This window comes from Pocillopora verrucosa, chromosome 2, assembly GCF_036669915.1.
Source record: "Pocillopora verrucosa isolate sample1 chromosome 2, ASM3666991v2, whole genome shotgun sequence".
Classification (NCBI taxonomy): domain Eukaryota; kingdom Metazoa; phylum Cnidaria; class Anthozoa; order Scleractinia; family Pocilloporidae; genus Pocillopora; species Pocillopora verrucosa.
Genome location: NC_089313.1, coordinates 12433454 through 12563406, shown reverse-complemented (window position 1 = coordinate 12563406; position 129953 = coordinate 12433454). Strand labels below are relative to the sequence as shown.

General features: G+C 38.4%; 11 protein-coding genes, 1 long non-coding RNA gene, 5 other non-coding genes and 1 pseudogene across 27 annotated transcripts in view; 13 read left to right on the top strand and 5 right to left on the bottom strand.

Annotated features, from left to right (window-relative positions):
- The first annotated feature begins 1380 nt into the window (after positions 1-1380).
- LOC131768987 (meprin A subunit alpha) lies at positions 1381-11192 on the top strand. The gene is made up of 13 exons (XM_059084706.2): positions 1381-1519; positions 3155-3211; positions 3778-3969; positions 4748-4862; positions 5475-5662; positions 6482-6700; positions 7220-7399; positions 8009-8188; positions 8342-8497; positions 8577-8833; positions 9235-9316; positions 9743-9888; positions 10341-11192. The coding sequence occupies exons 1-13, from the start codon at positions 1432-1434 to the stop codon at positions 10485-10487; spliced, it is 2007 nt and encodes a 668-aa protein (XP_058940689.2). The 5' UTR covers positions 1381-1431; the 3' UTR covers positions 10488-11192.
- A 5071-nt stretch (positions 11193-16263) lies between these two features.
- LOC131768908 (E3 ubiquitin-protein ligase TRIM71-like) lies at positions 16264-18822 on the top strand. Its single transcript, XM_059084610.2, has one exon. The coding sequence runs from the start codon at positions 16340-16342 to the stop codon at positions 18569-18571; it is 2232 nt and encodes a 743-aa protein (XP_058940593.2). The 5' UTR covers positions 16264-16339; the 3' UTR covers positions 18572-18822.
- Positions 18823-21212: 2390 nt separating this feature from the next.
- Positions 21213-32276, top strand: LOC131768907 (microcephalin). The gene is made up of 17 exons (XM_059084608.2): positions 21213-21381; positions 22012-22252; positions 22562-22647; positions 23161-23196; positions 23416-23647; positions 24108-24164; positions 24382-24422; positions 24964-25057; positions 25996-26208; positions 26549-26782; positions 27415-28073; positions 28793-28830; positions 28926-29088; positions 29483-29560; positions 29662-29802; positions 30296-30386; positions 31338-32276. The coding sequence occupies exons 1-17, from the start codon at positions 21322-21324 to the stop codon at positions 31427-31429; spliced, it is 2556 nt and encodes an 851-aa protein (XP_058940591.2). The 5' UTR covers positions 21213-21321; the 3' UTR covers positions 31430-32276.
- A 4291-nt stretch (positions 32277-36567) lies between these two features.
- On the bottom strand, positions 36568-36927 carry LOC136279247 (DNA-binding protein inhibitor ID-2-like). Its single transcript, XM_066162855.1, has one exon. The coding sequence runs from the start codon at positions 36925-36927 to the stop codon at positions 36568-36570; it is 360 nt and encodes a 119-aa protein (XP_066018952.1).
- Positions 36928-39835: 2908 nt separating this feature from the next.
- Positions 39836-43400, bottom strand: LOC131768934 (tripartite motif-containing protein 2-like). Of its 2 annotated transcripts, XM_066162887.1 has the most exons (2): positions 41655-43400; positions 39836-40465 (listed from the first exon to the last, which is right to left on the bottom strand). In XM_066162887.1, the coding sequence occupies exons 1-2, from the start codon at positions 43363-43365 to the stop codon at positions 40437-40439; spliced, it is 1740 nt and encodes a 579-aa protein (XP_066018984.1). In that variant the 5' UTR covers positions 43366-43400; the 3' UTR covers positions 39836-40436. The 2 variants fall into 2 exon arrangements, with proteins under 2 accessions (XP_066018984.1, XP_058940618.2); XM_059084635.2 differs by having other exon boundaries at positions 39836-43400.
- A 6411-nt stretch (positions 43401-49811) lies between these two features.
- On the top strand, positions 49812-54005 carry LOC131768937 (E3 ubiquitin-protein ligase TRIM71-like; annotated as a pseudogene).
- A 176-nt stretch (positions 54006-54181) lies between these two features.
- LOC131768941 (large ribosomal subunit protein uL15-like) lies at positions 54182-57275 on the bottom strand. The gene is given in 7 exon segments (XM_066162531.1): positions 54182-54356; positions 54359-54386; positions 54389-54463; positions 54465-54520; positions 55024-55175; positions 56495-56652; positions 57150-57275. Coding segments are annotated over 7 exon segments (723 nt in total). The 5' UTR covers positions 57261-57275; the 3' UTR covers positions 54182-54213.
- Positions 57276-57333: 58 nt separating this feature from the next.
- On the top strand, positions 57334-66426 carry LOC131785166 (E3 ubiquitin-protein ligase CHFR-like). The gene is made up of 15 exons (XM_066162854.1): positions 57334-57458; positions 58175-58271; positions 58388-58433; positions 60767-60830; positions 61127-61213; positions 61310-61386; positions 61758-61892; positions 62335-62357; positions 62657-62732; positions 63634-63718; positions 63895-63959; positions 64597-64727; positions 65472-65537; positions 66057-66141; positions 66379-66426. The coding sequence occupies exons 1-15, from the start codon at positions 57347-57349 to the stop codon at positions 66424-66426; spliced, it is 1197 nt and encodes a 398-aa protein (XP_066018951.1). The 5' UTR covers positions 57334-57346.
- Positions 66427-67686: 1260 nt separating this feature from the next.
- On the top strand, positions 67687-71585 carry LOC136276931 (E3 ubiquitin-protein ligase CHFR-like). The gene is made up of 5 exons (XM_066162297.1): positions 67687-68090; positions 68374-68427; positions 68526-68642; positions 69211-69286; positions 69395-71585. The coding sequence occupies exons 2-5, from the start codon at positions 68394-68396 to the stop codon at positions 69432-69434; spliced, it is 267 nt and encodes an 88-aa protein (XP_066018394.1). The 5' UTR covers positions 67687-68090; positions 68374-68393; the 3' UTR covers positions 69435-71585.
- Positions 70111-73185, bottom strand: LOC131784645 (uncharacterized). The gene is made up of 6 exons (XM_059101462.2): positions 72982-73185; positions 72426-72486; positions 71919-72182; positions 71341-71496; positions 70347-70503; positions 70111-70183 (listed from the first exon to the last, which is right to left on the bottom strand). The coding sequence occupies exons 1-6, from the start codon at positions 73183-73185 to the stop codon at positions 70111-70113; spliced, it is 915 nt and encodes a 304-aa protein (XP_058957445.2).
- A 1521-nt stretch (positions 73186-74706) lies between these two features.
- Positions 74707-84338, top strand: LOC131784646 (uncharacterized). Of its 3 annotated transcripts, XR_010716702.1 has the most exons (6): positions 74707-74945; positions 75264-75364; positions 75964-76041; positions 76950-76999; positions 77738-78223; positions 83669-84338. It is a non-coding gene; the product is annotated as an uncharacterized lncRNA (long non-coding RNA). The 3 variants fall into 3 exon arrangements; XR_010716701.1 differs by lacking the exon at positions 83669-84338 and having other exon boundaries at positions 77738-79760; XR_010716703.1 differs by lacking the exons at positions 74707-74945; positions 75264-75364; positions 83669-84338 and adding an exon at positions 75627-75798 and having other exon boundaries at positions 77738-79760.
- Positions 74861-74933, top strand: Trnar-acg (transfer RNA arginine (anticodon ACG)). The gene has a single exon. It is a non-coding gene; the product is annotated as a tRNA-Arg (tRNA).
- Positions 84339-94274: 9936 nt separating the features above from the next.
- Positions 94275-103308, bottom strand: LOC136279246 (uncharacterized). Its single transcript, XM_066162853.1, has 6 exons — positions 103105-103308; positions 102550-102610; positions 102039-102302; positions 101683-101838; positions 100701-100859; positions 94275-94393 (listed from the first exon to the last, which is right to left on the bottom strand). Exons 1-6 carry the CDS (start codon positions 103306-103308, stop codon positions 94275-94277), a joined length of 963 nt encoding a protein of 320 aa, XP_066018950.1.
- Positions 96201-96273, top strand: Trnar-ucg (transfer RNA arginine (anticodon UCG)). Its single transcript has one exon. It is a non-coding gene; the product is annotated as a tRNA-Arg (tRNA).
- Trnar-acg (transfer RNA arginine (anticodon ACG)) lies at positions 97068-97140 on the top strand. Its single transcript has one exon. It is a non-coding gene; the product is annotated as a tRNA-Arg (tRNA).
- Positions 103309-104582: 1274 nt separating the features above from the next.
- On the top strand, positions 104583-104655 carry Trnar-ucg (transfer RNA arginine (anticodon UCG)). The gene has a single exon. It is a non-coding gene; the product is annotated as a tRNA-Arg (tRNA).
- Positions 104656-105183: 528 nt separating this feature from the next.
- Positions 105184-105256, top strand: Trnar-acg (transfer RNA arginine (anticodon ACG)). Its single transcript has one exon. It is a non-coding gene; the product is annotated as a tRNA-Arg (tRNA).
- Positions 105257-127134: 21878 nt separating this feature from the next.
- LOC131785167 (2-(3-amino-3-carboxypropyl)histidine synthase subunit 1-like) overlaps positions 127135-129953 on the top strand; it is a 22304-nt gene continuing 19485 nt past the window's right edge. For 7 of the 8 annotated variants that reach the window (XM_066162610.1, XM_066162611.1, XM_066162609.1 and 4 more), the window contains exons 1-4: positions 127135-127302; positions 127578-127675; positions 128554-128708; positions 129094-129212. In XM_066162610.1, coding sequence (XP_066018707.1) covers positions 127648-127675; positions 128554-128708; positions 129094-129212 — 302 coding nt within the window. In that variant the 5' untranslated portion in view covers positions 127135-127302; positions 127578-127647. Of the gene's footprint in view, positions 127307-127577; positions 127676-128553; positions 128709-129093; positions 129213-129953 lie in introns of all 8 variants that reach the window. The other variant, XM_066162608.1, reaches the window with a different exon arrangement.

Sequence of the window (129953 nt, the reverse complement as noted above, 5' to 3'; positions counted from 1 at the left end):
ATACGAGTGGGGATTGGGCGGAACTTGATTGTTGACACCATTCCCCTCTCTATTTTCTTTACACCGCTATCTTCCTCTTGCGTCAAAGGAAATCTTTGAGAAAAGACTCTCACCAAGTTTAAGCTTACATTACCTCGTTATTGACTTCTTTGTTCAAATAAAGGAAATAAGTAATGAAATTGATGTTTATTTTGAGATAAATTAGACAATTTTATGCAAATTTAACATAACAGGATGAATGTGATTGCTTTAAAAAAATCTCTTACACATACACAATTTTGAAGCAGTTATTTCGAAATTGTTCAGAGGTTAAGTCTACAGAGGTCAGGGGTGGTCAATAGCTTGTCTCAGCTGTGGCCATACAGTGAACATCTTGCTTGGTAGTTTGCCTTTGATCTGATTAAATAGACCTCCATCAACTTTGGGATAGAGAGTACACTTTTAATACGAGGGAATTTATCGAACAGTAGGGGTTTGAATTTAGCATGGAAGACCATGTGATCTTTTTCTAAGGAGAAAATAGTGATCCTACGCACTAGAATTCGCATGAATTCTTCATTTTATAATGTTTTACCGCATGTTCTTTCTATTACAACGTTGCTAAGATACGCTTCTTTATATTTATTTAATTACCAGAGATTTAACACTTAAAGATAATATCATTTTTTAATATTTGTGTTTTCCGTTATCGCGGCGTATTCCATTAAGCCATTTTTGCTGTTTCAATAGCGCTAAAAAAAAGTCGGAAATGTGTACAAACTTCCCGCAAAATACAACGGAAAGTGGTCAGCTACTTATAAATTTCACAACCAATTGTAACTCAAGTAAGTGGTATTGCAGAGGAAATTGCAAGTCAGATTCATTATTAGATACGGACATTTTTTCTTGGTTTAATAAAACGTGCGAAGTAAGTGCTGACTGAAAAGAGGACGCCTGTCTAAACAAGCTTTTCTCATAGATTTGCACAATAGACAGATTCATCTTTCAATCGCCATACTGAATAATCCCTTAGTTCTTCAGTCAACCGTGCACGACGTCTTGGTTAAACAAGTGAAATTGATATGCCAGTGTCATCCTAGTATTCCGCTCGCTTCGTTCGATTTCCTTGGCTAAAATCATCTTGTAACGTAGGATAATTGTCTTAAGTATGCTCTGTCCAATCATAGCCGGATTATGGCGAGTGTAAGAGAAAAATGTCACCTTTTCTATAGAGCTTTGTAAATCTCTGCTCACGTTGCTAAGGAATTACTGTTATTATCTTGGGAAAATGGCATATGAGGACTTCTACTCTTGGAGGCAATAAAAGGCCAAGGAAATAAAGAGTGATCATCCTTTCTGACGCTCGGCCGATTAAAGAGAACGTGTTTGTAATAACTTCACTGCATTCACGACAAGATTGAACAAGCTCTGGATTTGGTACAACCGAAAAAAATGGCCGCTGGAGGTGTTTCTTTTATTTATATAGTTTTGTCTTCCATCATGTACAGAAGCTTAGCTCTTCCTGCTGCGCTGCAATCAGGTGAGTTTTCCTATAAATTTTTCTCTAGAGGTCAAATTTGACGAGGGTTGCTAATTTTAACTCATATCAAAATTACATTTAGGGAGTCATTTCTATTTCAGTTACCACACGAAAATTAATTAATCAGCTGAAAGAAAATTTTTCACTTTCCGCTAGTCTCCTTTGGATTCAGACTATTCTCCAAACTTTTGACACATTTTCTGGATAATCAAACAACAGCTACACATTTCCTTTAGTCATCTTCTGGATTCATTTATGTGAAATAATTAAATTCGACTCTGAAAAGTACATGAGTGGGAACCTATCTAGCAAAGTTTATCGTCTAAAATAAAAGTGTAATAATAGTCAAATGTCAAGAGAATATAAACTGCAGTTTATTTTCTCTTGTAAATGTTCATTACCTTTCTCAGTGCCTGGTTGGCATTTTTGACAAGGTCTTGACATCTTCGACAAGAGAGCGTCCTAAAAATAATTATAAGAAGAAATAAATAAATAAAACAAAATCAAGAAAGGAAAAAGAAAATTTCAAAGGTCAAGCTGATAACAAGTCTTTAAGCCATTGTCGGTAATATCTCCAGAAGTGACATTCAGGGAGTTTATTGACTTTTTCAAGACAAACAATTTTGACAGGGAGTACTGTAAAGAGAACAACAGCAAACGGTGAAGGAACTGATTTAACATCGAGTTCATCGCAAGGCCTGTTTAACCTGACCAGGAGCCCATTAATGGCAATGAGCTCCTGACCTGACATAAATCACTGATAATCTGTGTATGCATTCAGCTGTGATTACAACACGGAAAAGACCGATTGTGTTTTCTTCAGCCTCAAGGCAATATCTCCTTAATTTCTAAATCAACTTTCTTTAGTGATTACTCACGTGAAGACACGTCTATCGAGGCCATTCTCAAACCTTCCGGAGCCGCATTAAGTCTCTAATAGCACAGAAGAAATAGCGCTGCTCGCGCGTGCAATGACAACTCGAGTAATTCCCACGCATTGCACGCGCGAAACACGCACGCGTCGCCGACCTATTACTTCCCTAAACTTGAAGAGTCAAAATGTTTTGTTTATCTATCTCCATAAAATTCAAGCGTTGTGTAAGTGAAACTGTTTCGTTTTCGTCTCAGTTTTTTGCGTTAACTAATTGTGCAACACACATAACAAAGTGCACATTGATTAATGTTGCCTTAGAGCGGCAAGAAATTAGTTCTGTGTTCCATACTTTATTGAAGAAATGTAAAATGGTTTCCGTGTTTACATAGCCTCATATAAACACGCGAGAGGTTGGGAGAACACGAGAAAAGCGTAAGGAACCACGACGCGAAGCGGAGTGGTTTCCAGCTTATCGAGTGTTCTCCCAACCTCCCAAGTGCTTACATCAGGCTATGTAAACACGGAAACCATTTTACATTTCTTTTATAAAATAACTAATGAAATAGGAACGAAAACCGTGTTTACATACGCTCATGTAAAATGGCTTTATGGCCAATCAGAGCGCGCGTACTATTTGGATTATTTTATAAAAGTAAATAAAACTCAGTATCAGAGCGTCGTCAAGGCTGGCAGAGAAAGATCAACTGGAGTAGAGAAAAAGAGGCCAATCCACCACTATAAAAACTCTTTCATCTTTTCAGTAAAAGGAAACAATGAAGAGGAGGGAATAACAAGTCATCTGGACAGAGCCAATAAAGGTTACAACGTAGCACAATAGATTGCCTTTTTATTGAGTGTCGCAAAACCAAAAACCAAAGTTATCATGACAGCCAATAAGGAGAAAGGCAAATACCTTTAATACCTTTAAGAGCCAATGAGATCTCAAAGTAAATTCAACCAAACTACCTTAAGTGCGGGAAAACGCGGGCGACCAAGTCGTGACTAGTTTTAGTTTTGCATCTTGTTGGATGAGAAAGAGGCACAAATTTTCTAGATCAATCACAGAGCGAAGTAAAGCAAAATCAGAGTGATTTCGAATCACTTTCGACACTCGAACGTTTCAGCAAAGAGATACAAAAACTGAAAAATTGTTGCTGAAAGCAATTTTGCATCTTTAAAAATGTGACTGACAACTAAGATATAAGACAGTGAAAAACTGCCGTTTTAAGCTTAATTAAAATCATTATTTTACTTTTGTATCGATAAGATTTGAATTTTGTGGAAAGTTTTTCGTCTCGAGCATTGGTATGTAATTTTAATAGTTTAAACGTAATCGAACATTTTTTATTTCATCATCTTCTCATTTTTATGTCCAAAATTTCAGTGGTCGCTAATTCTCTGTTTGAGGGTGATATCAAGTTATCCCCGTTTGATCTGAGGTTTGTGGACACGCGAGAAGAGGGTGACGTTGATGGGGAACTGGCGCCAAGTCGACAGAAAAGGAATGCTAATCGCAATAGGATGGTTCTATGGCAAGACAAAGTTGTTCCTTATAAGTTTGATTCGAGTCTTCCAGGTAAGAGGAAATCAGCAGCATGTTTAAAGGTATGATTCTCACAACAGCACGGACCGTTAGTGGACAAAGTACATGGAACCTTGACAAAAGTCAAATGAATACCTGCCTCGAGAAAGTTTAGAGGAATAGAGCGCACTGCGATTAAGGTTATGACTGAAGCCCAACCAGATTAAAGGAATGGTCACCAGCAACCGGACAAACACGAAATCTGCTTCAAGCGCGAAAACGCGAGTGATCAAGTAGCAGTAGTCGCGATTGGTTTCAGTTTGAATCTGATCGGTCGAGAAAGTGCATGGTGCAAGCTTTCTAAACCAATCACACAGCGAAGTAAATTAAAACGAAAGTAGCCCTGGATCGCTTTCGACATCCAATTGAAAAGTTGGCTCACCATTAACCAGAAATCTACACGTATTGGCTTTATCCTTTTGGCCACAAGTAAAAGTGTAGGAGGGAGTCTCATTAACAGTTTGACCGCCACTCGTGTCTAGCATCTAATTTCTCCTTACAGTATCATCCTTAATCAAGCATTAAGGTCAGGAGAATAAGGGAAGTGATCACCAACTAAAGAAGCTCTTGATTATCAAACAAATTCTCCTCGTCGGTAGCTCAGGAAATGAATGGAGAACAGTATCTAGAATATGCAGTTTGATGTAAGGGTGTAAAGGGTTTACACGCAAAAAGAGCACGCCTCTCTACTTGCATCTGGCGAAATGGTAGAAATTCTGTGGTTTTACTGATGAAGGAATAGTAAAGCATTTTTTATATATCTCTTTTACAGCTGATTATCAGACTGCTGTACACGAAGCTATGGATGAATTCCGCAAACACACTTGTTTAAAGTTTGTTGAGAGAACCAAGGAGCCAAACTGGCTGCTTTTCGTAAAAAAAGATGGGTAAGCTGATAAAAATGGGCAATGAAGAACTAAACTTTAGGAGTAGGTTTTGACCTTGTCAATCGAGAGTGGGATTTAGCCACGCATTTTTAGTTTGCCATCAGAACGACCTTCACAGAAAATCGAAATTTGACAGTAACTTCTGAAGATAAACTGTGCAGGGGCTATGGGATATGTTTACTGCTTTGGAACACTCATCTTGGGGAATAGATGTATTATGTTGTGTTTCAATGTCAAAGCAGCTTGTCCGATCACAAGAGGAATGGAGGCGTTATCCCAAGAGTGCTATTCCAAGTAGTTATACCAAGTAGAAATTCATTAATCAAATCAAAAAGTTCACCATAGCAGTGACTTCCCGTAAAAGGTCATTCAAACACTTCAGCAAGAATATTTCTGTAGTCAGGTTGACTGTCGACGCATCAAAATTCGATTCCATCAAAAATCTTTAACTTCAAGCTGATATTCTCAACTTGATAACTATTGACTTTGGCTAGCTCAGTAAGAGAGCTGTGTCTGTAAACTTCTTTTGCTAAGAAAATAATTGTCGATGTTGCCTGAAACCTAATTCATAAAAATAAATTAACAGCAGGAAAATATTCTTTTTATTTTTAGATGCTGGTCTAGTGTAGGTAAAAAATATTGGAGAGTCAACTATGGACAAGACGTTTCCTTGGGCAGCGGTTGTAATCACAAAGGGACCATAATGCATGAAATAATGCACGCAGTTGGCTTTTGGCACGAGCAGTCGCGACCAGACAGAAATCAGTATGTCGAAGTGCTATGGGAGAATATTGTGGAAGGTACGTTATAATAATATATAATGGTAATAGGACCGAGTGGAGTCCAATTCCGTCTGTAATCATACGAGTGATTAACAATATAGGACGACCGCGAAGCGGAAGTCCGATTTGTCAATCACGAGTATGATTACAGACAGAATTGGACGACACGAAGTCCTGTTATTAATTAATCACAACTATGACAAAATTTGAGAAGGAAACTAGACATCGGTTATACGTTTTCACAAAAAAACAGTTAAATCGGCGAAATGGGCGTCCTGTCCACTTACACAGGCACGACGTGTTAACTGTCCTTTAACTGTCCTATTACACTGTCCACTTACAGGCATGACGCGATGACGCGTACGCGGTCCTATTAGTGCTCAAATCGGGCTGGTGATAACCAATCACGTTCGAGAATTCGTTATAGTTTTGATTAATATATAATCCTTTGTCTTTTGTCGTAAAGCCGAGCTTTAAATAATTATATCTGAATTATTTTCCTTCAAGTGAATAAAATCGTTTGTTACAGATAAGTTTTTGTTCCGTCGGGGTTTTGAATAGAATGATACCTGGGTGCACGTAGATGTGGAGTTCCTCTTCGAGTGTTCGACTCGAAAGCCTGTAGCCGGCTTCAATTCAAACCATTGTCGTTGCGTAAGGTTCGTTTTTTGAGAGTGTTCAAGCTATGTAAGGACGGGCCCAAATCACTTGGTATTTTCAGCAAGTTCTTTGACAAGAAAGTGCAAGTTTTTTTTTTCCACTAATCAGTAACAATTGCAGATACACCCTCAGACACACGACTGAAGCGTTGCTCTTTAAATCTGTATTTAACTGCAGGCGAGGCACACAACTTCAACAAATACGATCGCGGCAAGATTGACACTCTTCAGGTACCGTACGATTATGACAGCATTATGCATTACGGCACTAACGGCTTCTCCAAGAATGGAAAACCTACCCTAAGGTCGATCAGGGACCCTTCAAGATCTCTTGGTCAGAGAAATGGCTTCACGGTGTTAGACATACAGGAAATCAACGCCCTTTACGAATGCGGCAGTAAGTCTCGTGATCAGTTTTAAATTTTTGATGACATCAGCTCATCATTGATAAGTTTTGTAGTATTGTCTCATGGGCCTCCTGAAAAAGACCAACAGTTCCAGTATGTTCCTTCAATTAGAAATGTTGATGCTCTGGAGCGTTCGATCATTGCCTAGGGGCCAGCTTTTACTTGCGTTCTCTTTTTCGCTTGTTCATTGGGGACGTTCAGCAACTTCGAGATGTTAATTCTCGTTGATGTGGCCATTATGACAAATAGCATCTTCTTTGAAAACGAAAACGAAAAGGAGAAAAAAAAATTTGTTAGCGTAATGTCAGGAAAACGACAGAAATGACCGATGTATTTTAGACATTGGTTCCTGATCACACCGGTTGATAAACAACAGAAACGACATCATAGCCCTATCGCAGTAGCACAAGAGGAAGCAGCAAAGCAACTGTAACACATTGGATACATGTTTGTAGTTCGTACGAAGTAGTAATGGTGGGTAATATTTCTAAATCCTTTTTTCATTTTAGGTGGTATAAGCTCAAGCAAGCCTGGATGGAGTAGTTGGTCAGAATATGGACCTTGCAGTTCCAGATGTAGAAAGACTCGTCAACGATTCTGCGCTTCTGCAAACAAGGATGTAGACTGTCCAGGCCAGTCATATGGAGTGGAAACAGAAGAGGTAGCCTGCACTGATCAGGAATGCAAAGGTGAGCGGGTAATCAAGGGGTGTTGATATTATTCTCTGCACCTTCAGTTCTGCGTATCACAGTGTACAAATGTGTATTATACAATGAGGTAGTCTGCTATGGAAGATCCACTAAAGATGGGTAACTGGCTGTTTTTTTTGCAGAGATAGCCCCACTCTCCCCTTGACATGTCTTTTTGCTTGTACTCGGTCACATCCTGTCTCCTCCTGATGCTGTAAAATGTAAAAGAAAAATTTGATTTTGATCTAACTGGGCATGCGCCTTATACAACAAAAATTTAATCCTGCGTTTTGATCAATACAGTACACTTAATTTTTAAAACTGTACTTTCTGCTCCTTCTATTCGTACCTTGAACCGATGGAATTAACACTTACTTTTTTTTTTTAAGTCGCACAGACCGTAGCCTCGTAACTCCCCGGACAACGTCATCTTTGCTTATTTACTGCAAATTTCGAAATATTATAACGGAGGACGGAGGAACGATCAAGTGAAAAGAAAATCTTATATAAACTTCTGTTCATAAGAAATCACCTTAATCACCTTTGGCAAATAACGATCAATTGTCACCATAATATCTCAAAAATTATGCAATTTAATGCACATTACAGCCCCTATAGATGGTCACTGGGGACGCTGGTCAGCATGGAGTACTTGCAGCAAGACCTGTGGAAATGGGACTAAAGTTAGATCTCGCCAATGTGATGATCCGACCCCGGCTAATTCCGGAAAACTCTGCTCTGGAGATGATAAACAACAGGCAGCTTGTATAAAAGGAAGGTGCGGCTTAGGTGAGCAGTACCAGACTCTTCTTGTACTTTACATACCACAAGGGAATGGGGCTGACCTTGGACGGAAACTTGCTATTTACAGAGTCTAGGTCTTACAAGCAAAACTAGTAAGCATCCAGTGAAAAGTGAGCAATTGTCTTTCCTGTTGAACAGGCCCTAATGATTGTGACTTTGACTTCGAGGAGGATGGATTCTGCCGTTGGTCCAACGTCCAAGTTTACAACAGTGACCGATTTAAGTGGCAGCGAGGGTCTGGTGCAACACCCAGTAGCAGCACTGGGCCTTCCGCAGACCACACGACAGGCGCAGGTACGAATATCTTATCCATGTAAGTATCTATGTTAAATATGAATAGCGTTGTGTACACGTCATATTTACCGCACCCCAGGCAGCTATCTCTACGTCGAGGCTTCTAGTCCTGCTCAGGAGGGTGATCAGGCTAGGCTACTCAGTGAGCAATTCCCAGCGACCCAAGGCCGGTGCTTATCATTTTGGTACCACATGTACGGCTCATCAACCGGGACCCTAAATGTTCTCATCTTGGACAAGGACGGTACGTCAAATCTTGCTTGGTCCAAGTCCGGTGACCAGGGAGATCAGTGGAGAGAAGCTAAGTTGACACTTGAAAGCAAAGTGGAATTTAAGGTAAGATAATGTATTTCTCGGCCACTAGCGAGGTAATCGCTATACCCACAATGCTTTGCCAATCAGCATATTTTCAATCATGTCAAATATCAAGACGATTTTGCGATCTTACAAGGCTCTTTAAATAAAGAGTTCGTCAACACTTCCACGGTTTCACCGCACCTTTAACACCCATAAGTAACCAACAGAGAATTTCTCCCTACGATATCAATAGAAAATCAAGCAGACAAAGTGATGGGAATAGAGAAAAAATCTTTTAGGGGATTATTTTATCTAATATCAAATTCTCCGATTTAACATTGTAAGAATTGTATGGCAGACAGTAAGGAGAACTGCAAATGAGATCTTGGGAGTAGAAGGGTGTAAAAGGAACACTTTCACCGTTGTGAATGATTTCCCAGGTTGCCATCGAAGCCATCAGAGGAAATAGCTTTCGAGGTGATATTGGACTCGATGATATTCGTTTGACTGAGGGGCCATGCAGTAAGTTTCATACTAGTTTATGTTTTCATATTTTCTTGTTAACAGGTTCTGTTATACCCATAGGAAACTTAAATGATTGGCAGTTTTCATTTTGTTTCAATGGCACCTCGTGATCAAGTTATCTTTAATCTCCTTACCTCAGTGGTTTATGAATTAGTTCTAGCACGCTTTTGTAAATTTTAACAAGTGCTCATGATCACATTCCAAGCTGTACTTGTTTTCTTACAGCTATTACGATGCGTTCAAGTATCTCCATTAACTTTAGAATTTGTTTGAAAGTTGTTACACTTACAAAGGTTTAGAAAGGTACAACGTCGCTTGGGGAGATGGTTTTAATGTATCAATAAGTTCTTCTCTCATGAAATTAAATGCAGTGGACAGATTAAGAGAAGAGGAGATTTAAGGGTGATCTATCATACTTTACAGTGGAAGAGGTTGGCTGCTTTAAAGATAACACAAAGGATCGAGTCTTTCCAACAATGCTGAAAAACTTGCGGCCCGAGATAGATTGGTATCATTTGGAAAAAACCATTCAGAAGTGTGCTTTACTGACTAAACAACACGGTTATCAGGCAAGCTCCTCTTTAAATTGTGAATGTTCATTTTGCTGCCTAAGGCTTAATTGCCCAATTCAAGTTTTCAAATAAAGCCACCTGTAAATTAGGTTTCCTTGAATTTGTAGGTGATTTATGCTGGCTAGAGGTCCGTACGAGAAAAACAGTACCTGAGGTATTGAATACCGTCTGAGGCACATTCAATTTTTTTCCATACGGACCGGCCCAGACCGGTAAACAATTTAATTATTTTTTTCTGCTGATTTGATTTTTTCGAACTGTGTTCCGTATTGTAAAAGGCTGGTTCGGTAGCAAGCGTGCGATTCGTTAACCGGATTCAAGGCCTGATGAGATGCTTAAAAAAATAATAATAACATCCCCCCCTGTTCATTTTTTTCGGCTTCTACCTCCTCGCTATGTTAAACATGTTTTCCTTTAAGTGAAGGTCTGTACAATTTTTCCCTTTTCAGGTTTTCGCTATTCAGTTTTACGCGGAATGTTGGAGTGGAGATATATACAAGGTGAAATATGATCGTTGGGGTGCAGCTGACAAATCCAAATGCCCATTTGGAGTTGGAGCAGCGAGAATTAATGCCGTTTACAGACTTCTGTCTTAAATGCCATAATTAAAGATTTTCTCGTGTCATAAATAATCAATCTTTGTTCATTAGTATCGGAAATGCAAAAGAGTAAAAGATAAAGAAATGGGTGTTATGAGTAAGAGATGACAATAAACTATTGCATGCCAGTGAGATATTATCTTGGAGGACCGAAAGTATAGAAATATAGTCATCGTATATCAAAAAGACGTTTAAACGGGTTGCTCGAATGAAATCAACGTACTTCTTGCAAAGAGAATGTGTGCCTATTGAACATGGTTGGGTAGAGAATCAAGTGTCTTCGCTTCAGTAGAACGAAAATATCTCGTCAAGGTGTAAGGTTCTCAACTGCTCTTCGTAACTACACTTAGTAGCTGCCCTCACCCTACCCCTTGAGAGTCTGTCGTCGCTCGTTGGGGCAAGCTTCAGCCATCACTAATATCGTAGAAACCTTATCGCCTTTTGTTTATATCAAAACAAGTCAAAAACTACCCCCGCGGCTGTTCGAGATCAGTGGAGGCGCTTAATTGCCGCTCAGATCGAAGACAAACTGAAAAAAATTTGGAAAACCTGTTTGAACTTTTGACGAAAACCTAAAACCAAACGCTAAACTACGAAAAGTCCGCAAACCGAAATGAACAATCGGATCCGGTCCGGTCCGGTCCGGTCCGGTCCGATCCAGATTTTGTCGACGCCGCATAGTTCACATCACTCAAGAACATATTAGGTTCTTTTAGGTCATTTTAGAAATCACTCAAGGTCATTTTGGGTCATTTTAGAAATCGCTCAAGGTCATTTTAGGTCATTTTGGGTCGTTTTAAGTCATTCCTTGTTTTAGTAACTACCACTAGAGGCCGCCATGATGCCCTACTGTGTCCTAAATGCCGAAGAGAAGTTCAAGTCCCCGAGAGCGGAAATCTTGACGATCTCCTAACTAGCTTCCGCATCAACAGTCTCCTTGAGATGTTAGCCATCACAGAGTGTAACACTTTTAGAGTGAAATGCGGATAAGAAAATTTTACAGTCTCTTAATTGTTTCCAATGGCATGCATTCCCTTGCGAAATGGCTTTTGGAATTCCTAGGAATAAAGGTGTGAATTTTCACGGTTAATTCGGACCGGGAATTCCTAGGAATTCCCAACCATAACAACTCTGGTTTTAAAAAACCTAGAAATTCCTAGAAATTCCTAGAAATTCCAAGTTTATAGCCAACAGGACTTGGAATTCCTAGGAATTCTAACTCAGAGAACCAATGACTTTCCCTGAAAAGCTGTAAATCTAAAAAATTCCTAGGAATTTCTGGGAATTTTTAGGAATGTTAAAGAATTACTGGGAATTTTCAGCAAAAATTTGAGGCTAATGATATAAAATAAATACTTTAAATTTAAAAAACCCAGCTAAAATTCAAGTATTCAATGAAATTTATTTAGAAGCTTCATTAAGGTTTACATGTAAAAGACCTTTTCAATCATTATTAACATCAATCTGTGGTAATATTAGGACGGAATTTGATTTTTCTTTTCTTGAAAACTTCATACGGATTAATCCTCAATTACAGCTATTGATATAAAATAGTCCTAATCAATCATTAAATTTGGTTTGACACAAATTGTGAATAAAATCTGTTGATTCTTTTCCATAAAATACAATATCTTAAATTATATTTGAAAACCAAGCACTCTTAGGAGTGAAGGGGTTAATTACAGACAAATAAAATTGATTTTTTGATTAAAATCTTGTTGTAACTGTAACAATAAATTAGAATGAAGTTATCCTAAACTGCAAACTTAGCTGCTGTTTGTATTTTTTCCTGGGCTCACAATGAGTTGGCCTCGAATGAGGTTGTCTACAAGAAGCTTGACCATATTGTATCTGGGTTCCGTGACATCTGAATTTGAAAAAAAAATTAATATATTTAAATATATATATATATTTAAAGCTCAGACCAGGCCTTTAAGATGGCTATGAGGAAAAGGGCATTCATTGAATTCTCAAATTGAGAAATCTCTGTTATATTGAGTGACTTTTATATTGGAGTTAGTACATCTCTCTCATAGATTTTACTAAAAAAGGGCCGAATACATTATTTTGTTTTTACCAAGGAGGGCTTCTTTATGTAATAAGGTTTGTTTAATAACAGTTCCTATTATGAATCGTGAATGTTCCCAAACGTGACTAGAGGAATCTTGAAACCTTACTGATAGGTTTATTTCATTGTAAAGCATAAGCTTAAGAAACTGCGGCATGCAAGTGACCGATTCGATTCTCAGAATTTTTCTAGTTTCAGTTGCGCTGAGCGTTATGTAAGCTTAATTCAACCCGCTACATCTATTATTTTATAAGATTTTGATCACGTAACGAATATCGCAATTTGTACTCACCACAAACTTTCAAAATCGTAGCTTTACAGATGGCCACTCGACCCTTGTTTGTACCAGTCAATATGTCAACTGTTGTCCCTTCTTTTAACTCCACGGTGCCAACGACTTTCTTTTCTTTTACAACACTCACGCTGTTCTCGTTTTCCCATTGAACCACAATAAAAGCTATCTTTAGAAATGTTATATTAAGCAAAACAGTTGAGAAAAAATTCAAAGATGAGCGCCAAGTGGAGTCTTCTTTGTTTCCGATCAAGGGCATGATCACGTGGATCTTTTAGGACTTGTCATTGGCTAGCAAAGTGAATCCGCTGGCTTGCCGATTGTAGTGTTAAGAAAAGCGCACAACTTTATTTTGACTTCTCCGACCGGTTCTCTGCTTCTAGACGATGGATACCTTGGTGATATAAATAATGATGTGAGCTCACTCTATGTAGAAATAATCGACAAGAATCGATCGTATTACAAATGCACGATTTGTGACCGAAAGTTGTCGAGGAAACAAAGACTCGAAACTCACTTGAGTTGTGTTCATGGCAAAGGTGAGAAATAACACAAGCCAATCACAGTTTTGAATGCGACTACAAATCGTCTTTTACCCTCATATTTATAAGAGAAGGATACCACATTAGGAAGTATAAGAGATACATAGATGATCCCAGTGTACCAGTACCTAAATCTACAAAGCTTGACCGTAGAAAGCGTTCAGCAACATGTTCCAACGCCGCCATCTCGATTCCTCAGTCGACAACAGAGTAGGGTGCGTCTTACAAAGGAGAAACATTTTTACAAGAGACAGAAGTAACTATATGCGATTACAGAGGTGCGTTGGAACTCTGGTCCACAAATAGTTATGCACTGTCCGAAGTATAAAACAATTTTGTTGATAGCTGACAGACAGAGAAGAACAACAAGTAAACTTTAGAGCTGTTATTATTGAAGTGTGACTTGCAATTTTTATGTAAAGAAGGACTTGTATTTTGCACCAAAAATAAAAGATGTAATATTTTTTGGGAGATCCAGCGATAGGGACATTTAAGAAATTAAGTTATGAAAGGAAACTTGGTTGGTACTTCTCACTACAAACAAGTCTTGTTGACAAATATTTTCAGATCAGAGTTTCAAATAAAGTAAATTGAAGACGTCATTTAAAAGGTGTTTTTTCTCAAAGGGAACATTGACTACCTCTGTCTTGTCTGCATGCCAAATGTTTGCAAAGTGTGTGGATGATCCACAAGTATTGGAACTCTTACAAAAATGTTTTGTAAGAATAAAAACAGCAAAACAAATTACAGCAATTAGTCACGAAAACAGAGCAAAAAACTGAAAAAAAAAACAGCAACAACAGTCATGAAAAAAGAAAGATTAATTAGGTGTTGAATTTGTTTGTCTAAGGCATGAAATTTCTACTAAAAATATTGTCAACAAAAAGTCTCTGACAGTGTTTGAGGCAACTGAGCTTGACTGTTCCAAGGTTTTCTAACAAAGGTAACCAGTAATGTAGGTTAGGGAAGTAACTTGTATTCATAACTAACAAAGTTCTTTAAGTGTAGATAACAATGTAATTATTGTTAATTATTGTGGAAGTTGTGTATCATGGAACAGCCAATGAATGTTTGATGATTTTAGCACATCAGTGAACATGAGACATTAATTTGCATCACAATAAACATATTTTTTGATCATGGAATCCAAGAGTCCTTTGAGGTTAGAAATCAAATCTGTGATATGAGTACATTGGATTAATTGGCAATTTCCATTTAACATAACTGACAGCTGGTTCATGAGAAAATCCATATTAATGTAAAGATTTACTAAAACTTAGTTTGAATAATAAATTTCATGATCTTTTAGTTATAAACATATACATGTATGTATATCTCTTGGTAAGTTTTGTATAGCATACCTTTTATTGAGCCAAAGTTTTAAGCCTCTGAAATTACTCCTTTTCTTAAAACCTTCACATTCAAGGTATTGAGAATTTCTTAGAATTTATGTGGACCTCAGGGTATTAAAATTGCCTCAAATTCAATTCCCAGAAATTCCCAAGAGTTCCACACTTCTTATATTATAGGTAGTTTGTAAAGCTGAGAATTCCTAGGAATTCCTAGGGATTCCAAGTCCTCACAAAACTGGAGTCTTCCTTTCCCAGAAATTCCCAGTCATTCCAAGCTTTTTAAATCAGAGTTAATTTGCATAGTTGGGAATTTTTGAGAAATCCTAGGAATTCCTAGGAAACTGGGAATTCAGTTTGCAAGGGTCATTTGCATAATTGGGAATTTTTGAGAATTCCTAGAAATTCTTAGGAATTCCCAGAAAACTGGGAATTCAGTTCGCAAGGGTTCAGAAATTCCCAGTAATTCCAAGCTTTTTAAATCAGAGCTAATTTGCATAGTTGGGAAATTTTGCGAATTCCTAGGAATTCCTAGGAATTCCCAGAAAACTGGGAATTCAGTTTGCAAGGTCATTTGCATAATTGGGAATTTTTGAGAATTACTAGGAATTCTTAGGAATTCCCAGAAAACTGGGAATTCAGTTCGCAAGGGTTCTGGTGTGAAGCCGACTGCAATTATGTTTTGACTCGACCTTCGGGCTCTTCAAAATACGGCGCAACTCGTAAAAATACTCAGCGATACTACACCCGAAAACGTCTAATAAGTGATTTCAGAAGCCCATGGCCTCCTGGTTCGTTATTGTCTAACTGCTTTTTTTCTGCTCATTTCTTATAAGGCGGGAAAAGCAAAGCAGACAAAGAAGTGTGGCTCGGTTATAAAATTAAAGAACTGGTTTTAATTTGTTCTATCATTATTTGCGTGGGTGGTTTGCTTCTAGTCCTGTACTGACCCTCTCTCTCTCAGCGTTAATAATTAGATTAAAACAATGAATTCCACAGCTGACTACGAATAAGGTCTTTATGTATCTAATCATTCAAGACGACACTGTGAATTGGAGCTGGGATAAAGGAATTCGAATATGGAACTAGTTTATTAGCTTTTATGATTTGAAGAAAGCGATGAAGGACTAAATCCCTTCTTTCCTTCTGGTAAAAACTCAGGAAGGAAGCTCAAAAGTTTCAAACAACTCAGGCGTAAAAAAGCTATTCCAAGAAAGCGACCGGATGTCTATACTGACCTTCCTATCTGTTTCAATCTTCAGACATGTTTTGACAGCTTGTAAAACATCTCATGTTTTAACTTTAGAAAACAATTGATAATTCCGTATTTGAACTGGGATCGGAAAATGCTTTTTTTCATTTAATTGTTTGTTAACGAGTTTAGAGTATCGCAAGATGGCTTTTAACAAAATTTTCAAACAGTTGTGTAGCTTACGATCAAGAGCAGTCGTGATTGACAAATTCCGAATTCCGAGAAATCCAGTGAAGCATGAGATATTTCATGATAAAAGAGCAGAATTAATGCAGACTCTGCTGCAGTTATGTTTTGGCGGCCAGTTGACAACTGATCTATTGCCAACTGCCTAGCTGCTACAGTCATGGAAACTGAACTTTTAACACACAACCTTCAGAATCTTTGCAAGGAAGTTTCTTGTTCAAAGTGCCAGGCTCTTAATACTGAACCTAAAATGCTGCCATGTTTACACAGTTTTTGCCTGAATTGCTTAGAGCAGGTTCTGCGATCAAGTGGCCGCCCTGATACCTTTACATGTCCCGATCCTGAGTGCAAAACAGAAATTAGTGTTCCTAGCAGTGGAGATCTTAAAGAGCTGCCCACTAACTTCCGCCTTGTAAACCTGCTAGATGTCGTGGCCATTAAAGAACACGATAGCAGAGGAGTGAAATGTGGAAACTGCGACAAAACAAGCACCCAAAGTTTGTACTGTTTTCAATGCTGCGCATTCTGGTGTAACGCGTGTATCACCGGGCATAACATTATTCGGGCTAACAAAGAACATCGCGTAATGGCTCTTCACGACTTTCAAGAACATGATTTTGAGAATGTTCTAAAGAGACCTGCCTTTTGCCAAATAAAGGACCACAAAGCAGAAGAGTTAAAGTTCTTTTGCAAGAAATGCGAAGTTGCCATTTGCCAAACTTGCATAGTAGCACTACATGACGGCCATCCCAAAGTACATTTGGAGGAGACTGCAAACGAACTAAAGTCGAATGTCATGTCTGAAATTGAATCCTACAGGGAAAGCATAGAGAATAATATGACTGACATAGCAAAAATTGAAGAGGATTGTGATAGGATTGACATTCATTTCCATAAATTAAAGAGAAGAGTGGAGCAGTTTGTCGATGACACAATCGCTGTCCTTGAAAAGAAGAAACAGAAAATCATTGCCGACTTAGAAAAGGAAGCGGCATTGTCAACTCAAAGGCTTGAGCATGATAAAAACGAGATTGAAAGCCAAGTGAACACAAAACGTTTAGCACTTATCAAAACTGAAAATCTTTTGAAACGAAACCCAAACGCAGACATATTACAACAATACAGTGTTTTTGAGAAATTGCTGCAAAGAGAATTTCGTCATGACAACTCCGTTGCTCCTGGCAATGTACGATTTTGCGAGATAAATTTCAAAGGAAATCAAAACCTATTCAACAATGTGAACGATGAAGAAATCGGTTCCCTTGAAAGTAAACAAACAGCATCAGTCTCCGGCTCTGTTGAAACTCCAAATGCACTCAGAACAAGTCACGTCGAGTACGAGCAATCCCAACAGCAACGCGATAAAGAGCAAGATGATTCTGGCACTTGCCAAGGTAATGATGGTGCGACGAAGGTTCCCGTGGCTCAAGATCCCAACGACGTTCGCTTTAAAATCAGCGATTTTGTTGCAAAGACCAGTGAAGGGTTGGCAGCTGTAAATAGAGAACCTCTTCCTCACCGTCTATTCGCTGCTCACTTAAATCCCGGCCATTTTGAACCAGTTTTATCTTTCGGAGAAGAAGGTTCTTCTGACGGAATGATTAACTTCCCGTGGGGTGTAGCAGTTAACGAACGCGATGAGATAGCAATCACCGATCATGGACGCCATGGGGCCGAGCGGGTTCAGATATTCACCAGCGATGGCACACACTTAAGATCTTTTGGCGCTAAGGGTGCCAAACAGGGAGAATTTGAATATCCCACAGGCATAATATTTGATAAGAACAGAAACATTGTAGTTGCAGACAATGGTAACCATCGTGTTCAGTTGTTCAGTGAGCAGGGTGAGTACCTGAGCCAGTTTGGTGAGAAAGGAAATCTCTTACGCCAGCTTAAAAATCCGCTTGGTTTATCTTCAGATGATGACAATATCATCGTCACTGATAACACAAACAAACTAGTTAAGATATTTTCTAACAATGGCCATTTCCTGCGTAAAATTGGTGAGAGGGGTTCTTTTATCTATCCTTTTCATTGTGTCAGGTATGATGGCAAATATTATGTGTCAGACCGTGACAAACATTGCGTCAATGTGTTTGACAGTGATGGCACTTATCTATATAAATTTGGGAAAAAGGGAGATGGTGATGGTAATTTCAATAAACCCCATTGCTTAGCAGTGAATAAGGCAAGAAACCTGATGGTCTGCGATTCTATGAATCACAGAATTCAGGTATTTGATTTAGATGGAAATTTTGTGTCCAAATTTGGAACAGAGGGCACTGGCCCAGGGCAATTTAATTTACCAGTCTCCTTAGCAGTCTTAAGTGATGGAAAGATAGTTGTCACAGACTTCTGTAACCATCGTATTCAGATATTCGAATCAGTATGATATCTATTTCATATCACTGCTGATATGTTCATTTTGCGTGCAGCATTGTAAGGTCCGGCTGTGGATAATGTGAGCAGTAAATATGCAATCAATTTTCTGCTTAGCTCAGCTCAACAAGCACCAAAATCATGCACAATAAAAGTGAGGTATTTGTGCCTTATATTCAGACCTCGGACTTAAATAAATTTGTTTGGCATTTTGTTTTTGATCAGGAACCAGTTCAGTTAATGATAGCACTATGTAAGCTTGTATACATGTATAATGAGCTGAGAATTGTGAATAAATCTCTCATCTTATCTGGAACACCATTTGATCTATATGAATCTTTGATATCAGTCTCCCTTAAAGAAAAATGTAAACTCAACCACAGTGCCACAGAAGGGAAAATATCTCTTTAACAATGTAAGAAACAATGTCCATTGTTAAACTAAGGGGGGGGGGGGTGAGGCCATGTGCGTGACAAGAAAAGTCTCTGAAGGTAGACGAGCAAGTGACCTCCCACCTAAATAAAACAGTGAAACTAAGTAAGATCTTTCAGAGTGAAATTATTTGTGTGAGTAACTTTTTCTTTCATCCCACTTACGGTTAAATCCTATAACTGAGCTTCCTAATGACAAAAGTTTGAAGTGGGTCTATAAATTTTCATTAACAACCTTAAAAGAATATTGGTAATCAGTAAATCAGTGGTTATTACTTTGAGAACATTGTTTTCTTGGAATCACTTCAAGGAATATCACATGGCATAAGCATGCGTCACCTTCCATGAAAACTTAATGACTCTCCTTTCTGTCTTTTGCTCGCAAATCAGGGTCAGAGCCTTTTTAAATCTAATTATACTGTATTTGGTTCCTAACTAACACTCAGATGATTTTATATTCTACCCCAATTCTTCAATCAGTCAATTGGAGTAAACTGAAACTATTCCTAATTACAATACACTTAGACAAACACGCTTTGGTTACCCCAATGCATGCTTTCCTCTGCAGTAGCTGCTGTGAATATAAAAACCTTCCTGAGGAACATTCATGAAGAAATATCATGTTTTGTACAACTGGAAATTTTCATTAAACTCAAGTGTTGGTGGTTCAGACTGTTTCAAGACATTGTGTAGGACACATATCCTCCTTCCTCAGTGAAGCAAAATATTGTCACAGCAAAGCATCACATAACTAAGTCATCCATACAATACAAGAAAGGAAAAATCAATCATCCACTATTGTTTTACATGCATTATAGAGTACCTAAATTGTGACACTCCTAATCTGGGTAGGTCCAAAAAAAACACCAGTTGGATTCGCTCCCTTCTCCCTCAAAGGATTCATAACTAACTTATAACTGACAAGAGAATTGGTACTAAACTTTTTCTCCAAAGGTTTTAATGTCAAAATAGAGAAAGAAACCAAGGTTTTGAAAGCCATCATACTATGAATACAAATATTTTGCTTGGATTCGCTCCCTTCTCCCTTAAAGGATTCATAACTAACTTATAACTGACAAGAGAATTGGTACTAAACTTGTTCTCCAAAGGTTTTAATGTCAAAATAGAGAAAGAAACCAAGGTTTTGAAAACCATCATACTATGAATACAAATATTTTGCTTCAAATTGTTAATCAAACTTTATGATGTAAATGCACAGACGGCATAAATAAGTAGAAAAGACATCATTCATTAATGGCCCTGATAAACCATATAGTGTGTGAGCTGGTGCAGAGAAAATGTAAGGGAAGTATGGCTCCTTTGTATGATTGCAGTATAGAAAATTTTGAGATTATTCTGCAGCCATGCGTTCCCTTGAAGGGTCATTATGCTATCAAAATATTAAAGTAGTACGTGAGTGGTCTGCATGGGTGACATTTTTTCATAGGTTAATCTAACCCTAAGAACTATTATTCTTCCCATTGGAGACATGAATGAATCTAAATGAGCATTCAAAGAGAGGATGATGCGGATATGAAAATATAGACAACTGTTACAACTCATGCAACCCATTCCCCCAAGTTTAAAACCCTTAATAAATAATGAGTTTAAGTTTAAGTAGTATGCTGATACATATTCTAAGATTCAGAGTGAGGAAGTGTCAGAGTTCATAGCTTTAAGTTGACATATCACACAACCTTTCAAACCATTGTTCCACTATCAAATGGTCTAATCTTAACCCTTAAAACTCCTAAAATCTGATTGATAATGTTAATTCGCCACTCCAGCTGCTACATATTTCCTTGTGAATTAATTACAAGAATCTGGCGTCAGATTAGGATGACAGCTTCTACTTGATAAGTTTGAGTATTCTCGTTACCTTTTTGCTAGATTATGTATGGATATTATAGAGAAAATTTACATGTTGATCACTTCAGGGAACTAAAGGGTTAAGCCGTGTTTCTACATCTTGATCCCTAAAAAAATTTATTTTAATCAAGAAATAACGCTATTACAAGGTTTACCTTTACAGCTTCACTCTGCATAGGCGAAAAAAATTTTCTAAATTTGGTTGATGAAGGAGGGAATGTCAATGTTATGGTTATTGATAAGTTTAAGGACCATTCACTAGGATTACACGAACAAATAATTTTTTATATCTATACCGCTGAAACACGTTATGGGCTCATGTTTTGCAAGGCGGGATTTCTTGAAAACATCTAAGTCGTTTTGGACCTTCGTTTGCCCAGGACGTGCTGGTAATGCCATCCGATTTTAGTTTGACTGATCGTATAAGCGCTTCTTCATCCTGATAAAAACTTTCCAGACCACAATGGAACGGAAGAAAGTCTTACTCAGTCTTAAAACAGGAACGTCAAAGAAGAGATCAGAGGTATGGTGAAAATGGCTTAGATAAATCTACGTCGTTATTACTAGTATTCGATAGAATGATCAATCGGAGCATGTGATGAGCTATGAAAAAGAATTTAACAACACATGTTACTTGTTGAATTTAATTTAAGCTGATAATTTGAAAAGAGAACGTCGGAGCGTATATCTGATTTTAGCTCCGCGTGTGCTGCTTTTGATTAAATTACACGGGCGTGTTTGAACTTGCACAGTATCCACATTGTTATGTTTATTATCACATTTTTATCATTGAATAAACTATTTTAAAGTCTCTCTAGTCTTTCAATCTTAAATGTACACTCTACACTGTAAGTATATATTTTTCAGTTTTTTACCTAAATAGTCATTTTTGAGTTATTTTTTGGAGGGATAGATTTAAGAGTTGTTCAAAGTGTGGTTAGGCATTAAGCTGATGGTGTTGCCTAGCAAAATATTGCTAGGCAATATCTATGACTCGGAATTTGTGATTCCCAGTCATAGAGGCCCAAATCCCAGGTCTCATTTTACCCCTCCAAGCCTTTTTCAGACAACACAAGCTCAATTTCTTTACAACACAGGTAATGTTGAAAGTGGTCATATTTTCTTAATCTTTCAATTTTTTTTTGGATTAAAGGAATCAACATTAGAAGGAATGACCTCACAGAATGGAAGTCTCCAGAAAGCCATTTTGAGGGAAAGCACATCAAACAAAACTACTTTGTCGAGAAGTAGAAATAACCTTGCTACTGAGGAGAAATCAAAGGCTCACGATGAAAGCTTTAACTTCCACTGTTCTTTTGAAACTAATTCCAGTGCAGAGCAGGATAATGACATTCCTTCTACTCAACCAGTATCACATGACCAAATACTGGAAGGTACGAGTTATGTAAAGAATTAAGTATAATATTTTTACTCTGTCTTCAAAGGACAAGTAGAAAAAAAAATGCAATTTCAACACTGGCCCATACTTGAACATTTTTATATAATGGCAAAGTGCAGACAATTAACTATGTATTAACTTATTTTGTAACCTAATGGTTGTCCTTATGAACTTGCAAAGACATGCTAAGGGAAGAGCTCTCGAGAGCCCACAATATAGGGTTCATTGCACACAAGGGGTGCAAAAATCAAGTTGAAAGGTTTTGTTTGTCTCTTTATGTCTTACATGTTCTCATACAATGTAGGTGTTGTAGCATTCATTGAGGTACGGTCAAATACTGAAAACAGATTTGATGGAATTTCAAAACAAGTGGAAATGCTTGGAGCAACAGTAAGTAAATCAGACCATATTGACCCTGTAATCAGTTGTTTATGGATATCAGGTAGTAACAAATTCACTCATTTTATTTTTATTTCCTTTTGTGATAGCCTGTGTGTAACTGTCAAGTGACAAGAAGCTGCAGACTTTGTTACCTGTTTTGGAATAATTTACTCATTAAAATTGAGAATTTGATGTAAAACAAACCAGTATCCAAACACTCTTGAAAATTAAAGCTAGATCATGAAAAATACCATTTCATTTTTTCCCAAAATTTTCTGCAATGTATATGGCAAAGAAAATGTATACCATACACCATAGATGTAGATGACTTAATGATAGAAATAGACATACACCTTCATACATGTACATCTTGAGTTATATATAAAAAATTGGGGGAAATGGAATCAATTTGTTAGGAAAACTTTTGTCCTCTCTGTTTTCATCCTCTTTCTCTTTTTGCTTGGCTTTAACAAACCACTTGCTGGATTTCAAATGAATATTCTTAAATGTTTTCCACCACAGGTTGTCAAGAAGCTTACTCCAGAGGTTACACATGTGGTAAGATTATTTACATTATTTAATTCTGTGCTACATTGAAAGAAAAGAGATTTAGAATATTCAATTGCACTTGTTTGCATTTAATTTATGTGAAAGAAAATTTAAAAAAAAGTGTTTTCAATGGAATGGGTTGTTCAAAAAGTCATACTAACAGTAAGTGATCCTTTACTGACAGAAGTTACAGGTTCTAAAAGTCATTTGATAAACATATCTCTCTAGATATTTAAGGATGGCAAGAGGACAATCAGGGAGAGGGCACTTAAGAAGGGAATCTACTTGGTGTCTGTTCTTTGGGTTGAGAGCTGTCGGCAGAGTGGAAAACGTGTATCTGAGGACCTCTTCCCAGTTATTTCACCTGAGGAGGCTGCCACACCATTGTTGGTGGGAAGACTCAAGAGAACAAAATCCATGCAACCCAAAGCCTTTGAAGAAGATGTTCAAAACAGTGCTGGTAATTTCTTGTTAGTCCAAAAGTACATGTAATATTCCTTCACAGATGATGTTGTGCAAGATACAGATGAACCTGTTTTAAGCGGTCCCCCACGGGGAATGGTAGGGCTTAATACAGGTTGCCAGCAAATCACTTGTGTGATGTTTGTGTGTAATAGTTGTCCTAACAGTCCAAACAAGAAAGATAATCTTCAATGAGTTGCAAACATTTGAACTAAAGGTGATAACATTGATTTCTAAAATAAATTTGCCTTAAGTGAACGTTCAGTACAGGTGGAAGACACTAGAAACAGGCTTTTCAGACTTAGTCAAGGGCAACCATGACCACTTGATAGAAGTGAAAATTACAGTACTCAAGGGGAAGAAATTTTGGGACTTTGACAACTAACAGTTTAACACAGTACCCTTTTATATAGGTTGCACTGTACTTGTATTTCATGTCACATTTTGTCTTTCATTAGACAGAGGAGACAGAAGGAGAAGGAGAAAGCTCCAGGCAGAGAATTTAACCCCCACAGGTTGGTGTGTTATATATATTTTTTTTCCAGAATTGTTCCTGTAGTACCGCAGTAATGGTTTGTCAGGCTTCTTGCATCTAAAATATTCTTACAGACAAGCATACAAACTGGCAAAACTTTTATAAATGAGGAAATGTTTGAACCTTCTAAACTGTATGACTGATTATACGTGTATTTTAGATATTGTAAAACCATATCTGTGTTTTTCATTTTTCAGCTGTGGTTTTCTGTGCAGAAACTCAAGATCCACATAGTCCGGTAAGTATAGTGTGTCTTACTAATGATGTTACAACACTGGTATCCCAGTAGATATGTAGAATGAAAGAGGTTGGCGAAAGGAGGGAAGTTTTCCATTTTGTATCATTTGTTATTAATCAAAAGGTTCCTGAATTGTTTTATGTAAAGTGAGCTTTACATAAAACAATTTTCGACACTGTCTATCGATATTGCTGATCCTAGCAGTATGCAGGACGCGTGTCATATGAACTTCGTAATAGACCTCGCTCACCTTGGATCTCTGTGGCTCAGGGGTAGAGCATCGGAGTGCGGAATCCGAAGATATGAGGTTCGATTCTTCATGGGGACTCAAAAATTTTTTCTTTTTCCCACGCTCGTGATAAGACGAAAAAACATATTTTTCTAAAATTGTGTTGTTAAAATGTGCTAATACTAAATAATTGTTTATTGCTGAAAAGCTACCTACTGCATGCAGCCTCTGCGTTGTTCTCGTTTACCTCTAGCAGATTTATTATTCTTTTTTTTATGCTTGAGTTAATCTGTCCGTCTGTTTTGTTTTCAGTTAACTTTCAACTCTCCCGTTACACCCCACATCGTACCAGACACACCCAGTCAAAAAATGGAAAAATCACCATTTTTCAAAGCACTCAATTACGGTAAACCTTGGTGCAGTGTATTAATAGTTTACGTAAACGACTTTTTTTACACATACTTCTTCCTTGATACGCCTGTATTATCCATCAATTAACTTTACTCACTTTAAAAAAATTACAATAAACACACGCTGGAAACGTTACAGATGTCGGGAGTGGGTTATCATGTGTCGGAGAAGTATCTCATTCCCATCATTCCTAGTTACTCGCTTCGTGCTTTGAAAACCGAGGAAGAAAATACATCAGTGTGGGTTTGTTGGCTTGTGAGACTTTAATAACCTCAGCCTTCATTGAAAAAAAAACCTTTCAATTGAGGAAATTCCCCCTATGTTGAACCTTTTGATAGGCTACATACTGCAATACACATGAGCGCTATTATGTGCCGGTGTAGATACATGAACGAACCCGCTACAAATGAGTGCCATGAATCAACCTGTGATGAAACCTAGACAGTCAGAAGCTTTACCTAACGAATAAAACTCTAAGCTACCCGAAAACATAGGAATAAATACTACTTTTGAGAAGAAAGATGGTGTTAGGAATTACCTTAAGCCGCTTTCTTGAAATATGAGAGGCAACATCAGTCGGCTAAGAGCGTGCGGTTTGACGAAAGATTTGCAGCGAAATATCAAAGCCAATAAAACATAGAGCTGTGGTTGAAACATTCGGTTAATTGATTTGAACAATTCTATGGACGTAAAGTAAAAGCATTGAGTCACTTACCTCTCGAGAATTTTCTCTGCATTGTATATAAGCGTGGCAAAGAAATAATGCACGAGATATTGACGCAAGCTGCCACAGTTTTCCCGCCAAAATTCGGACTCGTTCGTGTTCCCTTTTGTTTCATACCACGTTCCTCCTGACAACTGAATAGCAAGAAAAGACGGTATCTGACCAAAATTTAATGACTTTTTTTTAATGCGAGCGTACTCTTTCAACAGATGACGAATCGCCAGGGGAACCAATCACATCGGGAAAAGACCACACTGACCAATTGTCAGACATTAACCAAGAAATCCCGTCAAGCATCAGCAAACTTAAAAGAAGGCTGCTGAGCAAGAGTACTCCATCAAATCTACCCACCCCTCCCGTGGAACAAAAAGAGACTCCATCCGGGCAGATTCGAAAAACACCGAAAGATGTGATACTGACAGGTCAAGTTTGTGTTAAGGCTTTAAATATTTTCAGTAGTCTCTGGTTTTTTTTGTTGAATGGTAGGAAAGCTCAACAGGCTGTGTGGTACATGTTTTTTTCTGCCTATACTTGTACATTGACGATGTGATGACTGCGTACGCTTATTTGTTACGTTGTGTAAAACGGGGTCCTTTTGTCAAAGTTGCCACATCTCAGCTGTGAATTAGAGTTTGAAGTTTATACATTTCCACCGTTTGTATCCCACATTTGACATTTTAGCTGTTTTGCGTAAGAATTTCGATATTCTTCATTCAATACTCCCTCTCAAGGCTGTATCTCCTCTCTTTCCAACAAAAGCAGGCTCTGAACAAGGCAAGAAAAGAAAGAGGCAGGAGTCGACCAGAGAAGCACTAAACGAAGACATCAAGGCAGGTGTTGCAAAGCGAAAAAAGAAAACCAAAGTTGTAGAGGAAGTGCAGCGTGAGGAAAGAGACCATGAAGAACTTATAACAGATACTGAACGCACAAAGTCGACCGTACAAAATATATCTGATGCTAAAAAGGGAAGAAAGGAAAGAGCATCACAGGCAAAAGGTTAAGTATTGTGTTGAATCTTGTAGAATCATTTTTTTGTTCACTTCCCTTCAAACACCTCCTCACCTAAGCTCAACATTCCCTACAGGTTAGAAAACCCATTAAATTTACTGTGAGAGTGGGTCGCGGGGGAGCGTAAAAAAAATAAAAGGCGATGCTCGTGGCTATCATCTGATTGGGTGTCGTTTAGCAGGGTCTCGACGGTGATTGGTCTCCCTGAACGATGGGAAAGGGATGTCGCTCTTGGGCATACAAGGGTTTTTGGGGATCTGCCGGGTATCGATCTTAAAGGATGAAGTGAGTAGGGATGAGATCAATTGAACCTTTGCGCAACCGCATATACTAGCTTTTGTGAATACGCTGACAAAAAACCCTTCCAAATGGTTTCGTTTCATTTTTTAATGTGTTTGTTTTTAACACGGAATGGCTACTTCCAGTTGATTTTCGATTGGCAGTCGTAGCCTTTCCTATACAATTGTGCTTTCAAATACAAAGTGAAAACTAATCAAGGAAACTTTTAAGAATTGATTTTCACATTCGTTAAGATACAAGAATGTCCATATGTGCTTTTATTTATACATCGGCTCATCATTAGACCATACTTCATTTTTATTTTCATTTTTTGTCCTCAGAAGATGAAAAATGCGTCACAGCAGGAACCGACGATGGAAAGAAAAAGCAAGACAGTGTTTCAAGGAAAAAGAAGACTCCAGCTAAGCCAGGAAAGAAATTCCCTTCAGGTCACAATTCAGATCAAACTGGCGAAAATATCGATTCAGACTCAGGCGTGTCCGTTACAGAAAGTAACAGAAAATCCTCACTGGTCAATAGGGTGTCTTTTCGTCATAAGAGGTTTTCTAAGACAGAGGAGTTGGTTGGCCAAGCAACTAAAGCAGTGGAATTTGATGACTCTCTTGTTACGGAAGACAATGAAAGACAACATGAAAACAATGTTAAAGCAAAATTGAATGTGAGTAAGACAAAGAAGAATTTACTGCGGAAAAATACAGTCAAGAAGGTTAAATTAGTGAGTCCAGCGAAATTGGAAAGTCAGGTTAGTATTGGTAAAAACAAAGGAAAAGACGGATTTGACATCAAGAGCAGTGTGTTGCAGGAAAATGATGAAAACATGAAGAGTGGAAGGCTGTCTTCTGAGGAATCTCAAAGTGATGACGAGGACGCGGATGCAGAAGGCAGCACGTGTACAGAGGAAGATGAACAGGAACTTCACCTGAAAAATGATCGGAAAACGGAGAGAAAACAGCGCACAAAGCTTGTCAAAAAGGTTAAGGTAAGGCGGCTGATGATGCCTTGATTTTCTCGGGTTGATCTCTTACCTGAGACAGGTAAAGAAAAATTGAGTGTGCTCGTACCTGAGACAGGTCTGACACGTTTGTTGGTTAGTTTACGTTACGCCATACAATCAACATTTCCGTCTTTTTTCGCACTCCTCCTGCTTTTCTTGGACAACATGGTCAGGAGATACGTGTAGTCTTTGTTTCCTTTCGAGCCCTTTAAACTTGTCCTGGTTTAGGAACGCTGACCTGTGTAGTATGAGCCCCCTTTCCACCATTTCTCCTCCCCCCCCTCCCCCCTTTAATCCCCACTAACTTTACACAGGGAGCAAGCAATTACTATTGCAGCAATGCATAATCATCGATACAGTTACATGTAGTTCAAGTTGAATTGTGATGATATGACTCAGCACAATTTACATTACTCATAGATTGTCCTTGTAGCACCGCTATCTCCGAGATTCTTAATGTCAGGATGCAAAATATCCAGGGGTAAATTACACTGATACTCTAGCAGGTGTCATTAGTAAGGGACGCCATCTGATGTTTGGGACAACGATTCACCACAGTATGCAAAAATCTAATGATAAGCTAAGTGGGCCTTTGCCATTTTTGCTAGTGGCATGAAGTAGTTGAATAAAATAGTTCAATGATGTAAGTAAATGAGAGTGAATTTGGAAGGTCCTAACTTTCGCTTTTTTCTTTCTTTTCACAGCCGAAGCGATCGATTGTGATGACAAGCATGCATTTTGGGTACGGAATTTTAGTCAGTGTTGTGCCCTACATTTCACTGCCATTCTGTGATATATTTTGTAAAGCTTTCAAGGTGCCATATCTATTTCTTTCAGTGAGCAAGATATTGTTCTGTCTGTCGTACGTAAACTGGGCGGATTCTTTATCGAAGACCGAGTCTCTTCTTCTACTAGTCACGTGATCGCTGGAAGTCCTCGCCGCACCCTAAACGTTTTAATGGCTGTTGCTCAAGGATCATGGCTCGTGTCATCAGCTTGGGTAAGGAAGAAGGGAGGAGGACAAACATTAGTATATAAATAATAACTTTTTTAACCACTCACTCTTAACAACCGCCCTTTGGGAACCCTTTCCTCCTCTGATACATTTGAATAGGCTTGATTACGTTACATCATGACTTTTAAAATTACCGTTAAATAGAAAAAAACCTTAAAAACAGACGTCCACCCACAACAAGAAATACCAGAAATGTGATTTGGCAACTGATGGAGAAGATTAAATGACATAATCGGCCAGAAACTTGATTCACTGACCGGGCTGAATTTTTTTTAGGTCCAGCAACTGTGACGTATTCGTCTATCTCTTTCAATGGAATGAAATGAAATCAAATTCGCTGACTTAAGAACTTAGAGAGGTGTTTTTTGTTTCTATGCAGGTGATGAAATCTCTAGAAGTTGGTTATTGGGTGGACGAAGAACCCTATGAATTATCAGACGCATTTCCTGCTGCACAGGTGGGTGATCCGGTATGCTTATTTGGGGCTTGCTCTTTTCCTAAGGGAGATCTTTCATAAATATAAGTCAGCAATGTGTGTTTATTTGCTGTTGTGTTTAGCTTTGCCGGCTGGAACGTATCAGTGCTGGGCCGGGTTACCACCAGGAGCTCTTTGCTGAGTGTCCACCGATGTATGTCTCTGAAAACTGCGCGCCTCCGAGTGATTCTTTGACCTCCTTGATAGGCCTCTGTGGTGGAAAGGTAAGTTGTGATTATTTAATTTATTGGTGCAGATTAATTTAGCAGTGTCTGTTTTGGATAGCAAAGCAAGCCAAAGCAGTGATAAGAGCTGTTGTAAATAGTCGAGGAAAGCAACCAGAACTCAAAACACGCCTTGAAAAAATCGCGCGAAGATCGCTAAAAACGCGCTGATTACAGAACTGTAACGAAGTTTAAACTATAACTGACCATTAGATAGCCAGTTTAAAATCAGTTTTAAATATTGCTTCCTTGGCTGGGAAAGCAACTGGGCCGAGTTGTTGGAAATATGATTTGCACTAAATCAGATTAAATGCTATGGGATCATGTTTCGATTTGAACGCAGTTACATGTACCTCAGGGCTCGTACCATCCTGTCTCAAACAACCTGGTCTTGTATATGAATACGTTTCCTCGCTTATGTCAGCTCGTGGAGAGGTTTTACTCTCCATCCTCACTGTTCTAAATTTTCTTTTCCTTATTTAACTAAATGTAGGTTAGTACCTCTATTAGAAATGCTGGAATATGCATCGGCTCAATGGCAAGGAAAACACAAGTTGTGAACGTTACAGAACAGTGGATTCTCGGTGAGTCCTTCTCCTGACAAGTTTTTTATGCCTTCCGAAAAGAAAAAAAAGAAAAAAAAGTGAAAGATCTGGAAAAAAATCTGGACTGAGGCAGTGCTTATTTGAAAATTCGCTTATGTAACGGGGCTCAAGGCATCCTTTAGGGTTAAACCGTTTGACTGTTCAGCTCACAAAAGTGCCAGTTGTGTAATTTCTCTTTACAATAGAGCGATTTTTAGGTAAGTGTCGAAAGTAAGTCAGGATTGCAATGGGTTTGGCTCACTGCACTCTGTGATTGGTAGGCAAATTCACGCCCGCTTCTCAACCGGTCAACCGCGCGCTTCAAGCAGTGTGGTTATTTCTCATTTAAGTTCTCATTGGCTCCTTGAAACATTCATTGGCTCTTTGAGACTTTCACTTCTGCTCTCAATCTAATGAGCTAGAGGCTGTTTTTCTATGTAGAAAAGAGACTCAACGAGTCAGATGATGTGAGATGAAGGACTTATAGGTTTCTGTTGATAGAGCGTCCTGGAATTGCGTGTGGTCGTCGCGAGCAAATGATAGGCAAGGAAATGGACCTATTTGAAGTACTTGTTTTGAAATTTAAGCGGCAGTTCTCTTTTGTTAGTTTTGATTTCAACATCGCGGAGGTCGTTTGTTTTCTTATTTCAAAAAATACCATAGCTTTGACATCATCTCTTCCGCTGTACAGCCCATTTCTTCCCTTTTCCTTCTCTGTGGAAACTGCACGAAACTTCATATGTTGGTTAAATACACCTGAAAAACTTTGGAGATTTTCTTTGATATAATATCTTCTCTAGCGGTTTGAGAACCGTTATTCAGTGATGCTGATGCATGAATGAGTATTGTTGACGTCCACTGTTGGAATATTTAGCAGAATAGCATAGGGGTTGATGCCCTTAGAAATGGATATAAAAATCACCTCAGTTCTTGATATGCTATTTTATCTAGATTGTATTACACAACACGCTGTCCTGCCTTTTGCCAGCTTTGCTCTTAACACTCCAGCAAAGCGAAGACGAGAGGCAAGTCCAAGCTACTAAAAGTGATTGTTTGTCAAAGTAACTCTAGAGACCGAACGTGCACGGAATTCTGTCAGCTCGCTGCTACAACAATCCTGACCGAATAGCGCATTGCTAGACCTGGCTGAATGATGTTCCCCTGCAACACTTGCCAAGGATATCAGATGGTATTCTGAGATCATTACTATGCAAAGCATTTCAATGGCAATTTGTATTAAACTTCTTGCCAAAGCTGGGAAATGTAGATTTTGGCCGGCACTTGCAGTCGTAGGGAAATTCATGATAACTTCATCAACGGTGAAAAACATTTTGTATTTTCTACATTTGCACGTCACTCAGAGTTTCGCTTTGTGTATAACCCTTTATAAAGTTTTGTACAATGTCAGTTTAAAGCTCAAGTGTCGTATGAATTACAAGAGAATTCGGCGTTTGTCGGAGCATACAAAATATGTCGTCTCAAACACGACAATATGATTGAACTTGGTGCCGAAGGAGAATCAGTGAGGATTTTAGCATGCACTTACTCCGAGGTGCATTTTACCAGATAACTTCAGTCATCAACTGTGGCAGAGATACTTGCACTGATGACGGACTTTTGCAATGGAGGGAATTTTATACGTTTTATACTACGTTGCATTAAATTCAATGAAGTGTGTGTCATAAGGAATCCAAGCAAATCCGCATTATCGAAAATGTTCGAGAGCTGTCTTCGAAGGAGGGACTTCACAATTTTATAATGTCTTATTAACTTGTTGTAAACTATCTCAGCTTCCAGTAAGTTACAGAGCAGCTAGGGAAAAAGGGGATTTATGTATGAATCAGATGTGAAAATGTTGCCAATTCAAATAGATTCCAGTATGTTGATTAAAGAGAGAACATAAGTTGTATGAATTTTTTAATGTCTTTTGAATGTCTTCGTAAATAATAACTGTTTTCTGAACGTGATAAAAAGGGTGCCATCTTCCTTCTCCTTCTCCACGTTGAATGAGCGAAGCTTAAAATTCGACCCCTCCTCATAACTAAAGCCAGCTGGCCCGCTATTAAAACAGGAGAAATTCAATAGTAGCTTACGAACATCATTTTCGAAGCAATATTCAATGTCTTTTGGCCATTGCGGAATTTACATAAGAAAGAGGGGAAAAAAGGGAAGCTGCTTTTTTTATTCTTTTTTTTTTTCACTTTTGGTTTATTGATTTATTTAGTTTTTACAAACGGAGTATTCAGTTTGGTATTTGTTATCATGAAATTTTCCATCTGACCCCAATACCTCAGTACTTGACTGTTTGAATTCTTGGCAGCAAAGAAAAATTGATACTTCACAATGCCATACCACTGAGAGGTACAGTTTGTTAGTGACCTCTGATGCACAGTCCCCTGCTGTATAACAGAGGGGCTGATGATTGATGAGTTTTTGCTGTAAACATTCTCTGTTGTTATGACTTGACATCCTTCTTAAACCACGTATGACCGTGAGAAAAAAACTCTGCGGACCTGTTTTCCGGGTCTGCACAGTATAACCCGCTTGTGAACGGAATCGAACGTTATGGACTTCAGGCGTGGGCAGAAAGCCAGGAATCCAGTCCAATCCACTGAGAAATCATTAGACAACCTCGAAGTATATAAGCGCATTTAAAGACGATTTAATTCAATTCTACCAGACCTAAGCTTTTTGTTTATAAATAAAACACAAAGATAACTTTTTATAGAAAAAGAAACAAAAGCTACATTTTATCAGTCGTGCCAATGATTTTCCTGTCCCTCGACGTACTTGAAAAAGTGTGAAAAGAAAACATTTGGATTTGTCTAGTTGTGTGGTCGCTAGATCCATTCTTGTCTGTTCTTTTGCTCTGCAGGAGAAACGTTTGAAGAATGCAGATGTTCTGAAGAGTGTCGCAATTGATTTTATAACATTCTTGACCTTCACATGAGAAAAAGCTGCCTGTTTGTTTTTCCAAAATATTTTAGATGACGCTGACCTGTTGTAGCTCGTTCTATAGTGTTTGTTTTTATTGCTGGTTAGTTTCTCGTCATACTTTCCTATTTTTAGGCGTAACAAATGAAACTTTTTTTTAACAGTCACGCTAACTGTATCATACCTTGAAAAATTAGTTTACGGGGAACTGAATGACGCTATCCTGTAAGCCTGGGAGGGTCCGGAAAGACCAAAAAAATCGCTAACATGCTGTGCAACTTAAGACTTTTCTTTTCTAAAACATGTGTAGCAGCTGTTATCAATCAAAGCCAGACGTTGTAATGAAATCGTGGTAGTTGAGTGGGTATTCCTGTCCTCTTGTAGAGTGTCTTTTAAATTTTTGAAGTACGTCAATTTGAAATTGTTACTTGTTTACCATTAAATCGTTCTTTTTTTTTGGTTCTTGTGGTTCAAAAAGGTTTTAAAAATTGGAACCTTTGCAATCATCTGAAGTAACCTGGCCAAAATTGAGAGACAAATAATGACGTTTGCTAAATAGTACTTTAATAGGATCCCACGCCGGATACACAGACAGGAATAACGATTTTGTCGCTAAATGTTTGATTTTGTTTGGGAGTTAAGCGGAAACCTTCCTTTCTTTATCGTGGGTTTCCTTGCTGGTTTAATCGCTCTGAAGCAGGCATGTAGTTGTCGAACATGTGGGTCAGAAACTGCTTGTGGATGTTTTTCTACTCACGTGTCGTCAAAGATTTAGTCCAAAATTTTCAATGAGTGTGGTCGGTTTTTTCTCCTTGGGAGAAAATGAGGACGCGATAAACAACATACGTGAAGTCATTTGCAACTTTTTCTCTGATCTACAGGTTTTGCCTGAAGCAATTTTAACTTTTATCCATTGCCAATGGTCTGAAATGGAAAACGATGAAACAGATATGTATCTAATTAATTGCTGACAATCAGTTCAGGGGTCAGAACTTTTTCAATAGTTTACTAGGAATGCGCAATGGCAATATTGTGCTCCCGATATGCAAACCTCGATTGAAATATATTTACTCACAGCAACCTTAAATTTATTTTAGGGAATCGCCTTTAGCTCGCAACTTTCCAACCTCCTTTCGAGGAAGTTTCTCTGAATGTGGTTTCTTAACATTTACTGTCAAAAGACGATAACTGCTGTTGAAATTACACACTCAGTCATACCGGCTGAAATCAAAACAGAACGTAGGAAGACAGGGATTCTCTCCACGGCTGTTTCTAATTGGCGAAGAAAGGCTGGTCAGATGCGGTGGAGATGGAGTAAAAAATTCCGCAGAAATTTTCTAAAATCAGTTAGTCTCTCATGTGCAAAATCGATTATGGTAATTGTTCTAATAACGCAGGGTTGTTACAGTGAATTAAAAATCCATTATAAAGGCGTGCCAGCGAAGTTTTAAAAAACATCACGGACTCATCGCGTGTGGGTTTATAAAGAGCCTAAGAAATTGCATTTGTTTGGATCTTGTTAAGCAACAGCCAGGATTAGTTTCTGACAGATGGGTTTGATATCTTGCATATGCACTGTTTTATGCGGCTTTGGTTTGTTTCATTTACAAACATGCTCCCTTTGAATGCCCTTAAATAAACGTTTTGGAGGAAATCATTTCACCGTATGTTGTCGCCTTGAGCTACATGTAACGAAACTAGGTTTAACTAGGGCAAGAAGTCTTTAATCCCGTAGCTATGTTACAAACTGAAAAACATTTTAACTACTTAATTTTGTTTTTACATTCCTTCGGTTGGTTTTATAATATAAAAATAGGCTTTGTGGGCTTACAAGTCATGTGGATTACGTTTTGTTTGAACAACTGACAGAAATCACGTGAAAAACAAAACAAATTGTCATTTGCAAGTAAAAAGACTCGCCGCTGTTTAAGCTGCAAATTTAAATTTCTCCCCAACAACTGCCAAAACTCTCCCAATAAGGTTCTGTACATCTCACGCCTAACTAAATATATTTTCCGTACAACTCTAAACGTACAATGAATGTTCTGGTCATTTTCTAACTGTCAAATTCTGGAATCAAATTTAGGGACGTTTCGAAAACTTTCGGAAGCGATTCAAGAGTCTCTCGCTGTTCAAATAAGCATCCCAGAAAGATCTATTGCAATTTGCCGTTCGCTCGCTCAATTTTCGGGTTGAGACTGAGGAGTTCTTGTAATCTTTACATCTTCTTCACTTTCCTGCTAAAACAATAAACAAGAGATAAGTCAGTTATCTCTGGTGTGGAACAATGTGAACTTGGTTGAAGTGAAAGCAGACAGTTGCCATGTAAATCTGGTAAAAGTGGTATGTGCCCGAGTGTAACATCTGTTGAACATTATTTTGATCCTCTTCAATTTGTGTACGATTTTGACATTAACGAGGAGAGAGCGTGTCCCACTCGGCTGACCATATGGAGCTGGGTTTTATCATCGAAAACAGATTAGTTCGCATCTTACAAGTTCCTTCCTGTAGTGTGTGGAATTAGGACCAAACTGTCCCCGTTTCTGTTCGATGTTCAACAGATTTAGATCTTCTAAAAGTGCGTAATACTTCAAGATTATAATTTGTGGCTCATGTCAATTTTAGAAAACAGGAGCCCCGTCTGTAATGAAACACCTTACACATTAATCAAAAGCCAGAAGTTTCTTAAATTAAAGAAAGCGAAATTTCCAGACTACCCGTCTTTGAGTCGCTGGAGACTCTACGGTTGGCCCACTGTTCACAGGTTTTATTCTGGTTCGTGAGTGTTTGTTCTGTAAAGGTGCCCCAGCTGTTTAATGTTAAGGATCTGAGAGATTTTGAGGGTGTCTCTGGGTTCGTGCTTGTCGAGACATTTTTCCCATTGAATTGTTTTAATTCCTCCGTCTTGTTGCACGAAACAGAAGGCAGTTTGGAACAATTTGTGTAGTTTCCGCAAGGAAATATGTAGCTTATCTAACACCCTCGTAACAATGTTACTCAAAGGCGAATACCATGCCGATAAAAACGTTATTACCCTCCTTGCACTGCTTTTTATCTGATATTTGAGTATATTAATATCCTTACAATTTCACGATCTTGAATATCGACTAAATATCTGGGTAAACGTGCCCCGTTCCGAAGGGTTGTGCGCCATAAACCGGTCTATAGCGCGTCGTGAATTTAATGAGTAGACACTCCGCCGCAGTGAAACACGGCCTGATTATGAAAAGTCCAACCTACCTCTTTCTCAGCGGTTGTAAGAAATTGTCTTAAGCGGAACTCGACTAGTCTTCTTATCGGCTGAATTCTTTACAAAGTTGTTTATTTGGAGATTCGGCAGTTCCAAAGCAGACTCGAGATCCTGAATGTAGTCAATAACGTGCTGTAGAATTTCGACTTTACTCATCCTTCTGTTAGCAGGGATGTGCGGTACCATGGCTCTGAGCCTCGCGTAGCAGTCGTCCATGTTGTAAATACAGCCTTGCTCGAGATGTGAAACACTGGTATCGCGCGCACGAGCCCTAGAAATACTTGAAGTCGTTGTCGTAGTTGAACGCAGGGAATCCTCCCCGGCGTGAAGGCCAGACTTTGTGGATTGAGGCTTCATTCTAGCGTTTGGTGTGAAGCAACGACGAAGCAACGATCGAAAGAGCTCACAGATGTTCGTCGCTTGAAAGCTGTGAAGGTATTTGGCCGCGCGCGGAAGCAACTGTGTTTTGTCCAAGTGCTCTCGCTACGCGGGTTTCTAACTCGCAGCTGTGCAAACTTGGTGACAAATTTAAACCAATCGCAGGCAGGCCTGACATGGACTGGAAAAATCAAAACACGGCTTGAAACATGTCAAGAAATCGAACGCGACAGCCAATCGCAAACAAGATCTCATAGGTAGCTGACTTCAAAATTTTCGTGTTATGTCGTCACGAGCACCTTGTCTCTCTCATGAAAACATAATCACGTCGCACACAATATTGATCTTTCCTGATTTAAATTTCATAATTTGTTGCTATTTACAGATCCCTAGGTGTTTGATAGCCGATATGCGATGGATTACACCGTGCTTGACGAGCTGCGCCGACTAATTACATTTTCACTTTGTGATTGGTTATTTTGGACTGGTCCACTTTTCAGTCCTCGTCCTGCATCACGATTCAGTCACAGGGGCTGCATATTCAAATCTCATTTATTTTAACACTCCCCTACCTTGTCTCGTTTTTTTTTTTTTTTTCTGTTTTTTTTGTTTTGTTTACCTAACCCATCGTGGACCATTAGCCACAAAACAGCTGAAATAACTCTATGGTGATGTGGACATGTGTGTATCTAAGGTCTGTGAAGGCCGCCGTGAAGTGTTTGACGCGTTTGGTTTAGCGCATCACTATGTGTCTTTTAATACAGTTTATTGGTTATTCACATCCTATTAAATGCCTGCTTTTAGAAACTCAAAATCGAGTTATTCCGGACACCCTTGTCTTAAATTTCATCACAGCTTTCCTTCACAGCATCTCGAGAACGCAAGCTTGAAATTTCCTTTCTTTTAAATTCAGGAAAAAAGTTGTTTCTTGGGAAAACTAACCGTTATTTCGGTGGAAATGTCTCACAAAACACGAGCGTCCAGTGCTTAATAACAATCGTATTCACCTAAAATTTTTAAACGCAATTTTACTAGTGTCGAGACATCTGGTTTAGTTTTGTCTGAAAATTCTGCTATATCTGTGTCAGCCTTTTACTACACGTGTTTTTTTTTTAGTTCGTTCCCTTTGACAGATTAAGAAAACGGAAGTGCTTTTCCTTCCCAAGGTTTGACGAGGAATATGGTTTACAGAGGTGCTCTTTCTTCGCCTGTTCTCAAAAACAAGCGAAGGAATTTACAGTGACTCAAGTGTACAATCGCTATGACAAAGAAATTGATTCTGATCGACGACGGGAGCATTCCTGGACGGAATTGAATCCAATCCTAGTCTACCGCACAAACAGATTTTCTTAATCTTGCTTCAAAGACCTTTTTTGTTTAAATCAGACCACTATACAGCTTGACGAAAAGTGAATCTTATCTCAGTTACACTACGCTGAGACACAATCTTGGGCATGTTTTTTTTTTCCTTTACAGGGAACTATAACTGTAGAAGACATAAAACATACGCTCAGCTGAGGGCAGCTGTCGTGTCTTTAAGCTGTTAAGAGTCACCCTGTAAGCTGTTTGTTTTTCCTATTTCCCGATGCGTGACTGGAGCCTCCGATGACAAAAGTCCTGCGTTTTAGCCAAGCTTCCTCGTGAGTCCTACTCGGAGGTTGACACGTAATACTGATCCAAAATTTCGCTTTAAAAACATTTCTGTCGTCTTTCTCTTCGATCAGAGCGTCTCGATACAAGCCAAGTTTTCTTCGCCTTATCTATCAGCATGATCAAGCTTGCCTAACACGCGTGTTACCGATTAGCTCTGACTGGTTTATTTAGATTACTGGGAATTTACGTCTGGGATGAAAATTTAGCAGCTTTTTCGGCTGTCGCCACGTTCACGCCTCCAGTGTCAGACACATTAGAGGTCAGGCGATGTGCTTCATTAATGGTTTATGGACAAAGGACCGCTTTTATAGAAACTTGGAGCCGAAACAAACTCCCGAGTGGTTTCTTGCGGTTTGTTTAGTTAGAGTCAGAGAACTAGTGGGGCAGTGAAATTTCCTGCACCTAAATGAGGTCTTGAACTTTTGACAGGACATAATTTATGAACGTGGTATGACAAAACTGCTCCGGAATGACGTGACACACGCAGCTCATTCTTAAAGCAAATACAACTCCTTTGGAGGAGGGAGAGAGTGCAATTCTCACTTAGGCACCTTACTCTCAAATTTAACTTTCCCCCGTCCCTTCCGGATCCCTCGCAGGCTGAAACTCCTTCGTAAATTGAATGCGTGAGAATACCGGTTTTATATTGTGAACAGACAAATAATTTGGGAAGGTTTTGTAAATAGTCACCAGATTGTTGCCCGTCAACAATTGCTGTAGTGAGGGAGTCCGAGTCGTTAAGCGGTGCTCGAGCATTTTATAGATAAGTAACGTTTTTGGTATAAGCTAAAGCATTGAGAGATAATGCAGTATCAAGGAAAGGAAGGTACACTTGTAGTTTGTGTCCGTTTTGTCTTTAGTGATCAGATCAGACAACAATCAGACAGGAATCATAACTGCGTTCTTGAGCGGAAATTTGTCGAAAGACCCGCAAAACAAGATTTTGCGAAGACATCGCTACATGAGAATTTAAGACGGCCTACAAGTCGGCTGACTTTTTTCAATGCATCCATAGAAACCAGAATATCTCGTGACATCACTTTTATGTAATTTCACTTCATTTCACTTTGGCATGATTTTGGACGCGAAGGGATTTTTCCGCTTTGTTTGACAGTGAATTTTTGAAAAGATCGTTCAATAATTCTTCCCAATCTCTCAGCTGTTCTTAGTCATCAAGACGAGCAAATTTTATATACTTTCTTTTTGGAAATAAAATGTGTTAGTTTATATTTATTCTCTATTTTCCTATGTATTACAACCTTGAATTTAATTCTTCTTTGTAACTACTTCAAAAAAAATGTTTACTGATGTCGCAAAACAGTTCGTATTAAAAGTCAATGCTTGCTTACAGCATAAATGTTGGCTACTTTGGTCAAAGCAAATTCTGATCTAATCAGCCTGCAACATATTCTCTATTGTACAATTTGTGCTTTAACCTATTTTTGTACATGGTCTTTGAATCGTACTAATAATCTTGAATATTTCCTGCAACTAATTCATCACAATTTTTACTCATGTCATAGAACGTGCAATTGTGTGTCATTGTTTTCACCATAGATATGGATGAACCCTGTATGTAAAAGGTGCTACCTTTAGCTACCTTCTAGAAACACGTTAAAAAGGACTCCTAAACAGCACTAAGATAGTAAATGACATACTAACAATACTTATCATAATCATAATTTTTGTTGAAATTTACTAAAAGTTTTGTCCCCCAGATTTCTGAGACCAGAGAATCAGGGCAACCATTGTTTTGTTTTCCAAAGGCACAGCTTTGCAAAATTAAATTTAAAATGACAACTTACAATTCAACACATTCAAAGGAAAATTAAATCTCAGGGCAGCAAGACATGGTCATGGATAGCTGGAAATATGGATAAAATATATTAGATGTCTGCTTACAGTTAATTGTTTAGTATTCCAAAAGTTAAAAGGGAAACGATTCATGCTATACAAGAAAGAATGAATCCCTCTCTTGAGTTGTACTTTAGCAGGGATTGATTCCTAGATCTACTCAAATATCTAAATACATTTGTTAAAGATGTCAGGCACAACTATCCTACCATCACTCAAAACCGCTAAAGAGACTGGGGTACGCAAACATCCCTTCCCTTTTATTTCAAATTTGGTTCTTAACTTTCCACTTGGAATAACAAGTAGTTGTACTCTTTGATTCAGTTTATCATAGACCTTCAGCTGTCCCACCTTGTCAATTGACAAGCCACGCAGGTCATTGAACTGCTTGTATGCTATTCCTTAACTGCCAAACCTATTCAGAAATGTCCCCTACATGCAATGGTCATCCCTGTCTGACATATGCAACAACAAGTCATGATTTTAAGAGCAATCATCTGCAAAACCCTTTTGTGGGTAGGTGCAGCAATTTTTGGAAGAGTAACAAACAATTATCTGATGTAAATCCAAATCAACAAGCTAAGGAAATCGATTGATGCTAGGCTACAGCCAGCAGAGAGAAGGGGGGGGGGGTGGGGGGTGGGAATGTCAAATCTACTCATAGATATGAACACAATGGTGCAGGGAGTCTGACACGACTATCCTTCCATTGCTCAGAACAGCCATGGAGACTGGGGTACCCAAGCCTCCAATACCCTCTCCTTTTATATCAAACTTAGTCTGAAACTTTCCACTCGAAATATCAAGAAGCTGAATTCTGTGATTCAATTTATCACAGATCATCAGTCGTCCTGCCTTGTCAACTGATAAGCAACATGGGTTATTGAACTGTTTGTTTCCCACCCCTTCACTGCCATAACTGTTCAGTAACCTCCCTTCCATATCAAACGTTTTGATACGATGGTCACCCTTGTCTGACACAAAAAAATGGTCCCTGTATTGAATACAATGACTGGGAGAGGTGAGCTGACCCTCACCAATTGTACGCAGAAGTTTTCCACCAGGAGAAAATATCTTAACTGATTTTTCACGGCAATCAGGAACAATGATGTTGCCATCATTGTCTACAGATATACCGCAAGACTCTGGTAAACAGTGATCAAGACTTGTGCTGTTAACAATCTGACTCTTAAACTCACCTTCCCCACCGAAAAATTGAATTCGCTGGTTACCACTGTCCCCCACAACAATGTTGCCATTTGCATCAAAGGCTATCCCAGAGGGCGTGTGAAATTCCCCCTGTTTATCACCCTTTGCACCAAAAGATCTTAAGTAAGTTCCATCACTACTGAATACCTGAACCCTGTGGTTATCAGAATCAGACACTGCAATTTCATCGCGTTCATTTACTGCCACCCCACATGGCCCATTAAACATTCCTTCTGAGGAACCTTGTTGTCCAAAAGACATGACGGGACTGAACTTTCTTGTATCAACACTGACGGCAAAGGGACTTCCATGAACATGCTCTCCGTTTATTTGTATCTTGAGTGATTCTGTTGGCTTAAAGCCATGCCGCTTGAATTCAGAAAAATAACTGATTTCATAGGTTCCATCTTCGTTGTCTTGGATTTGTGTTTCCAGCTCTTTTTCAGAATATGAATCACCACCCACCACCGTCACACAGTCATGTTTTTGGTAACACTGTTCACCTTCTCTGTTCCTAGTTGTCAAAATTATATATGCTTTCAGCCCTTCGCACGCTTGAGTGAGTCCTCTTCCAGTGGCATCTGACAGATGTGGTCTGGTTTTGGTGGGAAAGAACTTCAAAGTACCAATGGTTTTCCTGCACACATAATCAAAAAACTTTTGATTTTTCAAGAAGTCACCGAAGACATCCGAGTCATCACTCTTTTCATCGAAATCTTGAACCACTTTTGCTGGGTCATTTTGCAAAACGTTGTCTATGAATTTGTTAGGCTGAACAATTTCAACGTTTGGGCTTCGTTTAAGAAGTGTTTCAGCTAGTTCCAGAGCCTCCTCGGTAATTTTTATCTCGCGTTCATTCTCGCTATGTCTAGCCTCTTGACACTGTATTGACTCTTTCACTTCAGTGATGATCGCTTCTTTCTTCGCTTCGATTACTGAGATAATTTCATCAGCAAACTTCTGTACGCTTCTTTCTACATAGGCAGCGTTTTCTTGAATTTCAGGCCACTCTTTTTCGAAATTTCTCATTTCATCTTTCATTGTTTTTAATCTTTTTTTCTTAGATTCAATCTTTGACTTAAATTCTTCCCTTCGTTCAATTGCAGCTTGCTTCAAGGGTATCTTGTCGTGACCGTCGTGATGTGTCAAGGCGCAAGCGTCACAAACGATGGTTCCACAAATCGTGCAAAAGAATTCAAGTTCTCTCCTTTCGTGTCCAAGCTTGGAACAAAATGCTGGTCGCTTTAAAACTTCTTCAAAGTCTTTATCTTCAAAGTTTCGAGTTGCCAAAACGCGGTGTTTTTTGTTTTCCCGGATAACGTTGTGAGCAGAGATACAATCTTCACACCAGAGTGTCCAACATCCGAAACAGTACCAACTTTGAGCGCTTATTTTGTCGCAATTTCCACATTTTACATCAGTAGTATCGCATTCTTTAATGGCCTTCAAGTCTAGCACACTGACGATGCGAAAGTTAGACGGTAAATCTTGGAGATTACCACTCTCTGGGACTTCACTTTCCCTTTGACACTCAGGGCATTTTATGATGTCACGGCGGCCACTCGTTCGCAAGATGTTGTTCAGGCAACGGAGACAGACACTGTGTAGACATTGTAGCGTCTTTGGTTCATCCAATGTGCTTTTACACTCAGGACAGAATATTTCTCTGTGCAGATTGTTTAGCAAGGTTCTTACATCCATGATAGACTAGCCAACTTTTTCGAAGCCTGAAATTTAAGTCAAAATATCCATGTGACATGGAACATGCAATCTTATTTTTCTTGATTGGCTAAGACACGCCATGTAACGAAATATGCCCTATGCAGAACTGTGGATTATCCTAAACAAGGGAATTTATTCTCTGGTCCTGACGTATTCCCATGTAACATTCCCAAATTTCTGAACTTTTACGAAGAACGTCTTCGTTTGAAAACTCGATTCTAGATACCGTGCGCTGGAAAAATTGCGTCGAAGATGATAAACACGGTATCCTTCATTTGACGCGAAACTATGCTCATATTTCTCCCCATGGCCATTTACTTCTTCCTTAAAACTTACAGTTTTCTTTGAATCTCGCACAGTTGCTTGCCTCTCGGAACAGATGTAGTACAAATAGAGCCCATCGTTTACGTAGTGAGAAGAAAATTTATGTTGAGAACGAGTTTGCCTCAGTCACCGTGCATTAATACATTTTGGTTGACGGTTGGTCACTAAGAAGTAAACCTATAAACAGATCTGGCAACCTGCAGCGTTTGGCTCAGAACATAATTACAAAACACAATCCATCCATGCAGATTAACCATTTAATTACTTACTTTAATAGACCTGAAATCGAGTTATTTCAAATACAGCTGTCTTAAATTTTGAAGTTTGTAGCTCTCTTCTATATAGCACCTCGAGAACGCGTGTTCGAAATTTCTGTTCGATTATATGGAAAGAGGTTGTTTATGAAGAAACTACAGTATTATAATATATTGTACTAACTTTGGAGGAAGTTTTCCCCATACATGAGCGTCTAGAGCTTTACAATATTAGTCACTTATGCTTAAATTTTTCGTGCAATAACTCTTCCTAGTGTTAAAACGTCTTGTTTAGTTTTTCTGAAAGTTCTGCTTTATCTCTGCCAGCCTTGTCCTAAACGTGTTAGCTTTTTTCAGTTCGACGTTCCCTTCGATAGGTGTGCTTCCTAATAAAGTTTACGGACAGAGGGCTGCCCTTTAAGAGAACTACAGTAACTGGTTTCTCGTGATTTCTCCCGTTGGAGTTGAAAGGATATAGAGGAAGTGGAATATACCACTCTTAATTGACTTAACTAGGCACTAACAGAACACAATATAGATACATTGCGTGACATACCTTCAACGAAATCATGATAACATGACGTGTCCTCTATGCTGTGCGGCAGGCGCACATACGGGAGGAGGGAGTCCGGAGTATACTGTTCCAACTTAAACGCCTAACGCTCAAATGCTCTCTCCTCCGTCTGGGCTCCACGCCGGCTGAAGCTCCTCCTGAATAGTCTTAATGTCAGAAGGATACCTGAATTGCGAGGATGTCAAGACAAATTAAACAAGCAAAGGAAGCTGTCTTAACAGTAATTCCAGTCTGAAATATTGTATGGCAATATCCCTTGTTGTAAAGGAATCATATGATGATGTAGAGATTATTCCATGGAAAGTGAGCACAAAACGATTCTTAATCGCGAGTTAGAGTTAGAGAACGAGTGAACCAAATATTGTTCAAGAACTTTCCATGAAATTATGTTTTATATATATATATATATATATATATATATATATATATATATATATACATACTGATATTTTTTCTCACTGATCGACACATTTCAAAGATTGGAAGCCATTTGTTGCCTTCCTTCGGATGACTGTCTTCCGTTTCCATGATTGGACGAACAATGTATTTTCACAGTTGTTCGTTCAATATATATATAAATAAATAGGGTAATTTTATTGTTATCAACTCAGTTGATAATACAAAATTACTCTGTTACACTCTTCCACACCACAGTTCTTTAGAAACTTACCCCCTTTATTCATTATGAAATAAATAGTTTTTCTACGGAGACGATTTGGAATCAGTTAGCCAGGGTTATGAAAGATAACGCAACATTGAGGAGGGGGAGATCTGCAAATATTGCTGAAATTTTAAAAACGCTTTTTTTCAATGAGTCTTTAGTCAGCATTTCAAAACGTAAATTCTTAAAAATATGACGTTTTAGGTTGTTGTTTTATAATTGTTTGGTTCGAACGAATTAATAGGTTCTGAAACCAAGAGTTTGCGAGGAAATGGTTCATGAACACTTAATTCAAAGAGACAAAAGACGACCAACACATACATTCAAATCGCATTTCCACACAAAGAAATTAAATTTTAATCGGTCATGTCCACATCAGTCAATGTTAGAATGCAGGTGTCGGCTTCAGTTTGCGCTTCAAGGTAATCCATTGAATTCTTGACCATGGATGTGAGAACCTTGCTAGATAATCTGTACGAAGAAGTATCTTGTTCTGTGTGTATGAATACATTTGATGATCCGAAACAGCTCCCCTGTTTACACAGTTTCTGTCTTCGTTGCCTAAAGAATATTCTACGAACGAGTGGCCGCCGTGATATCATAAAATGCCCTGATTGCCGAAGAGAATGTGAAGTCCCAGAAAGTGGAAACCTCGAAAAATTGCCTACCAACTTTCGTATCAACAGCTTGCTAGATGTGCTGGCTATCAAAGAATGTGATACTTCAGGAGTGAATGCGGAAATTGTGAGGAGAGAAGCGCCCAAAGTTCATACTGTTTTCATTGTTGTGCTTTCTGGTGTGACGAGTGTGTCTCCGCGCATAACATTATCCGAGCTAATAAAGAACACCGCGTGTTGGCCCTCAAAGACTTTGAGGATCAAGACATTAGTGAAGTTCTGAAGCGATCCGTGTTAACAGTTTTCAAGTGATCCAAAGCATCTCTAGGACCCTAAAAAGAAAAGAGTAGCTGGAATAATCTTCTACGTCAAACAACTAAAGACTTCCAAGCGGGAGTCATCTGTGAAGCCAGGGCCAGGGGTGTTATGCAACGCTTAGGTGCCTTGCTCGATCACGACGGTCACGCGCAAGACGACTTTTGGAAGAAGTTGCAAAATGAAACGCAGAGGAAGTTGTTGAAGTCTTCGATTGAGGACTGAGACAAGAAAGATTACAGACGATGAAGAGAAAAATTAACCAGTTTTGACGAACGAAAAGTGCACAATATTCGAGAAAACGCTGTATAGTTAGAAAAGGGGCCCGTGCAGCAATTTGCTGATAAAATTAAATCAGTCATCGAGCGAAAGAAAAGGAGATGATCGAAGAAGTGAAAAAACAGGCGAATGAGTCTCTCCAGCGTCTTGAGGTTAAAGAAGCGAAAATGAGCGAGAGATGAAAACCACCGAAACAGCGCTTGAATGGCGGAAACGCTTTGAAACAGAGCCCAGATGCTGAAAATCATACGGCCAACAAATTATCGATCAAATGTTAGAACAGAAGCTGATGAGCAAGTTGATGAACTTAACGACCAGCTTCTTTAGCTGTGATCCTTTTTGGGGTACGATTTCGTGAAAAATCAGAAGTTCTTCGAAAGTATGAACAATGAAAACATTGGCACTTTTAAGTATTTTCCCCCATGACGAGACCACATCTGTCATGCGTCAGTGGAAGAGGCATCTCTGAATTTTGCATAGGGCTTGAGGCAAACATATTGGTGACAACGAAAAACGGAAAGGGTGAACAATGTTATGAAGAGGGTGACTCTGTGACCGTGGTACAGAGGGAAGCTTCAATTTTGCAGAGAAATTGAGACACGGGTCCAAAATAACAGAGATGGAACCTACAAGATTACATTTCAGTAAAAACTGGTACACCAGACCTGTATCAGTGAAAATCAATGGTGAACATGTTCATGGAAGTCATTTACTGTTGAAGCAAACACAGAGAGTCAGACCCGTCTTGTCTTTGGCAACAAGGTTCCTCAAAAGGATGTTAATGGGCCAAGTGGAGTGGCAGTGAAGACGAATGAAATGAATTGCAGTGTTGATTCTGGTAACCATAGGGTTCAGGTATTTAGTGGTGATGGAACTTACTTACGATCTTGGTGAAGAGGAAATAGACAGGGACAATTTCAAACACCCTCTGGGATAGCCTTTGGTAAAAATGACAACATTATAGTGGGGAAAGTGGTAACCAGTTTATTCAAATTTTCAATGGGGAGGGTAAGTACCTGAGCCATTTTTTTAGCAAACTCTAGTTCAAACAAGCCTCCTGGTTATCTGTAGACAGCGATGGTAACATCATTGTTACTGACTGCCAAAACAAACTAATTAGAGACTCTCTTCCTGGTGGACGGCTTTTGCGAACAATTGGTGGGGATTGCCTTACCTTTCCAATTCACTGTATTCAAAACAATAATATTTTTGTTGTGTTAGACAGGGGTGACCATGGTATCAAAATGTTTGATAAGGAAGGGAAGTTTCTGAAGAAATTTGGTAGTAAAGGGGTAGGAAACAAGCAGTTCAATGACCCATGTTGCTTATCAGTTGACAAGGTTGGACACCTGATGATTTGTGATAAATTAAATCACAGAATTCAACTCCTTGATATTCCGAGTGGAAAGTTTCACACCAAGTTTGAGGTAAAAGGAAAGGATATTGGAGGCTTGGGTAACCCAGTCTCCATGGCTGTTCTAAGCAATGGAAGGATAGTCGTGTCAGATGTCCTGCACCACTGTGTTCATATCTTCGAGTAGATTTGACATCCCCCTCTCCCCTGCTGTAGCCTAACATCAATCAATTTACTTACCTTGATGATTTTGATTCACATTAGATAATGGTAATTAATCTTCAAGAAAATTTTGCAGCTTCCTACAAAAGGGTTTTGCTGATGATAGTTGTTCTTAACTGAAATCAGCTGTTGCTTGCATATGATTATTTTTTGGATTACTTTTACTTTATTTCCCAAATCTGTTTATGATAAATCTTTACAACTGGGTGCATTTTTGTTATAATTGAATTATATTGTGACTAACAGCCCCCATATAGATACAGTATAATGTTTAGAGTTATAGAGTAAGTGGAGAAAAAAAGGGGCTGCTAAATGATTTAGAATGAACAATTGAGTATATATATCTTATTAGACATTTTGGTGTGTAGTATTGCTGAGTATTTTTACTCATTGATTTTATTTTGACCAGCCCTACCTGTGGATTTTATTTTGAGTCGCCCTACCGGCTCATCAAATACAGCACAACTCATAAAAATACTCAGTAATACTACACAACAAAAAGTCAGTGTGCCCAGCTGACTGGTTAGACAGGTTTTTTACAGTACAAAATAACCAACAGTCCAAATAACTACAATATCGCAGGATATTTGTAGTCTATTCATGTGTTATTTGTATTCTACTTTGTGCAGTTGGATAATTAGTGACATTATAGTATGCACAATAGTTAAGTAAAGTAGCTGCAGATATCATAGCCTGTTCTATGCCTTCATAGTATGTGTGGCAAACATGACATGATAGCAATGCAGAATAAAAAACAGAGAGTAGTTCCCGTTTACCCTGTTTATAAAGTGAAAACCTGGAACAGGTTACAGAGGTTAGAGTATTCAAGATTGTAACAATCAGAGGAGTTAAATGTCCACACAAAACCAACAAATGTACTCTAACAAATAAAACCTGTGAAGAACAAAAATGCTGATTTTCTTGTTTGATTTAATATCAGTTAGAAGGACAGTAGAATACAATCGAAAACCGACTGAAACACATCATCCTGTTAATCACCAAGTTGTGAACCAAGGAAATGAAATGACATTATACATGTACATGTACTCTCTGATTTGTTGCTTGGTCATTTTCAAAACCAGAACAAAATAACATGGTGATAAACTTCTGGTTCCACGTTGTGGCCTTATCTTCCACTCCCTAAGAGTTTTCTAAAAATATGGTCCTGTAAATTCAAATCACATTGAAGTCCTTTTCTTTTAAAGGAAAATAAAGGGTGAGGAGAGATGCCCATAGCCAATCAGCTTAGATTTGATTTCCCTTGTCTTGTGTCTCATGCCTGCTCTTACGTGTTCCCAAATAATAAAGAAAAAGAAGAAAAGAGAGATTTCACCGAAGCAAATTGAAGAAAATCAAGGGCAAAAACAAATCATCAATTTGATTATATTATATTTACTGCAGAAAACGTTAGTGCGAACCTTACCCATCGCCTATTGACGGCTTTTGTGACCTTGAAATGCGAAAACATAAAACTTTTCTAGAAAAACATTACGCTGGCGCGCGCACTAACATTGAGCAAAAACCCTGTGGAGCCTCCTTAAGCGGTCAGCCCGCCGAGTGCGGTGACCGGGTGACGGCTTAATACATGTTCGACTGTTGCTGGTTTCTCGCGATTTTCTCCCATTGGAGTTGAGAAGATACAGAGGCAGTGAAATATACCACTCCTAAATGATCTTAACCTGTTAACTGGACACAAAGAGCACACAATTTAGGGGCATTGCATGACATACCTTCAAAAAAAAAAAAAAAAAAACAAAGGTAATGAAATCCTTAATAGGTCATCGATTATGTGCATGTCAACTTATATTAGAATCCTCGTGTCAGCTTTGTTTGTACTTCAAGGTAATCGGTGAATTTTCGACCATGGATGTAAAAACCTCGCTAGACAATCTGTACAAAGAAGTATCCTGTTCTGTGTGTATGAATACATTGAGTGATCCAAAACAGCTCCCCTGTTTGCACAGTTTCTGCCTTCGTTGCTTGAAGAATATTGTAGGAACGAGTGGCCGTCATGATATCATCACATGCCCAGATTGCCGAAGAGAGAGTGCAGTTCCAAAAAGTAGAAACTTCGAAGAGTTGCCCACGAACTTTCGTATTAGCAGCTTGCTAGATGTGTTGGCTATCAAAGAATGTGATACTTTAGGAGTAAGATGTGGAAATTGCGAGGAGAGAAGCGCTCAAAGTTCATACTGTTTCTATTGTTGTTCCTTCTGGTGTGACGAGTGTGTTTCCGCCCATAACATTATCCGAGCTAATAAAGAGCACCGCGTGTTGGCCCTCAAAGAATTTAAAGATCATGATATCAGTGAAGTTTGAAGCGATCAATATTTTGTCCAAAGCTTGGACACGAAAAAAAAGAGCTCGAACTCTTTTGTGAGATCTGTAAAGCCGCCATTTGCAACGCTTGTGCCTTGATAGATCATGACGGCCACGCGAAGTCGCTTTTGGAAGAAGTTGCAAATGAACGCAGAATAGCATTGAAGTCTTTGATTGAGACTGAGAAAGAAAGATTACAGAAAATAAAGAGTAAAAGGAGCCATTTTGACGAGAATGTCTTTCAGATTTATGGAAACGCTGCCTTTGTAGAGAGGAGCGTTCAGGAATCTGCTGATAAAATGATATCAGTCATCGAAGCGAAAAAAAAGGAGATGATCCAAAAAGTGAAAAAAAAAAAAAACGGGCGGAAGAGTCGCTCCAGCGTCTTGAAGTTGGAATAAGCGAAAACGAGTTGACAATCACCGAAACAGCGATTGAAATAGCAGAAACGCTTTTGAAACAGAGCCCAGATGCTGAAATCATACGGCCCAACCCATATATCGATCAAAAGTTACAACAAAGAGCAAAGGAGCAAGTTGATGAACTCAACGACCCAGCTATTTCGAGCAGCGTACCTTTTTTGGAGTACGATTTCGCGATTAATAAAAAATTACTCGATAGTTTGAGCGATGAAAACATTGGTACTTTTAAGTATTTTCCCACAAAGACGAGACCGCACCTGTCATGCGTCAATGGAAGAGGCGTGTCTGAATTTTACAGAGGGCTCGATGCAAATCTTGTGCTGACAACGAGAAATAGGAAGGGTGAGCAGTGTTATGAAGAGGGTGACTGTGTCACTGTGGATGTTGAGGACTCTTCATATTTTTCAAGAATGCTGGATACACGAATCCAAAATAACAGAGATGGAACCTACGAGATAAGTTACATGTATTGTATTGATTGTTGGTATTGCAAACCAATATCAGTGAAAGTCAATGGTGAGCATGTTCATGGAAGTCCCTTTACTGTTAAAGCCAAATCCAGACAGTTCAGACCCGTCTCATCTTTTGGAGTACAAGGTTCCTCTGATGGAATGTTTAATGAGCCATTGGGAGTGGCAGTAAATGGACGAGATGAAATTGCAGTGTCTGATTTGGTAACCATAGGGTTCAGGTATTCAGTAGTGATGGAACTTACTTAAGATCTTTTGGTATAGAGGGAAATAAACATGGGGAATTTCACATGCCTTCTGGGATAGCCTTTGATGCAAATGGCAATATTGTTGTGGCAGAAAGTGGTAACCAGCGAATTCAATGTTTCACTGGGGAGGGTGAGTACCTGAGCCATTTTCATGGCCACTCTAATCCTGATATCTGTCCCACAGAGCCTTGTGGCTTATCTGTCGACAGTGATGGAAACATCATTGTTCCTGATTGCAATGAAAAATTAGTTAAGATATTTTCTCCTGGTGGACAACTTTTGCGTACAATCGGTGAAGGTCAGCTCACCTCTCCCAGTCACTGTATTCAATACAGGAGCCATTTTTTTGTGTCAGACAGGGGTGACCATTGTATCAAAACGTTTGATAGGGAAGGGAAGTTACTGAACAGTTATGGTAGTAAAGGGGTGGGAAACAAGCAGTTCAATGACCCATGTTGCTTATCAGTTGACAAGGCACAACAATTGATGATCTGTGACAAATTGAATCACAGAGTTCAACTTCTTGATACTCTGAATGGAAAGTTTCTGACCAAGTTTGAGATAAAAGGAGAGGGTATTGGATTCTTGGGTAATCCAGTCTCCATGGCTGTTCTGAGCAATGGAAGGATAGTCGTGTCAGATGTCCTGCACCATTGTGTTCATATCTATGAGTAGATTTGACATTTCTCCCTCCCCCCTTCCTGCTGTAGCCTAACATCAATCAATTTACTTACCTTGATGATTTTGATTCAGATCAGGTAATTGTTAATTAATCTTCAAGAAACTTTTGCAGCTACCCTCAGAAGGGTTTTGCTGATGATAGTTGTTCTTGACTGAAATCAGCTGTTGCTTGTATATTATTATTTTTAGATTATTTTTGCTCCATTTCCTAAATCTTTTTGTGAAAAATCTTTACAAGAAGATGCATATTTGTTATAATTGAATAATGTTGTGACTGACAGCCTCTACATAGGTAAAGTATAAAGTTTAGAGTTATACAGTAGGTGGAGAAAAAAAGGGGCTGCTTAAGGATTTAGAATGAACAATTGAGTATCTAATGAGATGTTTTGGTATGTGATATCACTGAGTATTTTTACTCGATCATTGTATTTTGATTTGCCTTACGGGCTCATCAAAATATTACACAACTCATAAAAATACTCAGCAATACTACACACCAAAACATCTAATAAGTTATTTACTATCCAACTGCTTTTTTTTGTCAAGTCTTTCTGTTCATTTCTCAGAAGGTGAGAAAAGCAAAGCGGATAGAGATGCATGGTGCACACAGCTGACTGGTTAAAACAAGTATTTTTACAGTACAAAATAAAAACAGTCCAAATAACCATACATTACAGGGTATTTGTGCTTTATTTGCACATTATTTTTACTTTCTTTGTGCAGTTGGATAATAAGTAACATTATAGCATGTACAATAGTTAAGTAAAGAAGCTGCAGAGATCATAGCCTGCTCCATGCTTTCATTAAGATAACTGAGGGTGTGACAAATAGGATGCGTGGCAAACATGATAGCAGTACAGAATAAAAAATGAAGTAGTTCTTGCTCACCTGTTTCCAAAGTGAAAACCTGGAACAGGTTACAGAGGTTAGAGTATTCAAGATTGTAACAATCTGAGAAGTAAAATGTCCAGACATAACCAACAAATGTATTCTAACAAATTAAAACCATGAAGAACAAAAATGCTGATTTTCTGTTTGATTTAATATTAGTTTAGAAGGACAGTAGAATACAATTAAAAACAGAGTTAAACACATCATCCTGTTGATCATCAGGTTGTGAACCAAAGGAAATGAAATGACATCATACATTTATGCCATTCCAATTGTAAGGGATACACAAACTCTTTGATTTGTTACTTGGTCAGTTTCAAATCCAGAACAAAAAAACATGGTGATAAACTTCTGGTTCCACATTGTGACCTTAACTCTTACCCCCTGAGAGTTTTCTAAAAATATGGTCCTGAAAATTCAAATCACATTGAAGTCCTTTTCTTTTAAAAGAAAATAAGGGGGGAGGAGAGATGCCCATGGCCAATCAGCCTAGATTTGATTACCCTTGTCTTGTGCCTCATGCCTGCTCTTACATGTTCCCAAATAATAAGGAAAGAGGAAAGATTAAGGCCACTGAGATGAATCAAAGTACGAGACCAGTGAAGAAATGCAGTAGAAATGAAACAGAGGAAAAAATAAAAGAGAGTCTGTGGCACTTTATCCACAAGGAGTACAAAAGCTTCAAACAACACTGTCATACATCCAGGTAGTGTTCTTTCATCAGATCTTAGAGCAATTTTCAAGTGTGTGTCCAAAGTAATTGACAGGAGTACAATGGTTTTTTCCCCACTTTTCTCAAAAATTGCTCTAGAGTACCTGTGCCACAATCTCAACCAATCAGATACAAACTAAAACTAAGTCACTTGTGTTTTCCTGCATACCTTCCACTAGTTATGTGAATAACTTTGAACATTGGTAGCTTACGATATTTGCTTTTGGTTCACAGCTCTCAATCAAAAAGTACGTATCACGCAAATGCTAATGCCTCCCTGATCTGTATTTGAAAATTCCACACAGTGACAGAGAAGGAAGTCAATATCAAATTTTGCCTGTAAAGCTCCTACAGGCCATATGGGATATGTGTTAGAGAACGTATTTATTATTTACATGTAACTAGTGTTCACATATTATTTGATATTGTAAAACGTCATTTACAGACCCTATTAATGCCCCACTACAAGTAAGTCCATTCTGCATTAATCCACTTCATTTTCAAGTTTGTAAGTAAGTTGCCTGGCCTTTTCAAGTTCATCAGGATCCACCAGGTATCCTCTGTTCTCAACACTTGTGTAATATTCCATTAACTTTGTATTAGGACGAGCTCTTCTTGGAATCCTTTCCCTTCAAACTTTTCTGGTTTAAGTAACAAAAACGAAGGCCCAGTTTGTTGTAATAAGCACATGTAATTTTTCCACCCTGTCGTTCAATGGCTTTTATAGCAGTTTTTTGATGCTTTGCTAACCTCGATATCAACTTTAGCTTGGAACCAAGTTGTACCCTGCCAGATAAAAACAAGTTATGTGTCAAAAAGTACTTTTATTTCCTTGCATTTCCTTTGCAGCATTCAAATATCTTACTAGCTCTCACTTAATGGCACTTTAAGCTCTGGGCCAAGTTGTTCAAAGGCTGATTAGTGATAACCCAGGGTTAAATTTTAATCCAGGTTTCTATATTTCTGTTCAAAAGCCGTTTTGGAATAATTTTACCCATTGTTTTTAGAGCATTCAATTATCAAATTGTAGTCAAAAAGAAATAAACTGAATTTGCTCTTCAAGCTTTCAGATCTGAAATCAAATTTCACTCTAACCCCAAGTTATCTTAACCCAGCTTTGAACAACTCGGCCCTGGTCAAAAACGTACCAATTATAATTCTTGGAGATTGAAATAGATTCTTGAGATAGGAAAGAGGAAGGCATCACTTGTCTAAAGAAAATTCTATTAATCCTGCTGCAATCAAAAAAGCATCATTTTCATAAAAGTAGAGCAGCTGAACTACTTACCCCTCCCAAGCAATACAACCCCATCCTTTATTCTTCCTCCAGTAACTCCTGATCTCCAAAGATGATACATGGTAATGGGTGCATTGGGGTTTAGACGGCCACTGTCTATGAAGAACTGAAGGCGGTTTAAGTTCAGAGGTCTATAATGCATTTTGTATCTGAAAGTCAAAATAGGACAAAGACAATAAATTAACTTTAATTTCAAATATCTAATTCCCCCCACTAGCTGCTGCACATTTCGTTGTTAATAGTCATGAGAATTTGGTGCTAGATCAAGATAACAACTTAAACTCATAAGTTTGAGTATTCTCATCAGCTGTTTGCTAAATAATGTATAGATATTGTAGGGAGAAGCTACAGGTTAATCACTTCTGGGAGTTAAAGGGTTAACAGATAGATATTAAATAAATGAAATATTACAAATTCTCCCTCTTTTAAAGTATGATATCAAAGCATACAGTGAAGTCATTTTTCCACATATCACTTGTGATTTGATGTAAATAACATTTTGGTAATCAAGAGATATATAGATACTAGACAGATAAATACTTATAGATATATACCTTTATATAGACAGATTGATAGATTGGTCGATAGATAGATAGATAGATAGATAGATAGATAGATAGTGTATCAAAATATTCAAAATTTGCATCTTCTTAAGACTGAATTGCATGAAATTTATAAAAAGTTCAAGTTATAACATAAAAATTCCATGAGTATAAAATGAATATAAAAAACTTTGTATAAACATTGTAGCAATTGGACATGGATGGAATAAATGTGCTTGTGAAACAATTAGTGCACTTTTTTGGTAACATAAAATTATTCTGGTTTCTAAGCTGTATCTACCTATGAAATTGAATGTTCTTGGGTAGTAGCAGATGATGGAGTTTAGGCACACAGTATTAGATATGACTGAGTTAAAGAGTTAATTTATGACATGTTCTTTGTGCCTATCTTTCAAAGATCTGATGTTATACAATGCTAGATTTTCAATTATATCATTCACTATTATCAGAAGAAGGGTTTTCTATGAAATTCTTGCTACCTCATCTACCCATATCACAGCTGTTTGGAAGTTACATATGGATAAAAAATACTTAAAAGGAGAACTGAAGAGATGAAGTAAGTAATAATTCTGCTTGCTGACATTTTGTGTAGAAGATCACCAAATTCTGTAGCCCTATACACCCTAACATCAGTATGCATATTCTCAATACTGTTCCCTATACATTTCCTAAGGTGCTGACAAGGAGAATTTGTTTAGCTATTAAGAACATTTTTAGTTGTTGATGATTTCCTTTATTCTCAGGACCTTTCTGTTTAATTCAGGGGTGATGTTGTATGTACTGTAGAAAGTAGATGCTAGTCACTCTTAGGGGGTCAAAAGCTTAATAAGCAAAAAAATTTTTCACTGCAATTCCCAAAAATCATTTAACCTCTATTTTGGAAATATATATATGTTTACACGTACATGTTTTTGAAGCCATGCTTTGGGACACGAAGATAAAGAGGTGTTTGGCCTCCTTCAAATCCAAGCCTAGGTTTTGTATTTCGTTGACCCTGTCCTTTGTGGCCACGTCCAGAAGTCTTTCCACGTCCAGATCCTCTACCACGTCCTTTACGGTGTTGCTGTTTGATTGAATATGTTGCATGTACAAGAAAGGAGAAATTAGTAATGCATCCTAAGTTCAATATACAAATTCTTATAGTGTTCTCCGTATATTTCCAATGGCGCTGTCGAGGAAAATTTTTCAACAATCAAGAGCTTCTTTAGTTGGTGATCGTTTCTCTTTTTCTCGTGACCTTAGTTTGTGATGCTAGTCACTCTTTGGGATTAAGGGGTTAATTAAAATTGGATATTTTGTGGCTGCATGAGAAGTCCATGTAGAGAGCATTCTGACAGAGGTCTTGAAAATTTTGCCTAAGGGTGCAAGCTGCGCAGAGGTGCTACACGAATATTGTACATCACCTGACACAACCATGATATGTACTATACTACTCTTGAAGCGGCAAGTGCTTTTTATTTCACCCAGGACGGACATGTGGGCTAGTATGTCGTGTCTGATCATTTTGTAATACTACAGTATTCTAAAAGATTCTATTTTCAGCTATAGAAAAATACCTACCGCTTTGAATGCTTCAGGTAAATCTCTTATGTTGTTCAAAGCTACGCGAGGATATTGCCTCAATGCCGTTAGATTCTTCTTAATGTGACAAATCGCCATGTTGGCCGCCATGTTGTTCTTGATCGGTCCCAGATTACTCTCAAAGAAAGCGTGACACGGCCTCGAACCTAGTTCACACGTTCACACTTTCACACAAGATGGCGTCGAAATTTGAAGAAGGTCGCCATTGGGCACAAGTTATTTTCACCCATGACAGCAAACCTCCCGTCCTTATTGATAAAGAGCAGATCACACTGGGCAGGAAAGAAGGTAGGAGAACAGGGTACAAAAGGCAATCGAATGTCAAAGATGATTATTTCACCCTTTAATATAATGTATACACGGGAAATCGATCAGCTAGTTAGGTTCTTTATTCTGTATATTATATGGTTAACATGCAGCTTTAGGGCAGATCACTTTCCAAGGATGACTTAGAGATAAATGGAATACGTACTTGTATTTAAAAAGGGAAAAATGGCGATGAAACCCAAAAGATTTCTTTTTAATATGTTTTGGTTTGGTTTTGTTGAATGTGAGTTTATTCAATACACAGCAATATTCAGCTCTTGCATTCCAATCATGGTGAACTAAATGACCAATTAAAAATTTCTCATAAATTAATTCGATCAAAGTGTTCGAATGCAATAACAAAAGATGGCAAGATTTTCATAAACATTGTAATTTACTCTATACTTCCTTATGCATGCAGTTTCTTGATGAAAGAAACAGTGACGAAACAAAAGTTCACTTTACTTTAAGAGTAATGCTCAGCCTTTGTTTAAGAACAGTAAGGGACTACACAGAGATCTTACGTAGAAAATAGTTTGCATTGTGAGAAGGCTCCTGTCATAGCCGTCATAAACTGCAGAACCTCTATTTACAACTTTGCTTTACAACTACAATGTTAGTATCAGCTGTGACAGCTATGACATACACTGTACCCACCCATTGCAAGAGAAAGCTGAATCTAATGTTATATCTCACAGATTGTGATATCAGCTTTCCTGGCTGCAAATTTGTATCTGGTCATCACTGTACTATTACAAGAGATCCAGGTGGCACAGTTTGGCTTCAAGACTTTAGGTGACTCAGTAAATTGCTTTTAATTCCATGCAAACTTCTCACAGCAATGATCTATATACACTATTGCATGTGTTAAAACTTGTGTTAGTAACTTACAGCTTTTGTTTTCTTGTTAGTACCAATGGATCATTGTTGAATGGGAAGAAAATTGACAAAGAGAAGGTAATTATATAATAATAGTTTAATGAAGTCTGTGTGCAAAATTTAAAATTACAGGAAGTGACTCAAATTATAAAGAGATAAAGAGATAGACAAATACTGTACATATAAAGTAAAAAGCCTTTATACAGGCCCAAGTGGCCCATGGGGCCGGCATTAAACTTTGGTTTCCTTTAGCATGAAGCAGCTAGGAGTATTGCTACTCCCCCCTGGATGGGATGCTAGTCCATCAGGGTTTACCCCCAGTATATTTGCTGGTACCCATTTGTACACCTGGGTGAAGAGAAGCACTGTGAGAGTAAAGTGTCTTGCCTAAGAACACAACACAATGACCCCAGCCAGGGCTCGAACCTGGACCACTTGACCCAGAGTCGAGTTGACTAACCATGAGGCCACTGCGCTTCCACTCATTGTACATACAGTCTGGGAAATAGACAGATCATGATGAACAGTTCGATAATCAATCATGTAAACAAAAACCATTAAATTTCACTTGGTATCTCAATAGCTTTACTAGAAGTTGGAAGGTACATGTATTAACCCTTTACACCCTAACATCAGTATGCATATTCTTCATACTGTTTTCTATACATTTCTTAAGGTGCTGACAAGGAGAATTTGTTTATCAATCAAGAGAATATTTAGTTGGTGATCATTTCCTTTATTCTCATGACCTTACTGTGTGATGCAGGGGTTATACTGTTGGGAGAAGTTATATGCTAGTCACTCTCAGGGGTTAAAGGGTTAAAAGAAGAGTGCATAACCAATAAGAAGATCAATTATGGTGAATATCATTATATTGATAGTTAAATTATTGGTAGTAAATTCTGCCACATGGGAGGTCATGATGCTGACATATGGTCCTCTGTTGTTTTCTCTGTCCTCCTGCACATAACAAGAAAGAGGAAAGAAAAGAGACCTTGGAAATCAGGAGCCCTTACTTTTGTGTTTAATCAATTGAACAGAATTAATAACCTGTCACCTCACCCCTCTCTGCAGCCACACACCCAACTGATTTATACATAACCTCTACATACACTCAGTCTGATATTATCATTATCATCATTCATCATCATTCATTATTTATTTTTTTCCTTTTTAACAATACAACATTTTTTTACAGCATTATAATTTATAGAAAGTGAGGAGACCCAGGTAGCCACTGGGCTTATGGGGGAGGGCCACCTGACTTACAACACAATAGTTAAAAAGGGAATAAGTGCTGCAAATGTGTGGTAAAAACTCTTGCAATTTCGTTGTAAAGCTAAAAAGATTTGACAAACAAGTGACTGAAACAGGAAGAGAGTTCCAAATTTTAAGACCTTGGTAGAGAATTGCTTTAGATTTGTACAACATATCTAGTCATATTTTTCTTACCAGAGTTTGTAATCAGTACATTAAAATTCATGACTTTAAAATCACTTGTGTCCTGTATCCATGTAACTGTTAAAAATTTAAAATGGGACATTTTGGTTCGGTGTTTTTGGGTGCAGGACTTTAATTTGGAGCTTATGAATTTTAAGTCTCCCTCAAGTCTGTAATTGGGTGAATTCATTGCCTCAGGGCTTCATAATAGGTCATCTAATTAACCGCCCATTTCTACAAGTTATGATTTGTTTATTCCTTGTGTGTCTTGTATGTAACAATAATAATAATAGTTCATTTGTATATTGCACACATCCACTACTTGTTGGAGATGCTTTACAAAATTATCTCTAAATCCACAACTTCACTCTAAGAAACTTAGATAATAAAACTAGCTATAAACCTTAAAAGTAGAATCCAATAAATTAAAAATGTAATGAAGAATTACTCTTAGTAAATTTAGTAAGAGGGAAGGTCTTGAGTGTTATCTTTAATGATAAAGCTGTACTAGATTTTCATAAATCCAAGGGAAGTGTTCCAAATCTTTGGAGTGTATACAGAGAAAGCTCTATCACCTTATGTTTTGGTTTCACAATTTGGCTATAGCAGCTTTTCTTGAAAGTTTTGAGCATAGATACCTAGAATATCAGTGGGTAATGTTTTTATCTGTATTAAATTTCCCTTTTTGGGAACAAAGAACCCTCTATGCCACTCTCAGGTGATATGTAATACCCATCTGGAAGCAAAGGTTCAGTTGCTATTCAAGCCTTGATTACTTATTCTGTGAGGACCTTACTTGGTGCAAATTAGGCTAATTGCAGTTTTTCTATGGTTATGCTTCTTGTCATTGAGTAATATGTATTTTGACACTTCAATGTAATGATGTAGTTAAAGTGTGTACATTTGTTTGTTGTTGTTGTTTTTTTTTTTACAAATCCTAGTCTTCCATTAATGAGATGTTTTTCTTACAGAAAATACAGATCAATCACAATGACCAAGTACAAATAGTTCATCGAAAGGATCACCCTGGAAGTGGTAAATGCTTTTTCCTAGATACAAAAAAAAAGACTCTCATGTAGCTTTGCTGCATAGATATAATAAATTGGTAAATTCATGTAACATGAAACCTTTCCATATGATATCCAGGCATACATATCCAAAAAACAGGTAATGAGAATACTCAATTTTATCAGGTGGAAGTGTTTTTTGATCTTTCACCAAATTCTTGTAATCATTTTTTAAGGAAATGTAAAGCAGCTTGAGGGGAAAATTAACAATCAAATCTTGCGATTGAAAGGGTTAAGTGTCCATATATGTCTCTATTTTTCTAGATATAGCATTTGTTTTTCAAGATTTAAAGGTTTTGAAAGAAGAAGCAGAATTACTAGATAACACTTTGGAGTATGACAATGATACAGGTAAGTAACAGTGTTGCTCAGGTTGTCTAATGAGAAATATTTTTGTTAAAGATAGAGTACAAGACTTCATTCATTTTTGATATTATACATCTGTAGAGGAAGATGTTTGTGAGGACGAAGATGTCAAACCAAGTGAGGCAGCATTTGTTTCTCAAAAAAGGTCTCATAGTGAGGTAAACTAAGATTAATATTATTTGCATTATTATTGTAATTATTATTACTATAGTATTATTATTATTATTTTTTTATTTATTATTTTATTATTTTTATTATTATTATTATTATTATATTTTTATATTATTATTACTGCACCATATATGTTTCTTTTATCACCTTAAAAACATTTACTGTTTTTGATTAATCTCCACAATCACTATCAATGATAAACACATAATTCAAGGCCACTATTGAAAAATTGTTTTAGGCTTTGTCATTTTGTCCTTGTAAAAATTAATACACTAGCAAATTATTTTACATCTGCATGTAGGAACAGTCTGAAAGCACAAGTACTACAGTTAACTGTTAGCTAAAATGTACATTTAAGGCTGGAGATACAGATGAAGGACCTGTGTCAAAAAGGAAGCATCAAGAAAGTGAAGAGGGAGCTTCCAGTAGCAAAAAACCTGAGCTTCTTCCTCATAACTCCATTGCTGATACTCTGCTTTGTAGTATATGCCAAGTAAGGTTATTAAGATTTTATCATTCCACATGCAAAGGTTTTTGTTTTGTAGCCAGCTGAGTGTTTTGCAGATATGCCAACTTCTGAAGATTTTTACTTCTGTACCAGTCTTCCTTACTGAGTGTTCCTTTCTTGACCCTCCTTAAACTACTATATATATTAATTGTTAAATAAAGAGGGTAGGTTTCCAAAGAAACTGTGGTGCTGTGTTGGTGGGAGAGAGTAACAGGGTAATTTGGTATTATAAACTGAGTTGATAATGTAAATTGGCCTCTGTCAAGAGTTTAAAAGCTGACATTTTGAGTGTTCTCCCCTCATCAGAGACTTTTATTGTTGTTGACCCCTCCCTCATGACACTGGAAAGATGTATTCCATTGAAAGAAGTTATTAGTGTTTATGCTAAATATTAGAATGTGTTGATTGCTTTTTTTTTTTCTTGTAGGACATCTTTCATGATTGTGTGAGGTAAGAGTATCAATGAATACATGCATGCATTAGCATAATGTGTTGTTCTCTCTTGACTAAGAAAATTAATGGATTTTCTATTTGCTAGAAGGCCCCAACCCCAGAATAAAGTTCTTTGCTTAATATCTTCTTGGCACACATGCATTTTAATAAATGTCAATTATTATAAAATATAATTAGTCTATTTTAGACACATTGATTTGACAAAGTTATAAAATTTGAAAGAAATATGATTTTTATAAGTAAGGGGTATATCTGCCTTGTGATAACTTTTCACCAAAATGTCTGACTTTCTTTAGTTTACAGCCATGTATCCATTCATTCTGTGCTGCTTGTTATTCACAATGGATGGATCGCTCCAATGAATGTCCAACTGTGAGTAAAAGTTTTTTTCAAATTGTTTTAATGGTTAAATAATTAAAGGAGTTAGACAGCCTGGTATCCATTGTGCTTGTTCATTGCTGTAAATGGACTTCTCCTGACTGGTGATATTCCATCTGTGAGTACATCTAACCATTCTGCAACTCACATCAAGGCTGGAATTATATATTAATTCTGACTGTGGTTTGCACATAGAACATGGTGATGGAATATTCAAGTCACATCTTGGTCAAGGGTTGTTGTGCCGTAGGGTGCCCAGTAGAAGATCTGATTGAGGGACTTTTTAACATTTTAACAGTGAGCACATGTTGCAGAGCATCAGGTTGCTGTAGGGGAAGCTGAGGGTTTGAGCCCCAGAGCAGGGCGCTCAGGGTCTTAAAATAACGAAGGGGAATGTGTTGCCTTTGCCATGACATGTGTGTATGGTTAGACATTCTAATCATCTTATCTCCTGCATTTTCTCTATGCTGGTCCTTATGGGATGTTAAAAAAAACCCACAACCTTTTTGCAAAGAGTAGGTAACATAGCTCCTGGATTATACAGGTCCCCAATTAAACCAGCAGCAAACACTAAGCTGTTCGTAAACATATTTTCAGGTGCATCTCAAAATATTTGAAGGATAATAAAAACAATAGGCTCTAATTTGCACAGAAATATGCTCATGTATTTGTCCCTGGATTTATCTGTTCCTCAAAGCTCACAGTTTTCCTCAAGCTTTGTCGGAAAGTATTACATCATAACTTTGTGACATGGTATGCATGTCAGTATGAATTCAATAGAAACTTATCTTTACAGGTATTAATTGTCCATAACAACCCATTTTCAGTTTTCAGAGCTAAGTTAACAATTTTTTATTGAACTGCCTTGTAACCCATCCTGTCTTTCTTTTGCTAGTGTCGTAAAAAGGTTGAAAAAGAAAGAATTAGCAAAAACCACATCATTAACAACTTGGTAGAAGCATTCTTGAAGGAACACCCAGGTACAGTAAATGCAGTCTTTAAGGACATTTTTTAACTGGCATTAGATTGCAAGCTATTATGTTTTAGTTTTTAATATTGGAGAATACAGATAAGTAAGCAGGTATCCTTACACCTTAAGAAAGACAATGACTTTTAGTTGTAATTACTCTGTACTTGTATTTTGTCCTGTAAATAGAGAGACGGCGAACAGAAGAAGAGCTAAGAGAAATGGACAGTAACAATAAAATTACAGAGGATATGGTATGTGGCTGTTAACCTTGTAACTCCTATAAGTGACCAAGACAGAATTCCTCCTAATAAAACAACATCAAGCAGACGAGTGATTAAAATAAAGAAAAGTATCAACTAGTCGATTAGTAGTTGATTCAAAACAAAATTCTCCAAACTTAAATCATGAGAATTGTATGGTAGACATTAAGAGAATTACTAACAAAATCTCGGGAGTGAAAGGTTATGAATTAACTTTCATATCAAGTGAGTTGACACAATATCATTTTGCAGTTTTCTTACAGTTTGTTCAGTCATCAGTAACTGCTTTGTGTTAACTTGTTCTATTTTCTTCTGTTTATTTTGCATCAAAACCAGAAATAAGTAACTAAAGCAATCTTTCAATTTAACCCTTTGACTTCTAAGAGTTACTGGCTTCTAGTTTCTCCTTACAGTGTTACCTTAGAATCAAATGTGAAGGTCAGTCGAATAAAGGAAATGAACACCACTTTTAGAAGCTCGTGATTGTTAAACAAATTCTCCTTATCAGCACCGTAGGAAATGTAAAGAGAACAGTGTGGAGAATATGAATACTGATGTTAGGGTGTAAAGGGTCAAGGGTAACATAGTAAACTGAATTTCTATGCTACTACACTCAATTATTTTTCAGCTAAGACCAAAACATATAAGAGGTTTGTTTGCGTCATCATCCTTTGGTGAAGATGATGATGATGGCGAGAGTGATGACAGTAGTGCCAGTGGTGTTGATGACAGCAGTGAGTCTGATGACCCTGATAGAATGTATGAAACAATTTATCATATTTATTTATTGATATTACTTTGTAGATACAATTACAGGAGAAACAGATGGAGGCCTTTAAGACCTAAGATGGCTATGTTGTGGTTCAATTTTATGCTGGGTTAAAATTTTACTTTCTTTTGTTTTTGCGGGATTGTAATGTATGGATTCTCTGAGTTTGAAACAAAGGGAAAAAAAAAAAGAAAACTGAACCAAGGATAAATTGACACCACAACTGGCACACTGCAAGTTCTTGCGCTTGTAATTACCAATCTGAATTATTTTGAAGGGAAAAAATCCCAGTTATTGTAGCCATCATAATACAACAACCCAACCACAACAAGTAACTGATAACAAGTTAGGGTTAAGTTTTGGTTTTAGGGTAGGGGGAGGTGAACAGTCACTGGATCAGATACGGACATGGATCTGGAATTTTCAATGAAAATGAAGAATTTTAAAATCAAGATATCAAGTTGAACCTGTTAGCAGTTTCATAGTTATTCAATGAGGGAAGAAGGCTTGAGTATGGTTGGTAACAACAACAATGCAAACCTTTGTTTGCATGTAACAACAATAGTAAAGCCTTCACCAGGTATTATATGTTTGCATTAAGTATTTTTCTTTGACCTTTACATCAAATCCTTTGCTTTACTGTTTGAACTTGTTTTAAATACTCAAGGTTTCTTGTGAACAAGACCCTGCAAAATCCTCACGCATGTTTAATTATTATCTCTTTCATTTTATAGCAGAGGTGCAACTTTCATGCCTTTCTTCATTGTTGGGGGTTTATTTGGATTTTCTTCTTTAATTAGGTTAGTTTAGAAACAAATTAATTGTTTTTGGTTTTCACTATAATGGGTGAACAGATGGCATACAGTGAGGTTTATAAAAATAAGAAAATAGTTACATGGCAAAGAAAGAGGTTGCAATAAACCCACAGTAGTTGGGAACCTGCCATCAGGCCATGCAATTCTGAGTTATTTTTTGCATTGTAAAAAAACTACCTTTAACTTGAAGGATACTTCAAAATGTCACTATAAGACAAAAAACAAAACTGTAGGAAAGGTAGGAATAAGCTAGAAGGTGTAGAGAGGGTTGCGAAGGATAAAGGTGTGTTAAAAGGATCAACAACGGCAAACTTAAACTACATTAGTTTTCTTAATTTACGTTTATTGTGAACACTCAGGTGACTCCTTTAAGAAATGTAAGTTTGCACTAAATGCTATGAAAACAGTCAAGCAAACCTTTATTCAGTGATCACATAAACTAAGCCATTTAAGTTACATTTTCTTTTGAAGTTAACTGTTATGAATTTAACTCTTTTTATGAAGGTCTGTTCCAACAAACGGTCGTCTCTGTCCTGGATACATTTCCCCAACCACTTTTGAACAGCTATGGCCAGTACTGCTAGTGAAGGTGAGTGTAAGTTAATGAACATGGCATCAGGAATGAGATAGATATAGGTGTAGGTCAATGCTGTTACTTAATTTTCCATGCGATAGGGTGGCTTGGTATTTTGGAAGATGTTCCAATGTTTATCCCATGAGATGAGAAGCAACAGGAAGATAGACTTTGTACCATGTTTTAGAGGTGTAAAAAACCGAACTCTCACCAGATGTGCATGTAACACCGTTATACCCGTTGTATGATTAGGGAAATCAGGTTGTCAAAAAAACTGGTTCTGAAGAGGCCCAGGCTTGAATCAATGCTCTAAACTCAGATGCTTTTTTTTATATTCCCTGGTTGTAATCAAATGAATGCTGAATCTTGTTCTTCATATGAATTCTAGTTTACTAATCTGGTTGAAAGGTGCATCAACAAGTGTGACACCACCTGACTACACATGTACTCATGATCAGATCCACATACTATGTCAGTGCTGTCTTCATCCAATGCCACACAGATGGCCTGATTCAATGACAGCAAGTATTCCTGCCCAGAAGTGTAAGTTTGAGATGTGTAAATGTTCTCCCTCTCAGGCAGTAACAGGTAAAATTTTACTGCCTGCAGTACTGCTACCTATATATGATCTTGCATGGAGAATCGAGATTCTCTGTGTTCCATTAACACATGTATCAGCTGTCTCCCACAGTGGTTAACCCTCTGCTCCCTAAAATCAGTATCCTTATTCTCATTACTCTTCTCTACACATTTCATTTGGTACTGGCAAGGAGATTTTGTTTAACAATCAAAGCTTCTTAGATTGGTGTTCCTTTTTCTTTATTTTCATGATCCTAATGAATGATTCAGCAGTACCACTCTATGGAGAAAACTAGGTGCTGCTTACTCTTAGTGTTCAAAGAGTCAACGTGTGTTTTAGTGGGAATATTGGTTTAGGTTCAGTTTGTCAAAAGGCATTTTGCCATTTGCTATGGGGCTGTCATGGAATTGGCTGTTTGGGATGTCTCAATAAATTCAACGGTAAAGAATAGTAACCAAAATATTTTACAACTAAATTAAAGTGTGTATTTATTTGTGTCCTAAATCCAAACCACATTGTTTGAAAGAAGTGAGACAAGCACATACTGGTGCATGTATAGATTAGTGCATTGAAGTTTATTTCCCCAGACATTTGTTCTGATAGCCTTGTAATTATTATAATTATATATTTTTTATTTGTGGCAGATTTCAGTATTGGAGACCCTTTCTTGGTAATAATCAACAACAATCCATATGATCCAAAATACTTAAGGTAAGTTTTGAATAGTGCCATTATCCTTTAAAACAAGATGCATTTTTTTTAACCTTGCAGTTTATGAACCATGACTTGGTTTCAGCCCATGAAATGGCAGGGGGACCACTTTGTTATTTTTGAGCAAATTTACCTGATGTGTAGTCTATGATATTGTCTTCTTTTTTAGTGATCATTGTGTAATGTGTAATTTGCACAACGTAAGTAAATGAAGCAAAGAATTCTCTTTAGTGCTACCCTAAATTGTTTTTTTTTAAAATTTTTTTTTTTGAGGGACTTTTCCTCATGAAAAGGTATTTTTCAAACAGTTATCCAACACCAGCTCCTTGATGAAGCCTCAATAATGAGACTCAGGCTGGAAAATTTTTGACTCAATGAGTAAGAAATCTAACCCTTTCACTCCAAAATATAACTATCAATTCTCTGCATTAAATTAACGTTAATCCAATAATATTCCCTTGTTTAATTGGTCTTTCTTCTCAACACTTTGTACTTGAAATTGTAATGATATATTTAAGGAATATTCCCTTTTGGTCACACCTGTGAGTGAAAAGGCTAACACGTCAACATTTTCATTCTCGACAAGATTACTTAACCGAACAAAACATTTGTGAAAAAGACTTGTTACAGAAGTGTGTGCTAAAGCTGGACTCTAAAGAATACACGACAGTGGGTGGGTGGTGCGTTTTATTTTTGATCTGAAGTAGAAGTGTAGAAGTGTCTATTAAGGTGTAGGAGGGATCTTCTCGTGAGGGAGAGGAGGAGGGGCGGTGGGGGAGATGGGTGTCCAGCGCCAGCGACCTTCTGGCGTTTGTAGGCAAGGGCTAAGTGCACTCCAGTCACTCCAGGATCCTTCTTCCCCCTCCCTCCTTCCCCCCCCCCCCCCTCTTGCGGCTTTGCAATAGCTTAAAAGATGTTCTTGGGACTTAAAGCTTTTGCTTTCTTGTGCATTGCAGTCGATGTGAGACAGAAATCCATGGGAGACCAAGTTTGGTTCGGATTAGCGCAAGGTTCGAGTTAGCGCAGGTTAATGTTATTGGAAGTCAACTCAACTTAAACCTCAACACAAGTGAAGACTAAAGCATTCTTGGTTATTTTCCTCCTATAGATGCAGCAAGCCATGATATCAACTCAGAAAGTGTGCTCTGTTACAGATGTGCATTGCGGAATTTCAAGGAGCTAGCGTATCAGTTTCGTCGTGACATACCAATGGATCAGCTACCAGGCAAGTATCCCAGGAGTCTGTCTTTATTTTTATCACTCTAATGATTACATGCAGGTGGGATTGGGAGACTCAAAGTTCGTTTACCAACAAAAAAAAATTGGGACAAAGTTACAGAGATAAGATACCCATCGGTTAAACATATTCATAGGTGAAAACATGATAAAAATGGACGCAGCAGTCTATAACACAGCATGAGATTAGAGCGCTTTTCGATGGAGTTTCGTAAAATCAAAACCAAAGCTATCCAGACAACCGCCAGAAGAAAGGAGAAAACCTCAAGAGCCAATCCCAGCGATAAAGACGAGGTTGGTTTTAGTTTTGCATATGATTGGTTGAGAGAATGGTGGGAGTTTTCTGGACCAATCACAAAGCGATCTCGGATTACTCTCCACTCTCAATGGTAAATTGCTTTAATACACCGTCGAAGTACAAGCATGATCCATTAGCTGTCCAGTTGGAGCTGAAAACCAATTACGTTCTAGAATTTTGATATCGGTTTGATTACAGATGAAAACATTATGTTCAAGTCAAAGGTAACCCTTTGTGCGCATGTCCTTTCTGATCACAGAGACAGTGCATAGATGTGCTGATTGTTATTGGGGTAAACATTGTCGAACTCAGAGGACTAAACCACTTCATGCAAGGTAAGATTCTTGTTGGCAATAGTCATGCTAAGTTATGCTCTCGTTTCAGTGTCTGGTTGGAGGAAAAGTGTTGATATTCAGCGTACTCTGTGTTCTTTTTGTTTTCAGTCGCTTCAATCACATTTGTGAACAGACAAGATTTACATAGCTGAGATTATCTTTATCAGCAAGAAGTTTGCCCAACAGTTTGCCAGTAACTATTACAGTAAATAATGCATGGTGCATCATGGACCACACTAATCAAAATACAAATATATCGCAGCATACTTTTTCAAACTGATATTGTCTTCGAAACACCTCATTTGCGTGTTTTTAATGTTTATTTGAATAAAAAAGAGATGAACAATTTTTACAAATTTGGTCAAAATTCACTAAGTAATTATCAAATATGACAATGCTACATACTTATTTACAAAAGCTTTGAAAATGATGTTCCAAAAATTAAAATCTTTGTTCCTTAAGACATGGTTGCTCACAAAAGTTTTCAAAAGACGATGAAATATAACGAACTCAAAGTTACAGACAACGCCCGGCTTTGAAGGTATTAAGCAATTAGAGAGATTAAAGACTTGGTCGCCCGCATTGACGATGATCTGTGGAATGTTAAAAGAGAATCCGAGTCAATGTGACGATTTTAAGTCAAACGAAAGTACAGGTAGTACTACAGTTAACACAATGCTAAATTATTGACAGGTAAATTTTTGGCATTTAATTTACTGAACAGCACTACACTTACTTCCGTATATTGTGTTACTGGCAAAACACCTTACGAGATCTTGCGACAATGGTTCAACTTCGGGAGCTTATAACATGCATTTTACAGTTTACTTATATTTTCCACGGGAAACAGTGCTCGCCATAATAAGATGTAATGGGCGATGGTAAGGATATGGACACCTTAGACAGTTGAAAAAAGATTAGGCGAGTACTTTGCTAAAGCTGAAGGGTACACTGGCAATTCTAATTGTCTAACTGGTTTGTCACGTATATTTCATCACTTCGCACAGATGTGGACTGTTAAATATGTGCAATCGTATTTTACAAGTTCTCTTCTTCATACCCATTAGCTGGCTCAGTGAAGGCTTTTGAATTTGATTCAACATTCTTCATGGCTTCAAGATCTTTTGCTTTGACTGGAAAGTTTTCAACTTCAAGACATCCAGCGTTTTCCAATAGAGTGTCAAACCATGATGGTTGAAGGTCGAAATAATCTTTGCCTAGATAAAATAAATGAAGTTTTGTTTCATGATGGCAAGGCAGAGAATTTCGTTTCCACATAAAGATACCTGAGTTTTTAGCTTAATGAACCAAAAGTGGATTAATTTCAGCGAGACATTTATTCTAAACCGCCGCAAAAACCGTAACCTTGAGCACTCGATAAGGGAGCAAGCTAACTCTTTTCAATTTAAGCTACCTCCTCCGAAAAAGGGTTGATCTGACTGGATAAGCCACGAGTCTTGAATGCAGCAGAAATCATAACAGTTTGAGCCTAAACAAAGTTGGAAGTAGGGATATGTGTTGGTTTTTTTACGACTTTGGTTTTCTTGGAAAAGAAGTTGACCTCAATACCAGAGGAATCTGTGATATATTTGTGTGATGTAACACCTCATTAAGTTGCTCATTTTATTAGAATCAGGCGAGTACATTGCAAAAGTAAAGCTGAAGGGTACATCGACAATTCTAATTGGCTTAATTGGTTCGTCACTCTCAGAATACACTACTTCGCACAGATTTGGACCATCACTTATGAGAATCGTATTTTACAAGTTTCCCTCTACAAACCTTTCTTCTTGGCTTCAAGATCTTTTGCTCTAACTGGAACATTTTCAACTTCAAGACATCCAGCGTTTTTTGATAGAGTGTCAAACCACGATGGATGATGGTCAAAATAATCTTTGCCTAGATAAAAAATAATTAAAAAATCAAAGCCGGTGTACGGAAGAACATGTTATCAATCGTAGGTATCTAGCTGTTTGTGACTCATAAGACTACACTGCTTTCGCGCAGATGTGGACTGTGGAAGAATCTTATTTTACAAGTTTCCTTCTTCGTACCTTTAGCTTGCTCAGTGACGGTCCTCGAATTTGATTTAACATTCCTTAAGGCTTCAAGATCTTTTGCTGTAACTGGAAAGTTTTCAACTTTGAAACATCCACCGTTGTTGGATGGAGTGTCAAACCATGATGGTTGAAAGTCAAAGTAAACTTTGCCTGGTTGAGAAAAAAAAACGAAAAAAAAGAAGAAGAAGAAGAAGAAATGAAAATCAAAGTGCATGGAAGAACTCTTATTATAATCAAAAGATTATTGAAAAGTTGCCAGAGTAAAATTGTTCTTCTTGTCTTGAGGATGGAAAATGGTATTTACAAGTTGTGCCTTTAGAGAAATGGGAAACACTTTTAAGTCAGGCCCGTAAATGCTGATTTCGTTGATTTTGAGTATGTTTCATTTTCCTTAGCTTGTGAAAGAACCAATTTATTTTCGGTGATAGGTGATGTAGACCCCTCTTTCCTCTCTAATTACGTGCCCTAACGCTTTCCTGGAACATAAAACGAGTTCACAAAGACGAGGCCTTCGTATCAACCGCGTTGTCACCACTCAGTTGATACGACGCCATCCCACTTTGCATACTCACCATTAATCGTTTGTGGTTTGCTCCGGGACTCTTCTGCTTCTGTTTTATTCTTCTGGACAGTAAAATTAAGGCCCCCTTCGAGCTCGGCAATGTTCTTCTTTGCCTCCTGTAGCTTTTCGTCTATTGATGCCATGTGCTTGACAAAATCCGATTGAGTTGTTTGCACAGTTTGCTTTAGCTGGGACAGTTTTTCTTTAAGATCAGCAATGTCTTTGTCATTTTCAAAGAGAGTTTGCTTAAGAAAGCCAATCTCCTTCTCTTTAGCTGTTAAAACACAAATTAATGTTACAATTACTTATTATAAACGTTTGAACAAATTCAAGGTCTGAGTGATAAAGTTAACCGGGAAAACACAAAAGACGGAACTATGACGGAACGAGAAACAGGAGGAAGGAGGGAGGGGGTAAACGACTTATTGTCAGTTGAGCATTGGCAACTCTTAGTAAAATGGCTTCCTAGTCCGCGCGCACTTTTCTTTTCATGCATGCGTGGCCACATAAAACTAACCGTTAATCTCTGTTTCAAGATAGATGATCTTCTGTGTTGCTTGTTCCTTTTCTCTTGCAGACTGGAAAAAAAAATTGTCAAAAATGGTATCTTTTTAATTAACGAAATAAGAAGAGAGCAAAAAAGCTGGGATAAGAAACATTATCAACTTGCAATCCCGCGTGAAGATAGTGGAATGTCGAAGAGTGGCGTCATAATCTTGGAATTTCATTTGCGCGCGCTTTTTCATCTCTCCACGAAGAAAAAGTTTTTTTAAACTCAGTTACCTGAACGCCTTTAATGCAGAAAAGTTCTAGTTGCGTTAAATGTTTCGTCAATGTTGGACAGACTTTGAAATGAGCTACTTTTGGAGGGAATCGTTTTACAATTGAAATTAACCAATTACGACCTATTTTCACAGCTTCTGTATTGAATCAGGTCTAGTTGCGCGTTTGTTGCGAAAATCACTTGAGCTTCTTTTTTTCATGCCCCTTCGGATAACAAATTGTAACTTCTAAAACAACTAAACGTACTTTTGTAACGAATAAAAGGAGGTGTAATGATAGGAAACGCCCACCTCATTAGCCATGATTCGTGCCCCGTGTAAGGCCTCCAAAGGCTCATGATAATTCTCAGCAGAACGATTTGTGACATTGACTTCTTCATCAAAGATTCTCGTAGAACAGGATTTCCTAACCAAGTCTATGTCACCTGACTTGTTTTTGTTCATTTTATAACTGACATCTTCAATCAAACCATTCGATAAACAAGAAAAATGCATTCTCTTTCACGGTGCTTTAGCATGAACCGAGCTCTTGATGCGAAAGAAAGTTTTGATTTGTTTATGACTAGTTGCATGGAAACGTGTTTATGCCGTCACTTCATGACATCACGCCGGATTTAAAGCATTAGGTCTGGGCACTAGAGTTTTCTTGAAGCGTTATTCCACCAGAGCTGGACATTAAAATGCTTTTATAACGTTAATGAATAACACGTAAAAATATCAGCAGACAACGACATACATATAACTTTTCTCAGCAGAAGTGAAATAATATTATTGCGTGGGTTTCCTAAGTCCAGAGCAAAATGTGCGAGCATTTGGTACATTGTTTAAAGAATGGCTAATCCGTGTTCAGAGAGCAAGCGATTATGAATGCAAAGACTCCGAAAACAAGGTAACTCCTTAGAACTTGAAGGGTGATAGCTTATCCGGCTAGCAATTTAAATTTCTGCCATTTTACCGCTACCGGCTGGTTTCTTTGCATTGTTTTAAAGTGAAATTTTTAGGGTGAACTTTTTTTAACGACTAACGGCTAAAATTCATCGATTTCATGCGCCTGAGAGCTTTTTTTTTTGCCGTTTTACTTCGATTAAGTGCCTTCCTTGCAATAATCTCCCCTTCTTTTTTAAGCCGAAATTTGAAAAAGCATCCGGGCACCTATTCGAGGAAACGTGATAACTAATTTAGTTTGATCAGAAACTCAGAAATGGCCCTGTGCTTAAAACGAAAAGAATGCCAGTATTTATAGAAAAGTAAAAATTTGTAAGCGAAAACGAAGAACGAGTTCCATCCTATGTTAGGGCCTGTCTACATAGAGGTGGGGGACCCCAGATAGGTGATGTAACCCGTCTAGCAGATTCTATTTTACTGAAAGCAGAAAAGGGATAAGGGTTTAGTCTTTCTCTTCGACATAGGTGAAGTTTTGTGAAAGTACACTGAACATATCTTCGGACCGAGTAAGCCTCCTGTACAGCTACACGGGAATTGCTACGTTCTTTCGCAACCACTTCTTTTGTAAGGTCAGCGGGTTTAAATTCAAGTTTTTTAGGTATCTTTGAACTCTACTAACTAGGAACGAGATATTTTGTATTTGCTTGCTTCTGTTACCCTTGGTTGGATCCTACAACTCTATGGTGGCGTTTTCAGTCGTGTTTGTGCTCATGGACGTTCACCTTAAGGGCTTAATGCGTCTTGTTGTACTGGAATGTGTAGGTTTTAAAAGAACAGAGGAAGATTGCGGCTTTCTTGCCATTAGCGTCAGACTTGCATCGTATATTAGACCAGTCATCATAGGTAAATAGTACTTTGTGCATAAGAGTAGTTTTTAGTCGACTGCTAGCCTTTGTTATTCGGAACGCTGCAAGACACACGCTTCTCCGCCTGCTGGAATATTTGAGACGAGTCGGGAAGAAGTTTGTTTTGCCTGGAGTCAAGCACTAATAGTTAGGGTTAAATCATGCCTTGTTTATCTCATGCAAAGTACAGGGAAAAAAGTACGAAAAAACCATGCAGAACGGAAAATACTTTGTTTCTCAGGCTTTGTATTCAAACAATTACAACAACAACAAGAATAACAATTTATTCAAATAGTTGTTTTTTGATTGGGTTAGATGTCATTTCAGAACATAATACTCCTTTTATTTCTCTGCTTTAGTGCTCTCTGTAGCTCGAGAAAGGCCCCGTGGCCCAATGGATAAGGCATCTGACTACGAATCAGGGGATTCCAGGTTCGAATCCTGGCGGGGTCGCTGTTATTTTAGGTAAATTAACTTTTTATCCCCTGGATTTCTTTTACATTTTAATCACCTTTCACGAAGTTAGAAAACCAGATACTACGTGTGGGGCGTAGTTATGTTTGCTAGAGTAGCATTGCTGCGTTTGCTATCAAAAAGCATGGAATGGTTATTCAATATTCTCCGGCTTCTATAAAATGTCATCCTTTAGTAAAATGTAGCCACCCCCGGTCCAGTTATGATGCTTGTCACGTTTGCTTGTTTTCCCAACTTATTATTGAAAGTCAGCTTAATGTAAACTCAACAACTGAAGGCTAAGGCATTCGTTCTTATTTTCTTCTATAGATGCAGCATGCCATGATATCAACTCGGAATGTGTGCTCTGTTACAGATGTGCATTGCCGAATTTCAAGGAGCTAGCGTATCAGTTTTGTCGTGAAGGCAAGGCAAGTATTCCAAGAGTCTGATTTTTTCATAACTGTAATGATTACATGCTGGCAGGATTGGGAGACTCAGAGTTCGGTTACGAACTTAACAAAACTAGGACAAAACTAAAGTCAAGATACCCATCGGCTAAACGTATTCATAAGTGAAAACATGATGAAAATTAACGGAGCATGCGATCTAAAGCGCTTTTCGATTGAGTGTCGTGAAACCAAGACCAAAGTAACCCAGACGGCCAATCAGAAGAAAGGAGAAAACCTTTATAGCCCATGAGAACATAAAATAATAGCAATCAAACGGCCTGAAGCGTGGGAAAGCGCGGACGACCATTTCGTGATTGATTTTAGTTTTGCATCTGATTGGTTGAAAGAATGGTGCGAGTTTTCAGGACCAATCACAAAGCGATGTCAGTTACTTTCGACACTCAACTTTAAAGGTAAATTGTTTTCATACACCATCGAAATACAAACATGATCCGTCAGCTTTCCAGTTGGTGCTGAAAACTAATTACGCTCTAGAAGTTGATATCGGTTTGATGACAGATGAGAACATTTTGTCAAACCCAAAGGTAACTCTTTGTGCGCATGTCCTTTCTTATCAGAGAGACATTGCAGAGACGTGCTGATTGATGTTGGGGTAAAAATTGCCGAACTGAGAGGACCAAGCCACTTCATGCGAGGTAAGGCTCTTGTTGGCAATAGTCATGCTAAGTTATGCTCCCATTTCAATGTTTGTTTCAGTGTTTGAGGAAAAAGTGTCGACATTCAGCGTACTCTGTGTTCTTTTGTGAACAGACAAAATTTACATAGCTGAGATTATCTTCATCAGTACGAAGTTTGCCTAACAGTTTGCCAGTACCCTTTACAGTGAATAATACATGGTGCATCATGGACCACGCTAATCGGAATGCATATCCCAGCATACTTTTTCAAACTGATATTGTCTTCGAAAGTATGTACTTCATTTGCATCTCATGTTTATTTGAATAAAAAAGAGATGAACAACTTTGACAAATTTGGTCAAAAGTCACCAAATAATTATTAAATATGATAATGCTACATACATATTTACAAAAACTTTATATAATGATATTTTGAAAATTGAAATATTTGTTCCTTTAGACATGGATGTTTAATTTATTTGCTCACAAAAGTTTTCAAAAGACGATGAAATATAACGAACTCAAAGTAACGAACAACGCCCGGCTTTGAAGTTATTGAGCAATTAGAAAGATAAAAGACTGGGTCGCCCGCATTGAAGATGATCTGTTGGATGAAAAAGAGAATCCGAGTTAATGTCACGATTTTAAGTCAAAGGAAAGTACAAGTAGTACTACAGTTAACACAAAGCTACATATCAAACTCTTTCCCCAGTGCGACGAACATTTGTTTTTCTCGGTTCCAGGTGTACGCAACCACTAACTCCACGTAATGTAGGAAATATGGATATCCTACATTAGGATATCTCAGACAAATCTCAGACACTTGAAGGAGTTACACTTGAGCAAAAAAAAACCCTATTTGATATGCATTTGGACCTTACAAGGAAGTCTCTTTGATTATCTATTTATATTTTCGAATTTGTCAGATGTTCTGAAAAAAAGTGAGAGGTCGGGGAAACATGTGCAGCATCTCGAGGTATTTTTATTTTTCAATTTAGTTCATTGTGCCATACATGTTATTGTAACGCTCCAGCCATTTTTAAATACTCCGTTCCCAAGCAGCAAACCACCACCGCCGCCATTTTGTCCGTCATTTCTGGCAATGAATCCAAGTAATGAGGAGGAGTCAAAAATACCTTCTGACAATACAAATGCGCAATCAACGGCAAGTTGTTAGCAAGGAAAAGAAAAAGATTTAAAAAACAAAAACAAAGGAACAATGAAGATGGGACACAGTCCGTTGCAAAGGTCTCTGATAATTCCATTACTGTTGCCGCCAAAAATTCGATTGATTACAAATTCGTACTCTTCTTTTGTTACAGTTCATTCATGCCTTTTGTTCTGTGCGCATAACTTTCATCAATATTCTGTTACTCTTTCCTGCATAATTGCCTTTTGTTTATGTCCCTTGTATTAGTCTTTACCGCGAATTTTATTCATTCGGATCAACCGTTTAACTATTCGAACCGTCTAACTGCTTATGCCGTCTCTGTCGATCGCTTTACGCCGCTTTACGTTGCTTTCCGTCTCTTTACATCGTCTTTAATTTGGCAGTTGACCCACATCTCGTGCGACGTTTGTAAGTGTCTTTTGTTTTCCTTTATTTTTGCTTTCTTGTTTGTTTATTTCTTTACCTTGAATTGTGACAGCTATAACTTGTAATCCATTTCTTGCAACCGGTTACGTATTTATTTCTGAACTTCGTTTCGTTTAGCCATTTTGGAAGTGAAGTTGGACATGTAACGAGCATTTTTGGATACAACACTGATGTACAACCCTATCAATTGGAGCTTCCTTAACAAAGACAAATATATGTTGTAAAAAGCTAGAAAAAGCCGTCGGCCATCGAGCAGTGGTCAAGTTATTCTGTAGGGCCACCCCAAAAGCTATGAAGGCCAACCTCAAAGCTAGCCTGAAGCATTCGCCGGACCAGTTCGTTCTCTATGTCGGCTCCAATAACCTTAAATATAAAAAGAGTTGCAAGATGCTGAATCGATCATAGACAAATCGAAAATTCATCCGACTCCACCTCCGCCATATCGAGGCTTACTTCCACAAGGGATGAATTCAATAGAGCAGTGAAAGATGCGAATAAACATCTAAAGAGCTACTGCCGTCAGAATGGATGGAAACCTAATCCAGCATCTAATGATCACAGAAATTGGCTTAATCAAGGGAGGACTGCATCTTAGTTATAAAGGTAATCAAAACATTTTTAACAACTTTAACGCGCTCTCCGCAGATTTCCTGCGTGCTCAGTGTATTAAATCCAACAGTGAATTCCGTATACTGAATGAAAGTGGTAGAGAGGGTCCAACATAGGTTTGGCAGGATGCAGGATGGGGCCTAAAATCGAGGCGGGATGTGGAATACGAGATACTTTAAAGGCGAGATGCGGGATGAAGATAGGAAGGCGAGACCGGGACATACTCCGATTTGAATGCAGGATAGGGGTTGGGACGGGTATAGGCGAGCTCATAAAAAAGTATTTATTTGCTTTAGAAACGGGCTTAATTAATGCTCCCGTGTAAATTGAGGTTGAAATGCCTAAATGATTCAGTAGTACGTTCAGTTTTCTCTGTATTGGCTACAAATGTTTACACGAAACACCATGGTATATTCAGTTTTCTCGCCCTCGTAATTTTCTCTCACGAGTTTGTCTGAGTGATCATTTGTTTCTGTACGATATTATCGGTTTTTTTGAGGATTTCTCTTAGCAATGGTTGCTGCTGTACTAAATGCCACTTGCTCATAAGGATTTTTTTGCAAGGTTTGGAGATTTGGAACTGTTGGATAGTATTGTCGGTCAGTGCAGGAAAGGGCTTGAACTTTATTACAAATGATGATTGACCCATCCTAATATATTGCCTACTACCACGCAGCGCCTACTACTAAACGTACTTATTCTACATAGGAAGTAGAACGTCTGGGAACAGGCCTTGTAATCAGCATTATTTATAACAGAAATAATTATAATACTAATAATGATAATTACAAAATTTATGTAGCGCCATTTCCATTTAGCCCAATAGCGCTTTACAATAAGTAAAGAAATAGAAAACTAAATCTAACCTGCTTACGATGAACAAATATGTGACTACATGATTTAAGAATATCTCATAAAGCGCTATTAAAAACATATGAACCTCTTGCGAGGGCCATATCTATTGCTCAGAAAAATAAAATAACATAAAATGCACAAAAAATGGTCTATTCAGGAAAACTCGCTAGGCACTAAGGTGGATAATTTCTAATTTTAAATACAGCAATTATCTATACCTTTTAGCAAGTTAAAAGTGGGGGCATATAAATCTCCTACGAAACAGTTACGCTTAGTCTTTCGAGTCCCAATGAAGCCCAAAATCCTTGAAATTACAAGGTTTCAATGATGCGAGAGGTCTGAGAATGAATTTTACATACTGGCTTGGTCTCTTGATCGAAATCTACATTAAGGTGTCAGGTTGAACAGCTGTTTTGTGGTAATGAGGTTAGCATCGTAGCAATCGTAATGTAGGCAGAATCTTTTTGTTAAGTCTCTAGGTTTTTTTACAAAAGAAAAGTTGAAGCTCTTAACTCGGAGAATGGGCTATTTTTGGTCGAAAAATCAGCATCTTTCCAAAGTGCCGGAGGGTTGTTCACGTCTCTGATCTTGGAAATCTTGTACTGCGCCGGTTGACTCTTGACTTGGGAAGCATTTTCAAGTAAAGATTTCATGCCGTTAGGGTTTTAGCTGGTGATGGGAAGGGTCATAATGAAGCGAGGACGGCCTCACGAGGATGAAGACCTCGAAGAAAAATGAATATCGAGTGAGTTCCCTCTAGTTTACGGTGTTTGTGGCCGAAGGCGAAGTCTGGGGAACATATGGACACTTGGTGAGCCAAACGAGGCGAGTCATCTAATATTTGATTTATCTTAAATTTATTCGTACAAACATTCTAGTTCTTATGATAAAGCACAAGAGCTTATGTGTTGTTTCAACCTGCCCCCCTCCTGCCTGGTACGACTCGTCTGCATTTGACTGTCGTTCGTGCCAAGGAAGTAAGGAATTAAAAAACCTTACCCTCCCAGGGTGGTTAATTTAAAGCGGAGGTGTGAAGTGTTTCTATAGGGAATACAAGCGTCTTATTTTTAAGGTCAAGGAGTTGAAAGGTATTAAGTTCGCTCTTGTGAAAGAATTAAACATTCTTAAAGATGAGCAAGGAACGTGTTGCCATGATCTTAATAGTTATCACTGGCTTTACAGAAGTTTAAAGACGATATTTAATAGCGGTGATACAAGTAGATTTGCTCTCACACTGCAGTGATGCACTCTGTATGAGAGTCATCTGCATTGCTATGAAAGGTGACCATTTTGATGTAAGGCCATACACGGTACCTTCTTTTTCGTCACCAATTCAACAAGTTTTAAAGTTTTTTAAAATAGCCAAATCAATTGCTTCTTAATGAGTAGAAAGTCGTGTTCCCTGATCTTGCCTTCTACAAAACAAATAGGTCCACACCGCTTTCGTGTGTCTTGGACAATAATAATAATAATAATAATGATAATTAACATTTCTAGAGCACCAAAATTATAAAAATATTCTAAAGCACCTTACAAAATATTCTATAAAAATATTAAAGGAATTAAACGATAAAATATGAAAAATATGAAAGATATTAAAATGCGAAAACTGTTAAAAATGTTAAAACAACTTAAAAATGGGTACACTGGCTGTTTTGAATTTCAAGCAGCAGTTTGTTCAACAGAAGTGGCCTAGAACGGGCAAAGGTGCAATCACCAAAGGTCTTGAAATTAGTTCTTGGGATCTTAAGAAGGCCAGGAACATAGGTGATGACCAGAAATGGAGTGTAAGGTCTTGAAATTAGTTCTTCGGATCTTAAGAAGGCCAGGAACGTAGGTGATGACCAGAAATGGAGTGTGGCTGCAGATATTCTGAAAACAAGAATCAAAAATGACTGCTCAAGTATGTGCTTCAGTTGACATCTTATAGATGAAACTGCCTCTTCTATTGCTGAAACTCTCATTGTCACAGGTTAATCAGTGTTTTAAAGACTGTGGTATAAGAAATTGGCAACAAACGAAAAATTGTGTGTAATTAAGATTACAAACACCTCAAGCTGGAAAGACAAACTTTTGAGTGAATGATCTTTCAACATGCAATATTCCAAAGACAACAAATGCTCTGTGAACATAGAGTCATAGTATCCCTAGATAGCCTACCTCAAATTTAACTTGAATCAATGTCTGGAATTTTTATCTTCAAGATAAATTTATGGCATTTTCCCTCTCTTTCTTTGCCCTTTTGGAAGACTTAAACAAGCTTTTTTGCCCAGCCTTTCAGCATTTTCTGTTGTGGCCAGAAACACAGCTACTTAATACCACCTTGAATTTGGCACTTTGATCTTGAAAATTCCGGTGGAATTATTCAATTATTGATTTCAAGGCTGAGGCATGTGTGTCGCTGATGGCATCTCTGTGATTGGTTAAGGTATAAAGCTACTTCCGGTCTGAGGGAGGCAAAAGTGTGGACTTATCTTTGTTGTTGGATTAACTTTGGTTGAATTCTTAGCTGGATAAGTATTTGATGAATTTAGTGGATTTATCAGGCACAAAATATGCACAAAATATCACAACGCAGCTAGTAAGCTGAATTGCAGAAAATTTAAAGTAATTTTGGAAAAAAATTTAGCATTATGCATGGTCCTTAAAAAAACTACTATACATGGTAAAATTTGCATTATAAAATCTATGTTTATTAGTATCAAATTTACTAATTAAGACTTAGTTTATGTAAAACTGATATTTACTCATTGAAAATCGTTTATGACTAGGTAAAACTAGGAATTGTCTTTGCCATACACAGATGGTATAAAAGAACATTAATTTTGAATCTGTCAATTCTTGTGAGCAGTCTTTGGAAGGTTTGAGTTTTCCATGTTCTGTACTTTGGTTGGGGCTTGAGTGGTAGCTTTAACCTTGGCATTTAAAGCAGACACATGAAGGCTCTCCCAAAGGGGAATGTAAAGAATAAAAAGGATCACTAGGCAAAGATATGTAAGAACTTGTAAGTGTGGCAGAAGGGATTGCCACTTTCAGATGAGTTTATGGTATTAACTAAATGTCTTCATGATCTACCATTTGCTCCTTTATAACCTCAAGTCTCCAAGTAGGGAGATTGGGTGGGTGCATTAATTTTTCATCTGCATATTTTGCCTGAATTAGAATTGCTTTGCTTGTTGGTTAACTTGAACCTTCTTTGCCTTTGTGTCTTTCTAGTCTCCCAGAGTAACCATGCAGTAGTTTATTTCCTCTCCTAGAAGTCTATTCTGAGTCAACTTGCAATTAATGATTATAAAAGCTAATTATAATAGTTATTAGGAAAGTACAGACTAAATTACGGATAAAATTATTTAGAATTACAACATGCTTTAAAATCCACAAGTGTAGAAACTAGTGAAAATTGAAATGTTTGAGTGAAAATATGGTGGTCTTTGATGATATCTTTGGCAGCTAACAGTTCCATGATAAAATTGTAATACTGCAGAAACCACAGCACAGGGAATCACGTCCACATCATGACATCTATGCTTTGGGCACTGAACCCAAACCAGAGAATTGATGCATTCATTTCAGTTCTGTGTAACTTAACATTACAAGGGTGGGGTGTAACAATTCCACAAAAACCTGAGGCAAGCTGAGTCATCCCTTTATCGGTCAACGTTCTTGTTGCCTGTCAAACCAGGAGTTCTTGTCAGAGGGACAAAATCTGTGTTTCTTTGCTGAATCTCCAGCTTGGATAGAGTGGTGTAAGATGGCTATCAAGTTCTTTTTCATGGTGTAAACAGCTACATTTATCTCACTATCGGATGGATTTGAGGTTGACAGAACGTTATGTGTAATGGTTAGACCATGGTATCTCTGAATCTTCTTTACTTGCTTGTCTGAGGTGGCCACGCCCTCCAACTGGCTTTTTCATGTGAAAAACACTTGCCTCAAGGAAATTGTAGGGCATTAGGTATACAGGACAAGCAGAAAGCAAAATATTATTGATTGAATTACTAAAGTAATTTACAGTAGAGCAAACATTGCCAAACAATAAATCAACAACTATGTACCTACTGTCTTATGCACATAGTCAAACAGAAACTGTACAATAAAATTGAAACATTTTTCAGAGAACTGTTCAGAACAGTTGAAGTTGACCACATGTTAAATAATAGAGATAGTTAAGGAAAACGGGCTTAGATATACTAGCTTATATCCTTTTCTTTTAAAATCCCTTTCTTTATCTGAGCTCTATGATCAATAGTCTGATAAAGCCAGGTTGAATCTAGACTCACCGATTGGTCGATCAATGTCAGATTCAAAGAAAGATGAACTTATTAATATATCGGGTGTTGATAATCATAGTAATAATGATAATAATAGTAATGATAATTGTTATTTGTACTAATTGACCAAAAGCACCTATCAAAGTTGCTAATGCATATGTTAATTACATTATAAGTTTAATATTTGTTAATTCAGAAGCAAATCTGAGGTGTTTGAAAGCTAAAAGGAATAACTCATTGAAAATGTCTTAACTTTACTCTTAAGGAAACTTAAGCATGCTACAGTTCTTATTTTGTCTATTTGTTTGGCCAGAGTGAGGGAGCAATGACTGAAAAAGTGCAATTTTCACAGGAGTCAGGACTATCCTCAGAGACCTAACAATTCCTTGTTGGTGGGGTGGAGTGGAGTGTCCAAGGCATGTTATTAATTAAGGAGTCTGCATCAACAACTTTATTCACAGGGGATGTTTCTTTAGTTTGCCTTTCTTTTCTTTCTATAATGGTTTAGGACTTTTTACTGGTCATCTCAGAGGACAATCACTACCTCAAGAGAAAAGTCTCGGCAAGCTAGTTGTCAGGTTGATTGTAGCTTGCTAGAAATCTATCTCATGAGCTCCCCTTCAAGACATGTGCCTCACGTAAAACTATACATAGATATACATATAGGAAGTCTGATCTGATTTTTCTGTTGTACAGTGCTTAATACGTAGAAGTAGAGCGCAATATTTATGAGATAGGGGAAAAAACAGAGACTATACTTTCATCCCTACAAGCCTTTTTCGTGATTACTCACTCATCAGGGGATTTTATTGTGAAGAATATTCATAACCATCATTTATATAATTTACAAACTTGCATAAAGGCATGGCGGGAAATTTCAATGCTTTGTTCAATTGTTAATATACACAGTATTTGGTTTTTCTGTGGTGGCATGAAGACACGTGTTCATTACGTTTATTGAGTGATGATAATTCAGGTTGGTGGATGATAAGTAATTTTTCTTTGAGGCAGAGGTTGCATCTTTTGCTTGCGTTGTTGTAGGGTGATCTTGATGAAAGGGTGTGCCATAAAATAAAGTGGTCAATGTTATTTTCTTTAAGGGTCCAGGTATGTTTGCTGAGTTCGGTAGAGTTTCTGTGTTTTGTGTGTTGGAATGATGTGGTGTGGTTTCTGTATCTAGTCTTCAAGTCGTTTTCTGTAAGTCTGATTTACGTTTCAGTGGTGCTGTTGTCCTTACGTGTGACGGTGGCTCGGTAGATTAGTGATGACTGGAGGCAGTTTCAGTTAAGTGGGCATGTGTTCTTCTGTTGGCAGCTCCAAGTTTTGGCGTCTTTTGTGTTGGTGTTATTTGCGGTGTCATTGAAGGGTTTGGATGAATTTAAAATGCGTTTGTTGCTGTTGTCGATGGTCTACTTAGTGTTATTCATGCAGCTGTAGCAGGTTTTGATTGTGTTACGATTAAAGATTCTTTTAAGTTTGTGGTCTTTCGGGAAGTGCTTGTCTTCTATGGCAAGGAATCTGTGTCTGATATCGGTGCTGACATTTTTGCTGAATTGGGGGTTGCACCAGAGTATGTTGTTCCGTTGACTGTCTTTTCGTTTGTTAGTTATGGGTGGTTCATAATGTAGAGTGGACTGGTATCCGCATTTGTTGAGTGCTTTTTGATATGGAGCCGCTCCTCTATATCAAAAAGCACTTGATGAATGCTTTTTGATATGGAGGGGCGGCTCCATATCAATAAGCACTCGAAGAATGCAGATACTGGTACACTCTACACTACGAACCACCCACAACTAACAACCAAAAAGCAGATAACGGAACAAAATACTCTGGTACAACCCCCCATTCAGCAAAATTGTCAGCACCAATATTGGACACCAATTCTTTGCCCTAGTAGACAAGCATTTCTCGAAAGACCACAAACTCAGAAGAATCTTTAATCGTAACACAATCAAAATCAGTTACAGTGGCATGAATAACACTTAACAGATCATGGACAACCACAACAAATGCGTTGTAAATTCGTCCAAACACATCAATGACACCATAGATAACACCAACACAAAAGACAGCAAAACTTGCAGCTGCCGACAGAAGATCACATGTTCACTTAACGGAAACTGCTTCCAGTCATCACCAATCTACCAAGCCACTGTCGCACGTGAGGACAACACCACCGCTGAGACATACATCAGACTTACAGAAAACGACTTCAAGACTAGATACAGAAACCACACCGCATCGTTCTAACACACAAAACACAGAAACTCTACCGAACTCAGCAAACATATCTGGACCCTTCAAGCAAATAACATTGACCACTTTATTTCATGGCGCATCCTTTCATGAAGATCACCCTACAACAGTGCAAGCAAAAGATGCAACCTCTGCTTCAAAGAAATATTACTTATCTTCCACCAACCTGAATTATCATCACTCAAGAAACGTAATGAAGTTGTCTACTGTGTAACAATTGAACAGAGAATTGAAATTTACCATGACGCCTATTTGCAGATTTGAATAATAGGCGTGGATATGCATATTATATATATATATTCCTTGTGGTTTAAATTTACTTTGGCATTTATGGGAATAACAGAAATTCAGGGGATGAAAAGATGGCAAAAAAAGGAGATTATACACTAACATCTGGGCCTCATAACACATTATAGAGGTGACCTAAATAGTTAAGGCAAAGTATGCCTCCTTAAAGAAAATGTTTGAATTTGTTTATGTTTATTATATGAGGGCTCAAGGCTGTTCATAGCATTATGCAACTGTGTGACATTGCATACTAGCAGCTGTTTCTTAAAATAGGAGAAACCTTGTCCATGCGGGGCTGGGTAGATGTGTTGAACTTCTTGGTGTTTGTCAGCATGAGAGTGGCAAACTTTTGTGCATAGTGCTACTCATGTATGTGATCCATGTACAATTATATCATTACCCATTTCAAATAAGAAAGTAAAAAATTTGATAAAAGCTAAAATTACGGTAGAAAAAAATCAAAATACAGTCCGGAATATCAATACAAAGACAAGTCTAACCCCTTGGTATGACTTTATCTTCATTGCAAACATGTAAATATCAAGATATCAAGACCAATAAAAAGAATTCTTTGGTCGAATAAAAATAGTTCAAAGTATCGATTTAAAACCTATTTACATAGCCCTGACAGTGTTTTCTCTAGGCATAGGTGTCTAATTTTCATTAAATTTGTTTATCATTACTACAACTGTATCATTCTATTAAATCTCCAAGGGGCATATGCATTACTGACAATGTATGGCGCACAGCATCTAGTTCTCTTTGCTCACTTTTACAAAGTTTTTTTCACTTGTTTACTTTGATTTACTGACCTTCATAGATTGCTGTCTAAATGGCCTATGAAGCTAATTTTTGTTTCCTTTTTCTGGCTGGTAGTTGTATTAAAGGTCTGAAATTATTGGTCTCAGTTCCTGGTGACTCAGTGACCATTTTTTACGCATAAAATGTAATACTTTATACACTGTTGTACATTACAAATTTAAAATACAAAATACTTAGAACACTGAGGAATAGTTCAAATGAAGAGCCAGGAGGCTAAATAGCCGCTAAGTTTGGACTGGGATTTTGTGATTGGGCAATATGTATTGGTCAGCATACGGGTTAAAATGCTCAGACAAGCAGGCTTTGTTTTTTAAACTTTTCCATTTCTGCTTGGGTGGGCGCTGGCACTTCTGGTTTCAGAGTGGGACTTTCAGTGATGACTTCGATGTTCCCTTATCGAGATTCTCTATTGTTTTGTCAAGGTCATTTTTTATTTTCTTTGCAAATGCTTGTTCTCCAGAGTTATTGTACACTCAAGGTTTACATAAATTTTTTGGGAGCATATCTGATGTTGTATCCATGAATACTGCTTAGAGTTAGAATATCTAGAATGTTGAGCAGATGGAGGGTGTTATCTGTTTGTTTATGCAATGTACTAATAACAGTGTGGCAAAACTTCCCCGTGTTTGTTCTAAAGTGATCGATCAATAATTGCCAAGAAGATGCACATGTAAAATGCGTCTTCTGCTCTTCTTTGTCAACCAGTGTTTAGTTGGCAGTGCGGCTGTCACTTGGGATTGAGAATGACAGAGTATTCCATGATAAATCACAACTATTCTCCTGAGGGAAGTGGTAAGTGAGTTGGCACAACTCTTGCATCTCCAGCGTCTGAACAAGTCATGTAAAATACCATCTTTCTTTCGTTGTATTGTGAACCACTAATTACCTGGAGAGTAGCTGAGTTGATAAAGGATTATAGTAAGTGGGAAGACAGTATTGAAAGGAAAAAAGGCAATTTGCAAATCCTGAAAGGTTTCTCTCAAAAACTAACAGAACTACCTATAAAGGTCTTTTATAAGTGAATAGTAATTGAAATAAAATATTCTGATGGATGTGGTCTTTTGGCTGGGTTGACTGAATTTGTGAGGAAGCTGAATCCGTGATTTACCACATTGGTTTACATCAGTAGCATTCTTATGAACCTTCAATAAAATTTCCCCTGAAAGAAGCTTGGAAAATTTGACTTCAGATGATTTGAGGTCATTGAAGCTATGTTTCTATGCATCATGACTGCCTAACTGCTGGAAACATTGCCACCTCCCATGACATGTGCCAAAGAAGCATCCTTTGGCACATGTAGATTTATTGAATTTTGGACCAAAAACCATAATTGGAATTTGAAGTTTTTCCGATAGGAGCTGTCAAAGAAGTACACATTGCTCGCACAAAATGCTTTCAAGTTGGAGTTCAGTGTTTTATAAACAGTTACAAATATAAAAACGATGATAAAAATGCCTTTGTTCATTCATTAATCTTCTCTAAGTTTGGACCATAACACTGGATGACAATTCTTTTGTTAAATTTTCCCTACATTGTGATTTTGAATATATCTCTTCCTTGCCCATTTTTTGATGTATGGAGACCATGACTATGCACGATTGTATTAGTATATTAATAGAATCACCCTCATAAAACTGTGAAGATCCTCATCACTATTCAAAGCTGATGGAATGCTTGCCAATCAAGCGAAGTATTTTCAACTATAAGGGGTTATTTGAAATGTGCAGTAGTACGTCATCATATAATAATGTACTTTTGTTCTATGCCACTATCAAGTTTTTGTTCAACTGTGGACAGTTTGTTCTGACTGGTTTCTAAAATTGGACTTTACTTAAGTTTGCTCTGGGCTTTGTAATTGACAGGCTAGGAGAATCTTGATTAAAGTAATAAGATATACAGGGCATCACAATGCTTGTGTGATCAGACTGTTGTTACGATACTATGATATTTGCACAATAACCAACAAGCAATTTCTCAAGTGTCTGTGAGTGAATGGAAAAACATTTTCTGCTTTCCCCAAAGTTCATTAACATAGTGAGAAACTTGAAAGTTTTACCTTTGCTTTTGCTTATTCAGTTTGCACAAGTGTTTCACTTGAGGAGATCTGTTGTTGTGTAGCACTGACAAAACAAAAGTTAATTATAAAAGTGAAATAAGGTTGCGTTTGATCAAAAGGATATTCTTTATCGATCATCAAATCATTTTAGATTCTGTTAAAAAATAAATCAGTTAGGGAAAAAGTTATTCTAAAGATATAATTAAGTAAGAATAAGAATTAAAGAAAAATTATCAGTAACTACTACATTACAAGAGTATATAAAAAAAAGGCTTGAGAATTGAGGTTACAAATTTCAAGCGGTTTGAGCTTTTTTTTTAGTAGGAAACACTCAAGTTAACCTCTGATCCAGTGCTCTGATCAGTGTGTATGTATCGGAATGTAAACAATTTCATTTCAAATCACTCATGATGATTTGATAGTATGCAGAGCATGTCAAGTTATAGGAATTAGCCATGACAAAGATGAAAATTCATCTGAAAACCGAAAATGCTTAACCAGCTATGGTTCATTATCATGTTATGAAAACATCTGTCAATAATTTGAAGGTCTTTCAAAAGACACTCGCAAATTTCAAGTCTAGCAACAACCCAAATATTTTATTCACATTACAACATTATTTATTCGACAATAGAAAATCAAAGTCAATAAGAAGTTAGCTATAAAAGTTTTGAAACAAAACAAACAGAGTTTTATTAGATGCTATTAGTGCATGCCTGTTCAGCCATCCTTCTGTTACAGAGATAACTGTCCACAGCTTTAGAGCAATCCACAGCAGTTCCTGTTGTGTCAACATCAATGGAAGAATTTGAATATAATCGCTTCGATCTTTTTTATTTAACTGGATCTAAGGTACGTTTTTCCCCTGCCCTACTTACATTTGGTCCATCTAATTCCTGTGGTAAAAAGAAAATCGGCACAATATGTATGGCAAAATTCCTATTGAAGGTCGACTTTAACTGCAGTGAAGGAGGGTATCCTCTTAAGTTTCCTCCTCTGTTGGCGCACAGTTAGGTGGTGAAGTTCTTATCATTAAATTTCATTAAAGGATACTGGAATGTGAGCAGAATCTTGCAGCACTGAACAAACAGATGCAAAGGTGTATGTTTAATTAGTTCCATTGGTTTTAATCATATGTGGACAAACTTGACTTGACCGATAAATTGTTCAAGATGTTTTTTTTTGTATATTAACTTGGGCTGTGTTGAATATTGAAATAAACTACCAAGTCTCTTTTTGGATCATACATGTATGTGTAGAAATAATTGTGTAATCAAGTTTAATGTTATGTTGGTGGAAATTAAGTGACACTTTGTTTAGATACTGCACCATAATGGAAGAAAGGTTATATAACCTACATCTAATTCTAAAGAAATTATTTGAGTTCTGGACTAATTTTTCCACCAGCAACACTTTGCTTAATGGCCTTCATGACATCACTTGAGCAAATCTCACCCTTCATTATCAACAGTTGACTTTGAAAGTCCACAACAGCAAAACCTGTGGTCACAATCTCAAACTCTCCTAGGAATGTAAGAATCGCTGATATTCCTCTTTTTGATGTAATAAGCAATGCTGTTGGGGTCCCTTTCTCTCAGGCACATCTTGTGGACAAATTTGTGTTTAAACACTCTCCACCGCCGTAAGCTCTTTTTGGCATTGCATTTGTTTTCCCCATACTAAGCCAGCTTAACATGCTTTGCCTCTCTACCCTGCATTGAATTGAGGCCTAATCCATAGCAAAGCCTCAGATGTTAAAATTCCTGTCCAGATGTTACCCTTCGTGTCCAACTGTCCTTACAGTAGAAGTGACACCATTAAGCAACAAACAGTTGGCATTGAAAAAGTATTGGCGTGAGGTCTTTAGCTTTTCCACTTGCTCAACGTGCACCTTGACTGTTGAGTAAATAGAAACTGCGTCTCTGAATTCGACGACAACAAATGCCAATGTGAAGTTTCACAACTGAGCCCTTTGAAAGAGAGATGATCTTCAGAAGTTCCTATATCCTATAGTTCGTAAGTGGGATGACATTTATTTCATGTCAGATGGTATCAGTTCAAATTTGAACACAAACCCACTATCTCAGTCTTCTTTTCAATCTGTTCCATTTCTTTCCTCAGGTGATTTGAGTAAGATTTCATGAGTGGATGATCTTCTTCACAGTTGGCACCAAGGAGTAAATTATTATCATCACAACTTTGTACTCTGTTCAGCAGGTTGAGAAAGCTAACTAATCATCCTTGTCAAATGGCGCACCATCTGCCTCCACTGCCACATACATTACTCCTCACTCAACCTAACCAAAAGATCACATCCATCAGAATATTTTATTTCAATCATTATTTACTTACAAAAGACCTTTATAAGGAGTTCTGTTAGTTTTTGAGGGAAACTTTTCAGGATTTGCAAAATTGCCATTTTCGCTTCAAAATAGGTAAATTATGTATGAAGCTCTCACTGCGATGGTATTTAACCAATTACTCTAAGAATTTGCACACATATTTTTCCATCCTTAGTTAATGTTCGCCACAAGTATCAGTCAATTTGATTGACGGCTTGTCAATCAACAGAGGCAAAGAAACGACTGTGTTTTAGACTTTTCGATTCATCCAAATATTTGACAACTTTGAGGTCAAATATCTCCCCTTGCCAGAAAGCTACAACACTAATCTTGATTCCCCTTTATAACCCATCATTTCATCTCAGAAAATCACCAAAAAAATCTTTGGGCGCTACCGTATTTTTGTCTTGGATGCCTCTTAAAATCTGCGACTGTGACAAGTTTCTCTCAACTACACCTGTCACGCAATTCTTGCTTTAGGCGGTCGCTTGACCAAATAAACCTACATTTTTTGGCTCTTTATACAAGATGATTGAGTCTATAATTTGATTGTTTATCATCGTCATTGCTCATTTTAGGAGCTTTTAAAGTCACATGCTGCGTGTTTGTTGACATCACTACAAGTTTCAGTGTGCTACAACTTCGGCTTTTACAGACGAGAAATTCTGCGCTCTCGCTTGAGAGCAAATATCAATAGTTCTATTAGACTAAAAACTGTGCTTCTATCCCGAAAATAAAATTAAAATAGAGTTGTCGTTGTCAATTAGCGCCATCGAACATTTCCATGCAGAACTCCGCTAAGCTAACATCTGTTGCGTGACCCGAAGACTCTCCTTAGGAAGAATTATTCAAGCGCGTTGTTCATGCTGTCTGCTAGATAGCAATTTCAGAATAATCTGCAGATCTCTATGATTATTTGCCTGCTTCGATCGTAAAATATCTGCATATTTTTTCAAGCATTCTATTACTACATATAAATCTACATCTCTCTAGATCGAGAGTTGCCGGCGTTTAATTGCGTGACTTGTAAAATTTATTACGAATGAGACAGCAGTATTTTGACCAGTAGGCTTCCTACAAATTTCCCCTGATAAAAATCAGTTGTTTTCGTGAGCAAAGACAATAAATATGAAAGAAAAGTGAGATGCAAATGTCGTTATTTTTTTTTTAGCTTAATAGCAGTTGTACCCTCTGCTGCAGTCTTCGTCTAAATTTTGCAAGGTCCCTCCTTATCTTCTGCCTTGTTCGGTCAGTTTCGACTTCTGAAGCTAGATCATCGGCATCGGCCTCTTCGTCATCATTCATATTTACAGAGAGGGACCTCGTCAGTAAACCAATTTTTGTTACGGCAGATAACCGCCTGAAGTATCGAGCGATTTGCTGCTCTATCAACCGGTCAGTCTTAGACAACATTTCTGGCTGGTGTCGTCTCTTAAACTCGATATTTGGGAAGTCACATTAGAGGCGGTTGCCTTGAAAGTTTCTTCCACTGTCCAGCACACGTCTAGGAGATAATTCTTTCCTTTCTGAGAAAAGGTGGCTGTTTTTTGTGTTTTCCAAAGAGCCCATCCAAAGTCCACTTGGCTAATTAGGGATTGTTCGTCAGAATTTTACCTGAGGTCCGTCCTTGAACGTAGCCATCCCCTAGAGAATGGCAAGCCGGTCTACGTTCTTCCTTTTAGCAAGAATATCTCGCTTTCTTGTTCTGTCTGTGACGGATAGAATATAGTTCTCGCCATGACCCGCGTTCAGAGATCTGTGCACGTTACCGATAACCACCCGCTTCTACGATTAGTTTGCTGAAGGTTTCTAATGTGATGAGCCTAGTGAGACCCTGAGGTGCTCCAAACTGTGTCAGTTGGTCTGAGCTCTAAACTTGTCGCAGTTCTTAAGTCAGAGGGAGGATCGCCCACCTCTATTTATGTGAGCGCCTCTACAGTACCTGCGTATCCCTAGAAATCATATGATCTAAAGTTCATCTCAGTCCCAAATCACCAGTTAGGAAAACTGATGTTCAGATAAGCGCTCTTCTTGCCCTTCTTCCTTAATCATTGCCGACTCCAAGATAGCAGTCACAGTACGCGTTCTATTAGGTTTACAGTCGCCTTGCCACCAGGAAGACTCGCCACCAGCTTTGATTTCTTCTGCCATCTTCAGATTCACCTCTCTCTCAACTTTACGTCTCCGATTTTTATGAGGAGGATAGTGGCATTTACGAACCCGAAGGTCTGAATCTCACACTAAGATGTGCACGATATTTGAGGCATATCGTGAAATCGCGGTCTTCGCAACTCTCCAAATAAGCCAATACGCGCTAGAATCAGCTTCTTCTCGGACGAAACGCATGTTTGGGATACATCGACGTCTCTCAATTTTTTTTTTAAGCTGTACGCCCACGAATTTATAGGTATGAGCTGTTGCCGTCCCTGGCCAGCGCGAGAAAAATAACATTTGGTTCTACAGTTAGTTGCAAATGAGCAAGACAACTGCACCATCTTGACTCTATCAATTCGAGTGTTAGGTTGAATTGAGGGCTTTTTAGACACTTGATTTCTTATATGGCATCACTTTGAAGAGGTAATACAACTGATACACCTACACTACATAGGATTAACAATGTCTGTTGCGCTGTTGCGAGAAGGAGGAAAATATTACCGGAAGTGTAAACTCTTGAAGAGTTTCAGAGACGTTTCAGAGATGTCTATCTTCGGCTGTCACAAAAAATTGACCCCCACTTAAATAAAGTATTCTATATCTGATTGCTCAAACACTTTGTTTACGATTGTTGAAAGGAACGACTCATGGTTCTCCGTCTTCGTCTTTACAATGCTTTGAAATAGTATAGGTTAGTAAGCTGAAACGAAGAATTAATCAGGGAAGTTTACGAAAAATCCAGCAAACAAGCTTAAAAAGGGCATTTATTTAGACTTCATATTTCAACGAACTTCACCCGTAGAGAATCCGCACGATGGTAAAACATTCGAAAATTACACTCGATTTGAGTGGGGTGTTGAAGTGGGCGTGGTCACCATATTCATGTTAAGACTATTTGTACCCCATGAGTTTGATATGATTGTTTACAGGTTAACTTTTGGCATTTAATTTACTGAAAAGCAATACACTTACTTCCGTATATTGTCTTACTGGCGAATACCTTACGAGTTTAAACGCGAGGAGCTTATAACAGGCATTTTATAGTTTACTAATTTTTTTCTACTGGAAACAGTGCTCGCCAGAATAGGATGTAATGGGCGATGGTAAGAATATGGACTCCCTAGAAAGTTAAAAAAAAAGATTAGGCGGGTACTTTGTAAAAGTGCCACATTGACAATTCTAAATGTCTGTTCAACCGCGTTGTCACCACTCAGTTGATACGACGCCATCCCAGCTTACATACTCACCATTTAATGTTTGTGGTTTGCTCCGGGACTCTTCTGCTTTTGGTTTACTCTTCTTGACAGTAAAATTAAGGCCCCCCTAGACAGTTTTTCTTTGAGATCAGCAATGTCTTTGTCTGTCCCAACGAGAGCTTGTTTAGGAAAGGCGATCTCCTTCTCTTTAGCTGTAAATGAATATTGCAAGAACTTACAATAAAAGATTGAACAGATTCAAGGTCTGAGTAATAAATTAAACCGGGAAAAACTAAAAACGGAACTATTTATGACGGAACGAGAAGCAGTAGGGAGGGGGGAGGGGGTAAACGACTTATTGTTGGTTGAACATCGGCAACTCTTAGTAAAATGGCTTCCTAGTCCAAGCGCACTTTTCTTTTTATGCATGCGTGACCACATAAAACTAGCCATTAATCTGTGTTTCAAGGTAGATGATCTTCTGTGTTAGTTGTTCCTTTTCGCTCGCAGACTGAAAAAAAATTGCCTAAAATAGTAATTTTTTAATTAACGAAATTAGAAGAGAGCATATAAGCTGGGATAAAAAAACATTATCAACTTGCAATCCCGCGTGAAGATAGTGGTATGTCGAAGGGTGGCATCAAAATCTAAGAATTTCATTTGCGCGCGCTTTTTCATCTCTCCAGGAAGAAAAAGTTTTTCAAACTTAGTTACCTGAACGCCTTTAATGCAGAAAAATTCCAGTTGCGTTAAATGTTTCGTCAATGTTGAACGGACTTAAATATGAGCTAATTTTGGAGGGAACCGTTTTACAATTGAAATTAACCAATAACGACCTATTTTCACAGCTTCTATATTGAATCAGGTCTAGTTGCGCGTTCGTCATGAAATCACTTGAGCTTCTTTTTTTCAGCATGCTCCCTCGGATAACAAATTGAAACTTTTAAAATAACTAAACGCACTTTTTTAACGAAAAAAAGGAGGTTTAATGATGGGAAACGCCCACCTCAGTAGCCATGATCCGTGCCCCATGTGAGGCCTCCAGTTTTGCAGAACAGGATTTCCTCACAGACTCTTCGTCACCTGAGCTGTTTTTGTTCATTTTGTAACTGATATCTTCATTCAAAGCATTCGATAAACTAGAAAAATGCATTCTCTTTCACGGTGCTTTAGCATGAACCGAGTTCTTGATGCGAAAGAAAGTTTTGATTTGTTTATGACTAGTTGCATGGTAACGTGTTTATGCCGTCACTTCATGACATCACGCCGGATTTAAAGTATTAAGTCTGGGCACTAGAATTTTGTTAATAATAAATTTATAATGAATAACAAGTAAAATATCAGCAGACAACGAGGTACATATTACTTTTCACAGCAGAAGTGAAATAATGTCATAGAGCGGCGACATGTGATAAAACGTTGCCGTCTATTTTTAAAGTTTATTTACCTTTATTTATTTTTCCTCTAAGATTTTCCCTTAAATTCGACGCATCGACCGTTCATGACGGTACGACGTCTTCACTTCGGCATAACAAAATCATTCAACACTGGCTAATCATGATTAGTGATTAGTGAAATGGGGTTATGGTTTAGTCTTTCTCTTCGACATAGGTGAAATTTTGTGAAAGCGAACTGAATATTTCTTCGGAGCGATTAAGCTTCTTGTATACCCACATGGGAATTGCCGCCTTCTTCAGGCTCTTTGCTTGGAGGCTTGCTAGTCTTAGGAAAGGCCCCGTAGCCCAATGGATAAGGCATCTGACTTCGAATCAGGGGATTCCAGGTTCGAGTCCTGGCGGGGTCGATGTTATTTTGGTAAAATAATATTTGTATCTTCTGAATTTCTTTCATCCTTTTAATCGCTCTCATTAAGTTATTAGGCTGGATAAGAAATCATGTTTGATAGAAGAACTTTTCAAACAAGTTATTTGTTTTTCCGTTCCGATAGTCTCCAGCTTCTCTGATAGACAATATACGTCATCCTATGGTGAAACACAACCCCCACCGGAAAATCTCTTACATCTACCATGGAAATTGGTTTAAGATACTGTCACTGATCATAAATTACTTCCGTTCTCTTCAGTGAAGAGTCAAATCACTTTGGTCATGTTGGATGATGAAAGTAAAATGAAGGCCTACCCTTCCCCTAACCCAACATTAACAACTGACTGTTGTTGGGTTAGGGGAGGGGTAGGTGGACAGTTGCCCAGATACTGATATTGATCCAAATGAAGGAGAGGTATCCCCACATATTCCATCAGGAAAGACATCAAGGGTTTATCTTAGAATATCGCAATATCAAACAAAAGTCGAGCTCGTTTTCAGTGTTTACATAAGTATTTTGCAACTTTTCTGTGGTTAAATCATGACCTGCTTATTTCATCCTCATGCAAAGAATTGAGAGAAAATCTGGTAGAAAAATAGAAACAACCAGAACTAAAAATATAAATATTTTATTTCTCAGGCCTCGAATAAAAACAACTTTAACAGCAAAAGCAGGAAGAATAAAATTTATTGAATGAATTCTATTTTGATTGGAATAAATTTCATTTTAGAGCATAATCCACACTTTCTTCTGTGCTTTGTCCAAAACAGGAAGGCCCCGTGGCCCAACGGATAAGGCATCTGACTACGAATCAGGGGATTCCAGGTTCAAATCCTGGCGGGGTCGCTGTTATTTTGATTTTTTCTCATATAAATCGCCTTTCACAAAGTTATGAGACCACATACCACAGGTGAGGCGTAGTTATGTTTACTAGGGTAGAATTGCTGCATTTGCTATTTAAAAGTATTGAACGTTTATCTAGTATTCTCCGGCTTCTATAATACAAGTCATCCTTTCGTGAAATGTAACCCCTCCCGATTGAGTTATTATGCTTGTTACATCTGCTTGTTTTCCCAGGCTTCATTGCGGTCTCAGAGGGAAAGTATGACCCGGCATTTCTGACAGCCGGAGCGATAATGATTTTTGGTTCAAATCTCATGTTTCTGAGAAAGCTGACAGGACGGAAAGACTCGAGTGAGGAAAATCTTGCATTGGGTATAGAATCTTTTGAGTTATTTGTTAACGCAAGGGAACGGTGCTTTGAATGCAGGAGATCCTGGCAAGAAGTACCGCAGGTTGTAAAAGGTGTGATTCGTTAGAGCTCGGATCACTTGGAGTTCTGGAAAATTTTGGTGATCAAGGCAACTGACAAAGGTACCCGTGAGCTATCGGTGCAATTTCTTGGCGATCATCTTTGGGTAAAAGGTTAAATCTCTTCTCGTTCTGGAAAAGATGGCGTTTGGGCAAGACGTCTATGGACAGATAGTTGAATACATTTGAAACAACTACTCACTAAGGCGGAGATTATAAATAGTTTGTAATCTCTTGCTTCTTACTGAAATTGGTCCAGAATAAAAATAATAATTTGCAAACGTTCAATATTTAAACTGTATCACGATACGATAACATGCGAAATTCTCTAATATTTAATGTCACCAGCTTCACTACTACAGTTTCATACGAGTTGTTGTTCTTATTGTACAATATTTTCAACGGCTTGAATCACAAAATTTCAAAAATTTTCCCTCCGAATAGTGATAGATTTCTTAGAAAAGACATTTTTCGTTCGTTTGTAGATTTTTACAGAGTTTTGATTCAACACATGGCTCCGGCCTCCCTAATATACGATATACGTCATCCTTTAGTGAAATAAAACCCCCGCCGGAAATCCTCCCACATCTACCATGGAAACTGGTTTAAGATACTACCACTATGATCTTGTTGGATGATGAAAGGAAAATGAAGGAGACATATTCTCACATATTCCATCGGGAAAGACATCCAGGGTTTATCTTAGAATTTCGCAGTATTAAACTAAAGAGAAAATCTGGTAATAGAAGAAAGAGAAACAACCAGAACGACAAATATAAATATTTTATTTCTCAGGCCTTGTATACAAACAACTTCAACAGCAGAAGCATAAGGAATAAGAGTTTAATGAATGAGTTGTTTCTTGATCGGAATAGATTTCATTTTTGAGTGTAATTCACGGCTTTTCCACGCTTTGACCACCCCTCACTACTGAGAGAATGATGGAAGTTCTCAGGACCAATCACAAAGCGATGTCGGATTACTTTCGACACCCAACTTTAAAGGTAAATACTATTGCTTTGATACATCGTCGAAGTACAATCATGATACGTTAGCTGTCCAGTTGGTGCTGAAAACAGATGAGGACATTATGTTAAACCCAAAGGTAACCCTTTGTGCGCATGTCCTTTCTTATCACAGCGACAGTGCATAGATGTGCTGATTGTTATTGGAGTAAAAATTGCCGAACTCAGAGGACCAAACCACTTCATGCAAGGTAAGGCTCTAGCTAGCGATAGTCATGCTAAGTTATGCTCTCATTTCAGTGTCTGGTTGGAGGAAAAAGTGTTGATATTCAGCGTGCTCTGTATTCTTTTTGTTTTCAGTCGCTTCAATCACATTTGTGAACAGACAAGATTTACATAACTGAGATTATCTCCATCAGCAAGAAGTTTGCCCAACAGTTTGCCGGTACCTATCATAATGCAAACATATCCCGGCGTACTTTTCAAACTGATATTATCTTCGAAAGTATATACTTCATTTGCATCTCATGTTTATTTGAATAAAAACGAGACAAACAACTCTGACAAATTTGGTCAGCACTCACCAAATAATTATCAAATATGACGATGCTGCATGCATATTTACAAAAGCTTTAAGAAATGATGTTCTGAAAATTGAAATCTTTATACCTTTACACATAGTTGTTTGATTTATTTTCTTACAAAAGTTTTGAAAAGACGATGAATTATAACGAACTAAAAGTAATAAACAACGCCCCACTTTGAAGTTATGAAACAATTAAAAAGATAAAAGACTGTGTCGCCCGCATTGACAATGATCTGTTGAATAAAAAAGAGAATCCGAGTCAATGTCACGATTTTAAGTCAAACGAAAGAAAAGGTAGTACTACAGTTAACACAATGCTAAATTACTGACAAGTTTATTTTTGGCATTTGATTTACTGAACAGCACTACACTTACTTTCGTATATTGTCTTACTGGCTAACACCTTACGAGGTCTTACGACAATGTTTGAACTCAGGGAGCTTATAACAGGCATTTTACAGTTTACTATTTTTTTCCCACTGGAAACAGTGCTTGCCAGAACAGGATCTAATGGATGATGGTAAGAATATGGACTCACCAGACAGTTAAAAAAAGATTGGGCGAGGACTTTGGGGTACATTGACCGTTCTAGTTGTCTAACTGGTTTGTCACTAAAACTAAATATGTGCAATCGTATTTTACAAGTCTTCTTATTCATACCTTTAGCTAGCTCAGTGCAGGCCTTTAAATTTGATCTGACATTCTTCATGGCTTCAAGATCATTCGCTGTAACTGGAACGTTTATAACTTCAATACATCCAACGTTTTTCCCCAGGGTGTCAAACCATGATGGTTGAAGGTCAAAATAATCTTTGCCTAGATGAAAGATAAATCAATTTTTTGTTTTAGTTATGATGGCAATGCTGAGAATTTCGTTTAAGCATAAAGGTATCTGGGATTTTTAGCTTACCAAACCAAAGTGAGTTAAATTTAGCGAGACACTTTTCTAAACCGCCGCATTAACCGTGAGGAAGGACATGCGCACAAAGGGTTACCTTTGGGTTTAACATAATGTCCTCATCTGTAATCAAATCGATATCAATTCTAGAGCGTAATTGGTTTTCAGCACCAACTGGACAGTTAACGTATCATAATTGTACTTCGACGATGTATTGAAGCAATAGTATTTACCTTTAAACATTTCGACTTAAATTTGAGGGGAGGTTATTGGAAGGCACTAAGTCGAAGTAAAACGGCAAAGAAAATTAGCGATTAGACGTATAAAATTGACGAATCTTCAACCGTTAGTCGTATTAAAAGTTAATTGTAAAATATTACCGGTAAAACCGTTAGTCGTAAAAGTCATCACCCCTAAAGTCCTTTGGAGTTATTTTGTTTTCGGTATTTTCACCTTCGTGATCGCTGGCACTCTGGACAAAGTTGGAAGCAGGGATGTGTGTTCGTTTTGTAACGCCTCTAGCTCTCTTGGAAAAAAAGTTCACCTTAATACCAGACGGGTTTGTCACTTTCAGAATACACTACTTCGTATAGATGTGGACTATGTCTTATATAGAATGGTATTTTACAATTTTCCATCTTCATACCTTTAGCTGGCTCAGCTGTGGGGGCCTTTGAATTTGATTTAACATTCTTCATGACTTCAAGATCTTTTCCTTTAACTGGAACGTTTTCAACTTGAAGACATCCAGCGTTTTGGGATAGAGTGTCAAACCATGACGGTTGAAGGTCAAAATAATCTTTGCCTAGATAAAAGATAAATTAAGTTTTGTTTTATGATTGCAATGTAGAGAATTTCGTTTCCACATAAAGATATCTAAGATTTTAGCTTACCGAACCAAAAGTGAATCAATTTCAGCGAAACACTTTTTCTAAACTGCCGCAAAAACCGTGACTTTGAGCATTCTATAAAAGAACAAGCTAACTCTTCAATTAAAGCTACCTCCTCTGAAAAATGATTGATCTGAGTGGGTAAGTCACGAGTCTTGAATGCAGCAGAAATCATCACAGTTTGAGCTTGAACAAAGTTGGAAGCAGGGATATGCGTTCGTTTTTACGCCTTTAGCCTTCTTGGAAAATAAGTTCACCATAATACCAGAGGAATCTGTGTTATTTTTGTATGATGTAACACCCCTTGAAGTTGCTCACTGAATTTGAGTCAGGCCAGTACATTGTAAAAGTACTAAAGCTGAAGGGTACATTGACAATTCTAATTGGCTTAATAGGTTCTTCACGCTCAGAAGACAGTACTTCGCACAGATGTGGACTATCAACTATGTAGAATCGTATTTTAAAGTTTCCATCTACATACCTTTCTTCATGGCTTCAAGATATTTTGCTTTAAGTGGAACGTTTTCAACCTTTTTGATAAAGTGTCAAACCATGACGGTTGAAGGTCCAAATAATCTTTGCCTAGATGAAAGATGATTAAAAAATCAAAGCCGATATATGGAAGAGCATGCTATCAATTCTGAGTATCTAACTGTTTTGTGACTCGTAAGACTACACTGCTTTCGCGCAGGTGTGCACTGTAAAGGAATAGTAATTTACAAGTTTCCTTCTTCATACCTTTAGCTTGCTCAGTGAAGGCCCTTGAAGTGGATTTAACATTCCTTATGGTTTCAAGATCTTTTGCGCTAACTGGAAAGTTTTCAACTTTGAAACATCCACCGTTGTTGGATGGAGTGTCAAACCATGATGGTTGAAGGTCAAAGTAAGCTTTGCCTAGTTTAGAAAAAAAAAAAAAAAAAGAAGCAGAAATAAAAAAAATAAAAGTGCATGGAAGTACTGTTAATGAAATCAAAATATTTATTTTTAGTGAAAGATGATGCAGACACCTCTTTCCTCTCCAAAAACAAGGCAGTCGTATCAACCGCGTTGTCACCACTCAGTTGATGCGACGCCATCCCAATTTACATACTCACCATTAAATATTTGTGGTTTGCTCTGAGACTCTTCTGCTTCTGTTTTATTCTTCTGGAAGGCAAAATTAAGGCCCCCCTCGAGCTCGGCAATGTTGTGCCTCGCCTCTTGCAGCTTTTCGTCTATTGATGCCATTTGCTTAACAAAATCAGATTGAGTTATTTGCCCATTTTGTTTTAGCTGGGACAGTTTTCCTTTGAGATCAGCAATGTCTTTGTCTGTCCCAAAGAGAGTTTGTTTAAGAAAGGCGATCTCCTTCTCTTTAGCTGTTAAAAAATAAATGAATATTTTAAGTACTTAGAATGTTAGATTGAATAAATTCAAGGTTTGAGTGATAAGGTAAACCGGGAAAACACGAAAAACGGAACTATTTATGACGGAACGAGAAGAAATAGGGAGGGGGGTGGGGGTAAACGACTTATTATCAATGGAGCATCGGAAACTCTTAGAAAAATGGCTCCCTAGTCCGCGCGCACTTTTCTTTTCATGCGTGCGTGACCACATAAAACTAACCGTTAATCTCAGTTTCAAGGTGGATGATCTTCTGTGTTAGTTGTTCCTTTTCTCTCGCAGACTGAAAAAAAAATTGCCAACATATTGATTTTTTAATTAACGAAATTAGAAGAGAGCAAAAAAGCTGGGATACAAAGCATTATCAACTTGCTATCCAGCGTGAAGATGGTGGAATGTCGAAGAGTGGCGTCATAATCTAAAATTTCATTTGCGCGCGCTTTTTCATCTCCCCACGAAGAAAAAAATGTTCAAACTCAGTTACCTGAACGCCTTTAATGCAGGAAAATTCTAGTTGCGTTGAATGTTTCTCCAATGTTGGACGGACTTAAAATTAAGCCAATTTTGGAGGGAACCGTTTTACAAGTCAAATCGGAACTAATTACAACCTATTTTCAAAGCTTATATATTGAATCAGGTAGTCTTGCGCGTTCGCCTTTAAAATCACTTGAACTTCCTTTGTTCTTGCTCCTTCGGATAACAAATTGTAACTTTTACAATAACTAAACCTAATTTTTAACGGAAGAAAAAAGAAGTGTAATGATGAGAAACGCCCACCTCATAAGCCATGATCCGTGCCCCATGTGAGGCCTCTAAAGGCTCATGATAATTCTCAGCAGAACGATTTGTGATATTGATTTCTTCATCAAATATTCTCGCGGAACAGGATTTCCTCACAGACTCTTTGTCACCTGAGTTGTTTTTGTTCATTTTGTAACTGATGTCTTCATTCAAAGCATTCGATAAACTAGAAAAATGCATTCTCTTTCACGGTGCTATAGCATGAACTGAGCTCTTAGTGCGAAACAAAGTTTCGATTTGTTTATGACTAGTTGCATGGTAACGTGTTTATGCCGTCACTTTGTGGCGTCACGCCAGATTTGAAGTATTAAGTCTGGGCACTAGAATTTTGTTGAAGCCAACCATAGTTGGCCATTATAATGCTTTTATAATGTTAAATCGATAATGGATAACACGTGAAATATCAGCGGACAACGATGTACATGGAACCCTTCACAGCAGAATAATTGATGTCATTGAGCGGGTTTCCTTCGTCCAAAGGAAAATGTGTGAACATTAAGTAAATTGTTTAAAGAATGCTTACTCCGTCTCCAGAGTGCCAGCGATCACGAAGGGGAAAATATCGAAAAAAACAAAAGAACTCCAAAGGACTTCAGGGGTGATGACTTTTACGACTAACGGTTTTAACGGTAATGTTTTACAATTAACTTTTAATACGACTAACGGTTAAAAATTCGTCAATTTTATACGTCCAACCGCTAATTTTCTTTGCCGTTTTACTTCGACTTTGTGCCTTCCAATAACCTCCCCTCAAATTTAAGTCGAAATGTTAAATAAGCATCCGGGCGCCTATTCGAGGAAATAGGGTAACTGATTTAGTTTGAGCAGAAGCTCAGAAATTACCCTTTGCATAAAACGAAAAGAATGCTGATATTTGTAGAAAGGAACAAATTCACGAGCGAAAACGAAATACGTGTTTCATCCTAAGCTAAGACCTGTTAACATGGAGGTGAGGGACCCCAGATGGGTGATGTAACCCGCCTAGTCGTGGTAGAAAAATGGCCCGCGTTTACATACAATCTCACAGCCCCGGGTTGCCGGGGTGAAGTTTCTCGAGGTTGTAGTCGCGCTTGCATTTAGTGAGTTAAGATGTCACTTAATGGCGACGTGAGGTAAAACGGTACCGTTTATTTTTAAACGTTTATCAATTTTCATTTATTTTCCTCTAAGGTTTTCCCCAAAAGTCGACATGTTAACCGTTTCTGACGGTACGACGTCTTCACTTTGGCATAACAAAATCATTCAACACTGTCAGGGCTAATAAATTAGAGGATTCTATTTGACTGAGAGCTAAAATAGGATTATGGTTTAGTCTTCCTCTTCGACATAGGTGAATTGTTCTGAAGGTGAATTGAATATTTCTTCGGAGCGATTAAACCTCCTCTACACCTGCGAGAGAATTTCCGCTTTCTTCAGTAGGGCTCTATATTTTGACACTCATCTGTCTCAAGAAAGGCCCCGTGGCCCAATGGATAAGGCATCTGACTTCGAATCAGGAGATTCCAGGTTCGAGTCCTGGCGGGGTCGCTGTTGTTTTGGTGAAATAATCTTTGTATCTTCTGAATTTCTTTCATCCTTTTAATCGCTTTCATGAAGTTATTAGTCTGGATAAGAAATTAAGTTATGTTTGGTAGAAGAACATCGCCACACGTGCTTTTCAAACAAGTTATTTGTTTTTGCATTAACATGGAGGTGAGGGACCCCAGATAGGTGATGTAACCCGCCTAACCGTGGTAAAAAATAATGGCCCGCGTTTACATACAATCTCACAACCCCGGGTTGCCGGGGTGAAGTTTCTCGAGGTTGTAGTCGCGCTTGCATGTAGTGAGTTAAGATGTCACTTAATGGCGACGTGAGGTAAAACGGTGCCGTTTATTTTTAAACGTCCTATTTTCATCCTTATTATTTTATTTCTCAGGTCTTGTATACATTACAACAGCAAAAGCAAGAGGAATAAGAATTTATTGAATGAGTTCTTTGTTGATTGGGATAGATTTTATTTATGAGCATAATTCACGGTTTCTTCTGTGCTTAAAGCATTCTTTCATGCAGAAAGGCCCCGTGGCCCAACGGATAAGGCATCTGACTACGAATCAGGGGATTCCAGGTTCGAATCCTGGCGGGGTCGCTGTTATTTTGATTCTTTTATCATTTTTATTGCCTTTCACCAGATACCACAGGTGAGTCATCCTTTCGAGAAATGCAACCCCTCCCGGTGGAGTTATGATGCTTGTCACATTTGCTTGTTTTTGTCATTGCGGACTCTGGGGAAAAGTATGACCCAGCATTTCAAACAGCTGGAGTAATTAAGATTTTTGGTTCAAATCTCATGTTTCTGAGAGAGCTGACAGGACGGAGAGACTGAAGTGAGGATAATCTTGCATTTGGGATACAATCTTTTGAATTATTTGTTTACGCAAGAGAACGGTGCTTTGAATGCAGTAGATTCGAGCAAGAAGTACCGCAGGTTGTAAAAGGTGTGATTCGTCAGAGCCCAAATTTCTCGGAGTTCTGGAAAATTTTGGCGATCAAGGCAACTGACAAAGGTACCTGTGAACTATCGGTACAATTTCTTGGCGATCATTTTTGGGTAAAGGGTTAAATCTCTTCTCGTCCTGGAAAAGATGGCGTTTGGGCAAGACTTCTATGGACAAATAGTTGAATATATTTGCAATATTCATTTACTAAGAGATTATAAATAGTTTGTATTTTCAACGACTTGAATCACAAAAAAATTCAAAATTTTTCCCTCCGAGTAGTGATAAATCTCTTAGAAAAAACATTTTTCGTTCGTTTGTAGATTTTTACACAGTTTTGATTCAACACATGGCTACCTCTTCAATTTAGAAAAATCAAAGCTGAATAACAATACAAATTCCCAAAAGTTTTATGGTTCAACTGTAATTTGATGCGTTAAGTTAATTAATAAACTAACAGTGTATTTAGGAACCTCAAGCAAACTAAGAGGGCTACGAAGACGTGGCAACACAAAAAATTAAATGGGCAAAACAATAGCTTAGCGCGTACATTTTAGAACTTTGTACATTTCTAAGCCGTCGTTTGTATGACCACAACGTGAAATAACCAAAGTTTGCATGGTCTGAGAACAGAACCGATGTGGCAAATTATTTCAGTTTTCATTTGGAACTCAATGCTGTAAGGGACGGTAAACACATCCAGCCTTTTGCAAAATTCTAACTACAAACATAAATTCATTTTTAATCGACATCTTGTTGGGCGTTTCCGTCCTAACTGCAGGGCGTGAAATTAATTTTTTTTTCTTATAGCCACTTGGCTCCTAAATTGTTCAGAGTGGTAGCCAATTCAAAAAAAGTTGGTCGCCATTTTCAAAGACTAACAAAACCTTTTGTTACGCTGTCAGCTTTGTAGATGGACCCTTCAAGATTAAGTTAGGGAAAAGATCTTTAACGTGCTACAAAGTGGACACTAGGATGGATGATATACAGCGTTCAAGCTCACCTAAATCCAAGATGGCGTCTAGTTATCGATCGAGATGCATGTGCCGCGTTTTGGAAACAAAATTAACGAGGAAGTTTGCCGCGGATTTACCTTTATTTTCGCATATCTTTTTAATTCACTATATCTCTTGGTAAGGTTATGATGAAACATTCTAGTCGCCAATTTGGCGACTAATTTTCAGGATTTGGTCGCCAAAGTGACAAATTTAGCCGCATTGGCGCCTGTATTAGGCGCGATTTAACGCCCTGAGGGGGGGGGACGTTGATGACACAAGGTCATACATCGCGAGCGCAAATTGATATGTAAGTAAACGATGAATGCAATGCAAAATATGGATACTTCTTTGTAGCGATATAAATCTGTTCACGAGAACAGAAATCCAGAGAAACTGTTTACTAGTACCAAACATGTCAGAGCTTGTTTCTTAGCAATCAAAACATTTGAAAGTTCCAAGTCCGTAGGCTCCCCATGTGAACTTTATGACAAACTAACCATCGAGAGAAAAAAATCGCAGATCACATAACCTTTATGTACAGTATTTAAATGGAATTAAAACTACTCGTACTTGTTAAAAGTTTCCAGAGCATTGTGGAGACCTGGATTAGAAATCAAGTCATATTTGGTAGCGGAGCATTACTACACGTGCTTCTCAAACTAATTATGTATTTTTCCATTGTGATAGGCTCCGGCTGAGGAGTATGTCCAAAAAGCGCTTGTCATCAGAACCGAAATTGGCGACAGAGGAGAGGAAGCATCATGTTATGGAAACCTAGGTAATGTGTTTAAGTCGCTTGGCCAATACGACAAGGCTGAAGAATATCACCAAAAAGCGCTTGTCATCAGAACTGAAATTGGCGACAGAGGAGGGAAGGCATCATGTTATGGAAACCTAGGTACTGTGTTTAAGTCGCTTGGCCAATACGACAAGGCTGAAGAATATCACCAAAAAGCGCTTGTCATCAAAACTGAAATTGGTGACAGAGAAGGGGAGGCAACTAACTACGGAAACCTAGGAACTGTGTTTAAGTTGCTTGGCCAATACGACAAGGCTGAAGAATATCTCCAAAAAGCGCTTGTCATCACAACTGAAATTGGCTACAGAGAAGGGGAGGTAACTGACTACAGAAACCTTGGAATTGTGTTTAGAACTGTTGGTGATTTTGAAGCTTCGGAAGTATGCTTGGAGAAAGCTTTATTGATATTTAGAGATATTGGAGATGGAAGAAAAGAGTTTGATATCCTTCTAGGTTACGCCGTTTTGTATTTATACCAATATAAAATCAAAGACTCCTTGTTGTGTCTTCATCTGTGCATTGAAAAGTATGAGGAGCTGAGATATTTCTTGAGCGCCAATGATCAGTTCAAAACATAATTTCTGGAGCACACAGGAATGTTCCCCTACAAGCTGCTTTGTACTTTGCTTGGTGAGACCGGAAATGCTCGGGATGCTCTTTATGTTGAGGAGTTGGGTCGAGCTAGAGGCCTATCAGACTTAATGGCAGAGAAGTACTCGGTTGAAACGCACATCTCTGCTAATCCACAATCTTGGGTTGGCATTGAGAACATTTTAAGAAAGAAAAATAACTGTACTTGTCTGTACATTTCTTATTTTCAGAATCGTCTGCATTTGTGGATCTTGAAAACAAGTGGAGTCCTTCACTATAGAAGAGTATCACCAGAAGAGAATCTGTTGTTGGGAATACTGATTACACTGTCAAAAACTCCTGCGAATTTGCGGATTTCAGCCAAAACGTTAAAGTTGCTCAAAAACCTTTTAAAAGACTTCAGTTAATATGCATGGGCGATACGCATGTCTTGAACTAAAAACATACTTTAGTACCCACTGGAACGTATAGTGTTATGTATTTCTACTAGAACGTTAAGGACATAACTGCCAAAAACCAGTTACAAATAGTAACCCTCTTGATGAAAGGGAACCAGCGACTAGTTTTGCTGTTATTACAGGGTGTTACGAATTAACTTATTCTACAACAGATGAATTCTATATCCCAAGACAGGATTACTTCCATATTTTCGCTGCTTCGCGCAGGGTCCATAGCACAAGAGGCAAGTGACCAGTTAAAAATTGAAGTATTGACATGCCCGCATGACACTCCCGCCATCCGCAAGCGATTTTAAATTTCTGTCTCCAAAGATCAGTTCTGGTCAGGGTATACTTTAATGTTTTATGGCCATGCGATTTTAATGTGGCATTTCCACATCAGCATGTTCTTGAGCTTTTGTAAAGCCGGAAGTGATACTGGAGCAGATAACTTCAGAAACGTATTTCTCCAGAACTTCGTCAGGTATCCTCTTTCCCCTCTTTTAGTCGTATTTTTAAGCTCTGTACGATTTTTTTTTAATGTGGAGTGCTTCGGATTTATTTTTAGGATGCGCAACGCTTCTCCTTTTGCGAATCCTATCTTAACGCCACTTAAAATGTGTTTACGGGCCGGCACGACTCCTTACAAAAGGCTCGAAAATACAAATATTAAACTCGATTTTAGTGGTTTGTTTAATACTTAAACTACTGTCTTAACTTTACTGAATGCGTTTTACTCAAAAGGCTTACGTAGGTCAACATTGTTTCGTGCTTATTATATCAGAATATAATTTTTGCGTGAAAAACAAAAAATTGTTGAGTACATAACCATTACCTCCTCCTGAGAATATTAGTAAAGAAAGCATCAAAAATTGGACTAGATCTCCCCTAACCTGGGATAGCTCTTTTTTTTAATGTCGATGAAATACCGGATAGAGTATTTTCTCTACTTATTTCTATTTAATTTATCCATCTAAAAGTCTTTTAACTCTGTTCCCTTCGAGTACTTGTCATTATTCACTCTATCGGGGTCTTTTTTCCTGCAAGAAAAAGTTTGAAATAACCCAATTTATTATTACCTCAATTAACATTATGGATATAAAGCAAACACAATTACACCAAGCAACAACATATATAAATAATTGGCTATTACTTGTATCTCATTGGTAGAGAGGCATCTCTGAGATTCTATACTTTACACCAAAGAGCGGAGATAGTAACTCTTCAAAAAGGAAAAAAAATGTGTGTAGATATATATATATATATATATATATATGTATTTATATATGTGTTCTCACGGAGTCTTACCTCTGCTTGTCAAACTCGAATTTAACTTTAATTTAAAAAATACCTGTTCTCAACGAGTCTCACCTCTGATTGTGAAACTCGAGCCTCACATCATCTCCAATCAGCGTAAACGAAGCCCACTCAGAAATTTGGTTCAAGCCGTTTTTTCTCATCCACTTCATGGCCTGATGAAGGGATTCACTGGCACTTTCTCCTTCAATGAGGTGTTCGTAGAACCGACTCATCAGCTTCTCTGTTGCTGAGTCTGGAATGGCCCACAGCGCAACCAATACCGAGCGAGCACCAGATCCTAAGAACGCACGGGCAATTCCTATAACTCCTTCGGCTCTTATCTCTCCACTTCCACTGTGACAGCAGCTAAGTACCACCAGTTTAGCTCTGACTTTCACTCGTGAGACATCAGCCATCGTCAACATGTAAGCTTCCTTCGGTGGGATAGCGTTTGGACTGTTGGGAGTAGGAATGGGGGAGAGTGCAATTTCTCCTCTTTCCGCGTTACCATGGGCAGCAAAATGTATCAAGCTCACTGAACTTATCCGCTCAAGTACCGCCTGCTTCGTTGCTTTCTTTTCAACTAGAGGCGGAACACCCACCAGTCGTCCGACCATCTCCGCTTCCCTTCTTGCAGCTGGCAATGGTTGCAGCCAATTAACCTTGGGATTGCCTATTACCAAGGCACCAGTGTTGCTGTGATAGTCCTCTGGACTTTCTTGAATGTTCTTGAGTGTTGTCAACGAAGGAATGATACGGATCTTATGAGTCTCTGACAAGTATTCGGCTCCTTCCCTTTCACTCAGGGCAGCAAAGGGAACTTTGTACAACCTGCGGTCAGGAACAATAATGACTTCAGGCTCATCAAGCAAATCATAAACGGGGGCAATGAACATTTTGTAACACAAATATAGACTTGAAATCACTTTCTCGTCCTCGTCCTCGTCCTCGTCCTCCTCCACGAGTCGCAATCTTGCTGAGCTCTTTTGCGCGGGGGAGAGAGGTTGCAGTTTAATCGTATTTAAAGACCGATCTTCACAATCTTTAGTGGGCAAAATACCAAGACTCCGGAAATTATCATCCAAAAATTGACTCAAAGACAAATCTTTGGGTAACCCAGCCTGAACTAGATTCTCTTCTGGTGATACTCTTCTATAGTGAAGGACTCCACTTGTTTTCAAGATCCACAAATGCAGACGATACTGAAAATAAGAAATGTACAGACAAGTACAGTTTTTTTCTTTCTTAAAATGTTCTCAATGCCAAACCAAGATTGTGGATTAGCAGAGATGTGCGTTTCAACCGAGTACTTCTCTGCCATCAAGTCTGATAGGCCTCTAGCTCGACCCAACTCCTCAACATAAAGAGCATCCCGAGCATTTCCGGTGTCACAAAGCAAAGTACAAAGCAGTTTGAAGGGAAATATTCCTGTCTCCTCCAGAAATGATGTTTTGAACTGATCATTGGCGCCCAAGAAATATCTCAGCTCCTCATACTTTTCAATGCACAGATAAAGACACGACAGGGAGTCTTTGATTTTATATTGGTATAAATACAAAACGGCGTAACCTAGAAGGATTTCGAACTCTTTTCTTCCATCTCCAATATCTCTGGATATGAATAAAGCTTTCTCCAAGCATACTTCCGAAGCTTCAAAATCACCAACAGTTCTAAACACAGTACCTAGGTTTCCATAACATGATGCTTCCCCTTCTCTGTCGCCAATTTCAGTTTTGATGACAAGCGCTTTTTGGAGATACTCTTCAGCCTTGTCGTATTGGCCAAAGGACAGAAACACAGTACCTAGGTTTCCATAGCTAGTTGCCTCCCCTTCTCTGTCGCCAATTTCAGTTTGGATGACAAGCGCTTTTTGGAGATACTCTTCAGCCTTGTCGTATTGGCCAACGGACAGAAACACAGTACCTAGGTTTCCATAGCTAGTTGCCTCCCCTTCTCTGTCGCCAATTTCAGTTTTGATGACAAGCGCTTTTTGGAGATACTCTTCAGCCTTGTCGTATTGGCCAACGGACAGAAACACAGTACCTAGGTTTCCATAGCTAGTTGCCTCCCCTTCTCTGTCGCCAATTTCAGTTTTGATGACAAGCGCTTTTTGGAGATACTCTTCAGCCTTGTCGTATTGGCCAACGGACAGAAACACAGTACCTAGGTTTCCATAGCTAGTTGCCTCCCCTTCTCTGTCGCCAATTTCAGTTTTGATGACAAGCGCTTTTTGGAGATACTCTTCAGCCTTGTCGTATTGGCCAACGGACAGAAACACAGTACCTAGGTTTCCATAGCTAGTTGCCTCCCCTTCTCTGTCGCCAATTTCAGTTTTGATGACAAGCGCTTTTTGGAGATACTCCTTAGCCTTGTTGTATTGGCCAACGGACAGAAACACAGTACCTAGGTTTCCATAGCTAGTTGCCTCCCCTTCTCTGTCGCCAATTTCAGTTTTGATGACAAGCGCCTTTTGGAGATACTCTTCAGCCTTGTTGTATTGGCCAACGGACAGAAACACAGTACCTAGGTTTCCATAGCTAGTTGCCTCCCCTTCTCTGTCGCCAATTTCAGTTTTGATGACAAGCGCTTTTTGGAGATACTCTTCAGCCTTGTCGTATTGGCCAAGCGACTTAAACACAGTACCTAGCTTTCCATAGCTAGTTGCCTCCCCTTCTTTGTCGCCAATTTCAGTTTGGATGACAAGCGCCTTTTGGAGATACTCTTCAGCCTTGTCGTATTGGCCAACGGACAGAAACACAGTACCTAGGTTTCCATAGCTAGTTGCCTCCCCTTCTCTGTCGCCAATTTCAGTTTTGATGACAAGCGCCTTTTGGAGATACTCTTCAGCCTTGTCGTATTGGCCAAGCGACTTAAACACAGTACCTAGGTTTCCATAGCTAGTTGCCTCCCCTTCTTTGTCGCCAATTTCAGTTTGGATGACAAGCGCCTTTTGGAGATACTCTTCAGCCTTGTCGTATTGGCCAAGCGACTCAAACACAGTACCTAGGTTTCCATAGCTAGTTGCCTCCCGTTCTCTGTCGCCAATTTCAGTTTGGATGACAAGCGCTTTTTGGAGATACTCTTCAGCCTTGTTGTATTGGCCAACGGACAGAAACACAGTACCTAAGTTTCCATAGGTAGTTGCCTCCCCTTCTCTGTCGCCAATTTCAGTTTTGATGACAAGCGCTTTTTGGAGATACTCTTCAGCCTTGTCGTATTGGCCAAGCGACTCAAACACAGTACCTAGGTTTCCATAGTTAGTTGCCTCCCCTTTTCTGTCGCCAATTTCAGCTTGGATGACAAGCGCTTTTTGGAGATACTCTTCAGCCTTGTCGTATTGGCCAAGCGACTTAAACACAGTACCTAGGTTTCCATAACATGATGCTTCCCCTTCTCTGTCGCCAATTTCAGTTTTGATGACAAGCGCTTTTTGGAGATACTCTTCAGCCTTGTCGTATTGGCCAAGCGACTCAAACACAGTACCTAGGTTTCCATAGTTAGTTGCCTCCCCTTTTCTGTCCCCAATTTCAGCTAGGATGACAAGCGCTTTTTGGAGATACTCTTTAGCCTTGTCGTATTGGCCAAGCGACTTAAACACAGTACCTAGGTTTCCATAACATGATGCTTCCCCTTTTCTGTCGCCAATTTCAGTTTGGATGACAAGCGCTTTTTGGAGATACTCTTCAGCCTTGTCGTATTGGCCACGCGACTTAAACACAGTACCTAGGTTTCCATAGCTAGTTGCCTCCCCTTCTCTGTCGCCAATTTCAGTTTTGATGACAAGCGCTTTTTGGAGATACTCTTCAGCCTTGTTGTATTGGCAAACGGACAGAAACACAGTACCTAGGTTTCCATAGCTAGTTGCCTCCCCTTTTTTGTCGCCAATTTCAGTTTGGACGACAAGCGCTTTTTGGAGATACTCTTCAGCCTTGTCGTATTGGCCAACGGACAGAAACACAGTACCTAGGTTTCCATAGTTAGTAGCCTCCCCTTTTCTGTCGCCAATTTCAGTTTGGATGACAAGTGCTTTTTGGAGATACTCTTCAGCCTTGTCGTATTGGCCAACGGACAGAAACACAGTACCTAGGTTTCCATAGTTAGTAGCCTCCCCTTTTCTGTCGCCAATTTCAGTTTGGATGACAAGTGCTTTTTGGAGATACTCTTCAGCCTTGTCGTATTGGCCAAGCGACTCAAACACAGTACCTAGGTTTCCATAACATGATGCTTCCCCTTCTCTGTCGCCAATTTCAGTTTGGATGACAAGCGCTTTTTGGAGATACTCTTCAGCCTTGTCGTATTGGCCAAGCGACTCAAACACAGTACCTAGGTTTCCATAACATGATGCTTCCCCTCCTCTGTCGCCAATTTCAGTTGTGATGACAAGCGCTTTTTGGAGATACTCTTCAGCCTTGTCGTATTGGCCAAGCGACTTGAACACAGTACTTAGGTTTCCATAGCTAGTTGCCTCCCCTTCTTTGTCGCCAATTTCAGTTTGGAGGACAAGCGCTTTTTGGAGATACTCTTCAGCCTTGTCGTATTGGCCAGGCGACTCAAACACAGTACTTAGGTTTCCATAGCTAGTTGCCTCCCCTTCTCTGTCGCCAATTTCAGTTTTGATGACAAGCGCTTTTTGGAGATACTCTTCAGCCTTGTTGTATTGGCAAACGGACAGAAACACAGTACCTAGGTTTCCATAGCTAGTTGCCTCCCCTTTTTTGTCGCCAATTTCAGTTTGGAAGACAAGCGCTTTTTGGAGATACTCTTCAGCCTTGTCGTATTGGCCAACGGACAGAAACACAGTACCTAGGTTTCCATAGTTAGTAGCCTCCCCTTTTCTGTCGCCAATTTCAGTTTGGATGACAAGCCCTTTTTGGAGATACTCTTCAGCCTTGTCGTATTGGCCAACGGACAGAAACACAGTACCTAGGTTTCCATAGTTAGTAGCCTCCCCTTTTCTGTCGCCAATTTCAGTTTGGATGACAAGTGCTTTTTGGAGATACTCTTCAGCCTTGTCGTATTGGCCAAGCGACTCAAACACAGTACCTAGGTTTCCATAACATGATGCTTCCCCTTCTCTGTCGCCAATTTCAGTTTGGATGACAAGCGCTTTTTGGAGATACTCTTCAGCCTTGTCGTATTGGCCAAGCGACTCAAACACAGTACCTAGGTTTCCATAACATGATGCTTCCCCTTCTCTGTCGCCAATTTCAGTTTGGATGACAAGCGCTTTTTGGAGATACTCTTCAGCCTTGTCGTATTGGCCAAGCGACTTAAACACAGTACCTAGGTTTCCATAGCTAGTTGCCTCCCCTTCTCTGTCGCCAATTTTAGTTTTGATGACAAGCGCTTTTTGGAGATACTCTTCAGCCTTGTTGTATTGGCCAACGGACAGAAACACAGTACCTAGCTTTCCATAGCTAGTTGCCTCCCCTTCTCTGTCGCCAATTTCAGTTTGGATGACAAGCGCTTTTTGGAGATACTCTTCAGCCTTGTCGTATTGGCCAACGGACAGAAACACAGTACCTAGGTTTCCATAGCTAGTTGCCTCCCCTTCTCTGTCGCCAATTTCAGTTTGGATGACAAGCGCTTTTTGGAGATACTCTTCAGCCTTGTCGTATTGGCCAAGCGACTCAAACACAGTACCTAGGTTTCCATAGCTAGTTGCCTCCCCTTCTCTGTCGCCAATTTCAGTTTGGATGACAAGCGCTTTTTGGAGATACTCTTCAGCCTTGTTGTATTGGCCAACGGACAGAAACACAGTACCTAGGTTTCCATAGGTAGTTGCCTCCCCTTCTCTGTCGCCAATTTCAGTTTGGATGACAAGCGCTTTTTGGAGATACTCTTCAGCCTTGTCGTATTGGCCAACGGACAGAAACACAGTACCTAGGTTTCCATAGCTAGTTGCCTCCCCTTCTCTGTCGCCAATTTCAGTTTGGATGACAAGCGCTTTTTGGAGATACTCTTCAGCCTTGTCGTATTGGCCAAGCGACTCAAACACAGTACCTAGGTTTCCATAACATGATGCTTCCCCTCCTCTGTCGCCAATTTCAGTTGTGATGACAAGCGCTTCTTGGAGATACTCTTCAGCCTTGTCGTATTGGCCAAGCGACTTGAACACAGTACTTAGGTTTCCATAGCTAGTTGCCTCCCCTTCTTTGTCGCCAATTTCAGTTTGGAGGACAAGCGCTTTTTGGAGATACTCTTCAGCCTTGTCGTATTGGCCAAGCGACTCAAACACAGTACTTAGGTTTCCATAGCTAGTTGCCTCCCCTTCTCTGTCGCCAATTTCAGTTTTGATGACAAGCGCTTTTTGGAGATTCTCTTCAGCCTTGTTGTATTGGCAAACGGACAGAAACACAGTACCTAGGTTTCCATAGCTAGTTGCCTCCCCTTTTTTGTCGCCAATTTCAGTTTGGACGACAAGCGCTTTTCGGAGATATTCTTCAGCCTTGTCGTATTGGCCAACGGACAGAAACACAGTACCTAGGTTTCCATAGTTAGTAGCCTCCCCTTTTCTGTCGCCAATTTCAGTTTGGATGACAAGCGCTTTTTGGAGATACTCTTCAGCCTTGTCGTATTGGCCAACGGACAGAAACACAGTACCTAGGTTTCCATAGTTAGTAGCCTCCCCTTTTCTGTCGCCAATTTCAGTTTGGATGACAAGTGCTTTTTGGAGATACTCTTCAGCCTTGTCGTATTGGCCAAGCGACTCAAACACAGTACCTAGGTTTCCATAACATGATGCTTCCCCTCCTCTGTCGCCAATTTCAGTTGTGATGACAAGCGCTTCTTGGAGATACTCTTCAGCCTTGTCGTATTGGCCAAGCGACTTGAACACAGTACTTAGGTTTCCATAGCTAGTTGCCTCCCCTTCTTTGTCGCCAATTTCAGTTTGGAGGACAAGCGCTTTTTGGAGATACTCTTCAGCCTTGTCGTATTGGCCAAGCGACTCAAACACAGTACTTAGGTTTCCATAGCTAGTTGCCTCCCCTTCTCTGTCGCCAATTTCAGTTTTGATGACAAGCGCTTTTTGGAGATTCTCTTCAGCCTTGTTGTATTGGCAAACGGACAGAAACACAGTACCTAGGTTTCCATAGCTAGTTGCCTCCCCTTTTTTGTCGCCAATTTCAGTTTGGACGACAAGCGCTTTTCGGAGATATTCTTCAGCCTTGTCGTATTGGCCAACGGACAGAAACACAGTACCTAGGTTTCCATAGTTAGTAGCCTCCCCTTTTCTGTCGCCAATTTCAGTTTGGATGACAAGCGCTTTTTGGAGATACTCTTCAGCCTTGTCGTATTGGCCAACGGACAGAAACACAGTACCTAGGTTTCCATAGTTAGTAGCCTCCCCTTTTCTGTCGCCAATTTCAGTTTGGATGACAAGTGCTTTTTGGAGATACTCTTCAGCCTTGTCGTATTGGCCAAGCGACTCAAACACAGTACCTAGGTTTCCATAACATGATGCTTCCCCTTCTCTGTCGCCAATTTCAGTTTGGATGACAAGCCCTTTTTGGAGATACTCTTCAGCCTTGTCGTATTGGCCAAGCGACTCAAACACAGTACCTAGGTTTCCATAACATGATGCTTCCCCTTCTCTGTCGCCAATTTCAGTTTGGATGACAAGCGCTTTTTGGAGATACTCTTCAGCCTTGTCGTATTGGCCAAGCGACTTAAACACAGTACCTAGGTTTCCATAGCTAGTTGCCTCCCCTTCTCTGTCGCCAATTTTAGTTTTGATGACAAGCGCTTTTTGGAGATACTCTTCAGCCTTGTTGTATTGGCCAACGGACAGAAACACAGTACCTAGGTTTCCATAGCTAGTTGCCTCCCCTTCTCTGTCGCCAATTTCAGTTTGGATGACAAGCGCTTTTTGGAGATACTCTTCAGCCTTGTCGTATTGGCCAACGGACAGAAACACAGTACCTAGGTTTCCATAGCTAGTTGCCTCCCCTTCTCTGTCGCCAATTTCAGTTTGGATGACAAGCGCTTTTTGGAGATACTCTTCAGCCTTGTCGTATTGGCCAAGCGACTCAAACACAGTACCTAGGTTTCCATAGCTAGTTGCCTCCCCTTCTCTGTCGCCAATTTCAGTTTTGATGACAAGCGCTTTTTGGAGATACTCTTCAGCCTTGTCGTATTGGCCAAGCGACTCAAACACAGTACCTAGGTTTCCATAACATGATGCTTCCCCTTCTCTGTCGCCAATTTCAGTTTGGATGACAAGCGCTTTTTGGAGATACTCTTCAGCCTTGTCGTATTGGCCAAGCGACTCAAACACAGTACCTAGGTTTCCATAGCTAGTTGCCTCCCCTTTTTTGTCGCCAATTTCAGTTTGGACGACAAGCGCTTTTTGGAGATACTCTTCAGCCTTGTCGTATTGGCCAACGGACAGAAACACAGTACCTAGGTTTCCATAGTTAGTAGCCTCCCCTTTTCTGTCGCCAATTTCAGTTTGGATGACAAGCGCTTTTTGGAGATACTCTTCAGCCTTGTCGTATTGGCCAACGGACAGAAACACAGTACCTAGGTTTCCATAGTTAGTAGCCTCCCCTTTTCTGTCGCCAATTTCAGTTTGGATGACAAGTGCTTTTTGGAGATACTCTTCAGCCTTGTCGTATTGGCCAAGCGACTCAAACACAGTACCTAGGTTTCCATAACATGATGCTTCCCCTTCTCTGTCGCTAATTTCAGTTTGGATGACAAGCGCTTTTTGGAGATACTCTTCAGCCTTGTCGTATTGGCCAAGCGACTCAAACACAGTACCTAGGTTTCCATAACATGATGCTTCCCCTCCTCTGTCGCCAATTTCAGTTGTGATGACAAGCGCTTTTTGGAGATACTCTTCAGCCTTGTCGTATTGGCCAAGCGACTTGAACACAGTACTTAGGTTTCCATAGGTAGTTGCCTCCCCTTCTTTGTCGCCAATTTCAGTTTGGAGGACAAGCGCTTTTTGGAGATACTCTTCAGCCTTGTCGTATTGGCCAAGCGACTCAAACACAGTACCTAGGTTTCCATAGCTAATTGCCTCCCCTTCTCTGTCGCCAATTTCAGTTGTGATGACAAGCGCTTTTTGGAGATACTCTTCAGCCTTGTCGTATTGGCCAAGCGACTTAAACACAGTACCTAGGTTTCCATAACATGATGCTTCCCCTCCTCGGTCGCCAATTTCAGTTGTGGTGACAAGCGCTTTTTGGAGATATTCTTCAGCTTTATCGTATTGGCCAACGGACAGAAACACAGTACCTAGGTTTCCATAACATGATGCTTCCCCTTCTCTGCCGCCAATTTTGGTTGTTATTGCAAGGGCCCTCTCAAAATATTCCTTTGCTTTTAGGCTTTCGCCAAGTTTATAAAGCATAATTCCATACCCTCTGTATAAGTCAAACAGTTTCCTTCCGTATCTTTCCGCACTTATGTAGTCAGAGATATGACGATAAGCGCTGAAAAGAATGGTATAGATGTCGCTGTAAAATTGTAGCAGTGCTGAATCAAATTGGTCTTTGCTGTTTTGATCGGTGCAAGTTAGCAAAATCAAACATTCGCTGCATATCTCAATGGCTTTCTGAATGCGATCTGACTTGAGCAAGAACAGGGCAACAAGTAAGGCGATGCTCATGAAAGGTGTCATGGCTTCTGCTGTTAGGTTTCCATTGCAATCCTCTCCTGTTATCAGGGAAACATTATTTTTATTAACACAATACTAAACAAAAAAAGAAAACGGACGGAGTGGATCGGTAGTTTGCTCGAACATAACCACATCACTGGTCTTACCTTTGAAGACGTTAATCCAGTGACTGAAATATGGCAACAAGCAAATGACATCAGCGATAGGAGGTGGCCTGACTTTCAGTCAATAGTCATATTTAATAGTACTTCATATTTCTTTTGAGGAAGGGAGAGGTGGGGGATGAGTTTCGGTTTTGTACGTCACACTTTTGTGACCAATTATAGAATTGAACATGTAAAAATAAATTATTTCATTCTTTTTTAACAGGAAACGTCAGGCTTCTGTGTCTATCCATTTCGAAAATTGAAATTTCATTACAAGATCAATACCAACAGAAATAAAGCTTCTTTCTTTAAACGGTAAGCTATCTGTGAGCGATAATCAACTTTTCATGAACTGGTATGGAAAACCGATCCGTAGTTTACTCCGCAGTGAATCTATTTCGGTTTTGTACGTCACATTTTTATAACTTCAAATCGACCATCTTTCGTTCCCCATACAATTCCTTATGACGTGTTCAACTCTGGTAAGTTAACACCGAGTCACAACGCGTGACGCTTTCATGAATTAATCGTTTGCTTTTTCTCGAGTGTGAGCTTGGGCCGCCTCTGTTGACATCAGTAAAGGACATTCTGCATGATAAATATGTCTTAATATAGGATTGGTTTTAGTTTTTGATCACGTGATTGGGTGAACCATCAGTTTCTCAAACTAAACAATGCTGAACAATGTTAGTTACATTATGGTTGAAATTTATTGTATGAAACCTTAACTGTTTTAAGAAAGCCATTTAACGGTGGAGATATGAAGCATCCGATCAACGGAAAAGTACGCCTATACTACGTATGCAGTAACATTGAATTTAAGAAAGTCTTAGTTTCTCTCAGAAAGTTAAAACATCTCTCTTTGAGCGCGCAGCGTCATGACTTATCTTCTTATGCGAGACTCTAGCGCTTAAGCAGAAAAAAAACAGATTACGGCGTTTAGAAAAATATGTACCGTAGAGCCCGCCGCCAGTATCTAAAAATTTAAGTGAATGGTTTCTCGACCATGAAACGTTTGTGTACAAGTAGAAAACGGAAATTCAATTGGAATCTACCGCGATCTCTAAATCGATCGTTAAACCCTCCTAAAAAAAGGGGCAAGTTAATAGCCAGTGCAGATCATAGCCTCTGGAAAACCACGTAATGAAGCACTACGCATTTCCTATGATGTCAGCGTGGGACAGTCTAGTTTTATGATCATCAATTTCTCAAATTGAACGATACTCAATAACCTTGTTTTAGTTAATGAGGATAAATTATACGGTATAAAGCCACAGAGATTAAAAAAAGTCGCCGTAGAATCAATTTATTTCACTGTGGTGACGATTCAATCGCGCCATCAACCGCTTTAACGAAGGGCTAACACTCGAAACGTAACATATTGCAAACATAAAGATCAGGTACTGGATAAAGTAAATAATAAAGGGATAAAGCAGCTACTGGGCTTTGCCATAAGAGCCTTACCTCTCTACAGTTACTAAATGACTAAGGCTGATAAAAACCGAGTGACTAGAAAAGATTTTCAATCGCACTTACCAAGATGTTGACAATGTGGCTGATGCTTTCAAAATGAAACAACAAAAATAACGAATTACTTTTCCCAACCTTCCGAACTTCCGCTGTCACAGTGTTAAATGCATCCAGATCACGTGTGTTCAGGATATTCCCTTCCCCCTCGGGGCTAATCGAAATAAAAGGAAAAGTTTTAAATTGCATATTTTTTTGTGTGCCTGTATGCCCGTCTATCGCGTCCCATTTAGGTTAAACATTTTTAACAGTTAGTGGTCATATGATAAAATGCTTATTGACAGAATTTGGTGGGACCAGTGGGGAAAATATTTAGCTTAGGGTCATGAAGAAAGGACCTCGCTGCGCCCCTACCACTCAATCAAGAAGTACACAGTATTTCGGTTTCGTACGTCACACTTTTATCAGTCATGATGTAATTGAACATGGAAAATGAAAAGTGTTATTCTTTTTCCAACAGGAAATGTCAGGCTTCAGTGTTTACCCCTTTGAGAGGTTTGATTTTCATCACAAGATCAATCACAGTACAACCTAAGTCTTCTTTTTAACGCTAAGCTATCTTTGCGTGATAATGGACTCATTATCTTCGTGAACTTTTCATTTTCTAGCGGGTGTGATTTGCATGATCGAAGCCAAAACTACTAAAAAAAACCGAGTGACTGTAATTCGGATTTGCAAGTCACACTTTTATAACTAATGATGGTTATAAAATAATTGAGATCGTTCGCACGCTCTCAATAGGCCAACTAGTTAGTTTAGATGAGAGCATGTAAACACAGCTTGTTTGGACGTCACACTTTTAATGTTTGCCGGCGCAATTTGAAAACATTTCAAACTCAAAGTTATCCCAATACTCGCACAGTAATCTCAAGTGTAAGTGATAAATATTGGAATTGGAGAAGTATGTACCAATTTTTGATCTAGGGTTTGGCTTCCATCCCTTCCCCAGTGAGGAACAAGAAGGAGGAAAAAGAGGAACTAGCACTCTTTTGCCTGCCTTGATGACCATGAACTGTGTGGCCTAGTCGAGGGAGTTCAAGTAAAGACGACAAATATGCAACAAAATGCGCAGAAAACATCGAAATGTAAGGAAACAAGGAAAAATTCTGGAAAAAAACATTTTGTTCTACGCGCCCTACTTTCAAAGAAACACTTGGAAAACTGTATATCACTGAAAAGCTTATAAAGTATCGAAGAAAGTTTTAAAAGTTTGTTTTTTTCCCAGCAAATTTAATTTCAATGTTTTCTCTAAAAAAAGAGTAAATAAAATGGAAGTTTGAAATTTGACCAGATCTTGTTGACAGTAACCTCAAATCAAAACTCACAATTCAAGGCTGTAACAAAACAGTTTTTTTGTTATTGCCTTCGCTACATTACAAAACTGAAGAAACCGTTTGTTCGTTGCGGCTGAACGAAAACAAAAATCATGCTGCCTAGGTCTCGAAGGCAGGGTAATTAATTTATTTTTCAAAAATGACATTTAGTTGCCCTTTTGCTGTGCCCTGAGCAAACGCTGGTCCCTCGTAAAAATTCCGAGTTAATCAAGTCGATTTTGAAATTAACGCAGGGGTCATATCATCGAAAGAACTCGGTGACACTAATTGCAAAATGAGAAACTTTCAAAGTGTGGCTGCATTTTTCAAGATAAACAAACAGTGACGTGGCTTGATTAAATTTCCTGAACTTAAGAGTCATCAGATATATTGACAACTGACATACTTAGACGTTAAGTCAAGTACATATGTATTCAAATTGGGGAAACTTTGTGTAAATATTGGTTGAAAGCGAAGGTAATTGATTAATTACCAAAATTACCGACCAATTGCCTAAATTTAGATAGATTTTTCTTTTTGGATGTTTCTCAGATATCACTGGCTAATTTTCAGCTGGTTAAGATGTCACTTTTTTACCTATGTATTTTATACCCTTCTTTAAGTTCATTCGCTTGCAGTTTATCACTTCTCTTTATCGGAATAGTGGTTAAGATATCCGTGCTTATCTGTTCAAGTTACCAAATTTTCCAGCTTTTGCATGATTCAATTCTGATCTATTCAGATTCACCGTAAAAAGGAAATAAACAACTGGTTTCCTTGGTTTCCCATCCTGTTTTTACTGAAAACTTTCCACTTGAATATTCTCTTCACATATCTTTTTTTCCTCTAGTTGCTGCTTCCTGTTCTCTGTTTTTGCACTTAGCTTGTTTTGGAGCCAAAACAAAGGTAAAAATACAAAAAATACCACTGAAAGATATTGACAACGTTAGTAATTAGAAAAAAGGCTCTAAAACGGCAAAGTAAGAAAATACGCGGTCATTCAAGGCTGCTGTTTCTCAGTGAAAGCGAGGCCCCTCTTTGATGAGGAAAATGGCTGTTGTTCAGTTGTGTGTTTTAGCGCTGTTTTTGGCTTCCACAAAGAGCAGTAGTATGTATTACATGTATTCCAACATGATCATACTCGATGGCAAAAGAAATTAATATGTTTTCTACAACTACAATGAGTCCGCTGACATACTGGAGTTTATGGTGCAAATCAGTTTAAGTTGGTGTCGGTGTTGCTGAAGTAGCATCAAATAAATATATGTTATTTGCCAGCCCACGGCCTCGGGCAGTACAGTTTTTCCCAATACGGAATGACTTAGACTGGTGAATAACATCTTTATTTTTTTCCTTAAACTGAACTAAATTCCTTCCAAAACATCCCGAATGATTTAGGGCTGTAATTACAACAGGATCCTCCATAAATTGAGCAATATTTGAGCGGGTAAATGATAGTTAAGCGAGATGCTGCATCAAAACATTTCCATGTACGTAATGAATAAAATAAGGGTGATTTAAAAGGCTTCCTAACAAACTTTGAAACATTTTTACAAGTATCTGTCACAATCTGACACAAGTTAATTGAAGAGCGCGTAAGAAAAAAAAAGGGCATGTACACTTTTGAAAAAACAACCAAACTAGTTTAGCAAGGACTGTCACGACAATGTGTTCTTCAAAAACAGTCAATGATCTGACGGAAAGTATTATTCACTCTCGTCGACGATTAATTCATGTGCGAAGATTTACTGCTGCTCATGAAGTAAATGGCGAGGAAAATAATTGCAAGTAAATTCAAATTTTCTAATTTGAAGTTGTAAGAGTTTGCTCGTTTGTTTGCTGCAATGGCGTGTGTAAATCTGGTCTTTCCTTCACACAAAATCTAAATTCGAATGAGACACTTCAACGAGACACAAGGGGATTTAATGCGTATATTTGTTGTAGAACTGAAAACTTCGCTCGTCCTTTTACAACGAACAAATTTTTTGAGAGAACTAGGATATTAAATGAATGAAGGTTCCATCGATTAATTCAATTTTGACCAAATACCTCACGTTTTAACTTTCTAAGTATTTTTTGTGAAGGATTGAAATTAATTACAGCCGGACAGGTTTTAGGCCGCTTATCAACCAATTTAATGGCACTTTAGCTTATACAAATTAATTTCGAAATCAATATTTTTCTGTCAACCAAGGTGATTTGAGAGAGAGAAAAGAGAGGATTCATAAGTTAGTAATAGGTTTGAGTTAGTGACCGACGTCTTTGCTTAGAAATACTGCCTGTCGGGAAAAACGGATACGGACCGCACAAAGAACCAATCAGATTGAAGGATATGTTACCGTGCCCTCTGAGAAAAAAATAAGGGAGAATTAATGAGAGGGAGATATGGAGAGCGAATCAGCATTTCCTCAAACGATGTGAGTGTTCCAACTCTAGTGAATGAATTTCAGATTTGTACATCACTCTTTTATAACCACTGATGGAATTGAACATGTAAAAATAACTTATTTCATTCCTTTTAACAGGGAACGTCAGGCTTCTGTGTCTATCCCATTGGAAGATTTTCATCCCAAGATCGATACCAGTAGAAGCAAAGCTTCTTTCTTTGAACGGTAAGCTATCTGTGCGCGATAATCAACTTTTCAGACTGATATGGAAAACCAATCCGTAGTTTACTCCGCAGTGAATCTATTTCGGTTTTGCACATCACCCTTTTTCAACTTCAGATGGATTTGAGCATGCAAAAATGAAACATTTATTTCCTCTTATCAGGGAACCTAAGGCTTCACGGTCCATCCCTTTGGAATGGTTTGATTTTCATCACAATGTCCTCGTGAACTTTTCGTTTTCTAGCAGATGTGATTTGCATGATCCAAGACAAAACTACAAACGGTTATAAAATAATTGAGATATTTTACACGCTCTCATAGGTCACTGAAAGACAAACTAAAACCAGAAGTGAAGCTGATTCACGTATAGTCCGACCTATCAAACCTAAAGCTTTCGCGACTCCAGATTTACCGCACGAACGAGATGCTGTTGTTTTGTTCAAATCTATTCTGAAAAGAGACCACAGTCCAGAACAAACCAAATACACCCCTTTATCGGGTGTTAATTAAAAGTTGGTTCAAAGCCAATGCAATGGGAGTTAACAAACTTAACAGTCTCATGAAAACAATAGCTGAAAAAGACGGTCTTGACAACTCTCACCTTACGAACCACAGTGCGTGAAAACGAATGATTCAAACATTGAATGATAAAGGTATTCCTTCTAGTCATATATAATGCAGTTATCAGGACACAAAAATGTAAAGAGTATTTACAACTACAGTCATCTTTCACAAAAAACAATGGAAAAGTATGTCAAGAATATTGAGCGGCCCGACTTCAATAGTTCAAACTGAAACACACTCTTGTCGAAATGACGTAACAACAAAGTCAAACGCCGACAGCAGCAGGGCTATTCGAGGGTGCTGTGCTTTACGGAAGAAATTTCAACATCAAGTCGTCCTCGTCTTCAACAGAAGCACATAAATAACAAACTTATAGAGGAATAACATGCATATTTGACTCTTCAGACGACGAAGACACTACATGAGTCCACCTTTGACATAGAAAGAGTCAGCTTCGTTGAAAAGCTAAGTACTTATTTTTGTCAAGCTTTTCCTCCTTTTTCTTTAGGATATTTTTGAATGAATACTTACGAAAATTAATTCGTTGCTAACTGTCATGCTGTAAGCTTAGGTAATTCATTTCAGTATTTAATTTCACCATTTCCAGCCTTGATTTAACTTGTAAGGCACTTTTTTTGTTAGTTCCATAGAATTAGCTTTCAAACTTAAGTGGATACTTGTAAAAGCGACTTGATAAATCACTTTGAATTTCAAGAAAATCTCAGTTCGTATATAATAAACAAACTCACTCTCGCTTAGCCTCGTTCGTTCGTTTTGTGAAAGTGGTCAACTGTACCGCGGGCACGCTAACACCACGGCTTTGTCCAGTAGTCCAGTGTTCAGTGCACTGGGCTCCGAGTCGGACGACCCAGGTTCTAGTCCTGGCCAGGGCAAGGCGTTGTGCCCTTGAGAGGTGCGGGGAAAAAAATGCGAGCTCCGCTTTTAGGCTTGGCTAAATCTGTATATTATGCTGGAGAGCTTGTTAGTAGTAGTCCATGGTTCGGCCGGACATGTTTGCTTGCCTATTTGACTGTGAGAACTCTGGGTATAGAATAGTTTCAACGCAAGGGGTCTTGAAACAGTTAAAAAAAACACCGTGGGCAGCTATGGAGGACTTTCCTGGTAAGTAACTGTGTTTTCTTCTCGATCCGTGCCTTATCCTTGCTGAAAAATATTAATGAAGAAAACACAGTTACTTACCAAGAAAGTCCTCCATGGCTGCTCACGATGTTTAAAACCCCCTGCGTTGAAATTATTCTGTACCCAGAGTTCTCACGGTCAAACAGGCAAGCAAACAAATCCAGCCGAACCATGGACGCTGGAAATCATCGGCTACTACAGACAAGCTCTCCAGCATATTACTCTTTTCTCGAGACCACCGAAAATTATACTTTACAAATTCAGCGCAAAAATCAGGTTTGTTCACGTCCCCGAGTCCCACTTCCCCGAGTCCCACGTCACAGAGTCCACGTCACAGAGTCCACGTCCCAGAGTCCACGTCCCAGAGTCCACGTCCCAGAGTCCACGTCCCAGAGTCCACGTCCCAGAGTCCACGTCCCAGAGTCCACGTCCCCGAGTCCCAGTCCCCACGTCTCAGTCCCGCTTTTAGTCACAGCCCTAAATCCCTCATATGCGGTGAAACATGGTTTACCTACCAAACATGGCCGAGGCATCGGAAGGCTGCGCGTTAGAGGACAAAGCGAGTTGTGCGCGAGTTTCTGCCGAGAATAACATAAGAAGGAGATTTGTGGGAACTAAGTCTAATGCTGGAAAGACGACTGAAAAACTCGTAGGTACAATGTTGTTGATATCGGCTTGTAATTCACTATGCACGTGCACACGTTTACGTAGAAGGAACAGAATTGTAATCGTTCCCACTCTCAAACCCATTTTTAACGCATTTTCTTCCTTTCTCTTCCTTTTTTTGTGGTATTCCTTTCCTTTAGGTGCACACAATATAATTTTTACGTTCATGTTGTACTTAAATATGTATCCTAAGCCCAATAATGATGTCACTGGGTGACTGCCATTGTACTCAGTGGGACTTTTGTGTTAAATTCATAGATTGTGATACGGTCATCATGGGGGATGTCATGTATGGTGCTTGCTGTGTTGATGAACTGGTTGTGATCTTATGGTTCACTATGGCTACAGCTGCTTGAGTAAGAGAAAAAAAATGTTGATAGACATCACTTAATCTTCTTCATCATAATGTAAACTCATATTATACCACAACTGAATCCTTTCAGCCTTGATCTTTTTCTTCTAACCTTCCAGTTTCACCTTTTGTTTCCCCTTTGTCTCACCTTATACTTCATAGTTCTCTCAAGTTGCCCTGTGTTTTTATTGCCCTTGCTTTCTGTTCTCTGCTGGTAGATATGTCTAAATTTTGAATGATTTTTTTTTTGAGGAGTCCTTGCTTTATAACTTTGATGCTTGAGCAACACAACAGTTCAATGTCAGTAGCATGGTATTTTGATGCAAACAATAGCGTTGCAATCAGTGGCTATGAATGTATTAAAAAAATTCAAGCTTGTGCTGGATTTGAACCCATGACCTCTGCGATACCAATGCAGTGGTCTACAATTAATGAGCTAACAAACCAACTGGCAGCTGGTCATTATGTTGGTTCATAATAAAACCATGAAGTGATGAATCAATTTTTTCTTCTTTTTTTTTCTTTTTTTTAATTGTGACTTATTTATGTATATATTCACTCAAACTAGCACTGGTGTGCTAAACAATAAGCAAGTTCAAATAAAGCTTTATTTCTTAACTACGAATGACCATGAAGATAGTTGGTTGCAAGTTAGCACTTTCTTTTTATCAAATATGGTTATGAAGACTGAAAATGACACTTTATTAGACTAAGTTGTTTTGGTACAAGATATCCCTCATGAAGTTCAACTCATTATATTTGCAACTTTTGGTCTCTTCTATTGATGCAAAATTGAAAGACCCTAAACAATAAGTAACCATATATGCAGTACTGTAGGTAAGAGAATGTGAAAAGGTTCATTATTTGTTCATTGTTCTATAGTTCCTATTGACTCAACTAAAGGAATCAAGATGTTATATGTATTTGTGGACATAAAGCTGGATGCCACACATTTTGTCAATACAGTCAGACACAATTTTGAAGCTGGAAAGTCACTTGCACTTTTGAGCACAATCCAGTTTGTGACAACACTTCAAGTATGTATTAAATGATTACACTGATAGGACAGTATCGGGATCATGTTTATTGTAGGTACAGTACTCTCGACTGAATATATTGGTAGAGAGTTGGTCGATACTTAACCAATATATTGGTTGACAGTCGGTCGACAGTCGGATGACTGACTGCTTCTTCTGGATGGGAGGAGCATCTCACATGGTTCTCTATCAGGCATTTTGTCAAGTTTCCATGACAACTCACTGGTACCCATTTCTCTCCAAGCTAGAGAGAGGGGAGAGAGAATGCAACACAGTGACTTGGCTGAGACTTAAACCCTGTGGTTTGGACCCAGTGTCTCCTTTTATTGTGTTCATACTTTCAAATAATTTTGACATATATGTATTTAATTTGTTGTTTACCCAGGCTGTATATCAAGACCTGTGTAAAGATTATCAGGTAGAGATTCCGCAGTGTAAACCATTGTCACCTGGAGAGATTCTGGGCTGCACTGCTCCTAGAATAAAACACAAGGATGCATTCATGTAAGAAAATTATTAAGCAAAACAATGAAATAATTATGTAATTTAGTTCATTATGAATTTAAGAAAACTGCACCAACTCTTTCATAGCAAGTATTCTTAAACAAATTGAATATTCTGTTGAAAATCTTTCTTATTATTTGTATTGGCAAATCTAGTTGTAAGTACTGTAGTGGTTTAGTTTCACTAAAAATTTGCACCATTAGATCTGAAGCTATTTCCTTACAAATAAAACAATATTCTGAGCCAAGGATCACTGTAGTTAGGATGAAAATTAGGCAGTTTGTTTGTGTTTTCACCATGTCCGTTGTTTTGTCAGGAAAACTCCCATGGAGCCTCTGTCTTATTTCTGGAAGAATTGTTTGGCATTCTTCCTGCTGTGTCCATGGCATATTTATTGTTTAGTGATGTTGCCTAGCAACAATGGTGCCTACTTTGACTAAAATAATCATGTTTGTTCTGAGGACTAACTTAAAATCAATTAACCCTTTCATTCCCAAGATCTCATTAGTAATTCTCCTTACTGTCTACCATTTCTTTTGATGTTAGTGTGAAGAATTTGGTGCTGGATGAACTACAACTACCTTAATTGATATTTTCCTTTAGTTCATCACTTGTCTGCTTGATATTATATTGATATTGTAAGGAGAAATTCTATCTTGGTCACTCATAGGAGTGAAAGGGTTAATCATTTAATTGGGTGGAAATTGAGTAAAAGTGTTATCAAAAACTAAATTGGGAAAC

What these genes read in the sequence shown, in the direction of transcription:
- LOC131768987 (XM_059084706.2), top strand. Translation starts at nt 1,432, where the DNA reads ATGGCCGCTGGAGGTGTTTCTTTTATTTATATAGTTTTGTCTTCCATC. An exon ending in TCCTGCTGCGCTGCAATCAG is followed by an intron (nt 1,520 to 3,154) that starts GTGAGTTTTCCT and finishes TCATCTTTTCAG; the next exon opens with TAAAAGGAAACAATGAAGAG. An exon ending in TTTGACTGAGGGGCCATGCA is followed by an intron (nt 9,317 to 9,742) that starts GTAAGTTTCATA and finishes CATACTTTACAG; the next exon opens with TGGAAGAGGTTGGCTGCTTT.
- LOC131768908 (XM_059084610.2), top strand. Translation starts at nt 16,340, where the DNA reads ATGGAAACTGAACTTTTAACACACAACCTTCAGAATCTTTGCAAGGAA.
- LOC131768907 (XM_059084608.2), top strand. Translation starts at nt 21,322, where the DNA reads ATGGAACGGAAGAAAGTCTTACTCAGTCTTAAAACAGGAACGTCAAAG. An exon ending in AGCTTGTCAAAAAGGTTAAG is followed by an intron (nt 28,074 to 28,792) that starts GTAAGGCGGCTG and finishes TTCTTTTCACAG; the next exon opens with CCGAAGCGATCGATTGTGAT. An exon ending in TACAGAACAGTGGATTCTCG is followed by an intron (nt 30,387 to 31,337) that starts GTGAGTCCTTCT and finishes TATTTTATCTAG; the next exon opens with ATTGTATTACACAACACGCT.
- LOC136279247 (XM_066162855.1), bottom strand. Translation starts at nt 36,927, where the DNA reads ATGAAGCCTCAATCCACAAAGTCTGGCCTTCACGCCGGGGAGGATTCC.
- LOC131768934 (XM_059084635.2), bottom strand. Translation starts at nt 43,365, where the DNA reads ATGGATGTAAGAACCTTGCTAAACAATCTGCACAGAGAAATATTCTGT.
- LOC131785166 (XM_066162854.1), top strand. Translation starts at nt 57,347, where the DNA reads ATGGCGTCGAAATTTGAAGAAGGTCGCCATTGGGCACAAGTTATTTTC. An exon ending in GTTTGGCTTCAAGACTTTAG is followed by an intron (nt 58,272 to 58,387) that starts GTGACTCAGTAA and finishes TTTTCTTGTTAG; the next exon opens with TACCAATGGATCATTGTTGA. An exon ending in TGCTTTGTAGTATATGCCAA is followed by an intron (nt 61,893 to 62,334) that starts GTAAGGTTATTA and finishes TTTTTCTTGTAG; the next exon opens with GACATCTTTCATGATTGTGT.
- LOC136276931 (XM_066162297.1), top strand. Translation starts at nt 68,394, where the DNA reads ATGGGAGACCAAGTTTGGTTCGGATTAGCGCAAG. An exon ending in TTGGTTCGGATTAGCGCAAG is followed by an intron (nt 68,428 to 68,525) that starts GTTCGAGTTAGC and finishes TTCCTCCTATAG; the next exon opens with ATGCAGCAAGCCATGATATC. An exon ending in ACCAATGGATCAGCTACCAG is followed by an intron (nt 68,643 to 69,210) that starts GCAAGTATCCCA and finishes TTCTGATCACAG; the next exon opens with AGACAGTGCATAGATGTGCT.
- LOC131784645 (XM_059101462.2), bottom strand. Translation starts at nt 73,185, where the DNA reads ATGCATTTTTCTTGTTTATCGAATGGTTTGATTGAAGATGTCAGTTAT. An exon ending in TCTTGAAACAGAGATTAACG is followed by an intron (nt 72,183 to 72,425) that starts GTTAGTTTTATG and finishes GTGTTTTAACAG; the next exon opens with CTAAAGAGAAGGAGATTGGC. An exon ending in TTCACTGAGCCAGCTAATGG is followed by an intron (nt 70,184 to 70,346) that starts GTATGAAGAAGA and finishes CAACTGTCTAAG; the next exon opens with GTGTCCATATCCTTACCATC.
- LOC136279246 (XM_066162853.1), bottom strand. Translation starts at nt 103,308, where the DNA reads ATGCATTTTTCTAGTTTATCGAATGCTTTGAATGAAGACATCAGTTAC. An exon ending in CACGGATCATGGCTTATGAG is followed by an intron (nt 102,611 to 103,104) that starts GTGGGCGTTTCT and finishes TTTTTTTTTCAG; the next exon opens with TCTGCGAGAGAAAAGGAACA. An exon ending in CTTCACTGAGCAAGCTAAAG is followed by an intron (nt 100,860 to 101,682) that starts GTATGAAGAAGG and finishes TCTTTTATCTAG; the next exon opens with GCAAAGATTATTTTGACCTT.